The sequence below is a fragment of the Corvus moneduloides genome, chromosome 1 (assembly GCF_009650955.1).
Source record: "Corvus moneduloides isolate bCorMon1 chromosome 1, bCorMon1.pri, whole genome shotgun sequence".
NCBI classification, from domain to species: Eukaryota; Metazoa; Chordata; class Aves; order Passeriformes; family Corvidae; genus Corvus; species Corvus moneduloides.
The window spans coordinates 48,709,494-48,852,027 of NC_045476.1; the positions used below are offsets into that span (position 1 = coordinate 48,709,494).

The 142,534-nt window shown below is 43.4% G+C and overlaps 7 protein-coding genes and 2 long non-coding RNA genes across 10 annotated transcripts in view; all 9 read left to right on the plus strand.

Annotated features, from left to right (window-relative positions):
- The first annotated feature begins 578 nt into the window (after positions 1-578).
- Positions 579-3,913, plus strand: HOXA6 (homeobox A6). The gene is made up of 2 exons (XM_032109207.1): positions 579-1,226; positions 2,553-3,913. Exons 1-2 carry the CDS (start codon positions 791-793, stop codon positions 2,810-2,812), a joined length of 696 nt encoding a protein of 231 aa, XP_031965098.1. The 5' UTR covers positions 579-790; the 3' UTR covers positions 2,813-3,913.
- A 748-nt stretch (positions 3,914-4,661) lies between these two features.
- HOXA5 (homeobox A5) lies at positions 4,662-7,248 on the plus strand. Its single transcript, XM_032109194.1, has 2 exons — positions 4,662-5,497; positions 6,470-7,248. The coding sequence occupies exons 1-2, from the start codon at positions 4,936-4,938 to the stop codon at positions 6,718-6,720; spliced, it is 813 nt and encodes a 270-aa protein (XP_031965085.1). The 5' UTR covers positions 4,662-4,935; the 3' UTR covers positions 6,721-7,248.
- A 1,225-nt stretch (positions 7,249-8,473) lies between these two features.
- On the plus strand, positions 8,474-22,459 carry LOC116444128. The gene is made up of 2 exons (XR_004240215.1): positions 8,474-8,562; positions 22,401-22,459. It is a non-coding gene; the product is annotated as an uncharacterized LOC116444128 (long non-coding RNA).
- Positions 18,534-20,962, plus strand: HOXA4 (homeobox A4). The gene is made up of 2 exons (XM_032109185.1): positions 18,534-19,186; positions 19,725-20,962. Exons 1-2 carry the CDS (start codon positions 18,604-18,606, stop codon positions 20,051-20,053), a joined length of 912 nt encoding a protein of 303 aa, XP_031965076.1. The 5' UTR covers positions 18,534-18,603; the 3' UTR covers positions 20,054-20,962.
- A 12,227-nt stretch (positions 22,460-34,686) lies between the features above and the next one.
- Positions 34,687-41,642, plus strand: HOXA3 (homeobox A3). The gene is made up of 3 exons (XM_032109148.1): positions 34,687-37,247; positions 37,909-38,497; positions 39,971-41,642. The coding sequence occupies exons 2-3, from the start codon at positions 38,026-38,028 to the stop codon at positions 40,738-40,740; spliced, it is 1,242 nt and encodes a 413-aa protein (XP_031965039.1). The 5' UTR covers positions 34,687-37,247; positions 37,909-38,025; the 3' UTR covers positions 40,741-41,642.
- A 3,440-nt stretch (positions 41,643-45,082) lies between these two features.
- HOXA2 (homeobox A2) lies at positions 45,083-48,373 on the plus strand. Its single transcript, XM_032109160.1, has 2 exons — positions 45,083-46,339; positions 47,011-48,373. The coding sequence occupies exons 1-2, from the start codon at positions 45,958-45,960 to the stop codon at positions 47,763-47,765; spliced, it is 1,137 nt and encodes a 378-aa protein (XP_031965051.1). The 5' UTR covers positions 45,083-45,957; the 3' UTR covers positions 47,766-48,373.
- A 3,907-nt stretch (positions 48,374-52,280) lies between these two features.
- HOXA1 (homeobox A1) lies at positions 52,281-55,085 on the plus strand. The gene is made up of 2 exons (XM_032109173.1): positions 52,281-53,220; positions 53,652-55,085. The coding sequence occupies exons 1-2, from the start codon at positions 52,602-52,604 to the stop codon at positions 54,005-54,007; spliced, it is 975 nt and encodes a 324-aa protein (XP_031965064.1). The 5' UTR covers positions 52,281-52,601; the 3' UTR covers positions 54,008-55,085.
- Positions 55,086-114,843: 59,758 nt separating this feature from the next.
- Positions 114,844-117,542, plus strand: LOC116448094. Its single transcript, XR_004241813.1, has 4 exons — positions 114,844-114,925; positions 115,886-115,954; positions 116,658-116,762; positions 117,327-117,542. It is a non-coding gene; the product is annotated as an uncharacterized LOC116448094 (long non-coding RNA).
- Positions 117,543-131,007: 13,465 nt separating this feature from the next.
- SKAP2 (src kinase associated phosphoprotein 2) overlaps positions 131,008-142,534 on the plus strand; it is a 120,357-nt gene continuing 108,830 nt past the window's right edge. For both annotated transcript variants that reach the window (XM_032109254.1, XM_032109262.1), the window contains exons 1-2: positions 131,008-131,171; positions 141,641-141,746. In XM_032109254.1, coding sequence (XP_031965145.1) covers positions 131,123-131,171; positions 141,641-141,746 — 155 coding nt within the window. In that variant the 5' untranslated portion in view covers positions 131,008-131,122. The remainder of the gene's footprint in view (positions 131,172-141,640; positions 141,747-142,534) is intronic.

Here is a 142,534-nt window from a genome sequence, read left to right on the forward strand (position 1 = left end):
AAGCTGGGTTCGGCGCCGGGGCGGGCTCCCTGATCTCCGAAGGGAAGCCTTAGTGGAGGGGCAATTTTCGACTGAATGGATAAATAAATACATTTTAGAATCGCTTAAAAACTGTTGGATGCGGTTGTGGCATCGCGACGGCAAAATGGAGAGAGGCCGGCCCCCCCCGGCCCCCACTCTGCGCGGCGCTCCGCTTCCCCCTTCACGTGCTCCCTCCGCTCCAAAGTTTCCCTCCGCAGCATCCTCCACTGCCGTCTGCTTCCCTCCCTCCTTCTCCCCTCCGCCGGAGAGCCGGGGGCAGTTCGCCCACCCTTCCCACGGGGTTGCGCGACTCCCTTGTCGTGGGGCCTCCAACTTTTAAGGGCGCCCCCCTACACACACCTCCAGCAGCCGGGCGTTGTGCCCGTTAGTCGCTTTCCCAGCGCCCGCGCTGCCGGGAATTATCGCTGTTGCTGTTGTTATTATTATTATTGGATTATTTTCCCGCGGAGGGGCGGTGCCGCGGCGGGGGCGCGGCCGGTCCCGCGGGCTGCGCAGCGCGGTGCGGGGGGCGCGGGGCGGCGCGGCGGGGCCGGGGCTGCCGGTAAGTTGGCGGCGCGGTGGCGGCGGCCCCGGGGGAGCGGGCGCCGCGCGCGCTCCCATTGGCCGCCCCGCCGTCAGCTGCTCCTATTTTCTGCTGTCGCTTTTGGCGCTCGGCCATCCAGAAACAAACCACTTCGATGACTCCTAATAGTTATCGCCAGATGTACTAATACACAACAAATCACGGTCCGGGAGAGGGGGAGAGCAAATGAGTTCCTATTTCGTGAATCCCACTTTCCCGGGGAGCCTGCCCGGGGGCCAGGACTCCTTCCTCGGGCAGATCCCCCTGTACCCGGCGGGCTATGATGCTCTCAGGCATTTTCCGGCTTCATACGGGGCAAGCAGCCTGCAGGACAAGACTTACACCTCACCTTGTTTCTACCAACAGTCCAACACCGTCATTGCTTGCAATCGGGCTTCCTATGAGTACGGAGCCTCTTGTTTTTATTCGGACAAGGACATTAGTAGCGCCTCTCCTTCCGGCAGTGGCAAACAGAGGGGGCCCGGGGACTACCTGCACTTTTCTCCCGATCAACAGTACAAATCCAGCGGCGGCCAAGCCAAAATTATAAATGACGAAGGCACCGACCGGAAGTACACGAGCCCTGTTTACCCCTGGATGCAGCGGATGAACTCCTGCGCTGGTAAGGCATCTCGGCGCAGTCAAGGGCGGGGAGGGGAGGAAAAGGAAAAGTTTCTTTTTTTTTTTTTTTTTCTTAGATAAAGTCCAGATTGCTGGAGAAACACGGTTCCTGCAGGGCAATATGTAACATGAAACCTTCCCAGGTTATTTTAGACCTGGCACGTTGGCACCCAGGGAATGGTGGCCAATATCCCAGTATGTAGGTTTACCGGTGAAAGTTACTGGGGAATCCTTAGGAAGTAGAGGGGGGAAAAAAAGAAGTAAAAAGGAGCAAAGCAGTTTTATCACTGTCTTAAAGCCATACCAAAGCCTCTGCTCTGCTTCTTCATTGTCAGAGAGCGATGCATGGAATATGCCCTCTGTACTGAGGATCCAATGCATTTATGGTACATTCCTCCTCGCCCCCCTCCCCCAGCTCATTAGCCTGTGAGTATTGGATATTGAGAGCACGTTTCTGGGGCCGTGGGCGCACTTCCATGGCATCGCGAATTTTTTCTGACTTAGGAGTGAACTTCACATAATTGAACTATTCTGTACAGGAGTGGTGCTGGGGGAGTGGAGGGTGGGGGTGGAGTGGGAGGGTTGTATTGGGGTGACATTTATTTTTTATAATTCCAAATTTAAACGTTTATTTCAAGTGTTTGCTAATGACTCGCCTTCTCTCCCATCCTCCCGAGTTTATGTTTGCTGCAGGGTAGGTCTCATTCCTCTTTTTGAAAATTAAACTTTTAGCAAGACCATTCCGATGCTGCTTTGCATTCAAGAGCAATAAATTCCGGAGCAAATGGCAAAACGCTCTTCTACGATCTTTAGCTGATGTCTATAGTTATACTTAGAGACCTTCTGTAGTCCCAGCCATGGCAATGGCTGTGTGTTTGTGTCAACATAGCCACATGTGCGTGCACACACACACGCACGGACACATGCGTGAGGCTCCCCGGATAGCACACGTGTGCCTGTGTCTGTGTGTGTGTGTGCGCACAGGCTCCCAGAGCGCACAGAGCAGCCTCTGCTCAGCGACTCACACCGTGCTACCTCCTGCACCTTCCCTAGGTCCACCTTAAAGCCTCTTTGTATCCCACTTACCCTGCCACTGCCTCCGTAAGCACACTGCACGTCCGCATTTACAGCTCGTCAGGCAGTAGAAAAGGAAAAGAGAGAATTAAAAAAAAAAAAAAAAAAAAAAAAAGCCTCCAGGAAACCAGAGCAGCTTCCCCCACTCTCCGTGATTGTGCCTGCAAAAGGAGGCAGAATATACTAATCGCTCTTTCTGGTCTGAAATCACTGGGCCCTGTCCAATGCGATCGTTTTGTCTTTACTTCTACAGGTACAGTATATGGAACACATGGGAGACGAGGGAGGCAAACTTACACCAGATACCAAACGCTAGAGTTAGAGAAGGAATTTCATTTTAACAGATACTTAACCCGAAGACGACGCATTGAGATTGCAAACGCTCTCTGCCTTACTGAACGCCAGATTAAAATATGGTTTCAAAACAGGCGGATGAAATGGAAAAAGGAAAACAAATTCATAAATTCCACACAGCCCAGCAGCGAAGAAACAGAGGAAAAGTCAGGGGAGTAGAACCATGTTTAATAAACGCTACCAGGCCTTTCCTTAGCGCTTACTACTACTATTACTATTATTATTTACCTTGTGTTTCTTCTGCTACTGAAATCCTATAGGTTCGTCACAGTCTATTAATCCCCAAAAGGCTTGGTTAAAAGATGTATATTTGCAATCATCTGTGACTTACTTTAATATATGTGGAAGCCCCAGCTTTCGAGTTACAGGCATGTATGTATGTAACCACCTTCCCAAAGCATATATGGCGTTGGTTAAAGTATTAGAGAATTGGCCCAGAATTGTAAATATTTGAGATGAGCATCTATGTGTGGGCGAGTGTCCCTGGTGTGGTTGTGTGAGAAAAGATAAGCAAATTATTTTTAATCTTTTTTTTTTAATTAGAAATGTTCATATTGTAGAAAGACAAGAGATTTTAGAAAATATTTGGTTTATGTTTTTGCCAGCTCCCGCTACAGCGGGCCATCTCGTTGTGCTGTGTTTGGGAGTTTATGATCTGCAGGGGGAAAAAAAGTTTTAGTTATGTATAAGATATTTAAATGGCAAAAGGAAGAAAAATTCTTTTAAAAAATCGTTGTGTAAATCCCTGTGTATAAACTTTCAGTTAAAGCGAAGATGAATTGCAGGGAGATTTTTTTTTTTAATGCCGCTAAACTGCTTAATCTGCACTACTAGTATTAAAGTAAAAACTCAGCGTTAAACTTCAGGGGAAGCAAGGGAAGAGGTTCCGAAGCAGGCAATTTTCTGTGGTTGCCGTTGAGCTTACGCTGAGGTTTTTTTGAGCTCCTCTCTACACTGAAGGGGCTTTGAATTATGGACTGCATTTCTTGGGGCTTCGTGAGCTTAGATTGATCCTTTTTTCTTTTATCTCTCTTTCATTCTCTCTTTCTTTCTTCCTCTCTTTCATTTTTTTCTTTCTTATTTAAAGAAAAGGTCTTATTAACTCGGGGATTTTCTTTCCTGATTCTGCGGTGTCTTAATTCACATTTGCATTACTTAGCACTGGAAAAAATAAATTGATACTCTGAAGAAAAATAGCTGCCATAAAATGCTTCCACTTCGAGTTCTGTAAAAGTAAAATAAGCGCAGCAAAAATATTGATTAATATATGTGTTATACCTCTCTATATTATATTGAGTGTGCATGAGTGTGCATGTGAAGCTGTGTACAAACGCACTTGTATGCGCATCGAGGCTCTTTTGTTTGGAAGGCAGCACAGTTTGGGCTACCACTCCAAATGTTTTAAAAGCCAAATCTGGAGAATATAATGCAAAATGGCTACCGCCGCATTTAGAGGTTTTTTTTCCTTCCGAGAGGCGATAAAATAACGGCGGCCGTAAAGCCGCCTGGAATTTGACCCCCTAGTTGGAAAAACGCTGCACGATATTTATCTTCAATAGATATCTGCCATTTCACATGGGCAGGACCCGGCTGCCTCTCGAAAGGTCCAGCACGGAAATAAGTGTGGGAGGAAATTATATATACATACATATATATATGTAGAAGAGACACAAGCCTTGTCAGCACCCGAGAACGGTTCGTATAGGATTTGTGAACTGGTGTAAATAAGCCTCGCACGGAGGAGAAGGCAGACACAAAGCGGAGCGCTCTCTGCACACCCGGCTCTCCGGCGGCCGGCTCGGAGGAGCGATCCCCGCCGGCCCCGCAGCCTCGCCGCCGGTTGCCGGTGCCGGTGGCTGCGAGCCCTGCTCCGCTCCGCGCCTCTCCGCGCCGCTCCGCGCCGCCGTCGGGGACCGTCACCCCGGGCCGACCCCGCGGAGCCGCCGCCATCCCCCGCGCCGCCAGCGGGTGGCGCTGGAGGCCGGCGGACGGGCGGGCGGCGGCAGCGGTGGCGCGCACGGGAGGCGCGCCCCGGGCCGCCCGCGCCCTCCCAGCTCCCCCACCAGTGCACGAGTTTACCTCTAGAGGTCATCAGGCAGGATTTACGACTGGACAACAAAAGCACGTGATGTGAAGCCGTACCCCATATTTGGGTGCCTACGTAGGAGGGAACCAAGTACATGTCCCAGTCATTTCCATAATTCATCATAAATTGTGCAAGGGTGCTATAGACGCACAAAACGACCAAGAGCCACAAATCAAGCACACATATCAAAAAACAAATGAGCTCTTATTTTGTAAACTCATTTTGCGGTCGCTATCCAAATGGCCCGGACTACCAGTTACATAATTATGGAGATCACAGCTCGGTGAGCGAGCAATACAGGGACTCCGCCAGCATGCACTCCGGCAGGTACGGATACGGCTACAATGGCATGGACCTCAGCGTCGGGCGCTCTGCTTCTACCCACTTTGGTGCCAATGAGAGACCCCGCAGTTACCCGGCCAACACCACCTCTGCCTCGACAGAGCCCAGGTACAACCAGCCCGCGACGTCTTCCCACTCGCCTCCCCCTGACCCTCTGCCCTGCACCGCCGTGGCCGGTTCGCCTGTCAGCGAGAGTCACCACGGGGTGAAAAACTCCCTCGCCAACTCCACCAGCACTTCGTCCAATTCCAGCAGCAACACGCACATCAGCAGAGACGGGGTTGGCACCTCGTCTGGGACTGAGGAAGACACTCCAGCAAGCAGCGAGCAGGCAAGTGCCCCGACCGACCAAAGCACAGCCCAGCCTTCACAGCCCCAGATCTACCCCTGGATGCGAAAACTGCACATAAGTCATGGTAAAGCAAATACCCTCTTCTTTCTTTATTTCTCTGGAGGAAAAGGAGGGTTTAATGTAAACCGGGTGGCTGCGCCGAGCAAGGTCGGGGAGAGGGGGAGAGGAGGGCGTGAGAGCGGGCAGTCTCCGCGCACACCACAACTCTGCTCGCAGGGAAGCACGCTCCCTTCTCTGGGCGAGTCCCCCCCGAAAGGAAAAAAACCGCCCGGCCCCGAAAACACCTCCCGCCTGGCTCCCAACGCCGGCGGGGGGAGTAGAAGGCGCCTTGCCGAAGGGAGATCGGGAGCAGAGGCTGCTCCCGGCTCTCCTCCGGATGGGGTGTCTTCCAGAGGGAACGGCGCGGCTGACCCCATTTATTTTGCTTAGACATATTAAAAAGAGAATAGGAAAGGGCGAGAAGGGCAGTTTTCACTGCTGGGAAGCCGTGGGGGAGGGGGGAGGGCGAATCGCCCCAAACTCGGAGGAGAGGGCTTGAGGGGCGCGGGGAAGCGAAGCAACTTTCAGCCCCGAGTACCTGCCCTGCCCTCGCTGCTGGGAGAGCGGCCGGAGGCTCGCTGCCTCCCAGAGCCTCCCCAGCTCAGCCGTGGGAAAGGGCTGCACGCTTCAGCCTTGCTCTCTCAACTCTGAAAACCCAGCTACCAGCAGACACATCCTCCAAATCAGCTTATCTGGAGGAGGCATGGGGGAGAATTAACCTTGTTAAAAAAAAAAAGAAAAAAGAAAAAAGAAAAAAATTCAATTAAAAAAAAATCGAATCGCAAATTCAAGCGAAAACTTACCGAGACTACCAAATCCCCCTCCCCCAAGCCTTTCCTAAGAGGGGCTGAAGGGGGAAACTTGTTGAGTGTTTATCCAAACCAGAAACAAACCAAGCAGGACTGAGAATAACGGTCCTGGTCGCTGGTAGCTGCAATGAGACACGAAGGCTCCGAGTGGCTGCTGAGAATCTAAATCATGTACTTTTCTCTTCCAGACAACATAGGGGGACCAGAAGGGAAAAGGGCTCGGACTGCTTACACCCGCTATCAGACCTTGGAGCTCGAAAAGGAATTTCACTTCAATAGATACCTGACCCGCAGAAGAAGGATTGAAATAGCACATGCTCTTTGCCTCTCAGAGAGACAAATAAAGATCTGGTTCCAAAACAGGAGAATGAAATGGAAAAAGGATAATAAGCTGAAAAGTATGAGCATGGCAGCTGCAGGAGGGGCATTCCGTCCCTAAGCGTTTGATCAATTAAAAGTACTGAGCAGTATTAGCTGACCCTGCGTCGTCTCATGTCAGTACTAAGTTGACTTTCTAAAACTTCCTTGTGTTACTTCTGTGAAGAAACCCTGTTCTTGTCGCCCTTATTCATCTTTTAACCATGAGCCTGTTTATTACCATTCTCTCGCGTGTATAAGTAGATCTGCTTTTATCGTACATTTCTTTGTCTTGAATGGCTTTGTCTTGAAAAAAATAATAGATGTTTTAACTTATTTATATGAAGCGAGCTGTGTTACTTGAAGTAACTGTTAAAACAAAACAAAACTAAACAAAAAAGAACAAAAAGGAAAAAAAAAAAAGAAGTTAAAAAAAAAGGAGAGAGAGAAAGGAAACCCTCCCCCGGTTTAGTACAAATGTTATGTGTTGCACTCAACCTGCTTAACTGTGCATGTGTGGTCAAGTGTTAATGTCTGTATAGCTCCAAGCTGTTAAAAATATTTTTATTCAAACTACCTATATAATTCCTGTGTAATTAATGCTGTTGTAGAGGTGAAATGATGAAATCAACTGAACTTGTCCTACGTGTAGTGAATAGTGAATCTGTGACGAAAACTGTGATTCCAAGCAGTATGTCCTTGCTGTGCCTTTGTATATGACTCTTTGCACGAACTCTTAGAAGTGGCTCTTATTAAGCGCAGCTTCTGTGATGTATGTTTTTTGTGAACAAAGTTACAAATATAGTCAAAGTCTGGCTGTTTGAGCAAACTGTGATCAGCTTTTTTTTTATTATTATTATTATTATTTGTTTTTAAAAAAACCTGACTGGAAATCAACAAAAAAATAAACTTTCTATTGAAAAGTTTTTGTGATCTGGTTTGTGCAAAGCAAGAAGTTGTGCTTCCTGATTTGCCTCTGAAAAAAAAAAAAAATTAGCCCGTGCAGAGTTTGTTATAATATTTTACCTGGCTCCTGCTGCACGTTGCAAATGGTGGATGCTGCAATTGTCCGCTATCAGTATTTTTAATTGAAAGTTTGACCATAAGTTCTTTCTTGCTTGTTTCTCGCTAGGTGGAAAGCTGCATCGCAGGACCACAATCAACACCCTTTGTGGCTGAATCAACTGTTAGCTGTTTGCTGATGGTTAAAATTTAAAAAACAAAACAAAACAAAACAAAAAACCCAAACCCCAAAACATGTGCTTTGTTAAAATATGCTGCAAGCTCCAGGGTGTGTTTGCATCGCTCTAGAATTTCTCCTGTGGTTTCATTAAGTATATTTCAGGACAACCATGTCCAAGCCCTCTGCGTCTATTAGTAACCCTCTCTAGCCACATTCCCACTCTTCACCCTTTAAAGATTTTTGGTTTTCTTCGCTACAATTAGTTTGCTATAAACGTAATGTTACTTACCCCATCAGAGCTTGAATGGTTAACTCTTCTGAGCTTCTAAGAGCAACTAAAGATTTGCACATTTACTGACTGGTTACATTGATGCCTTCCCTTAAAAGTTATAAAACAGTAAACTTTATAAGCCCTAGTTCCGGCTATATGACATTTGGGTGCCAAATGAATAGGGTTTTGTCTATGAATTAGATCGTAAAATCATCCATAGCACAGACAGATAGGCTCACTGGCTATAAAAAGTCACGTGGTGCCATTAAAGTAAGTTTTATGGTTTTGGGGAGTTGACATCCAACATTATATACCACATAACATATAATCTCACTGACGCTGGACTTCATTTGACTCTTTTGCAGGCTACGTGTGCCTCCTGGCCATTCAAATTGTCAGGTTTAGGGACAGAAGTATCCAAACCACAAGTTCTCAGTACTATGTGAAAAATGTCTCCTTGCAAGTCAAAGGTAAGTTTTGTGCACAAGTTCCTTAAAGTTTATTTGTACAGTGGGGAAGCTGAGGCTCCTGCTCGCTCTCGCTGCCTCTCGCCTCTCTCTTTCTTTCTCTTTCTCTTTCTCTTTCTCTTTCCCTTTCCCTTCCTCTCTGCCTGGAGGTTTTCAGGACGGTCCCACCGAGCCTGAGAGGCAGGATCAAGCACTAATGATCCAGGTTGTGCTGCAAATACCTCCCCCCCATCCCTTCACTCGCAGCAGCTAGCTCTCTATTTTAATGATCAAATCAAAGTAAACCACAATAAGCGACTTTGGCAGAGATGGATTTTGGGGCCTAGCTTTAATCACTTTGACTACCACAGAAGATAATTACTTCCTTTGCTCCAATAGACTCTCCAAGTTTGGAGAGGTTTTGTTTAGCAAAGAGTAGTTACTGCAGGCGATTAAAAAAAGGGGGAAACAAAATAGATTGGGCTCGATATTATCTGGGCAGCATCTAATGTAGGCATGATAGAGTTGGAGGCGTGATGATATGGTAATAATCTTTGGATTGGTGAAATATGTTGCACATCAGAGCCAGTATTAAAATGGCACAGACTGTATTGGACCGCTTAGATACATATTTTCTGCATTGGGTTGTGCAGAAAGCTTTAGCTGTGTGTATATGTACATCTGCGGCTGTGTAGTGTGTTTTGGGGATGCGCATTCATAACGTTGCTGAAACTTTTTCCTGATTCTATATGTAACTGCATAAATATAAATATATTTAAATTATATGTGTGTGTGCCTGCATGTACAAATCAGTGTGTATGTCTGTGTAAAGCCGTGCACATGCATATATGTGTCTCACATTGGTGTATTCATGGATACAAAGGGTGTGTACGTGTGTGTACATATATATGTTCCTGTGACTTCCTTTTTTTTTCTTTTAAAGCGAACCAATTGACTGTAACTTGTAGCATTAATACAAGAGACTACAGGTCATTAGAGTGCTGCAAATTATGAAATACGGGCTTGGTTTATTGAAGATTGTAAATATCCCCCTAGCTCTGCTCTCTCCCTTTCTGCCTTATATTGCTGGCTGCCATTGTTGGGTAGGCCCCAGCTGCGTGTTTACTTCAACATTCTTTTTATTTAAGTGGACTGTTCTCACTAGAGTGTGATTACTCAGCAATAAACTTTATGGCCGGATTTAACTTTAGTCTTTGAATTTCCAGGACTTGAATGAAAGGGTGAAAGGAACTCTATCTTTCTCTGGGTAACATTAAGGCCTGATCCTTATCCTCAGAGCTGTTACTTTGGCAAGTGATCTCGGGGGGTGCAAACAGACTAGTCAGGGGCTAGGGTAGAATTTTGAGAATTGCTATCTATCTATCTATCTATCTATCTATCTCTCCAAACCAGCTGTGGCTATCTTTCTCTGCACAGGTTTGGAGTAACATTGATTCAGCAGATTGCACTGTTTTCCTTCATGTGTCATAAAGTCGGGTTTGCAAAAGAATAGGGTGGTTTGATGTGAGAGATGGGCTTTGTTTTATTTTGCTAGTGCTATGCCATTTGAATATTGTGGTTTAGGCTGCTTTTGCTACTGTGAGCAAAAATGGGAGAAAGGTGCAGGGTTTTTAGGAGGGCAAGGTTGTTGTGTACCTCTGCAAGGTCTGCATATTTCTGGCTGATTCCTATTTTTAATTTATTTGTCTTTAAAGAAATGGTAGTATCTAAGGTAGGTTCATCCCAAAGAGCTCAGTTTTAAGAACATTTATTATTTAAAGTCAACCCTCGTGGAAGATAAATAGTCTGATGCCTTTGTGTCTGTCGATCCTTCCTATCAACACTAAACAAACACATCTGCCTATATTTCATATTAAAAAAAAAGAGAAAGTCTTTAAAAGAGCATATCCAAATGCACATTTGAAAATCATTTCCTTATAAACAGCTGGAGATTTTATAGCACTCTAGTTGACACGTTCTCGTCAATAGGAATATCAGAAAGTTATATATGATAGGCGTGTATTATATTATACTATATGCCATAAAATTTTATAGTTTGAGGCAAGGCATGAAAAACCCTTTAAAGTTTGGTCTTCATTTATATATGGGTCCTTTTCCAAGGAAAACCCTTTGCCTGTAAACGGGAATTATACTAGACACAAACAGCTCATGATTACTCAATATTCAACAACACTGCGCTATTTGAATTATCTGGTGAATATATAAGCATGCACAGACACCCGTTTGACTAATATTTTAGGATCCTGGAAAATCCTGGATTGTAATTTTTCATTGTCTAGAGTGAAAAGATTTGCTACCATGTATTTTCCACATTTTTGAATGTGGCTTCTGGACCATATCCCACACAAAACAATGTACAGACGTTCAAGAACTACGGAAAAGAAAAATATCCCTAAGTCCAGAAGCGTATAAACCCGCCTGTACTGCAAGAAACACTAACAACAAAAGAAAGTTAGCTAGAAATGACAACTTCACCATGTTTCTGGCCCTGCCTTATCCTAAGCATCACAGTTGAAACCATTCAAACCCAGAAATGCATTAAGATTTCTTAATACGCTTTGAAATTTGAAATTTGAAATTCAAACGAGCCCAGGCTGCCGAACTCTGTGAAAATAGTCCCAGGTCCGAATTGTTTTCGGAGGGAAAATGTCATGGGGCATTATCACAGGGAATCAAGCGAGAGGTTTTATCTGCACATGTTATTTTTCTGATGTGTTTGGGGGATTAATAAGTGCGCGTTTTTTCTAGTTTAGGAATGGCAAGTTGCGTTCGGCAATTCGAAATACAGTTTACCTAATTCTTTGAAAGAAATACTTGCGTGTAGTGTCTCCTGTCTAAGTGTAAGGCCAATTAAAGATTAGGCAGCTGTCTTAATGTGTGGAACCAGTGACTTTGCAAGACATAACTTTCTCTAAACCAGAAGTATAACAATCCAATGGAAAGTCATCCGTAAATTACAGCTCTGCAGCCTTGTCTAAACCATGCAAACGCCCTAATTTCGTAACATTACAGGGAAATTATTATTCTGCCATTTCCTTACATTTAATAAGTGTGTATCTGTGGAAGGGTGACAATAGAGGAGTTTGCAATCTGCTCCATGGGAAATTGAATGGAACTGATCATGAGGGGGGGATCAGGAGGTTTCGATTTCAAATCCTGAATACGGGAGCAATGCCCCTTCCATCCCCGCAAATACAGATTTAACGCATTTAGTGCAGACACAAGTAAATCTCCTGACTAGGTTAAGATGTCGTTGGCTTTCTTAGTTCTTTCTCTTTCCTGCCCTCAAAATCTTCCCGATTTGAGGTTAGGGTTACTAGCTAGAGCAGAAAACCACAGTTCCCACAGTCGTCTGGTCATCTTTGAAAATATTATGCCTTTCAAATTAAAGCATCTTCACTAATGTCTCTCTGGAAGGCAAATACTCATGGACCACCCCAGTCACATGTTCCTGTAGCTACGCGCACAAACAATATCAAATCTGACACAGAGAGTGTGCAAAATTTGCATGGATTTTGCCTTATAACATGCAAAAGGAATCTTTTCTATATCCCCTCCCCCCCAAAAATGTCTTTTCAATAATAATATTTGCTATGAAGGTTATTGGGTAATTATTGCAATTTTGTGGAACAGTCCTTGCTTGAGGTGAAGTCTGTCTCCGGATAATAAATGGCAGCCCGTGCAGTTCACTGCCAGGTTAAGTAAATGCAGAAAAGATAAATCTGCACACCCTAGGAATCACCAGCAGAGCTCGCTTTAGACCAAGTTCACAGTCAACTCGTTTGCCTAGACAAGGCTTCGCAAACAATTAGAGTTGTTTCTTTATGTTTAAATCAAGGAGAAATGACTAAAACCCTTCAACAGAGAGCTGCAGCTTTTCCCCCAACGCTCGTCGCTCCATTCCTTCCAACCTCACGCCCAGAACTTACCCAGCATTTCACCTGCAATTGTAACCATATAGCGCCTTTGAGTAACAGGCTTCCCTCCAACGCTGCCGAAAGGCTGTGCAAACTGATCTAACAGCATTTTACAAAGCTGCGAGATTAAGAAAAAGAAAAAAAATAATTAAAAATGCAAAAGTATCCGATTTCTCAACAGCAAGAAGAAGAAGAAGAAGAAAAAAGCGCCCTTAGAAAGCTGGGGGAAACGGCAGAAGTATTGAAACAAACAGTGCGAGTCTCTTACTCCTAAAAGAAGCTGCATAGCTTTTGTATATCTTTGTGGTTAAGGGCGTTACAACTGCAGGTCAAAAAGTTGAGGGTCAAAAGTTTACGTTTTGCACCACTCTTAGTCATTCGCCCAGACAGAGTTTGATGTCAATGTTATAGCCGAGATCTTGACTATCAGCACAAAAGATAAAATAGCTTTGAGTTACGTGTGTATCACAGTATGGACTCCAGGTGAACCCTACTGGCTGAATGACCTCAATTACCGAGGAAAGGATAGAAAATTCCTCTTTTCAAGAGTAATACACGTTGTATTTCATCTTGAATTATCAGCCACATTTGTGTCTGAATATCTCGGGTTCAGCCGCGGCAAGTAAACACGCGTGTTACCCCCACAGAAGACACTGATGTTGCCTCCTCCAAAAGTCAGGTAGCAAAATGCCTCACCCTTGTTTATTATATAATAACCTGCTCTAAGAGGTTTAATGTTACGCCTTCTCACTTTGCAAAATGGCAGGCAGATAAGATAGGAGCGAAGCTATTAACGCGTGTATTGATCCTAGCCGCGTCTTTGTTTTTGCTCTCAATTCTGTAGCGACCGCTAAACTGTGCTTAAACAGGACATGCCGGAGATAATACGGGCTATATGTTTGGTCCGAAGGACCTCGTTTAAAATGAGGAGCGGTGGAGCCGTGTTGCGATACCCATGGAAATATTACAGAGAAGCTGGCGCCCTGCGCCTCTCCGTGTTTTGGAGGGTTCTCACAGCCTTCTGGAATTACCCGGGGCGACAATTCCCAGCGAAACTGGGAGTAGGACGCGTTGTTTTTCCTCTCGCCACCCACCCCTCTTCACTCCTCCAAGAAAAAGTTTAGTGGAATTTCTTAGCGCAGAGAGATTCCCACATTGCTGGGATTTTTTGTTCCCAGTGCCGCCTCTGAGTGAAAGCTTCAGCTCCTTGGTTAGACGTGTCTGCAGGGAGAACTAGCCAATATTGGTCCAGCAACTTCATTCTGGAGGACATAATCGCGATTCAGGGGTCGGTGGAAATGGGAAAGGATATTCCTAAATAGCCATAATCAGACCTGAAAGGTGTGAAGGAGGGGACAGTGCGACAAGGAAATCCGGGAAAGAGCGCACCTCACCCCCAACTACGCATTGCTGCCTTTCCACTCCCAAGGCAGCAGCCTAAACCGGCCTCTGTTTAACTGGTACGCGTGAATTATTCGCCAGAGACACAGCTGGATCGTGGCAGGCGAGCGCTGTATCTTGGGAACAAGTACGCGAGAGGTTAGATATCAGATTAGCCAAAGTGATTATCGGATATTGTGCCTAAAGTACCTGCTGAAGCCTGGGAAGTGTGTAATGCAAGTGTTTGCTCGGCGTGTAGACGCTGTTCACAAGTTGTTGCTGCTGCTCACTTGTAGCGAGCCCTGGTACTGCACGGTTAGGGAGCCTGCCCGCTCTGGAGATAGTATATAACCTTTCACATGCAGACTATTTATTTGGTGTAAGAGCGAAGCCTGATAACAAGCTAAAAACCGTAGCCAAATATCTATTTTGTTAGAGAATAGCAGGCGGATTGTTTCCAAGAATAACAATGCGTCTTTGATATACCCAGAATGAAAGCTGTTACTATAATCGGCTTACTCAAGAGTAGGTGACAGAAATCCATTTACTTCCTCACTAAAACAATTAGTGGTCCGGATTCCATATTTTAAATCTGGTTTAGAATAAAAATATCAACGAGAATAATTTCAAAGAAGTTGAAGCCGCGACTTATATACATATGGACTCTTTTCAATTATTGTTTAAATTGTTTCCCCCCCCCCCAAAAAAAAAAAAAAAAAAAAGAAAGAAAGAAAGAAAAAAAAAAAAGAAAGAAAGAAAAAAATAAGAAGGGCAACAGGCTAGAACAGAACAGTTAATAATTTGAGACGAACTCTTTCTGTCCTTTCACTCTCTGCATTCAGTACGCTGCTCTCTGGCGTGGAAGGTCTGCTCAAAAGCCCATTCATTTAAAATCCGGGCACAAATCACATTTTACGTGTGTTTATTTAAGCGCACCAGGACAGAGTGAGCAAATCCCGCCAACTATCCCGTTGTTAAGAGGAGCCCCAGTGCCAGGGAAACCACCGCTTTTACCAAATGCTGAACTTGGGGCAAAAATGCCAACGTTGCCCCAGCAGCGCCCATCGGGAAGGACGCTCTCGTCCGCGGAGGCAGGAGCAGCTTCGGGGTTGTATCATTCCCAGGAACAAAGAAATTAATACAGTCGATACATTCCATAACGTTTACATTTTCCCTCGATTTTTTTCTTATTTTTCTCTTAGAAGTAGTGACCTGGGCAAAGCACCCTGCTATCTAAAAGACACTGTTATAGACCTTTTAGAAAAACTAAGTCCAAGGCCGAGGTGAACTTCAGGTCACCGCGTCTAACAAATATGAAAATGTCGCCTGGTGAAGGGCACGCCTTGTTATTTAACAAAGACTGTCAATGTGTAAGATTAATAAGAAACAAAATGCACACGGTGTCACTTTTCGGTCACTTTGAAACTTGGGACAGCTTCGCATTCAAGAGGGGAAAGCTGGGACTAAATATATTCAAAATGGTTCAAATCAAAGTCAAGCCAGGCTGCTAGTGCGATTCTTCCTCCTCCTACCGCTCTCGGTGGAGGATGCCCGGCACGGCGAGAGGTTGACTTGACTTACTATTATTATTATTACTACTACTATTGTTATTATTATTGCTGTTGTTATTATTCTTTTCTCTTTCGTGGTAATTACGTTTTAGCTGCGTATGTGGAGGGTAGCAGGAATGCTTGTCTGTTTCACCAGAAAAAGAGGGATCCCCTTTTTCCCCCTCTTTCGGTATGTATTGAGTTGCCTCTTCTTGGTGCATGAGCATTTACTCTCTCCCTCTCAACTTAATTCCAGTGCTGTCCCCATCCTGTTCTCGGCCAGCCTCGGCCAGGAAACTCTCGCTTCTTTATTAATTGATTGAAGTATCCTTCTCCAGTGAAATCGAGCCTTTAGTCCTTCTGGTAAAATAAGGGAGCTGGCCTATTTTATCCTGTCCTTTTCTTTCTTTGAGAACTTAGGGTGATGGTACAAGTTTGTTAAAGGGAAGTACTGGGGGAAAAAAGGGGTTTGAGATTGTTTATTACAGCCATAAATCTTGCAGTAAAATGTCGAAATGGCCGTGTGCAAGATAACACTTGGTGGTCTTGGCTGGGTTCTTGTTTATGATAACAAAACCACAAAGACACGGAACAGGCCTTTTGGAGGTCCTGCCTCAGCACATCTTCGCAGACTAATAGAACCACACGAAAAAACCAGACTTGAGCTGAGTAGCTCAGGTCACCTTGCAGATTTACACTCGTATACAAAATTGAGTCCTTCTCTCTGTAACCAAGCGCCAGAGCCCCACCGTAGAAAGAGGCACGGTGAAACTTTGAGATCTAATCACAGTAAATAATATGAAGCAGAGCCCGGTCAACTCTCCCAATAAAACGCTGAGCTTACAAACCGAGACAACACTTTTCGTTGTGTTTTACTGTGGCGTGGGAACACAGCAGCCCGCTGTAGTGCTCCGGCCAGAGTGCCTCAGGACTTATGCCGAGGATAATATTTACGATACCCCAGTGTAATTCATCTGGTGCTAGCCGGCAGGTATTTGTATGTATGCGTCTCTGTGTGTGCATGTATCTCTTTACGCCGGGAAAATGCTATCGTGGTGGATTGCTTCGGCAATCTTTTGGTTTTTACAGTCATATAGATGGGACCTTTTTTTCTTTTAGGAAATAGGTTGCTGTTGTCTCCTTGTTGTTGTTTTGAATATAAATAAAACAATCTCCCCTTTTCTGTCAAACGTGTGCTGTTGAACAGTTGCGGCTGTCTCTGTGTGTAGCCGCGTGTGTGTAACCGCATTTCCTCTCCACGCAGAGTAAATAGAGAAACTTATCTATACACCAGTTAGAGTTCCATAGATGTGCTGTTGGAAATGAGTAAGTAAATGTGTTTTAACTCTCTTTACAAATTAGACATTCGATAGTAGGAGGAAATGAGTGATTGTTTAGATAAGTATCCCAGTATACCGAAGTGCTGGAAATGTTCTAACATATTACAAGCCGCATGCAACGTGCATGGCTGTGTGTCTGTGGATAAAATATAAATCGATACGATGTGTGTCTTGTTAGATAGAATATATATTCAAATAGAATTTTATTGCATGTATCCATTATCTATAAAACTGCAAAAGACAATAATCTGAATTTAAACCTGGGTAACTGTTAATGTAATATCTTTAGGAGGGTAAGATCTAAACCGTATCATATTTACGCTTGATATATTAGAAGTATTTTCCCATACCAGCAGATGAGATTAGCCACTCAGCAATTATATTCTCTAAGGGTGCGGTAAATATTTCTATGTGTTTATATGCTTTCCTGTAAAGATGAAAAAAATAATCCGAAAAGTTCGCGCCTACTCCAAATGTGGCAGACTAGCTGATGTTCAATAAGCATTTTTTTTCCCCTTAGAATAAGAGCGTAATTAGTTTAACCATCAAATTTCAATTACCTAAGGTCAGGGCGGTTGCCTCGTTTCCCCCTGAGCTGCAAATACCGTTAACAGTCTCAGTTTTAGCAACCTAGAAGTGCCCGAGTGCCCTCGCCCTCCTACACCAGGGTTTGTGAGTTACTTCTGCGAAGGCGCTAGCGTTTTCTCATGGAAGTGAAAATTAAGAAATAAACCCAAGACGAGGCATACCGAACCTACGGACTTAAATTCGTAGTTCAGAAAGCTCTCCTCCGCGGGGAGGGATGCTCACAGTGAGCCCTGCAATCGCCGGTAGGAAGTGTTTGATACCGTCGTGTCCGTCTTCCCCTCTCCCTTCCCCCTCTGTTCCCCGTTATTTTCAGGCTCGCTCTATGCCTCACACTCCGCAAGCCCCCCGATGACTCTCCTCGGCCTCCCCGCGACCTTCATTCTAACTTTTGCATCTATTCCTCCAATTAGCACAGCTTCAAAGGCGCAAAGGGCTGTCCCTGGAGCTCGCGGCTGCCCGCGGTCCGCAGCGGCGGGGCGCTGGGGACAGACCCAGGAGGGCGGCCGGTGGCCTGTGCCCGACAGCCGCTGCCGCCCTCTGCCTGCGCGCAGCCCCGGCGTTTGGAGATGGGCTTGTTTAAAAGGATTGTGCAACGCCTTGTGCAATGCCTGCCTCCCTCTGGATCACGCAGCTGGGCTGCGCTCCGCTTCCTCGCCCCGCTTCCTACACTCTCCCACGGGAGAACGAAGACACAAAAAGTGCTGGGGCGGGCGGGGTGGGTGGGACACTGTCAAAGCCGGATTAGTTTTATCTCGCTTGACACCGCGACTGCTGGACGCGGCCCGGGTCGGCGAGCGGGAGGAGCCGGGGATGCTGGTGAGGAGAGGACGCGGGGCGCTCCCTCGCCAGGCAGCCGCAGCCCGTGGGGGAGGCGCGGTCCCCGCGGAGGGTCCGCGGGCGCGGAGCTGCCCTGCGGCCGCTCGTCCCTCTTCCATTTCCTGATCCGGGGTCCGCGGCCCCGCGCGGTAATTGGCGCTGGCGGTCAGGTGGTGGCGGGGCGGTGGGGGGTGCGGGTGTGTGTGTGCGCGGGTGTGTGTTTGTGTGTGTTGTAGGCGCTCCAGGGGTGGGAAGAGAGGAAGGGAGGGGAGTGCAGCGGGGAAGGGGGGGGGAAGGGCTGGAGGCCCAAACTTTGGCAGCGGCAGCACTTGACAGCAGCGGGAGGGGGAGAGGGAGGGAAGGGAGGGAAGGGGGGGGGAAGGGGAGGGGCCTCGCCGAGCCCAGAAAAACGACAACGCGAGAAAAATTAGTATTTTTGCACTTCACAAATTAATGACCATGAGTTCGTTTTTGATAAACTCCAACTACATCGAGCCCAAATTCCCTCCCTGCGAGGAATACACGCAGCACAGCGGCAGCGCCGGCAGCTCCACCAGCTACCACCCTCACCACTCGCACCCGCACGGTCCGCCGCCGCCGCCGCCGCCGCACCTGCACGCCGCGCACCCGGGCCCGGCGCTGCCCGAGTACTTCCCTCGGCAGCGCCGGGAACCGGGGTACCAGGCTCCCGCGGCGCCGCCGGGGCCGCCGGGGCCGCCTCCCGAGGCGCTCTACCCCGCGCAGGCACCCTCCTACCCCCAGGCGCCCTACAGCTACAGCAGCGCCGGCAGCGCCGCCCCGGGCCCCGAGCAGCCGCCCCCGGGCGCCTCGCCGCCGCCGCCCGCCAAGGGCCACCCCGGCCCGCCCCAGCCCCTGCTCCCAGGCCATGCCCTGCAGCGCCGCTGCGAAGCAGCCCCCGCCGCCGGGGCCGGCACCGCGCCCGCCTGTCCTCTGCTGCCCGACAAGAGTCTGCCCGGGTTGAAGGGGAAGGAGCCGGTGGTCTACCCCTGGATGAAGAAGATCCATGTGAGCACGGGTGAGTTGCCCTTGCCAGGGGGAGGTGGGGATGCGCCTGCAGAGGAGGGAAGGGGGGAGGGTGCTCCCGGGGCCGGGATGGGTCGTTGCGTGTGTGGCTTTTTTTTCCCTCCTTCTCCCTCCGCGTTTCCTAATAGGAAAAAAGAAATAAAAAAAAAAAAAAGAGAGAAAAAAAAAGAGAGAAAAAAAAAAAGAAAAAAGTGAGAAACCTTTTGTATCCGGGGTCCTTTATCAAAAGATTTACGAGACGCCAAACTGTTAGGGCAGTAATTATAGCCCCCATAAATTTAATTGCCCTGCAGTGGCTCTGGGCCATGTGTCTTTGAAGCTTTTCTTCTAACCCAAATGCCCATCACCATTTTTTATTGCTCCTCGATTGTCCCCACTGTCGATAGGCTGTGAAACAATTTTTCTTGCCGTTTATGTATCTTACGTGAACCCGGTGTCAAGTTATTATATAATGATTATGTTCCATCCCTTCCCCTCTCCTTCTTTCCCATCCGCGTGTGTATCTGTGTGCCTGTGTGTGCACGTTTCAGTCAATCCCAATTACAACGGAGGGGAGCCCAAGAGGTCTCGCACTGCCTACACCAGACAGCAGGTCCTGGAGCTGGAGAAGGAGTTTCACTTCAACCGCTACCTGACCAGAAGGCGACGCATCGAGATCGCGCACACCCTCTGCCTCTCCGAGCGCCAGGTCAAAATCTGGTTCCAGAACAGGCGCATGAAGTGGAAGAAAGACCATAAACTGCCTAACACAAAGATGCGCTCCTCAAACCAGTCCACACTGAGCCAGCAGTCCAAAGCACAGACACAGGGCCACCCCCATCCGCTCGATGGGGCTACACCCAACGCAGCCGCGCTATAAATACGGTTTTTGGTTTGAGTCTTTTTGTTGGTTTTTGGTTGGTTTTTTTGTTTGTTTGTTTTTTGGGTTTTTTTTAAAATATATATATTTACCTATCTATTGGGGTTTTCAAGCTGCCTCGAGGTGGAGGCTGGCCTTTTGGACCAAACTGTGTAAAACAAAACAGGAGCAGAAAAGGAAGATGAGACGTGTCCAAGAACGGGCACATGTTTAAACCAAAACCCGGACGATTGTCTACATTGTATATAGATAATGGTTCCATGCCCATCATTTTTTTCTATTTATGGAAACGCTCTCTTGCCCTCGGTGTAAGAGAGGGCTGGATGCTGTCATGGACAAATTCTCTGTACCTAAGACGGACTCTTTTTCTTTTTTCTTTTTTTTTTTTATATTTCTTTTTTGTTTTAGGGAACATTTTAAAAATAAAAACCCCCAACATTTAAAGCAAAGAGCTCGTGAGACGCTTGTGTAAGGCATTGACTTGAATAGCGCTGTTTTGTGGTGTGTTCATGGATTCCTCTGTGCGTGCTTGTGTGTGTGATGGTGCACAGGCACGTATACACACAGACCAACATGGGAGAGAACGAACACGTCCACAAGAGGTTAAAGACTTATGAAAAAGTCCCCTTACGTTGTCTAAAGGAAAATGTTTTATGTATCAAAGGTAACTTAACTGGTTTTAAGTGTAGCCCCCTCAGTAGCTGTGATCTATTAGTTTTTCTCCACATTCCCTATTGCATTTATTTAAAGAAATATTGCTATAACGGCTGTTGCTGTCTTCATATTTGGCACCGTCTAAATAGTTTGGGTACATGTACAATTTGTGGATTTTTGGTGTAATGTATAACAGTGCCAAATGCTAGTAATAAAGATTATTCTGTACAAAAGAATTAAATGCTTGAAACACAAGTCCACTACGTGCTCTTTCATCCACCTTGTGCTTGGCTGGTGTTGGCATCAGGAATGGAAAACAACCGTTTAATGCACTGTTTTAGCTTGGATTCATCTTGTCAATAAGGTAATGGTTATTTTAAATGTGATGAAAAACGTCCTGACTCCTACATGCCTGGCTGGGAAAAATTGTGTCGCAGGACGAGGAAGGGTCTTGCTTCATTGTATAGGTGAGTGGTGCTCTCTTTAGCTGACTTAGAATGAGTCTGATACCACTGATGGCCGTGCAACTGTTTTCAGCTGCCTGACAAGAGAAACTGTGCATCTTCTGGGAGCCAATAAGCTCCCATGCCGTGATAACACTTTAAATCTTTAGCCAGTCGTGATTTATTCGTTCATTTTCACCCGATTATGATTTCTTAGCTGGCTAGCCCTATTTAAGGGGAATACATGAACAGTAATCTAAACTTTCTTTTTAAGCTGCCTTTTCTGTTTCTGTTTCTTTTGTTTTGTTTTGAGATTATTTCGAAATGTGTTCGGAAAGCCTCGGTAGACACATGAATTTGTGTACAACTCATGAGGCTTATTCGACCGAGATTGTCACAACTACTGTGGCAAAATGGGATTCGACTGGTTCCAGCTCAGCCTGTGCATCTTGCTGCTTCCAGGCAGCTAAGGAGTTCAGGCAAAGCAGGGCTGCTAACAGAGAGCCCTGCTTGGGGCTTTCACGACACGGTATAGCACTGAGCTGAGTAGGAAAAGTCTTGGAAAGGAGCTCAAGTGCTAGTAAATCTTCCAGGGAAGGCCTGAAGGCCAATATTTATTTACTTACCCAAATACATACAAGATGGATTCTTGGAATCAGTGCTTGTCCTCACGTGAGGCCGCCCGGACCAGGGGCATCATCACCCCTGGTTGAGGCAGCACCAGGCTCCAAAGGTGGTACCAGCATCGTTGCCTAGCCATGGAATATGGACCATCCCAGAGAAAAATGTAACGTGCCACTGGCAGAACACGTTCAGCATCAGGGAGGTGGCGGCTGTAAATACCCTCAGCGAACACTGCTGTCCCCATACCTGACCAAAGAGCAGGCCTGAAAAGCACACTTCTGCTCACATATTGCTGTTTACTAAATCCTGAGTAGCCAGTTGTCGCCTTATAAATGGAAAAATATGTAGCTGTATGTGAGGTAACTATTATCCACAAATGTGTAACTTTTCATTTGGGTTATTGTTGAGAATCCCTTAACATATTTAGAGCCAAAATTAGCACAACTGAGCAAAATTCCAGCTGAAATGTATTAACTGGCAGTGCAGGATTTCTTTAGTGTGCAGCCTATGTGTATCAACCTGGTTTGCTCCCATTGTAAAGAGAAATGAAATCACGCTGCAAATAGCAATTTTAGCGAGAATCATTAATCACCTCCTACAATAAATACTTCTTTGTAATTCAACAGCGGTTCTGAAAGGCATTCTCTTGGAAAAGTCTGTGAAGACGCAAAGGATTTTCCTGGGGGAAAAAAAAAGTGGTCATGTGTAAAGACACAGCATCTTGGCTGTCTGCTAAAAAAATGTACACTCTCTTGTTGGAGATTGAACTGCGGACTGCAAAATACCCCATGGCAGATTATCATCGTTTAAGGTAAATTCTCCTTCCGTCTTTTCCCCCCTCTGCCTGTGCTGGGAGCAGAATGCTGCTCCCGGGCTGGGAGCCCTCTGCTCCCCATCCCATACCTCTCCTCTTTACAATAACTTCAAAAATTACATCGTCCTGTTTAAATTCTCGCATTGTGCTCCCTTTGCTAAGGCAACCAGGAGTTCACCGAGAGGACAAATTTTCTATCCCATTAATTGTTTTTTTTAGAGGAGCAGACTGACCCTTCAAACCCTTGACCTTTAAAGACAGTATTCTTTTTAATCCGGCACTTGGACCTAAATGTCTCTTCCCCCCTCCCTCTCTCTCGATCTCCCGGTGTCTCTCACACACGAATTTATCTGCTCTGGCCACAAAGGAGAGTGCAGCTCAAAACGCTGGAAGTGGAAGTGTGTCAATATTTCAAAGAAAGAGCAAATCACCTCGGAGTCAATTTGCTGTCCGCAGGGAACGCCACTCGGTTAACCCCGGCACCCAGCTCCCCTCCACCCACCAAGAAGAATGCTCCTCTTCCAAGATCCCCCTCCTCGTTTCTCCTGCAAGCTCTTGCTATACCTGGTGTTTCATTACATGAGGAGCTGAACTGTGACAAGCGCCTTGTGGTATTTAATAACCAGGGCCATCCTGCATTGGGGGATTACGCAATGCTAGGATTTTTTGGTTTGCTTGCTTGGTTGGTTTTTTAAATTTTTTTTATTATTTCTCTTTTTTTTTTCTTTCTTTCTTTTTTTTTTTTTTCCCCCCCCCAGGGTGCTTGCAGTCCCAGGTCTTCTTGCCCCGTGTTTGTAAACGAGAAGGGGTGGGGGGAGCCCTCACACAGGCGGAGATCCTGACAGGCTTGCCGTGAAACTCCAGCTCTCCCCGGCCCCCCCGTCTCGCGTCGGGGCCGTATTCGGGCAGCCCGGGCTCGCCCGCCGTTCCCGCACCTCCGCCCGAGCCGGCCGGGCGGCGCGGCCGCGGGACCCGCACGTCACGTCCCCGAGGAGGCGGAGGCTCTTGCCATGTCCGCAGCCTCATGGCCTGGCCGGGCCGCGGCGGGGTGGGACTCCGGGGTGTCGCTCCAGGGCTGTCCCCTCCAGCGGCTCCCTGCGCGGGCGCCCAAGCCCTGCCCACGCGGGTCCCGGTGGGGTCGGGGCTCCCCGCGTGGGCAGGGGAAGCTCCGCGGCCGCCTCCCTCCGGCCCCGGGCAGCCCTACTGGCTCCGCCCGGGCCCGCGGACAGGCAGCACTCACCCGAGGAAGACGGCCCGTGGAATGCCGCCCTGATGCTCTCCCGTCCCCCTGCCAGCAGAGCACAGAGCCCCCTCCCCGCTGCAGACACTGACGATCTGGGTTCTACTGATTCATCTGGCGGGGGAGGGAGGGTGTAAAGCTGACCCAGCTCGCTGTGCAGAACGGGACAAACCCTTGTTAATAACGCCCCAGAGCTCTCCCTGGAAACTGAGGAGCTGTCAAAGGCAGTAGAGATTAGGGGACCCAAGTACGAGCATCCCTGCCCTCTCAGATAAAGGTGTTGCGTCTGTTCTGGGGGAGATATTGAAATTTTAATCTTTAGGGTCACGTGACTCATTAAATAATTAATGCAGATATGTCAGGAATGGATTTGTGGCCGTCAGTCCTCACTAGGAGTGATTCTCTCAGAAGTGAAACTCAACTCCTTATTACTGGAGTTTGTCTTTTCTCTTTCTTTCTTTCTTTCTTTCTTTCTTTCTTTCTTTCTTTCTTTCTTTCTTTCTTTTTCTTTCTTTCTTTCTTTCTCTCTTTCTCTCTTTCTCTCTCTCTTTCTTTTTCTTTCTTTCTTTCTTTCTTTCTTTCTTTCTTTCTTTCTTTCTTTCTTTCTTTCTTTCTTTCTTTCTTTCTTTCTTTCTTTCTTTCTTTCTTTCTTTCTTTCTTTCTTTCTTTCTTTCTTTCTTTTTCTTTCCTTCCTTCCTTCCTTCCTTCCTTCCTTCCTTCCTTCCTTCCTTCCTTCCTTCCTTCCTTCCTTCCTTCCTTCCTTCCTTCCTTCCTTCTTTCCTTCTTTCTTTCCTTCTTTCCTTCTTTCCTTCTTTCTCTTTCTCTTTCTTTCTTTCTTTTTTCTGTTTTTTTCCCTCTTAAAAAAACCCCCACCTGATTTATCTTGAAAGATTCTAAACTTCTTAAGCAAGCAATAGGGTCTGTGTTGGTAAGTAGGTAGTGTGTATTTCTAGCTTGATGACTTTAATTGTTTGTGCTTGCTTTGTCTGCTGAGCATTTGCTTAACAAGTTTAATATTTAGAAATGTTAAATCTTTGTTTTAGCTGCCTTGTGGTCACATTACGGCTTTTAGTGATTAAGTGTTACGGAGGCAAACACACTTGATAATGTTCTAATTCACACTGTGGAAGGCTGGGTGCCACAGTGCAGGAGGACCTGCTTTGTTCAATTTTCTTGGCGATAATAAATCACCGTCTCTTAATACAGGGCCAAAAAAGCAATGGAAAGGCAGTGAGCATTGCAAAGGAAAAGTCATGGGCGAATTTCTCAACGACTCATTAGTCTGAACGATTTATGTACGAACTTACAGTGCTGCAATGAATATTAGAGTTTGGGATAACAACAAATTTTTAAAAAGTCATAGTTTTCGTAAAGTGCTTTATTGCTACTTAGCAACTCTTTCAAGAAACAGCATACTTTAAAGGACCGTGGCAGTGTAAAATATGGTAGCGTGACCAAATAGCTCCAAAATAAATACAGAAGTCGCTGGCACCATTTTCAGGTACACGCTCCATATTTAACACGAGTGGGACAACCCAGTCACGGCACGCTTGATCGATGATTATTGCTGTTTGTAACATGATTATTGATTACGGATCAAAACAGCTAAGGTATGACTTTGAGCCTAAAATGCCAGGGGGTTCCCCCTGCACTGAAGCCGAGTGGAAGGAAAGGTAGAGCTTAGGATAACTACAGGAAGCAGCGCCGGGCTCCGTGATTGCAGTTCGAACTTTCAATTTTCTTTTGTGTTTGCCAGTAGATTTTAACAGTCAGCACTCGGAAATTTATGAGACAGCAATAAACAGTTTAGTAGGCTATTATTGCATGATTTTATGTGGACTGGAGTTCAACACCAAATTTAAAATTATTAGTGTAATTATGGAACTACTAAATTACCAAAGCAAAGTATCTGCTGGAAAAGTTCTCCCAAGACAGACTTAATATTTCCAGGGCTCAGATAACACCCTTCAGCAAGAACGGTGTTATTTAATTATTAGCATTTACATTTACTGACGATTGTAAGATGCATTAGATGGGTTTTATTAGCAAGACTGAATACAGGGGTAGATTACTATGTGTGACAAATTCATATGTAAAAGTGATTCAGTAAGTAGCATGCAAATAATCTGACTATTGCCTTTTTGGACTGTGCAATAGTGTTTATTTTAGGGGAAAAGAAGCAGCCCGATTTTTTCCCCTCTGTCAATGGCTTTCAGTGATGTTGGTTTTTTTCGTTGATTTTTTTTTTTCCCCGAGCATTTGGGCCCGATCCCGCTTCACTGAGGTCAATTGTTAGTCTCTTACTGAGCTTGCGGTGGCAGGATTGGGCCCCGGCTAACCGTTTGAATAAAAGCCCAACCACAATACGCCCCGCATTTAAACTGGAACCCTTTCCGAGTTTAATTCAGCAGAGATGAACACCACGACTTGTGTTTAATGTCTGTTCTTGATTAAATGATCCTAAACAAAGGTTTCCCAGAGGAAAATAAAGCAGACGTTCATGTAACAAGAGTTAGGAATGACAATATTTCCAAACACTTGGAGACAGAAGGCATAGCTGTCTACGGGGGAAAAAAAAAATTAAGGAAAAAACCCCAACCAAAACAACGGCACGCTTTTATTTCTCAGCTCCCCGTGCTCTTCACCCGGGTGGGAATCCACGTTCCTCGCGGGAGCCCGAGTCCTCTCCGTCCCCTCCCGCCCCTCTCCGGGCTCTCCCAGCGCACCCGGCAAGCCATGTATTGCCAATGAAGGAGCAAAATACCTCCCCCTGCACTCCCCGGTAAGGCACTGTTTGTTGCTTGTTTGCAGGGAGCCCCGAAACGAAGCCGCTCGGCCAGGGCGGTGGAAGAAGCTGGGAGCGCCTCAGCCCAACCCTGCGCAGCTGGAGGAGGTAAGAGCCGGGCAGCGGCCGCTGCTTTTGTGCCCGTGGCAGCTGTAAGAATGCGATTTGCCTGGTACCTGCATGAAGAACAAGACTGCTGGAATGAGATTTTGTTGTTGTTGCGATAAATATTTAACCTAGCTGGAATTTTTTTTTCTGGATTGGCTCTATTCATCTTCCATGGGTGGTGAATGCGCGTGTCTGGGCAGACAAAGAAGTGTATGGGACCTGAGTGATCGCCATCCTTATAAAGGCATGGGGACAGGAAGGATGCAAAGTCATCTGAAGAGCGAAAGAGTTAGAAAATGTCTTTGTCCGTTCTTAGCTCCTTCCGAAATCAAAGGCACCAGGCGAGGGAGAGAGGGTTGGAGCCAATTCGGTGCTGAATGGCTGCTTATCGCGGCTTGTCTGTTCGCCTCCTCCTCGAGGAGTTCCGCAGCCAGTCCTGCAAACGAGAAGTGCGTGTGGGGATGTTAGAAAACCTGATTTTTGTCTGCGTGCATACAACAGAATGGCTCGCGAATAAATTTCGGGTATTTGTCCGTCCTGGCCTGCTTTGCACTCAGTGGAGGTCGGTGTCTGGTGGTTCGGAGTTGCTGAAGTCCTTGATGCGCTTGGTCCTTTGGCAGGAGAAAAGAAATGCTTTTCATAGTGACAATGTTTTTATGTCGGCCGTCGAGAGGGGAGGATTACATAGAATTAGCTCAAATTCCTGCTAGATTTACCTGCTTCTTTTTGGATGTTGATGTACAATTAGTGTATTTTACTACCTTTTAAAAGCGGCCATAAATTACAGGACTACAAGGGCTCTTTGTGTTGGCTTAATGAGCTGCTTAAATCTTAACTACAAAAAGGCGCTGCAAATGTCTATTCACGCTTGTGTTCGGAAATTGAAAGCGAAAACACGGTGCGAAGGAACCTTCCTCCGGTGGCATGTACCCACAACATTGCGGGCAGAGATATTTGGGATTCCTTAACGGACCCAACACCGGCAGACTCAGCTGACTCTGAGCAGAGCTTCTCACACAAGGGCACAGTCGATAACGCTGCTCTTTTTATCTACTTGGAAATGATCAAAGACCAACTTTATCAGACGCACGGATGTAGGTAAACAGCTCTGCGTCCCAGCAGATTGCAAATCTTTCGAGGTAGCGAGGAAATAAGTACTTAAATCGTACGGATGATTCCCATTTCATCTCCACGCGGGAGTGATAGGCACACCTCTTACCAACTGGCATAAAAGTAAACTTGAAGCACAGTAAAAATTCTAAATCTAATTATACTGGAGATAACTTTAAATAGCAGTAATGCTAAGAGTGGCTATTAATACCAGAACGGGCACAAAGGGTCTCCCTTAATGAAGGCACGTTATGAACTCAGATCTGTTTGTTGTTACTGAGGCTGGAATTTAAACTCAGCTCGAAGCCATGTGTATAAAGCACAGAAAAATCAGTAGCAGACCTACTGATAAACTCCACATTTTTCTACTAGAAACAGTCTTTCGGGTCTCCAAATCATCAAGGTAATAAAACACAACGTTGAGTGTCCAGGAACAGGAGCAAAGCAATAAATGGGGTGGTGAGGAAAGTTTAGCTCCTGCGACTCGCAAGATCATTTGAATTTGTATCTGAAAACTCGTGATCACGCTACTAGAGCAAGGAAAACTTTCTCCAAATTCGGCGGAAGGGAATAATTTTCAGCTGCAATTCAGGACAACACAAAGTTAGGCAGACTCCCCCTTCTGCCTTCCCAAAGCACACTCTGTGAAAGGTATTCACACGTCAAGAAGTTACTTTTCTTAAGAATTAATTAGTTTCCCCACTATAAACACCAAGTTAATTGTTAAACAGTAGTTTTAGGATTAACTTGACCATTAATACTAATAAAGATGTTCACAGAAACAGGGTTTGAAGCCAATAGCCACAGCTAGCGTTAAGGCATTTCAGATGACTTATGATTGTGATTTATTGCTTTTGTAGTTTCTATTTGCTCAAGACTGTAACTTCTAAAGCCATCTTTCTACTTTTGGCGCAAAGCAGTCGATAACTTTTTACAACAGCCCCAAGAAAGACTTGCTTTGCTTTTTTCAACATCTGCTCCATTCCCCATTAATTTCAGTTTCATTGTTGCAGAAGAACTTCTCTATGTGTTTCTTCTATGGGATGTAAACACACCAAATTTAAAAGAACTGCGAATCCATCTCAAGCAAGTATCAGCCTTGGCTTACAATAAGTATGAGAGCTGTGGAGTTACCAAGCATGCTGATAGTTATAGATTCGGGCATGCCGAGTGTGCCTAATGCCCTCTCTTTTTAAAAAAAATCTGTAGTTTTTATTCCAGTTCCTAGTGAGGGATAATATATGTATACCCTGGTCCTAGCTTAGTCACTTCCATATGAAAAATTGCAAAGTTTTCTCCTGCTGTAACGTCATGCTGACTTTGCTGCAATGCCACTACCCTACACTGTTACTAATGGGTTTACATTCCAGTGGCCCGCTTCTACAATCCAGGCGAGAGTGTAACAAGACTTGGCCATAACACTAAAAGTCACCTTTAAAAAGAAAACTCCTTCCATTCTGTTCAATGAAGTGCAGGTGAAACAGTAAGAGGGGATATGTAGTTAGCTTCTTTGAGCTCATGGGAGATGGTGGAAAGATTTAGGCAAGGGTGTGTAGATGATGATGCACAATGCTGGACTCGCAGAACTGAACCAGGAGCACGCTAAAAGCGTGAACTATCTGATTTACTTTGACTCCTTCCAGAAAAGTTGTGTGAGTGAAGGGTTTCCTTTTGTTTGTTTAGCTTATTGTGTCAATAGCACAAGTTAAACAATCTTACAGGGAGGATGTGATGGGTTCACACACAGGCAAAGCTGCCTGGCTCAGGGGCCACATACAACTTTGCTTTTTCCTTTTTTTTCTTAATTTTTTCCCCTTAGGCAAAGAGCTCCCCCTCCCCAATTCTTTTTTTTTTCTCCAAACGTTAGAAACCTATAATTTTGTGCATCACTCAAACTAGCTGTATAGGAAATGCGTAAGCACAGGTTTAACAGCAAGGTCCCAAAAGATTTTGCAAAATTCAGAGGCACGCCAGTGAAGGAAGGTGTATTCTTCATAGTGTGTTACGAGGACAAAAATCAACTAGCCTCTTAGAAGAGACTCTTTTTTGCCTTTGTCAGGTAATTATAGGTCTTTTTAGTTTCTACAGGAGCCCTGATGTAGCGTGTGGGAGTTGAGCAAGCCCTGTACAATGGCAGAGTAGAGGCAGCTGGGGGTGGGGGGAAGGCTGATAATCGTCCCGTTTAGAAGGGGGCTGGAAATAATAGCATTAAGATTTGGGCTTTCTTCGGGGCTTGCAGAGGACATGCGACGTGGAGCAGAGTGGCGGGCCCGGGAGCAAATGCCGTTAATTAGGCTAAGTATCAAAGTGCAGCGTTATAAGAATTCCTCTTACCTTCCAATGGGCTTTGTGTAAAGAAATATTGGTGTGGGAGGAAAGAGAATCAGACCAATCTCGCCCCATAGTCATCTGCATCTCTTAGATTTTTTTTCCCCTCCCTTAAAACTCTTCTTTAACATATTGGGTTAAGGCTTTAAAAAGCGAAGGCTCGCGCTAAGAAACCCTGTTCCTTCAATGATTCCCTATTTCAAATAAAAGGATTTAAGTTGACGTATGACCACGTGAGCACATAATACAGCGCATTATTGTGGCATTTGGAGTGGAGACCCGGTCTGGCTCCGTCTGCGATTACGCTTTTCCAGTTTCTGTTCAGAGCAAGCACTGCTTTCTATTATTTTTTTTTTTTTCTCCTGCCCCCATCACCGTCCCCACAAGAGCTGGCTATTTCGCTGACAGCTTTCGTTCCTTATGGAAAGGTTATTGTCGAGTCGAGAGGACGAAATGCTTCGTTAGAAAGGATGGATTTTATTTTAAGGTATTTCCGTTGATTGTTCATTTATGTGGTGAGTTATTGCTGTTCGAGGCAAAGGTCAGTAGCAGAGGCTGGAGTGAGTGCGTGTGTGTGCGTGCGGGTGTGTGTGCACCCGGAGCCAGGCTGCTTCCCCCTTTGTTTCAATTTGCTGTGGTAAATATTCAACTCTACCCTCGCAGCGAGCTGAGCAGGGAGAGTTTGCTTCTTATTTATTTTTCTCCATAGAGATCCCACACTGCTGTTGATGGCCAGCTGCCTCTGCTACAGCCCCTCGGTTGCCATCTTACCATTATTTATGACCGGCTAGAGATAGGAAGCCTCTCTTATTGTCGTGTTTGAATATTTTCCCCCTTAATTTTATTCTATTGTTTTCTCTGTGTGTTTGTGTGTTTATTTATTTATGTATTAGAGCAAGTCGGAGAAAACGATGTGGGGGGTGTGTGATGCTCCTCGGTCGGGGTCGTGCTCGAGTGTGCGGCGATGGTTGTTGTTTCATGGGTGTTTGTTCGGCCGCTGCCGCTCCGTAAATCGATGACTGTGCGATCGTGCTGCCATTTTATTTATGATGCTTTAGTGGTACTTTGTTTATTGTGCGAGGAGCGCTGCATGAGTGCTCAGCTCTATGGCAAAGCTTCCCCTTCCCAAATGAGCCAAGGCGCTCCTTTTTATTTCTCCGTGGTGAGAAGGAGCTGAACCAAGAGCCAGCCACGGCTTCTAACAATAAATCAGTCTTGAAAATGTGGGGGTTTATTCTGTCTCTCTGAATGGGGATCTGGATAGAGAGAATAAAAAGGAGAGGAGTGGAAAGTATCTTCTAGGAGAGGATATACTAGTCCTAAATCCATATCCATGCCGTCGCTTACATAAATATATATATATATCCATATATATAAATATGTAAGTATTTGCATATACTTATCAATATGAATGAATAGATATGTATGAAGGACGTACTTTAAATGACAAAAATGAAAGATTACCTTGCTATCCAAAGAGAGCAAAATGCTATATGAAACCCTATTTCCCTGGTGTGCCCCGGCATTGGGAAAGGTTGGAGCACAGGGACTCGCTTTCCTCCGGGTCGCTCCATGCCTCTCGCCTATTCCTGTTGAACCATTTTCTGTCCAGTTACACGCTGTTTGTAATTGCTCGTCTTCTAAGGGGTCAGAAAGAGAGGGAAAGAAGAAGAAAAGTGACCGATGATAAAAACTCCGCTGAGAGCACCAAAAAAAAGGTTATTTCCACTTGGAGATATTCGCGGCCATTCTGCAGAGACCTTCGGGGTTATGTTTGGGATGTTCTCACATTTTCCTGCTCTTTAAAGCCGCTCTCAAAGCAGAACTGACCCAAATAAATTTTATTTCCCCTTCTCGCCATGCTGAAGCATGGTGTTTCTCTCTTCAACAAGGGAAGGAGAGCTCTTTCGCTCTCATCTGTATGTCTAAAAGGCAAGACTGGCATTGCCGTATTTTGAAATGGGCCAAAACGTGCCTCAAAAATAAAATCCAAGCTTTAATTGCAGCTAAATTACTTGGCAGCCTTTCCTCTGATTTATGACCCAGTTTGGATGCATATTGACCCAGTTAAAATGCTCATAAATAATACAGTCCTGCTCTAGAGTAAAAAGAAGCAAGAAGAGTTTTGGAGGAGAGGGGGATTTCGGCGAGTTATGTAAATAACTTCAGTCTGTTGAGCAAATAGCAAAGAGTGCATCGCCTCTCTAGTGTTAGAAAATATAAACAAAAATTTAGATTGACCACGGCTTGCTTCGATTGTCCAGTCCTTCTCTAATTCAGTTGATATCCCCTTCTTACACTCTAACGACTTGGACAGGGACCACTTCCAGAATTGTCCCACTTCTCCCTCAACTCCCTGCCTTGCTATTTCATCCCTAAGAGATCCCCCAGAACCAGCCTTGAATTATGGTGCTTCCTGCTTCCATTTCGGGGCATCCAAGGACAAGGCGCTTTACAGGCATTATTTTATTCGGAAAATAGTAATTCGGGGGAGGTGGGGGGAGGGAGGGGAGGGAGTGCCACAGAGTGGGACTCTTCGGGGAGAAAAGGCAGTCATTTCTGACTCAGAAATCAGCCCCAAACACTGCCCGTCCCTCCCCGAGCTAAGCCCTATCTCTCTCAGCGGAATGGAGCAGAAAGAAAATATTCGGCCTCTGGGAGGGAAAGACAGATAAAAGCAGCGGGGATCTGTGCGTTGGGACACTTATCCCGACATCATAGGAGACATTAAAAAAAATAATCATCTTCTCATGTTTAAAATTACCTCTTTGGGGAGAGAGGGGGCGTGGGGAAATGGGACTAATTGGAGAAATCTCGCAAAATACTCTTTGCAGGCAGTAAGATGAATGGAAGAAACACTTCAATATTCCTATGAACCACTTCGGTTCTCACAATTGAAGTCCTTACATATCCTTTCATTTTTAAAAATCCTCCCCCCTCTTCCCGTTCCCCGTTCTTAAATACAGACATTTAGTCAGAATATCCCGCTGGAGATGGTTCCCAAGTTGAAACGCCCTCTTAGGAAAAACTCGTCCAGCTTTCGGCGGGGATCCCCAAACCCGGCAGGCTCCACGGTGTTCGTAGGTTTCGGCAGTCCGCATCTTTTCTCTCCCTGTCCAAATCCTCCTCGCCGGTCCGGGGGGCTCCGTCGGGGCGCAGCGCTGCCTCTCAGTATTTGGCCGGGCAAGTGGGCGAATGGCAGATCAGCAGTTTCAGAAGAAAGTGTGGGGTTGATTATTGACTAAAAAGAGTTTTTGTTGGTTTTTTTTTTTTTTTCCTTCCAAAGCAACATTCACAGGATTGTTTGAAGCAAAACGCATACGAAGGATTTTTGCCTCTTCTCTCCTCCTACTCTGGCCGCTTCCCCTTTCATGTGGTGCCTTCTCACTTATGCCATAAGGAGCAAGTGTTTTCTGTTTTAGTGCTCTGTTTACAGCTTTGGTGCACGAAGTCATAAATCTTGCATAGCCATAAATGACAAAAACCATTGGTATGCGTAAGAGGCCACCCCAGCCTTATAGTGCTTTTTATTTCTCGCTTCCCCCTCGCTTTGTTTGTATTTAAAGATGACGCTGGGTTCCCTCGTGCTTTAAACGGACTAGTTATATTTATAATGCCTTAATTAACGAAGTAACGTCAAATTTACACCTAGATTTTATTCGCAGGCTCTGCTTAATGCACGGAGCCCACAGCCCCGTTACCGTCTGCCAGACGGGCAGGGTCTGCAACTTTGTTTAAGTTCTCGTTTGCACGGTCGCTGCCGTGTTTCTGTTGCAGGAAACTGGGGGGACACCACCACCCCCAAACCCCGTGGCGCTGAGGAAAGAGGCGAGCGCCTTCCCCAGCTGTGCCGCGGAAAGAAGGAGAAGGCGAACTGAGAGGCTCCGGGCCCGCGTCCACGCGGGGCTCCCGCCCACGCGTCCCCACGGGGTGCTGCGGGCACCCCGACCCGTCTGTGCAGCACATGTCTGTGTGTGAGCGCCTCTGTGCCCGTCCCGGGCGCTGGGGATATTTGAGGGGGGCAGGGGGTGTCTGTGTGTACATCTGTGTGTGTGTGCGCTCACGCATGCATGAGTTAATAATTAGTAACTCTAATGATTTCCAGCGTGGCTCTGAAAGCATTGCCCAGAGCGGGGATCCTGGTGGGCTTCGGTTGGCTCTCCGGACCCAGCCCCGGCTCTCCGGGCTTTGCTCCCCTCCCCGGGACTCAGCCGGGGCTGTGCGGGGCTCCCGGCCGTGGGGAGAGGCAGAGGGGCTATTCTGCAGCTGCCCCCCAGGCCCATCGGTAAGAGGGACAAACTCAACCCCCCACAGCAGCACCCTGGAGGCTGGTGAGAGCGACCCTTTGTGAGCGCCGTTTGTCTTCATTAGCATAATTTTCCTGGACTTCGGTGACGCCCGGGTGCGGGGGGGCCGCACTCCTTCACTGCCGTGCTCCTGCGCTCCCTCCCCAGCCCCCACCCTGCCCCATGCTTCCCCAGGCGGCCGCCTTCCTTTCTTTCTTCCTTTTTTTTTATTTTTTCCTTTTTTCCCCCCCTCCAACTCCCCCCCCTCCTCCTTTCCTCTCTCTTCTTCCCTTCTCAGAGCAGCCCTGGGAAACAACCCCGTTCTCCGTGCCCCGCACAGGGGGAGCCCGGTACGCCGGGGACCGGCTCGGGGTAGGGTGCGCAGCCTGAAGTGTCAGGGGAGGGGGGTAGGCGGGTGTCCGGAGCCACCGACCCCATCCTGTGCGGAGCAGGACTCGCCCCTCCCGGCCGGGGGGTGCCGGGTGCGGATGAGCTGAGCCGGTGCCCACCCCGCGGCCACAGGGATCGAGCTGGGGCAGACAGCCCCTGCTCTCTGGGTTGTGTCGCCTGCAAAAAAAAAAAAAAAAGAGAGAGAGAGAGAGCGAGCATGCTGGCTTCCGCCTCAGTCGTCAGAAGTTAAGGTAAGCAGGCCACAAATACGCTGCTATCAGTCGTGAATGGCGGAGTTTATGTCCCAGTGATTTATGACCGTAGACTTAAATGTCGGTTCAAGAAGAGTTCACAAGCTGGGGCTTCCTTCCAGGCAGTGACTGATACCCTTACACTTCGTGTTCAGGCAGCTCTCTCTCCTCTCTTCCCCCCACCCCCCACCTTCTCTCAACTTTGTCTTTATCTTTCAGGAAATCTTTCAGGGGGGCTGCCTGGTTTTTCGTCCTAGAGTCAGAGTTTGGGGCTCGGTTGGGAGTTACAGGACAAATACCTGGTGTGCTTGGGAAGGGGGGAAGCACAGGGAAGCAGAGGGTGGGAGAGAGCTGAAGTGGTGAGTGGGGGAAACCAAGCGGACTTGCCTCCCCAAGCAACTTTCATCTGCTGTCTCTGGGCTGTCTGGGTTGGGGGGAGAGAAGTTGGTAAAGTGCAGAGCTGTGTACTGCACAAAACGAGATGGAGCCGATAAAACAGGCATTGGAAAGATTGGGGGCCCATGTGTGTTTGTAAGACCTGTCTTTTTGTCTTCGAAGGGGAGAGGAGAGCTCTTCCCATCCCAGGCACCGGCTGGGGTGGTAAACCCACCTCCTCTCCCCTCTCCCGTTAGGACGCTATCGTGATCGTTATGGCTCTTAATCTCGCTATTCCCACTTTCTCCTGGAATGACCGGGCGTTCCTCAGGTTACCCTCGCTCCTCTATAACTTTGTAGGAAGTGATTAACTCGGCGAACCCGAACTCGGGATCTGATTTTTTTTTTTTTACTTGCTGGCAGACGGCCGAGGCTCCAATAATATTTTGCCTTCCAAGTAAAGTTGCCTATTGTCTGCAGGCCGGCAGCTACGGGAGCAGCCACCCCGAATCCTCGCTCCGCGCTGCCCGTCCTGCCAGCGCTACAAAACTTCGCAGCAGCCGAAGGAAGGTGAAATGTTTGGTGTCGCGGTCATGAAAGGCGGGTGCCTTTGTGAAATCACCCCTGGCTGATTGTTTCCTCCTTCTCCTCTGGTAGTGGTGTCTATCGTCTCTCTTTCAAAGGAATTGAGAAAAATCACACCAGGCCTCGATAGCACAGGGAAGGAGAGGCGAGGAGCTGGAAATTGTTTGTGCGCCTCAGATCTCCATCGGCTTATTAGCTTAATAGCATCCCAAGAGCTTGATTAGTGCAATAACAGGGTAACCGCCCTGCTGTAGGTGTGTTACCTTCATTTTGTTACGATCTAACAAAGGGAATACAGTTTTCTAAGAACTTGTATAACTTGAAAGGCGTAGAATGAGCTCGTTTGGTGCATGTGTTGTGTAAGGCTTTTCGCCCCTAAGCATTTGTCCTCGTTAGATGTTTTGGGGGGGAAATATCCAGCTGCTTAAGTACAAGGAAAGTGGTAAAAGAAAAGAGGCTCTTCTGATCTGAAAAGACGTGGTTATTTGCCAGCGAGGGGGTAGGGGGACGGTGAGTAACACACTTCAATTTCGGAGAACAATGTGAGTGCGTGTGGAAACACCTCCTGGATCCGAGGTTACGCACAGGTCTCCTCTCTCATTAATATGGGCAATTCTTTAATTGGTTATTTTCAGGCAGGTGACGAAGTAGACTTTAAATGGGTGAGTGGGAATCCCAGAAAGAAAGGAAGATGGGTGACAAAAAAAAAAAAAAGGGGAGGGGGGGGGAAGGGATTCGCCCGGGCAGGAGAAGCATTCTCTGAGTTTGTGTCCACCCTCTCCCCAGCCAAGTGACCCTCATACATCAAATTACATAGCAGTTTCCAAGACAGAACCTATTATCGCTAAGTTGGAAGGAAAGTTCAAGCCGTGGTCATGGAGATGAACGCTGGTTTTTCAGGTTTCTGGTGTGTTTTTTTCCCCCAATCCATCATGTTTTAACAGGTAGGATCTGGCTGATTCCACGAAAAGTTAGTGTCTTGAAAACAACTGCTGAAAAAACCAAACCGACGACCGCCCCTGCTGGTCCCGCTGAAGGGGCTTTGCGCGGCACCGGGTTCAGTTGAGGCTCCAGACCCACTCACGAGTGGGAGGCAGGCTCGGGGGCTCCGTGGGGTGGCCCAAGCCGAGTTCCGGGACCGAGAGGTAGCCGCTGCGGGCGGCGGGCGGGGCTCGCCCGGGCAGAAACCGCTGCTGCCAGGGTGCGTGACCTGGGCGGCTCGGGGTGGTGTGCGGGCACGGAGGGGAGAAGGTGCCGGCTTTGTTTATTTTCCTATCGAGCGTTTCACAGACAAGCCAAAATCCATCACTTGGGTTCGGGGTGTTTAAATATCCCTTCCTAGGAAACCTTTCTACCCCGCTCCTGCCCCCTGCCACACGTAGACGGGAACCATCTCATATATTTCTTTGAAGTTGTATGAAGAGCCTTAACCAGGGGAGAAAGGCTAAAAATAAAACAACGCTGGTTAAAGGAGAGGGTTTGATCTTAGAGTTGGACTGAAGTAACAGCCCAGCCCCTTCGCATTACTGATTCCTCGATCACCCTTATCTCTGAAACCGGTATTAAAACAGCCTCTTGGTGACAAATGATCAACCCTCTTGCTCTGTTCCTTAAGAAGAAAGAAATAATAATAAAAAAAACAAACCTAGAAAGCCCCTATCCCAGTGCAGCAAAGCACATATTTGTAGATGCCAGTAAGTCCAGGCAGCTTTTATATCGAAATGCTCCACGCCTGAGGCCAAGTCATGCTGCTAAATATTGCTGACCACTTTTTCTTTTATGGCTTTCATGTCACTTAGCTATTGAAAGTAAGATGGATTTGTACCATTTCTTCACCCTGCTCTGCTCTCCCCACACCCCAGGTCTGCCCGGAGAGGCCATTGGAGGAAGAGCGCCACGTGACAGAGGGGTGCCAATGTTATTCTCCAAGGGTGTCAAGACCCTGTCAGTTTGCGAAATAAATATTGGGAAACAACGAAATGCAAAAAGCGACCTACTACGACAGCTCTGCAATCTATGGTGCCTACCCCTACCAAGGAGCAAATGGTTTCACTTATAATGTGAGTCAGCAGCAATATCCTCCATCTTCATCACTTGTGGAAACTGAGTACCACCGCCCCGCGTGCTCCCTCCAGTCCCCCGGCAGCTCTGTGTCCCACCACAAGGCCAATGACATCAGTGAGAGTTGCATGAGGACCCTCCCCAGCCAGACTCTCCAGCCCCCCAGCCTCGCTGACCCACAGGCTCCACCGCAGCCACCTCCAGCCCAGCAGTCACAACCTCCACCTCCGTCCTCCACCTCACCATCTCAAAATGCCAGCAGCAACCCTACCCCGGCCAACCCCACCAAGAGCCCAGCTCTTAACTCACCCACCGTGTCCAAACAGATATTCCCGTGGATGAAAGAGTCTCGGCAAAACACAAAGCAGAAAAACAGCAGTTCCAGTTCAGGTATGAAATGTGTTCCCCCTCTCCCTGGGTATTTCTGGGCTGACTATGCATCCTGTGGGGAGGAGGGCTGTCGTACCCACCTTCACTTTAGGGAGGGGAGGATGGGGGTTTTTTTACCCTCTGAGTTGACCCCATGAAACTTTTGGAACGGGCTTGCCATCACTCAGCTTATTCACTGAGGGGAGCTCAGTGTAAAAAACACCCCATGCAAAACTTTCCCAGCCTTGCAGAATGGGTCTGAATTAACTTTGCTTCCTAGTGGCAGAACCACTTGTGCCCTCCAGCATCTATCATATTTCCTAGGTAATCCCCCCTTCAGTAAATCATGTCAGTGCGGAGCAGCCCAGGCCTCAAGCCAGAGGCTTGTCCCGAGTACTTTGTTGGCATGGTGCTGTTAGATTAATAAGACAGTGACCTATCTCTGCTGAAGTGTAACGGGAATAAAATAGCTCATAATCATGTGCAGGCAGGATCAATGCCCTGCATGCAGTCAGAACCTCTTCCTATTTTAATAAGCTGATTGGCAAAGTTACAAGCCTGGTAAACAAAAGTGATTCTGGAGTGCTATAAACTTCAGGCCATAAAACATTATTTGAGGGATGGAAGTGTATATCAATGCTTTTATTACTCAAGGAAACCCAAACTGATAACACCAGTGCTAGCTCCAATGCCCAGAAGTTGGGCTTATTCTGACTTCTTTTTCACTTAAATGTGCCTTGGAAATAGAGTTCAAAACTTTAGCAAGTGTTCTGCCAGTCTGCTTTTTAAAGCTGTGGTAACACTGCTGTTTACAGTCTTCCATATGATGTATTTATTTTATTAAAAAGCAGCAACACTTAAATATATCTCCATGCCTATATGCAAGCCTAGGTACTGTATGTTCTTCTTTATATATATTATTCTTCCCAATCACTACCATCTGCTTATATTACGCTATATATTTGATATGATAAAAACCATTATACTGACAATTCTGTATTTATTTGTTAAAATTTTGTATTGTGGATACCTAACTTTCAGGTATTTGTAGCTGATGTATATATATACATACATGGGTTTTCAGAAAAGAGGGTTTTAGGTCTTTACAGCAATAGAGAACAGCTAGTTTTTGAAGACCCTGGTCCCACTATGTCAGCAGAGCCACAAGTTCACCTTCAGAGTTTGTAAACCTCACTGTGTTTCCCTGAACCCTCCTTGCTCCTCTCCACCAAGCTCAAGACATGTTGCATGCTGTCATTCTTAAGGGAAGCACGTGTAGTCATATAGTGACATTAACGAGGTGAAGGAAGTCTTCTGAGTCTTGTAGTTTGGCGCGACTGAGCTCGCGCCATGGGGGAGGACTCGCTGCACGCATGGGCATCCATCTTGCCTTTGGGAGCCAAACTCTCCAGGCGCTGGTGTTGTTGGCCATTTTCTCGTGTTGCCATGTGTAGGTTCGCCATGCTGATTGTGTTCTTTGTGTGATTTACATAGGTGAGAGTTGTGCTGGTGATAAAAGCCCTCCAGGGCAAGCCTCCTCTAAGCGAGCCCGTACAGCTTACACAAGTGCCCAGCTGGTAGAACTGGAAAAGGAGTTCCACTTCAATAGGTACCTTTGCAGGCCACGAAGGGTAGAAATGGCTAATTTGCTCAATCTCACAGAAAGACAGATCAAAATCTGGTTTCAAAACCGCAGAATGAAATACAAAAAGGATCAGAAGGGCAAGGGTATGATGACCTCTTCAGGAGGACAGTCCCCAAGCAGAAGCCCTGTCCCTCCAGCTGCTGGGGGATACCTAAACTCTATGCATTCTTTAGTAAACAGTGTCCCCTACGAGCCCCAGTCGCCTCCACCATTTAACAAGCCTCATCAAAACACCTATGGCATCCCTGCATCGTATACTGCTCCTCTTAATAACTGCCCACCTCCTCAAAAGAGATACACGGGGACAGCAGCTGTGACACCTGAATATGATACTCATCCTCTTCAAGGCAACGGTTATGGGAATCCACATATACAGGGAAGCCCCGTCTATGTAGGGGGCAACTACGTGGAGACCATGACCAATTCTGGGCCTTCCATCTTTGGTCTAACTCATCTCCCTCATCCTCCCTCTGCCAACATGGACTACAGCGGGGCTGGGCCAATGGCCAACAATCACCACCATGGACCTTGTGATCCACATCCAACATACACAGACCTTACTGCTCACCATCCTTCTCAGGGAAGAATTCAGGAAGCGCCCAAACTCACTCATCTGTAAGAGACAGGAGTCACTAAGAGGAACACACCAAGCCCCCAAGTTTTGGAAAGTACTCATCCCTTCCCTTCTCTCTCCTCTCCCCAACATGTGCCCTCCCCTTCCCTTCTCGTTTCTTTTGTTCGTTTTGGTTTGTTTTGTTTCCTTTCGTAAAAGCGTTTTCTAGTTTATGTGACGTAGCAATACTTGTTGCTTGAATTGCTCTATAGTTTCACTAGTGGATATTTATCTTCTTGAACTGTAGCCTTGTGTCTCACTTTGGGAGAATGCAGAGGCTTTATACTTTACCTTCTACACTTTTATCAAAACAGGGTATATGAACAAATTTTCTATAAAAGGAATTCTTAAATGTGAATTTGTTCGTACATGATTGATCCCACGGGGAAGCAATTTTTTTTATTGCACTTCTTTTAAATAGCAAGAAAGACATCAAAAGCGCTTGGACAGGGACTCCCTGGACAATTATTGATACGTGTAAGTCTTTCAATGTGTGTATGCTGGTGAACATTCAGATTTATTTATATTTTTTTTTCGCAAACATTGAATAATCTAAGTGTTTAAAATTTTATTTATCCCCATTTGTTCATATTTATATATATATTAAAAAATCTGTACCCTGAATATTCAGGAGGCCATATATTAGATGGCATATCGGCACGCGTTAGAAATATCGTTTGAAAGGAAACTATTAACTCCTTTTATTAAAAATAGTGATAATAATGATGATGACGATGCAATAAAATCTGGGAAAAAAGATCACGGTTTGAATATTTTATGCTTGTGACATCCAGCTAGGCAAAAAGTGTGTGAAGCTGAAAAGGCTAGATTTGTTTTGAAAGTTATACATTCCTTGCTGCTCACGTTCTGGAAAAAAAAAAAATAAAGTTTTTATTCTGAATAATAAAGAGTTAAGAACATGTTCTTCGCAGCGGAGGGGAATGAAGAGCCCTTCATGACGTGGGGAGCTAGGAAACCCGTCTATAAACTTACACTAGGATCTGCTCGCCCACCCGAAGGGCCCCGCGATGCCTTTTCAGCATTTCATAGGCAGGGAGAGAGATTTTTCTTTTCCTCTCTCTCTCTCGCTCTGTTTTTTTTTCCTTTCTTCCAGCAGGGGAGGTTTCAGGGCCCGCGGCGGCCGCCTCCTCCCGCACCCGCTGCGCGGTGCCCGGCGGGCACGGATCGCCCCCTCCCCGCGGAGCAGCGCCGGGAGGACAGCCGAGGGTGTGGGCGTCCCAGCGTGTGTGTGAAGCACACGGCACCGGAGCGCAGGATAAAGGCCCGCGTGGGTGCGGAGGGGCCTCCCGGGCGCTGGGCTGGCGCCCTGAGCCGGGCGGCGGGGGCTGCGGAGCCCCTCAGCACTGGGGAGCAGGGTGGCAGAGCAGGGTCTGGCCGAGCCGCGAATGCGCTGGTGGGGGGGGTGGATGCGCGCACCGCTGCTCCTTCCACCCGCTACCCGCGCCGTTTTCCCCTTTTCCTTTAAGAAGTGGATTTTACCTTTTCCTTTCCCTATGTTTCCCCCCCGAATTAATATTTTTTTATATTTTACTGGGGCTTGTTTCATTCTTGCTGAGCCGCCTTTCCTCCCACGGCAGCCTGAAGGTGTGGGGAAGGGGAGCCTTGTGCTCCGTTTCTTCCCGCGGGGGTGGTGTGGATGTGTGTGTGGGTGCTTGTGTCGGAGGGGGGGGACACGGTACTGTAGAAGGGCGACGGTCCCGGCCCCAAACGTGCACCCGTAGGGGTCTCCGGTCCGAATTGGCTCGAGGTAGAACGTAGAAACCCACAAGCTTGTGCTAAAATCCGGTTTTTATTCCTTTCAGGCAAAATGTCTGTAATTTTTAGATTGAAACTTGAAAGATAAATCAAAAGGGACCTTAATAGACTAGGTAAAATATACCCCTGCACGTTTATAAAGACATATTCCTATGCTGTGTAGATAATAACGCACGCTGTTCACCATCTGTATCTTTTAGAGCCCAGAAAAAAAATTGTCGCCATTTTGGTCTCATGCTGAAATATTATTAATCTTTGGGCTTTACCTTGTTCCCAGAACCATCCTTGCCTGATGCTGAAACGTTGTCATGCACTCGTGAATCTATACAGAGCTTTTCTGCATAAATAGATAAAGCATGCCCAGTCAAAGAAAAGGATAGCAAATAGATTTATGCCGTGCTGTTTTTTGTATATATAGACATGTAACCGTGGAAGGAAAGGCTATGTAGGCTAATATTTTTCACTGAAACCTGATTATTACCCAATACAGACCGACGACTGATTATTATTTTTGTAGGCGAAGGAACCATTTTTGCAACATTGCAAGACAATGCTCGTTTCAAAGGAGCGCCCGTATAAAATTCAAGCTGCCCCCCCACCTCTCGGATCAGTTAGGTTAGATACAACAAAAGGTAACGGTATAGTCACGATACTTACTGTGTGTTTCCTTTAGCACCACGAATTACATTTAGAAAAATGTTCAAATGGAAGGAAGTTGGCGTTTTACTCCCCTCCCACCCTGAAGAAAGAAAAATACAGGGGATTTTCCCCTCTTCTTTCCATAAACCGTATTCAATCCTCTCTTCAGAGCCTGTAGGTTGCAAATAAGAATTTGTAATTTTGCATTTAAGATTCGTCCGATTAAAAGATCCCCCTGGAGGCAGCAGTAATTGATTTTCCCAAGAATTTCGCGTCCTCTCTGCAAAGGTTTTGTTCCAGGTGGTTTTTGTATTAGACTGACCACAAGAAACAAATGTGCAGAATAGAGACACCCACACAGGTTTTACTCACAAAGCCTGGTTAAAATCCAAACCTCTCTCTTTATTATTTGTCATCCTGCTGTTAATCCCAATATTTTCCAGAGGGGAAAAAAGAAATCAGAGAAAAGAAAAAGAAAAGCCCGACCCCAACGTAGGCACCAAGAAGCAAAATAAAACCGGACTTTTCCCACAAGCAGCCCAGTCCTCTGCCAGAATATTTTAAAAGCAGCTTTTTTCCTTGTTTACTTGCGTTTCTTGCTCTGCCTCTTTTCACGGCCACATTTGATCTTGGAAAGAGCAAGAAGCTTTAAATGTGTTCTTAAGGGCCAGTAGCTGTCAAACCTTTTGGCGGCCAAGATTGATCGCGGGCAGACACCACCAGAGCTTTGTTTGGACTAAAAGCAAGAAAATTAAACCCCTTGCATTTTCCAACAGCATCGATATTTGTAAGGCATCCCTTTCGAGGGATTAAATGACAAGTCTCGTTCTATATTTTATTTAAACAAGCAACCACCAAAAAGCCCATTTAAAGCCTCCCGGCCCCTCCCCTCCCCCTCTCTCCAATGCCTTCGCAGATATGCTACATCTTGTGGGTGCATTAACTTAAAACCGATTTTTAAAATGCACTTCCTGCAGACTGGACGAAGACTGATCCACTGAGCGCTTGGGGTCTTGTTCTCTATTTTTTTTCCCCGTCTTTTTTTTTTTTTTTTTTTAAATATAATTACGAAGACGGTTGCCGACCCCTCTTTGGCAACTCCGAAAATAAAGCGAGACGGCACCTCATCGCGCTGGCGATGGCTCCTGGCTCCTGGACGATGCAGAGAGCGGCTGGGAAGCGCCTTCCCCCCGGCCCCCGGAGCACCCCACCCCGCCGTGCACCCCGGTCTCTGCGGGCAAGCAAGCCCCAACCGGGCTGTCTAGGGCGGCTGTGACCATAGGATTCATCCGGTTGGTGATTGTGGCCATCATTGTCATCGCTCTCCCTGTCGCCTCAGTATAGTTGGAAAATTATGCCAAAAGCATCCAAATTCGGGACTTGCCTCGACCTGGCGGGGGTGACTGGAGGCAGCGGCGGCAAGAGCCAAGCATCGGAGGCGAGTGCCGTCTCTCAAGTCATAACCTCGCAGCATTTTCGCTCTGTCTGGCCCCTAGAAAACAAAACCGCTACCAGCCCATATATTTCCTGGTAATCGAAAATACTCACCAGACCCAGCCTACTACGGTTACTAAGCAAATTATGCCAGCAGACGGGAGTATCGTTTGCAAGCTAATGCACGGGATATATACTTTTTTTTAAGAGCCAACAGCCAGACTCGTTTGCAGCCTCGCGATTTGGCTCGCCCAGAGATGTTCTCCTAGGGTTATGTTTTACGGTCCAATCCCGGGAAGCCAACTGGAGAGGGAAGTCATGAAGCTCCAGGGCTGCTGCCTATGTGACTCTTCCCCTCGAAGCAAGGTTGCTGAGGAAGATCCTGATAAACAATGGCTCAGCACCGGCGACCAATTGTTCTCCGTACTGTACACCCGATAGCCACCAAAAAAAAAAAAAAAAAAAAAAAAGAAAAGAAAAATAAAAGGAGGAAAAGAGGAAAAAAGGAAAGAAGAAAGAAAAAAATCGAACAAGAACACAAAGCCAAACAAATAAACAAACAAAAAATACAAAGGAGCTCATTGAGGCTGAGTCGGGAAGGAGAAACTAGTTTTGGAGGAAGTGCTATTCCTAAGAAAAAATCAAGACCCAGTGCTTCAGACTCCTGCCTGGGTGCAACTTCTTATGCGGGGGCCTGACGGTGTCAAAACTTTGAAGATTAATGGATTACTTTGTTAATGACTCAAGGCGTCAGATTGAGGTGCTTAAATGATTTGTGAGGTGCAAAGCGTTTTCCTGACAGTCCCAAACAATGAGAGAAGAGTGTGCGGGTGGATGCAAGGAAGGCAGCAGGCTGCAGGACAAGCAGCCACACACACACACACACACACACACACACACATTCGCAGCCTCTCACACAAACATATCCACGCACACGCACCCTCCTCCCCACCCCCGATCATTTCGGATTAGGACGCCAAGGGGATAGATACTCGAGATATCATTTCCCCTTTTAAAAAAAGTGTAAATAAAGCCTTTCTGGCCCCCAATGAGGCGTTCCTTCCCGACTTTTTTGGATCAATCAAACAGACAGTGGCTTCTTTTGATTAAAGCCCAAATTGTCATTGGGCAGAGGCAATCATGTGACAGCCAATTCGGTCCAATTTCAACCTTGTCTCCATGAATTCAATAGTTTAATAGTAGCACGGTCCCCATACGGCTGTAATCAGTGAATTAGAAAAAAAACACCCCACCAGCGATCTTCTATGCTATATTTTTTTCTCCTCTCTCTCCTTTTTCCTGGGCCTTCCCCTCCCCCCGAGCCCCCTGAATCCGAGGGAACTTTTTCTCCGCGGGGGCTGCCAGTTGAAGGCCATGAATTTCGCATTTGAGCGAGAGATCGGTTTTATCAATAGCCAGCCATCGCTTGCTGAGTGCCTGACATCTTTTCCCCCTGTCGGTGATACATTTCAAAGTTCATCAATCAAGAACTCGACGCTTTCACACTCGACACTGATTCCTCCTCCTTTCGAGCAGACCATCCCCAGCCTGAACCCCGGCAGCCACCCTCGCCACAGCGGCGGCGGTCGCCCCAAGGCGAGCCCCCGCGGCCGCAGCAGCAGCCCGGGCCCCGCCGGCGCCCCGCCGCCCCCGGAGTACCCCTGGATGAAAGAGAAAAAGGCGTCCAAGCGATCCGCGCTGCCGCCCGCCTCGGCCTCCGCCTCAGCCGCTGGACCTGCCTGCCTCAGCCACAAAGGTCAGTCCAAAGACGTGCCGCCAGCCCCGCCGGGCCGCTATTTTGGCTCCCCGCATCCCCCCGGCTTCGCGGGGGGACGAGGCGGAGGGCGGGCGGGCGGGAAGGACGGAGCTGGCGGGGCTCGATGGAAACCCAAACTTTCCCCAAACTTGCCTAATGCGGGATGATTTATTTGAGTTGGAGCTGACCTCTCTTGTCTCGCCGTCCTAGAGTTAGGATATTTGACAGTAATGAAGAGTGATAGATTGCTCCCGCTCAGCTAAGCAGCTGATGCATTAATTATAAATTGCGGTATGGCTAATATAAAGTTTGCTCCGGTGTGGGGAGGTTGGGGAGCTGGAGGCAGCGATTTGGCGGAGGTGGCCGAGGGGCACGCAGCACCGGGCGCTCAGCAGTGCAACACAATGGGTTTACTGCATCCAAAGGCGGCCATTTTGTTGCAGTTGCTATTTTATGGTATATGGACATATAGATATAGACATATACATGCAGAGAGAGCACTCCCTCCACCCCCCCGGGATGCGATGTGCTGGGGTGCTGAAATTCAATCCGTGCATTTTGTTTTGTGTGTGTGTCCGTGTGTCTTTGCTTTCACTGTTCTGGCTGTGATGCTTTGGGGTGCGTGTGGTGGTGGTGTTTTTCTTTTTTTTCTTTTCTTTCTTTTTTAACAGACCCCCTTGAAATCCCCGATAGCGGTAGCGGTGGATCTAGGCGCCTGAGGACGGCTTACACCAACACCCAGCTTTTGGAGCTAGAGAAAGAATTTCATTTCAACAAGTATCTCTGTAGACCAAGGAGGGTTGAGATTGCAGCCTTGCTGGATCTGACTGAGAGACAAGTCAAAGTCTGGTTCCAGAACAGGAGGATGAAGCACAAGAGACAGACCCAGTGCAAGGAGAATCAAAACAGCGAGGGGAAATTTAAGAACCTCGAGGACCCCGAAAAAGCGGTGGAGGAAGAGGAAGAGGAGGAGGAGGAGAAATCCCTCTTCGAGCAAGCCCTCAGCAACGTCTCCGGCGCTCTCCTGGAGCGGGAAGGCTACGCTTTCCAGCAGAATGCCCTCTCCCAGCAGCAGGCGCAGAATGCGCACAATGGCGAATCCCAAACTTTCCCCGTTTCGCCTTTAACGAGCAATGAGAAAAATCTGAAACATTTTCAACATCAGTCACCCACTGTTCAAAACTGCCTCTCAACAATGGCCCAGAACTGTGCAGCTGGCCTGAACAATGACAGTCCTGAGGCCCTAGATGTCCCTTCTTTACAGGACTTTAACGTTTTCTCCACAGATTCCTGCCTACAGCTTTCAGATGCAGTTTCCCCCAGTTTGCCAGGATCTCTGGACAGTCCTGTAGATATCTCTGCTGACAGTTTTGACTTTTTTACAGACACACTCACCACAATTGACTTGCAGCATCTGAATTACTAAGAAATTAAAGACATCCTCTCCAAGGGTCCTGCTTTCTCCTCCTTATTCTTCTTTATTTTTTTCCCCCCAGTGAATTAATTTTATTTTCCCCCTCCCTTCCCTCTTCAGTATTTTCTGTTTGTTACTTCCCTCTGATATGCCATTTTGCCGTTTCTTTTGAAGTTTTAGTTGTGTTCAATTTTAACCTAGCCACATTCTAGGTCCTTCTATGAAAGCAATATATGAGGTCTGTAAGAAAGTGATCGTATAGGAATGTATCTTCACTTTCTTTTTATTTTTGTATTACATTAGGATGCGTTGTCATAAGTATTTTTGGTAGAATAAATTCTTGTTTGCTACAAGGAGCTTTCTCTTTTTTCTTTCTCTTTCTCCTCTCTTTCTCTCTGCTTTCAAGATGGATAATATGACGGGCATCTCTCCCCATCTCTTCCACTACTAATTTGCCAATAAACAAAATTCAGTGTTCTAACAACGAGCAATTGCCCTTTTGGCAATTTAGGACATTCATTAGAGAGGAAAACTCGTTCGTTTTCTTTATTGTAAGGGTACTCACAAGGGAAGGAAAAACAGACTAAAGAAATTAAAATCGTTCACGGGTTTGATGGAGATTTGTTCCTTTTAATATATAAATGTGGCATCTTATCTCCGTGAGGATACAAAGCTTAGAAGTGGTGAGCTGTAACAAAAGCATGAACGAGGACTTTCTCTGTTACAGGCAGAACGTAAGAGAGACTCAGTAGGATAAGCGTCTCCTGCAGAAACCAGCCTGTTACATGAACGAAAGAAAAGGCGTTGTTTTGTTGTTTTTTGTTCCTTTTTAAAAAAAAAAAAATCCTGTTTTTCTAAAAAGTAGTGCTTAGCAGCCAGCAAGATTTTTCAGAAAACGTGTCTTAAAAAAATATCATAGCTCACAAGGAATGTGGTTGGTTACCTCTCACGTGCTGAGCAATCCAAGAAATCAGCCCTAGGAGGAGAGGAAATGGAGAAGTTAGTGCCTGTGAAATCAAAAGGGTGGGAGAAACGCAGGGGGAAGAAAAAGTATTTAGGGAGGAACCAGCCTCTCCACTCCATACTTTTCGGGGGCGGTGCGGGGGCAGACCCGAAGATATTTTCCTGTGTAAACCTTCTTGCGAGACGAGACTGATAACGAAAAGGGGAAACTCTGACTTTAAAGTTACATTATCCTCGCCCCCCCCTCTTCTGCTGGAGGCAGCAAAGACGGGCTTTCAGAAATCTCCACCAAATTGCCTGCCACCCGGCGTTGCCGAACCCCAAAGCAGAGGGTGAGCCCCGTCCTTCGGGCTAAAAGCGAGCAACAGATGCCAGCGGGGCTCTGCTGCTCCGGGGCCGGGGGATCCCGGGCGGGTACGTTCGCGGCTCCTTGCGTGCGTGTGGGTCCGAGTGAGTGTGTGTGGTTACATTACACAGGCGAGTGGGGCTTGGGTGGAGGTTTGTGAGCGGGGCTCTGCTGTCCGTCCATGCGAGGAGTGTTGTCTCCCAGCCCTGTAACACGTTGTGGAGCTGGGATGCGTGGGTTATAGCTGGAAGGGCTGAACGCAATTCTTCCGAAAGTCATAAATCAAACTCTTTCTATGAATGAGAATGTCATCAAAGAGATCAATTGCAGGAACACATGCACAAATAAAAATCCTCTTACGTATTTGCCGGGGCTGGGGATCCCCGTCTAAAACCATTAAGTGAGAAGGCGTTTAGTCATAATTCACTTTTATTGCTCTTTTAAAACAACAGCTTGGCTGAGCTGCGGGCGCGGTGAAACCTCGGCCTTGGTTCTCCTTCCCTCTGCTCCAGCCATGTCCCTGCGGAAAGCGAGCAGCCTCACCGGCATTTTCACTCCTCTGCCACTGAGTTAAATTGGACCGCAATGTGCATGTAAGGGTTGGGGTTTCTTTTGTGCCCAGATTTCCGGATGCTGACAACGCTTAAAGAAAACTAAAGCAAAACGAACTAAAAGAAACCCCAGACATTAAAACAACCCCCCCAAACCCCAATCAGAAACCAGAAACATCAAACAAAAAGAAAAAAAAAAAAAAGAAAAATAGAAAGGAAATGTGTTACAAGGTTTAAACTTCTCGTAAACTCCATTTAAATAAATGGGGGAATTCAGCAAGTAGGAGCCGCCTCCGAGGCTCCGACTGAACCCTGGGGCCACAGCGGGGGCACAGTCCCACGGAAAAGCCTAAACAGCCGGGATCGCCTCCTTAGCCTCAGTCCCGCGGCAGGAAACGCGGAGCGAAGCCGCGGAGGGGCGCGGAGGGGTCGAGATGGCCTGAGGGCGGGGGGAAGCGGCAGTAGCTCCCCCTCGCCTGGCCGCGGGGGAGGGAGGGTTTGGTGTGTGTTCCCCCTCTGCTCCGACCCTTCTCATGATGTTGCCCCCATGCTTAGAAGGGGCAGCAAAAACCGAAAGCCCCGCCAGAGAGACAATGCAACAAGAGACAATGGCACCAAAAAGGCAGAGAAAAAAGGATTTCAGAATGCTGGAGGCTATAAGAAAAGTGATTCATCGGAATTTACGGGTAAAAGGGATCTACTTGTATTAATTTTTTTTCTTGGCTGACTGAAAAAGCACTGAGAAGATGTCAGCCCTTTTATTAGTAAAGAGTCCTAATCGCCTGTCTTTTCTCTCTGCTTTATGCAGTACTTATCTGGTTTACAAGAATGAAATAAATGTGTTTACAGCTGTAACCATAGCCAAAATTGGCGCAGTATAATACCATAAATGCCTCTGGGGTGTTGTTGCTCTTGTCCTCCACTCCGCCCCCCTGCAGTTTAAGAAACGGAACCTTTCCAGAGGGCCCTTAACCATCCCTGCCTCTGTAGTAAATCAGAACAAATAGACATACTGAGGGCACCGAGATAGGAGTGTGGGGGAGAGAGGCGCCCTTCGGTTTTGGCTGACAGTAGAGAGGCCGTGCAGATGCCATGGGATAAGGGCTGACCTAACAGCAATAGGAGAGCTTTGCACCTAGGGGAGAGTGTTGTAGTTCATGTGGGAGGGAGGAGCTTGAGGGTGTGTGTGTGTATTCGTGAGCAGGGGGTGGTGGCGGGGTAGAAGAGCCTTTTGGATTTCAAAACAAGCGAGAACCGAGCGTGAGAACACAGGGACATAAGAGTCGGCACCTGCAGAAATAGAAGGGGTAGCCCCTCCTGGGGCTGGTGTCAGGGGACATGACTTTCCATCCATCTTTCTCGGAGGCTGACGTTTTGCAGAACTTCTTTCGAAGACTTTTGGTGCCGTCCTTTCTGCCGGCAGATGGCTGGGCGCGCCGGGACAGACGGATGCCCGGCCTTTACCTCCCCTTTCCTTTTCCGCATACGTAAACCGAATATGAGGTCGTAACCCATATCTCACCGCCATCCCTCCTCTGGCCACGGACCCACTTTTTTGACCCAGCTCCCCACGGGGTTGGGGAGGGGTGTGTTGGAGTCGATGCTCAGCGCGGTTCCCAAGGGTCCTGGGGCCGCCTCTGCCACTGGCCATCTGCCACCCCTCCCCACCGCCGACCCGGGTGGCGGAGCGCAGGGACAAAGGGGCCGGGGCGGCGGGCCCTGCGAGTCCTGCTGCTCCTCTGCCCCTGTCCCGGGTCGTCTCCTCGGGCTGCGACCCGCGGCACCCCGGACAGCCGTCCCCCCACCCTGTCCCAGGGCGGGCGGGCGGCAGCGGCGCTGCGGGACCACAGCAGATGGGCTGCGGAGCCCCCGGGCCCCCGTCCAATCATTCGTCCTCCTGCCCCCGGCTCCTCCTTCCCTACCCCAACCCTGGGCTGGCGAGGGTGAGCCCAGCGGAGGTGCGGGGGGAGCAGGGATGAGGGCCAGAGGGTGGCCGGTGAGCCTGGGAGAGCACAATGGCCGTCAGTCCCAAAAGCGCCTCATTTCCATGCTAATGTCCGCGGCCGCCTGGTGATGCGGCTGGACAAGCCCCTTTAACTCTTGGCGTGGCGTCGCGCTGGCACTGCGGCGAGGCAGGACCGGCGAGATCCCTCGGCACTGGCACTGTTACCGTCTCCATCTCTACCCGCATCCCGTCCACATCCATATCCTCGGTCCCATGCCTATTCTCCACCTTACCCTTACCTTCATTCCTGTCCCTATCTCCATTCCCATCCCCATAGAAGTCCCCAGCCGCATCCACGGTCCCATTCTCGTTCCCGTTCCAAGGGCTGATGCTCTTAGCACTGTGCCTGCCTCTCTCCGCCGCATCCCTCGCCCCGTTCTGTGGATCCAGTCGCCTCCCCACTCCGCACGCCCCCCCACCCCCATCCCCACCCCCCCGCTGCTGCCCCGGCCGGGGGTTGGTGGGCGGCAGACGTGCCCCGTGCAAGCCTGACAGCGCCGACAGCAGGGGTGATGCTGGGGCACCCTGGCAGCAGCACTCACCCTGGAGGGGACGGCGGTGGGCTCCGCGGGCCGGGCGCAGCCTCCGGGTCTCTCCTGCCTTCCTCTCTCATCTGGCGGACGAGACCCAAGGGGCTGCGGCGGCGGGCGTGTGTGTGTGTGTGTGTGTGTGTGTACAGCCCAGCCCGGCCCGGACCGCCCCTCCACCCCCCGGGGGCCACTGCCACCGCCTCCCTGCCCGCGGTGCCGCGCCGTCGGAGCGCTCGGCGTTTAAATGCCCCCGACGCGGCGCTGTATCAGCGACAGGAGCCGGGGAAGCCCCGCGGGCGCCGCAGCCATTGGCTGCCGCCCCCCACGTGCCTGCCCGCTGCCGGCGCCTTCGTGTCATTTTCCTGCCGGCCCCATGGAGGAAGTGGGAAAGTTGGCGCGGCCCCGCCGGACGCTGAAGACCCGGTGGCGGCGTGACAGAGGGACGCGGCGAGGATGAGCTCCTTCCTCGAGTACCCCGTCCTTGGCGGCGAGGCGGGGGGCTGCGCCGCCCGCGCCTACCACCCCGACCACGGGATTACAACTTTCCAGCCCTGCGCCGTCAGCGCCGGCAGCTGCAGCGGAGAGGACCGCTTCCTGGCGGGCCGCGGGGTGCCTATCAGCCCCCACCGCCACCACCACCACACCCCGGCCCAGCCCGCCACCTACCAGCATCACAGCGGGCTTGGGGTGTCCTACGCGCACCCCGGCTGCGGCCCGACCTACAGCGCGCAGGGCTTCGGACCGGCGTACGGCCCCTACCCCCTGGGGCAGGACGCGGAGCTGGGCGGCGGCTTCCCTCCCTGTGCCCCCGCCGTGTACTCGGGGAGCATCTCCTCCTCCGCCGCTGCGCAGCACCCGCTCCCGCACCAGGGCTACGCGGGAGCCCCCGCTCAGTACGTGCCTCCCCCTTACGGGCAGGAGCAGCAGAGCCTGCCCCTGGGCACCTACAACCATGCCCTCTCTCCCCTCCACGCTGGCCACCGGGAAAACTCCCGTTCCCCCTCCACCGAGACCTCGCCGCCGGCGCAAACCTTCGACTGGATGAAAGTGAAAAGAAACCCACCCAAAACAGGTCAGTGGCCGGCGGGAGGGCCGGGGTGGGGGCCGCTCCTCTCTCTCTCCGCCGCGGGTGCGGGGAAAGAGGCGCGGTGTCCCGCGGGGCGCTGAGCAGGTAGGGCGGCCCGCACCTCTGGGAGCACTCCCGGCTCTCTGCCCGCGGAGCTGAAAGCCAGCGCCGCTTATTCCTCACTTATTCCTGACTCCCCCTTCTCCTCCTCTCCGTGGTCATATTTCTCGTAATTCATAAACCACTTATCAAGTTTCCTCTGACACTAGAGGCTGACTCCGGTTTAGCACCTCGCACTCCATCACTCACCCTGCCGGGGTTTCCCTCTTATCCCAAGAAGTTCTTTCTCCCTATCGCTTAGCCGGTGTGGACATATTGATTACATCGCCTATAAATCATTTGCGCTCACTTACTTACCGCTGCATGTCCCCTTGCAGGCAAGGCTGGCGAGTACGGCTTCGTGGGGCAGCCCAATACCGTCAGAACTAACTTCACCACCAAGCAGCTCACCGAGCTGGAGAAGGAGTTTCATTTCAACAAATACCTGACCAGGGCCAGGCGGGTGGAGATCGCGGCCTCCCTCCAGCTCAACGAGACGCAGGTGAAGATCTGGTTCCAGAATCGGCGGATGAAGCAAAAGAAACGGGAGAAAGAGGGGCTGCTGCCCATCTCCCCCCCCACCCCCACGGGCTGCGAGGAGAAGGCGGAGGAGTCATCGGAGAAGTCCTGCTCCTCGCCCTGCAGCGCCTCGCCCGCCTCCTCCGCCTCGGACACTCTCGCTGCCTCCAACTGAGACCGGCCGCGCCCCGACGGCCGCCCGGCGAGACGCCCCCGCCAGCGCGGCACGCGTCCGTCACCGCCGCTGCGTCGGTCCCTCGGTCGGTCGGTATCGCCGAGAGGTTCCGGCGAGCTGCCGCTCGCTCCCCTGCTACCTCCGCCGCCCCCGCCGCCGCCCGGCCCCGGGGGTTCCGGCTCCGCCGGGTCCCGGCTCTTTGGTGCCAGGGGATTTTCTTCCCGGGCCCCCTCTTCCTTTTCTGCTGGAGGAGCTGTGTTGGCACACGCGTCTCCCTCCTCCACTGTAAGGACGTTCTATCGAGCTTCCCTGAATGAAAGACAGGTTATTTAGGGTACATAACCTCACAAAGAGATGCACTATTGCAAGTGTTTACACGACTTATAGGACTTTCATCCCCTTAATTTAATGTATTCTTTGTTCGTGTCAATGAGTTCGTTGCTTGTAAATACTTTGTCCGAGAGATTTATCTTTTTACAGATTTTTCTAGAATGATGTTTCGATTATCAGGTTAAGCAGGGTGAGTGCATTCGCCAAACTGGATCCATTTTTATATTGGTAAAGCAGACGACCGTATCAAGTAAATGTCTTAAGCTCAAGCAGATACCTCAAAAAAAGTAGCGCTATTTCTTTAAATGTGACAAACAAGGCTTCAATTGCACTAGGTTTTTTAAACCTTACCCGGTGTGCTTGCTCCCTCTCCTTTTCCCCCTGCCCCGAAAGCTGTGTTGGATTATGCTCAGCTAAAGGGTGCAACCATCCAAAAGACCTTGCCTCTTCCTATTTTCATATTAACCTTCCTTTAGACTCGATGTCTTTTCAAACTACTCGTGAATGTGACAAATGGCCAAATGAATGTATAATTTCTGTGGTTGGTGTCCAGACCTTTGCATGATGCACCGTGCTTTGCTGTACTGCGGGTACACTGAGTTCTATCAGTTGTCGTGTGTGAGCAAAATGTCCTCCTGATTTTTCTGTACAATCATGAAAGGCACTGTGATTCCACTAGTGGTGGAGTCCAGGGCAGGATTTACGGGTCCTTATAATGTCTGTAATAAATATATTCCACTTTCAGGTAGCCCTCGTCTGCCTACCTCTGCGTGACGTCAGCGCTGAGTCACAGGCTGGGCTCAGCAGTTTTGTTTCCCTTACTTTCTTCTACTGGGTTTTTTCCAAGGGGGAAAGGGAGTGAGAGTCTCACAGCCTTACTCCTCCTGTGTTGTTTTGTCAGGGTAAGAGCTCTGGCTGCCCAATCTGAGTTCTTACACAAAACTTCTTCCTCTCCTATGCTAAAATAATATTATTTTTAGAAAATATAAGGCCCTTCTCTCCATTCTCTGTAACTGGGAGGAATTTATGATCCCAATCTATTTCTGAAGCACAAACAGGAGAACTTCCTGGGTCAAGTGCTAACCTTTTCACCTCGGGATGGATGCTGACACTTAAATAAATAGAACACCCTTCAAAAGCAGAAGCTCTCTTCAGCCAGTCTTTCCTCACACTGCAGGCCCCTCTCCAAGGACTCAACATTTAGTTAGCCTGGGCACTAAGCTTGTCTGTCTTCTCTCTCCCATCCCAGGCTGCTATCCCCAGCGCTTGATGGGGTGCCAAGGTGGGAGATTTTGTCCCACTGTGTTTTTGGCGTTAATCCCAGCCCGTTCCCCCGTCCCTCCCTCTCTTTTTATTAATTTACTTATTTTTTCCCCCGTGTACAAGAGCAAGCTCTCGCAGGTAAATATAGTAAGTATTCCAAAAAATGTCAAGTGAATAGCAGGTCGGGAAGGGAGAGGAGCCTCTGTGGGGAGAACCTGGGTGGCAGGACAGAGCAGAGGCATGCTCAGCTGGACAGGGGGTGTCTCAAGGCACTGATGCCACTTGAATTACAACGCAAACACGCCTAACATCTCCTTCAGCCGGCCCAGCTGCGGGAAGTGCTACCGGGCTTCTCCTGGGGCTGGGCTGCCCACGCAGGCTTTGCTTTGCGGGATCGGCAGAGAGTCAACGAAATTTTCTTCACTTCAGTGTCAAAAGACACAAACCCTGATTTGCAAGGCGCGGCGGCCATATCAAGAGCCGAGCTATCTGCAAGGGAGCAGGGCTGTCTCCAAAGGCTCCCGCCGATGCCTCTATTTCTTTCATTTCCCCGCCTGCCATATACTTTACCTTTTGTTTATTAGTGTAAAGCCACAAAGCAAAACAGATGGCCTTCTTCCAGAGTCTTGGATGTGTTAAAGTGGCATTTACATGCCAATGAGGGCATTTCAATATCGAAATCTGGATCTAAACATTGCTGAAATCCGGATCTACAACTCGCTTCCACCGGTGTTGACTTAATGTGTTAGAAAGAGCGGCCATAAATTACAGCCTAAATACGAGAGACGAGACTCTTGTCAGTGCGTCAATGAGGGATTTGCGGGCAAAGAATCCCATCTCCTTCCAAGCCCAAACTCCACTTATATATATATACACACATACATATATATATATATATACACACACACACACACACACACACACACACACACATATGTATATGTAATACGTATATATATATATATTTTTTTTTTTCCCCCTCAATCATAATGTATTTCAAGCAAAGACGCTCTAAACCTCCCGATCCTGTCTCATTTTGCTAGCGTTAATACTATTTCGATACTATCAGCCCTTGGGGTCAGGGGTGCGGGGAAGAGAAATGAAAATCTCTATCTTATAGTTTCTACCACAGAAATATCGCTAAAACCCCGCCACAGAGTGCGTTCAATGAAGACACTAATTTACCCTGCAGCTTGTAAGGATTTTTTTTTTTTACACCTTTTAAAATTAAAAAAAAAAAAAATTCTCTAGCGTCTCAGGGGGAAGAATGAGGGAAAAAAAAAAAAACCGTCTCATCAAAACCCGTCAACACAAATAGCATTCAAATGTCAAACGGAGTTTAGTATCTTCCTATCATACTTAAGGCCATTTCTGCTGTTCACCTTTAAAGTTTACTTTTGGAGGCTATTGAGATGCTTTGGTGTTTTCCTCTGGGGCAATCAGATTGAAACCGATCAATATTTACTCAGTCTGAAAGGGCTGTTGAAAAGGCAGCTAACAACAAACTGCTTAGCTGCTCTCCCCTCTTTAATCTCAGGTTCACCGAAAGTTCAAGCAGAAATGAATTCCGTGATGGGTCACTTTAGAATAAATCCCAGTAGTTAATCTCACAGCCTTGATAAAGGCAACAATTACAGAGTCATCCCTCTCCCTCTCTCTCTCGCTGTCTCCCCGACAGCAGCAACTTTCCTCTCATTTTTGCCCAGCACATTTTTACTAAATTTTAACCGCTTTCCGCTGTTTTGTGGAGACAGCAAAAACTCGGCATCTCCCCCGCGCCGCATCTGACACTCAGGCGGGTATCCCCGGCGAGAGGTACCGGAGTGCGGGGAAAAAAAAAACATCCCGCAAAGGACCGGGCATTTTCAAGCGGGGGTCCGGAGGCAAAGGGAGGGGTGCTTGGGGCTTTCTCCTCAGCAGTGATGGTGGGTGGAAGGGGACGGCTGGAGAGGCACCCGGCAGCTGGAGGCGCTGGTGGAGCCGTGCTCCCCTCTCCATCCTGTATGGGAAAAGAGTAGAAATCTGGGCAAAACGCGATAGACGTCGCCTTTAATTGCTGGGACTCTTCAAAGGCCAAAGTTCACATAATCATTGCATAAATGCATGCTTAATAGGGATTTATTAGTAACTCTCTAATGGCAGCTCACGTTTGGGCTATAGACTTCAGCGGCTTTTTACCGGCAAACTGCCTTTCAGGAGCGATGCCCCCTCCTACCCAGGAATTGCCGGGGGACCCTGGGCACGGAAGGCGATGACCCCCCGGCCAGGCCCCGGGGATGCTCCGAACGCGGCCAGAGCTCGGGGCCGCCCGCGGGAGAGCCCGGGCGGCAGCGCCACGCAGGGGATGGCCCCGGGGGAGGCCGCTCCTGCCTGCGGCCCGGGCGGGCCCTGCGCCCGGCGGGAACACGGGGCTGTCATTCTTTATGAGGGGGGGAAAGGGTAGTTTAGGAATGTTTTCCGCATAAGTTTAGGAGCAAGATCTCCTATTCGGTTTTTTTTTTAGTAATTAGCTCTGTGTGATCACAGAAAATTTGTAACCACAAAAAAGGATTACATAAATAATGAGATTAATAATATAGGAATAAACAGATATGTAACGTATTTTGAGAAACCTCCCTTCCTCCCTTCCTCCCTTCCTCCCTTCCTCCCTCCCTTCCTCCCTCCCTGCCGCCCTCCCTCCGTCCCTCCCGCCCCCCGTCCTCCCTTCCGTCCTTCCTCCCGCCCTCCCTTCCTTCCTTCCTTCCTTCCTTCCTTCCTTCCTTCCTTCCTTCCTTCCTTCCTTCCTTCCTTCCTTCCTTCCTTCCTTCCTTCCTTCCTTCCTTCCTTCCTTCCTTCCTTCCTTCCTTCCTTCCTTCCTTCCTTCCTTCCTTCCTTCCTTCCTTCCTTCCTTCCTTCCTTCCTTCCTTCCTTCCTTCCTTCCTTCCTTCCTTCCTTCCTTCCTTCCTTCCTTCCTTCCTTCCTTCCTTCCTTCCTTCCTTCCTTCCTTCCTTCCTTCCTTCCTTCCTTCCTTCCTTCCTTCCTTCCTTCCTTCCTTCCTTCCTTCCTTCCTTCCTTCCTTCCTTCCTTCCTTCCTTCCTTCCTTCCTTCCTTCCTTCCTTCCTTCCTTCCTTCCTTCCTTCCTTCCTTCCTTCCTTCCTTCCTTCCTTCCTTCCTTCCTTCCTTCCTTCCTTCCTTCCTTCCTTCCTTCCTTCCTTCCTTCCCACTCTCCCCTCCTCCCTCCCTCCCTCCCACTCTCCCCTCCTCCCTCCCTCCCTCCCTCTCTCCCTCTTTTCCCTCTTTCCATCTTTTTTCTTTCGGTCTGCCTTGCTAACTTTTTCTCTCTTTCTCTCCCTCTTTCTCTTTCCCTTTTCCCTTTCTCCTTTTCCAAGACAAACATTCCTCTTCTCCCCCAGGCACACCACTTGGCCGACTTTCATTGTTAACATTATTCTTTTATGGTTTATGTGTCATAAAATATTACAGGTCACAGTTACTTCTGTTTCAAGCTCGGAAAAGACCAATGAAATCAATGGGCGCTCTGGGGAAGAGAAGTCTTCTCTTGTGCCTAGGCATTTGGGAGCAAACTGTGTTGATTTTGTCGTGCAAGGAGTTCTCTTTGCCATATAACTTCAAATGGATTACGCATTTCACTATTACGAGCAGGAATGGGTCCGGAGAATGCTTCTTTGCTACTTTTTATAGGGCAGTTACACATTTTAAACCTTTATTCCACATGGAGAATGGTTCAACTATTACTTTTACAGTTATTTTGGCTTTCCAATCTATTTTCCTTGAAAGTATATATCTCACAAAATTAAATCGGGACTACTGATTCTGATAAAAATGTGGTCGAATAATGATCAGCCTCGACTATGACGAAACCGATAGCCAGTTGATGACTTTTCCAAGTGCAAACTCAGCGTATTGCAAAATTTCTCCCGCTCAAGTAAGTAAAAGTAGCAAAAAGAAAAAAAACCAAGTAACCCCAGATACAAGAGAGACAGCGGGAGGTACGAAGCCAATCTCAGTCACAAACTCTCGTGCCTGTGTTCACATCGGTCTCAGATGTGGTGCAGCCAGCGGGAGGCGGAGGGATTAGGAATATGTGGGGACTCATGGAGCGTTTTGCTCACCAGAGTTGTAGGTAGTGTCCGAGAGGTCGAGAGCCAGGGTACGTGCGCGCCCTGCCCCGGTGTTTGCCCCGGTGCCTGTCTCGATGCCCGCCTGGCGTCTCGGCGCTGCGCAGCGGTTCTTGTTTGCATCCGATAAGCTCGGCTTTGCCAAGGTACTTATGCAGTTTCTAATTCTACCCCATGCGGGGTTGTAACTCTTCGCCAGGAAAAAAAAAAAAAAAAGAAAAGAAAAGGAAAATCAAAAAATAGCAATATGCTATCGACTATTATAAATTAAAAAAAAAAAAAAAAACCAAACAAAAAACCCCCAAGGAAATACCTATTTTGACTGAACACTTCGCTAAGGCATTTTGTAGGGATCGATTTCATTCGCAGCTGTACTCGTACTTGATCTTCGAGAAATTACTGATACGAGGAAAATTCGTTGTGTGAATTGTAATAACAACAGAGCGGGCTACGACCGCCGGGCCGCTCTGCTCGGCGCCCGGCCCGGGGGCGGCGGGGGAGCGGTACCCGGCTGCCGCGCTCCTCCGCACCCAGCTCAGCCGGTCTCTCCCTCGGGACTCGCCTGCGGGAACGGCAAAAGTCAGGCTAACCCGAGAGATGCCCCGGCGCCCACCCCGTCTCTGCGGGAGGGAGGCTGCGGACCGGCTGGCCGAGCCTGAGGTGGCACCGCAGCGCTGAGCCGGGGATATCGCTTCTGATGTCCTTTGTCTATTAATACAGCCATCACCAAATCCCGGATAACCTTCCTTTCCCTCTGTCAACACCCCTCCGCTTCAGCCCGTGCTGGGGGAAGAAGGATGGGACCTGCCATCGGGGTCCTGTAGCAAGGGGGTGCCCCTCTTAGGGGTAACTTGGTGACAGATGTTGACGTTTCTAGGGAGCTCGGTAAACAGAAAGTTGGACTGGACTTTTTCATAGCCCATGTGTTTTTCATCATTCCCCGTCAGGCTCAGACCAAAGGCAGAAGCTTCCCGCTTCACACTCCTCATCCCTTCTCATCTTCAGCAGTCACTCAGCCTCGGTGACAAGCAATAAAGAGCAGAGAAAACACAGGAGACCAGCTTTGTTAAGTAATGAAAAGAGATGGGGGTGAGGATGAGGCTGGTGGTGGAAATAGGGGGCCTCCTCCTCTGCACACCAGTGAGCCCTCAGGTGCAAAGCACACCTGTATAAATCACAGACCCCTTCTGGGAGCAGTGGGGGCATACTGGAGAAGTCTTGGAGAAAAACTGCTTGTCCAAACGTCCTACTGCCTTCATAGGAAGGTGAAGGTCATGGAAGGGGCTAAGTCACAGAAGTGGGAATTTCTACACAGTTTTAATTGAAACTCTTCTGTTCCAATAAAATCAAGATTTTTCTTTACTTTTGCAACTGGTCTATTATCTCAAATAACCCTAGTACAAAGCATCAGTTGCAGTGGAAATATCATCCAAACCACAATTTATTTTCTTAGCATAGTAGTAAAATATTCCCACTAGCACCTAGCAAAGTAGACACTTGGACCAGATTAGTCTATTTTGAAAGAAATAAAATCACTGCAACACTGCTCTGCACTATCAGTGGATTTAACATCCCTGCATAGTTCTGTGGACAGATGGGTCATAAAACAAAAGGCATTGGTGGGGTAGTGTTGTGTTCTTCATGCTGTGATGGGGAAAAAAAAAAGGGTAAAAAAAATAACACTGTCTAGAAACTGAAAGGTGATCCCATCTGAGCTGAGCCATCTGAGAGCCATGCATATTTCACTGCACAAAAATGTTATCTTGGAGGAACACTCCTACCAGCAAACAGTATTAACATGAACAATATGTTTAGACATAGAAGTGGGTATTGCAGACAGGCAGGACCCCATGGGGCTTTGCAGTTCATTACATCTCCCTGTATATTTTATTTTCTGTATTTCTGACATGAGTGCTATGAGGCAAGGCAGTGATCATGGAAATAGAAGGTGAGGCAAAAAGGGTCTGAGAAGACCTGTCTTCAATGACACAGCTCAGATCCCACTGCACAGGAAACATGCAGTGTTTTTCTATATCCATAGGAACATGTATGTCCCCAAGAACTTAGATTTACGTAAAAAGGCATTACCCAAGCTTCTTTCAAGTCAGCTCACAAACGGAAAGATTCAAATGTTAGCAGAGGCTTGTACCTGATACATATCTTGGCTTTGAGTGGAACCTACTGTGGCTCATTGCTCAGGGAGTCTCAGCTCACCTGAGACCCACAAGTCTGCAAATCCAAAAATTAGCCTCATTGAGCCTGGTAATCCACCAGTAAAGATAAGTTTTCTCTCTTCAGATCACATCTTTCTCACCCCAGGGTTTGAATGGCATTTATACTGTGAAGTATATAAGAAGCACAGCCAAACCCACTGAAAATTCTGCTGAGGACCCTCTAACAAGACAGTTTTATTGCAAATCAGATGAGAGACTCTAGAAATCCAGAAAATCTCTATGTAATCCCTTTTTTGAACATCATGATGTATTTTGAGCCTTGTCAACCATACACTTTCATTGGAGCTGAAAGAAAAGAAGACATAGCTATTACCTTGGGCTTTAGATCAGGCCCTAAGTGCAAACTCCACATTCAACAATGGGCAAAAATTTCCCCTTTGCTTTTCACTAAGAAGGCAACAGGGCAGACTGTGCACTGAAAGTAGTGAAAATCTTGCAAGAAATCTGATCACAGATCAGGTTTTTTTTTTGTATCCTGTATGTAAGCAACCACAGATGAATTCTGATTGCAGAAGGGGAAGGCGATGCATTTAAAATATTTGCTTCTATCAGAAAGAAAAAAATTTGTCACCCTGTCCTGCAGGGAGGAATCAAAATAAATGCAAATCTTTGAAGCTTAAATACAAATCTTAGCTGCAACCTGAACTATGATATTGTTCAAAACATGGGAATGGAGGAGGTCCTTTAGTAACCAGTCTTAACCAGGATAAAATAGAGAATACATAGTGGGACCTTCTTCTACAGATTTTTTTCATTAAAATCAGTGGAGTTTTGCCTTAGAAAATACTCCAGACAGGACTTTTTAGCCACTAAACATTTTTTAATGTGACATTTTACAAATTAAAATAAGAAATGAAAATTAGTTACCACAAATGCAGCTTTTAAAGCAACGGTGAGCCCATGTTAACATTGATTTCTCTCTCTGTGTCTCCTCTCTCTTTCTTTATAAAACTTATGTACTCTGTCGATAAAATACCATCCTCTTTGACAATAAATCTGTTGTTTCAAGCTAGGATGCTACCGTTTCCTTTCCCATGTAATTTATAGTTATATTGATTCTAAAGCTGTGGTTCTCTATTTCCCGCCTGTTGTATTAAAAATGAGTTCTAATTGTGAGGCAGATAATCTTTGGTCGAAGGACCTCACAGGGTATTTTAACAGTAGCTAAGGAGATTTAATTTGATTAATAGAAAAATTAAAGCCTTGAATATTTAAAATGATAATTTTCAGTTTAGGAAAAAAAGAGAGACAGACAAAGAAGGGAGGTTAATGGTTCCAGGAAAAGCATTCATAGATCAGCATGAGCAGATGTTCTTTTACTTTTCTGTCAACGTTTCTGGTTTGTTGTGCATATAGAAAAACAAGCTTTTCAACTCTCACCACGATTTCAGCCTGTTGCCAGCTTTGCTTGCCTGCAGGATATCTGCTTATCTCGCACGGGAGCAGGATCAGGCCTCCTCCCCTTTGGTCTAGAAACAAACCTTTCATATGGGCTAGAAGGTTTGTCACGCTCCCCACCCCCCCTCCTTTGCACGCACATTTTCAGCCCTTAGATCTTCATTTCATAAAATTCCTTTCCTCTTAGAGACCGAAAAACTGGCCAGGAGATGAATGGAGGAGCTGAGCAATATTAACTGCATTCAGGTGTGTGTTGGCTGAGATGAACCTGGCCCTCTTCCTTGAGGGCAGGATGCATGTTCAGCCACGTGGGACAGCAATCCCCAGGCAGCTGTAGAGGGTCACCTGCACCCCTGGTGTCTGCACTCAGCATGTAACCTCAGGGTAGGAAGGGTGCTCTTACTACTGTAGGAAATTCCAATAGCCATTTTCCTTGGTGAAGCACCTTTGAGAGCTGCCCCGTCTGCTGACATGTCTGAAGTGTCCATGTTGAAGGAGAAGACCGATCTGAGGGTGCACGGGTGTTTCCTTTAGGATTCATGAGAATGAGGCACGTTATTTCATGTTTTTAATCCTTAGAGCAGGTATTTTGTTTAGTGCAATTCCATATTAGTTTGGAGCAGCAGCACTAAAAGTGATGGAGTCCAGCCTGAGCCTTAAAATTAGGTTTGTTTGTCTGTAAATATTCTCCAGGGCAAGGAATATATATCAGCCTTTGGAAAAAACAATCTACATTTAAGTGAAGATTAAATAATCTAAGATGCATTGTTCACATCTCAGAGGGTAGGACACTTTTTTTTTTTATTGTTGTAAAATATTTAGAGTAAAAAAATGCCAGCAGGCATCAAATAGAAGATTTCCTTTAATCACAAAAGCTTAACTCCTGCTGTATTTGTGCTATATAAAAACGCCTAGTAGTTTCAATGGGGAGTTTCTCAGAAAAAGGGCTGTGGAAGTAGCCCCAGAAGTCACACTACTCATGAGGTGAACACTATCTGAACTCAAAAGAAGAGGGAGAAAGGAACGAAGTCCATCAGCAGCACTGTCTTGGGACATACCTGCTTAATGTGAGTTTGTCCAAAGGCAGGCACTGTGCTCTGCTCCAGAGATCCTGTCAGCTGGATCTGAAGGACATTCCTTGAGCTGTCATGTGAGAACATCCCTTTAATTGTGAGCAGGAGTATGTGTGGTTATCCAGAATGCCACTACTGAAAAATACTGCTTTTTCTTGTCCAGCAAAATGAATTCTAGATGCACTCATAAGCTGAGGAGCTGCAAAATTTCTTTTTAGGAAAATGGAGGAAATGAATTCCTCCTTGCATCCATTGTACTCTCCTACTTAAAAGAATATTAAGAATAAAGCTTTATCTAGATGTTTCCTAGGTACTTATCCACAGCTATGAGACAAGCTCTTCAGCATCTCTTCACTGGTGATCCAAGCCTTTCCAGTTTTCCAGACTTCATGAGCTTACGTTCTCCAGCCTTTGGCACAGTTCTTCCATTTCTACAGTCTAGGTTAGGATGAAGGTGGTCAAAAGGGCAAAGCGTGTGTGAGGAAGGAAGATGGACAACTGTGGAGGGGCTCTGCTGGACACGGCTGCCACTGTCCCCAAGAATATTGGCTATAGAGCAGTGGGGTAGCTGAAAGGAGAGACTGTTGCCCAGGAGTAGGGGCAGGAGTAGGTGCAGAACATGGAGAGGAGAGTCCTCAGTGGTGATACCTCATCCTTTCCCAAGCAGTGTGAAATTCTATATTACATAGAGAGGCATTTCAAGTTACACTTTACATGACCATCAACAGGATTGCTATTCTTTAATGCATTTTTAATTCCTCAAGGTTTTTTCTTCCAGGTTTTTGCACTCTTTAGCTCAGCTACCATCACCCATGGTTTTATGCTTTTGAAGGAGCATAAAAGCTTGCTTTTCTTTAAAAGGCGTGTGGATATCATGATAGAAAATGAATGACTTAAAGATTTTTTAAAGACTTTTTTCACAGAAGATTGATTCCTTCCTTCCTTCCTTCCTTATGGGAAAATATTTCCCTTGTCACCCAAGTGTGACTATAAGATATATGTACTTCCATCTCCTTTCTGGAATGCCCTGCCAGGTTTATACTGGGGTGTGTGGGAAGGAAAAGAGTCTGTACAGTTTCCTTCTCAGTGTGAGGTTTGAAAGTGAGGCTTTGATCTGAGCATTGATAACTCTGCTGAGGGTAAGGGTGGTGTTTTATTGTCATTGGATGCTTGTTTGTTGTTTGCTGATTTCATGTCTTGCCCCAATTTCTTCAGTCTGGAATTCACAGACTCAGACTTCTGCTGCAGGGAAAACATGGAAATTGTTTTTTCCCTTGTCACAATGTGTTCTGTAATAGTTGCCTCCTTTTCTGCTGTCTTTTCTTCTGCTTTAATATCTTTAATAAGTGTTACCATCTGCTTGGGTGCTGGGTACTATACATTGTGAGCAAGGCCAAGAGTTTCTGAGGGGCTGGAACAGTGTTGTTTACTATTAGGCATAATGGAGATTATTGTCTTTGCCTGGGGCAGGTGTGCTGTGGCTGGAACAGACATAGAAATGCAGAACATGTGCTGGGGTTCAGCTATTTACAGTTTTCTTAAAGGGAGGTTTGGCTGTTGATGTGTTGGTGTTTACTTAATATGCACGGACTCTTTTCTCCTGCCATTCTCTGGCCCCTAACATGCTTAGCCTTAGAAAGACAAAACACATTGTGATGCTACTAAGTGGTCAAAAGACACTATCAATTTTAGATGAGATAGGTACATGTCAGAATCAGAATAATTAACTGGAATGACAATCCTGTTAAATGTGTTTATGCCATTGCACTGGTAATAAAGCATGTGTAAATTTACAATTAAGGCCTGTCTTTCTTCTATACCTTGGAGACTAGTGTCAAACATTAAGAAGTTGTATAGCTGCAGAAGCTGAAGAGAGGTATTTATCACAATAAAAACTTTAGGTGATGCATTTCCCAGATTATCTGTCCTTCCTATGCAAATACTCTTTTTGCTGGAAATTTCAGGCTAAGTAATAATTATATTTCTGATCTGAAGGGTGATATTTCACCCCCTGAATTATTGTTTTCATTTGCAAGATGGATGAGAACCATATTGTTAACTACCTTGCATAAAGGTATTTGAAGTAGCTCCCATTTCACATTATGCATCGAGCTGCACTTTCTTTATATTGAGCGCACTGCACATTGCAGATCCACAGAGAAATTTTCAGGGATGCTGTAAGACATTTCCCTACATTGTACATAGATGATACAGCTCCTGCTACAGTGATGGCTGGAAAGCATCAGCACAAGTAAGATAAAGGTGATTTAAAGTTCGTCTGTGAGTCAGGCAGAGAACTGACAGCCATCTTTAACCAGCCTGACCCTGGGATGACCCTGAGCTCAGCTGGTTGTGAGATAGTTGGGTCTATTATGGGACAAAGGATCATATGTCTGACAGGATGCAGAGAACACATTACAGGATCACAGCTGAGTAACAGTGCAAGACATAACGTACATTTATTTGACGAACAACACAAGCAAATCTTGCCAAGAAAATTTAATTTCAACTATTTTGTTTATTTCAAGTCAATCTCTTTCTGCTGCCTATTTCAAGAAATTAATACAGCTTTTTCTCTTCTAGGAATGAAATAGATGATCACGCTATTGAAATTTATAAAGCATGCAGAATGTACACTGATAAATTGTTATAATGGGGTTCCACATATCTACTGTATTTCCCTCCCATGTGGGCTCAATCTGCATCTATTCAACATTAAACTTCAAACGTCTTTGCCTACAACCACATATAATTTGGTCAAGTGAGATTGGAAATGTCTGACCTAGTGCAGCAGTAGCTAGAGAGAGAGCCGTGGGCTTGAAACTGCATGCGGCCTTGTAGGGGCGTAGCTGCACTCCTGTGAAAAGTGCCAGGAACCCAAAATTTTGGCATGGCAGCCTTCTCAAGAAGGGGGAAAAATAACCAAGCAGACTGATAGGCTGAACTTCCTTCACTTCTAGTTTCAGAGATAATACTGTGGCAAGGGATCTGATATCCTCAATTTCAGCACTGGGAAAAGGGCTGACAGAGATATGGAGAACCCGTATAACCTTGTACATAAAGAATTAGATCAGCTCTACTAGCCTCTCCACTGCAAAGCTCATCATGTGCCGTGGAAGGGAATGATTGTTGGGCTGAAGATATGGAAGGCAAGGCTGGGGATTGCTGGGGCTTGCCTGGTTGGTTGATCAGGCATTATCCAATGTGCCCTGACCCTGTTGCCGACCACACCAGGTCTCTGTTGTGGAGGAAAGGGAGAGTGGTATCTCATTGCTAGTGTGTCAAGCAAGAGAGGCGGAGTGATGGGGAAAGAGGTCAGTACGTCTGTCAAATGACAAGACTCTTGTCCCCCTGCGAGGGAGGTAGGACCACATCTGCCACAACTCCTGGCAGTGCTGTGCCCCTGTCCCTCTGCTGCCCCAAAGCTGCCATCCAGCATCACCAGGCAGGAGGCAAAAGCTTCAATCAGCAGAAGGAAAATTGAGAGTTAACCCCCTGCCCTTCCCGCGACCCCCACCACCGATGTGGAGGGGTGATGAGAGAAGGGGGATGAAGAGCTGCACCACAGGCAAAGCTGAGAGCAGCGCTTTACCTCAGCCAGCTTTCATGGGGACGGGGGGTTAATCTGCTTCCCAGGCTCTGTTGTCAGTAGCCACACGTCCTATTGCTCCAGGCAGGCTTGGATCTGGCTCAGAGTCCTATACAAACAGCTCACTCTTTACAGAGCTACTGCGCTGGGTGACCTCTTCTAATGTATTACTGGTTTATATTTGTGCTGATTGCTTCCAAAGGGGAAATGACATGAAGTGAATCAGTGTGACCTCATTAGCGTGGCTCACACTGCTAAATGGATGACCACCATTAGGAAGGCTCTGTTGTGGCAGTGCTTCCATCGTGTTACCTGTGGATAGTATCATCATCTTGCTATAACCTGCTGCAAAGATTTATGCACTATGCTAACTTGCGAGCTGCAGCTGCTTTCTGTCTTATAAATATTGACTTCTGTGCCAAAAACAACAACTTGGTACAACAGGAATTAATCTTCTGCTTGACTGATGCATCTTTACAGACCAGTTTGTCTTTAGAAAATAGAGCTCAAGAGAGTTTTATGATTTAGAAAAATACTTTGTGAGTTGATTTAAAATATAGGCTGAGATAAGCAGAGGCATCATTAAAGTGACATGGGGGCTATATTTTGCCTTCTAGATTTTCCTAACCATGCCATCTGTTTGTCATCTCGACTTGCGTGAAATTTTAAAGAAATTGCCAGACTCTGGGTCCTGAATCTTTTCTGTATGTTGTGGTTTCTCAGATAATTTATCTATCACACTATTCAAATGGTTTTAATTATCTTTATTATTATTATTATTTTAATTTAAAAAAAGAAAAAAAATCTTTAGTCAATCTGATTTATCAGAAAACTTGGCAATGTCCTCCACTGACAGAGGACACCTTTTGTCCTCAGGAAGAGCATTACAGTGCCAAGGGAGGCAGAGCACATCTCCCACCTAATGTTAGACACTAGGATGAGGTTGCAATACTGCAGAATTCTGGAGTTGACAGTAAATAACAATGTACAAAGTCAGGGTCCTAAAAGATTAAAAGACAGGACATCAGCTTATCTTAACCAAGATCCTTCTAGGAAGACTTGTGCACTCTAATGCCTAAACAAAGGTATTTTACTGTGCAAAGGAACCATTGAGGATATTTGATCTGAAGATGAACTCACAGTATTTTGACAATTGCCCTCTGTTGAAGTTCAGGTGTTCACGGCTCCAATTACAGGCATTTTTTGTAAGCCTGTCCACACTACACATGACAGTGAGAGAAAGTGAGTACTCCCTACTGCAACAGAATTTCTGACTTGATTATGCTCTTATGTATCATGTGAAAATTAGAAAGGTGGTGTGGTTTAGAACAGTATTGACTCAGATATGTTACCATGTATTATGGTATTATACTCCAGAGGCCAGATCTGATGGACTTGCAACTGAATTTTTGCTCAGATGGAGACTTCCGTGCTGGCTCTCTAAGAGTTTTTGTAAAGCTCATTGCCATGCATCCCTGAATAAGCAGGCTGGTGGCAGTAACTCCACTCCTGGGGTGAAATTTTTATCTCCAAAATGGAGCCAGTCACTGGGTTTTCTCACAGTCCTCACCCAGGCAGCTGTTTGGTTTGTGCAACGTCGCAATGATGCTTTCAGAGTCACTAGCTTATACTCTCCACACTGAAATACACCTTTAGGTCAGTAAAATTTGTGGTGAAATACCAATAACCACTGTGGGGTGGAACCACAAATAGAGAGCTGGTCTGGCTAAGGCTGCCACTGGTACGAGATTTGAGAAATCCTAGACCGCAATCCCTCTGAAGGCTGAAGTAATCTGAATGGCCCATGTTGGTTATCCCACACCAATGGTTATTTTTGTCATAGATATAAGGTTTATATATCTCAGAAAAAAAGAACAATGAGAAATGCTACAGGTGCATAATATCTAGTCTTTTAGAAAGCTTACTTGTTATGTAGTGATATTAAGGATTTGGGTTTTACATTTGATAAACCAGAAGCTTTTTTCTTTTATAGCTGATTCTTGTGCTTGCTCAGTGTTTAAGAATCCAAGCAGGTAGATGTTTGCTCTGGCTGAGCTGTTTGGTAGTCTCAGAAATGGACTTTTAAAAATTTTCTGATGTCTTATCCATTGGAGATGGATATCCTCATGCACTTAAAATTATGGTGCTGAAAGTCCTCAAGAGAAGAGTTGTTTTTCCCTTCAGAGGAGACAGCTAGACAAAGTAAACCAACACTGAATTTTAAGCTTCATCCCTGAATGGCTCCCAGTAATGCAAATATTCTCATATGGGAAAAGAGTATTTATTTTGTGGTCAATCCTCTAAAAAAACAACTGAACTGATTAAAATCACTTTCAATCAATAGGAATTGTAATCAGTGGGAATTTTCATCAATAGGACTTTGAAATTGTTAACTGAGAATTCAATTTCTGCTGTGATTATAAGCTCCACATCTATTTAATCACTTCAGGTGCAATGCTGTTACTAGGAAAAGGTTCATTCATAGCAAAGGACATATAATTGAAGCATTTTAATATATAGTTTCAAATTGTGGCAGTGATTAGTTTACAAAAAAAATCTTCTGTGACTGACTGATAAACTGTGCATCTAATTATAAATATGCCAAAGCACAGATGGGATCTTCAGTAAATACATGTTCATACAGCACATTAAGGGATTCATATTAAGAAAATGAACATATTTTGAACTCTAGAAATGATTAACGTATGGAAAGTAACATGAAGCTGTAGTTTAGATCTGTTAAATCACAGACATCAGACTCCAATGTAGGAAACCTTATGATAGCTTAGTCTTAATTCCAAAGTCAAACCTATAAAGCAAAGGGTCTTTAGTTCATTTTTCAACACCTTCCACAAATGGGATACTGATCAACAGCAGAGTAGTAATTGCTACTGGTTTTCATTTACAGAAAGCAAACCCAGACACTGGCACTTGGGCAGCACTCTGGGTCTGTGGGCTCATCAGCAGGAGCTGTGACTGAAGGCTCAGAACTGGCCAAGATCATGTGAACCTTCACCTCGTCTACAAAAGTTGCCTGCTCTGTCAGTGTAGCTGTCTGTGCTCCTGAGGGCTGGGTTGCCCTGACACTTTGTGTTATTTCAGGAAATTATGATTTTATTACACACTGGGCTCAATGATACCTTTGTTTCTGAGAAGGCGAAGGTTTTGTAGAAAGAGTTTCCTCCTTATTCAACTTTAATCTTGAGATCTTAATCAAACAAGCAGATCAGAGTCAGTGATACATGGACAATGTTTCGTGTTTTCATGGCTCTCTTGAGGCATAGTCCGCTAATATTTCAATCCCTGACAGCACTGGTAGTTTTTGGTGTGTGTGCTACTTGATATTACTGATTTGCTTAGGCTCTGATGTCGCATGCACTTGTGATTCTGTCCCAGAGGTATGAAGCCAAGCACAGGCATTTATCTGGATTTCTGGATTAAAGAAAAGCTAAGAACAGGTATCCTGCTTCTTCAGGCACAGCTGAATCTTAGGTGGCAGCTGAGCCCAGCTCTGTGCCAGTACAACTGCAAGAGAAAAAGACTTCTGACACACTCTGCACAAGGTATGCAACCCTCAAGTTGCCTGAAAAATCTGCTAGGACTATGAGTTGTCCATCAGAGTGGATGAGGTGAGCATTTTTTGTGTTGGAGATTCAGCACAGTCATTCATTTAAATTTAGGAGAGGAAGGAAAGATCTTTCCCATTTCCACTTCTCCCTCCTCACTTTCCTTTTGCTGTATTAAGGTGAACCTGAATGAGACTGCTAGCAGAAAGCCAGCAAAAAGTGAGTGGAAGACTTAGCCTTGAGCCCTGCTCATGCTGCTCTGAAAAAGTTGAAATTTTTTTTAACTGGAGGCCATGGCAAGGGCAAAGGCAGAAGCAGCATTTCTCCAGGTGTCAGGGAAGTCACTCGTGGCATGAATTCTTTTTTACCCCTCAATTTCAAATACTTACAAATTTCTCCCAAGCTCCTTTAGGGCTGAAAACTTTGATGCTTGATCTCAGCTCATAAAAGATGTTTTTCTTCTGCTGAAATCTGGAGGAAAATTCTTTGATCAAACTTTGAATCACAGAAGAGTGAGACAGTGAACCTTCTTACAGACTACAACTTAAAAACAAGCAAGCAAGCAAGCAAGCAGAGATGCCTCAGAGAAAATGATATCTAGTTTTGACATCTGAATGTTCTTTTGTAAAGGCTAATGTCCTACCCCAGATGCACAAAATTCAAGAAATGCCGTGCACAGAAGAATCCTATGTAAAATCTCAAGTTTGTAAAACAGTGGTGAGAAACAATTTCTAAGTGTACATGGGAAAAGTACTCCTTTGAGAAACACAAACAGAGGCAAACCCTCTAGTGACAGCCTGGGAACTGGAGAAGCACTGTCTTTTCCATTTGGCTGAATGCCACACTGGGACCAGAGTGCTGTGGGGGACTTGGAAATGCCTTCAGATGGACTCATCTCAGCCTAGTGAGGACTTGCCCATCCCATATAACTGATGGTCTTTTTGGAAATCAGATCAAGCCCTGAATTTTAATAACTGCCTTATGCACTCAAAATGATCCAAGCAATGCATTTGCTACTAGTGTTTGCTGCATTTAAGCAGTAAGTTTGCAGCAAATATCTTACTGTTGCATTTCATATTTATTTTAAAATATCTTGATAATGGCCTTAAAATCAGTTTAAATCTTCTAACACTTTAAAGTGATGGTTGAATGAGGAGATGGCAGGAGTGTATCTCAATTGCCAATAGGGATCCACAGACATGGCTGGATTTGGGCTTTACACTGATAACCACTTCTCTCTGATCCAATAGTGAGTGTGGATGCCTGCTTAACAGGGCTTTGGGATGTCCAAGCATACAAAGGTGCTGTTAGCCACAACATTCCCCTCCCTGTGTGTTACTGGTGGCAGAAATTCAGTGAGCTTTAATCTTTTTTGTCTGATGGGTCATCTAGATCTGGGCAGATATTTATATGGATACACAGATTCTATTTGAATTTCAAGTACTTGTCCTTCATAAATCACCACGTTGATTTTGGGGTTTTTTAAGCTATGAGGTGCTAAGCATATTCTGATGGCTTGATTTAATATGGTGCCAAATAAAAGCTGGTAAAAGAGCTGATGCCATAAAATAACACCAGCAGGAATATGTAATGAAAGCAAAGTAATAATGTTTATAAAATCAAGGCTTATCATGCTGTGTAAAGCAAGGGTCTTATTTCAGCTGTATTCAAATCTGGACTCTTCTCACTTGTTTTGTCTTAATAAAGAAAACAGTCTCATACTGGCAAATAGAGCAATCCCTATTGAGAATAAAATGCCTGTTGTTGTCATAATGGATCTCCGTTGACACATTTAACAGCTTGAATGTATACATTTCAGACACTATAACTTACACTAATTAATCTTTATTACATCGTTAGTGCCTTGTAAAAAAAATCAACAAGCAGAACCTCTGCAAGAACAAGTCATTGTTCTGCCTGATCTTACTAAAGTTAAACTTTATTTTGAAACAGAGGTGCTCTAAGAACCTTATTCACTGACTGGATAAACCCAGACAAATGAAATGCTGTCCTCCATCCTTTAGAGTATAAACACAACATATTCTTATCTGATAATGAGTTACGGGTTTCTGTGTTTAGAATTCAGAGGATTACTAAAGAGATTATCTGATCTGTCAATCAAACTGATATCTTGATGACTTGGAATACTGCAACAGATTTAGCAAAGTGTCTTTGCTCTAATGCTCATTCTGGATGTCACGGTTAACCAACATCTTAATTACATACAATGAATAATCTCTCCAATGGCTTATTATACTAATACAAGTCTCAGGAGTGACATATCAGCATAGTACATAGCTGAGTCACTTAAAACTTCAGGGCCCCACAGAAGGACTGCTATAATAAAGAATTCAGTAAGCCTTACACATACTGAGTTGAATGAATTTGATTATGCCATGCTTTGGAAACTAAGCACCCTTCAGCCAGTCCAGGGGTCTCAGATGACCGTAAAGAAAGTCCAGGTACAGCAAGCACATGGCCAAATACTTGGCCACAGAAACTAGATAACTGAAGTTGAAATAATCTGCTCGTATCTACTGCTGCTACTATACTGATGCACGTGGTGGAGAGAAAAAGCCACAGCACAGTCAGCTGAAAGAAATTTTTCTCATTAAGTACTGGCCTGCATCCAGGTGTCTAGTAGGGCCTGGAGGCTTTGCAATGCCCTACTGGCCTCTGGGCTAATAGACTAATGAATTGGCAAGCTCACCTGCCTTCTTTACCTCGTCCTCTCTGCTTTCCTGGATCAACTTTTTGTTCTCATCCCTCCATCTGTCTGCTCTCTTACGTAAGAGGAGGGACATTTTAATGAGGAAAAGAGGACTCCCCAGGTAGTGATGGACACTCATCTGCATGCTACCTGAGCACCGATGGTGTGGAATAAATGGTATTTTGCACTCACAGCTGTGTAATATTGTTTGAGAAAAGGGTTGGGGGGGGGGTGGGTGGGAGCACAGACGCTTAACAATGCCATGCACAAGGGAAAGGAGGTACAGATATTCCCGGAAATCCAGTGAAAAAAACCCCAATAAGTGGGAACAGTTTCGGCACAGCACTTCTTAATTTACCCGCCTTAGACTTGTCAGGCATGTTATCTGTGCTATTTAGGCAGCCCTGAGTATAACTGCTGAATGATCTAACATGATTTAAACATGAAAGCTTATCCTGGCTGCAGCTGACAGGGCTGACTGCTCTCCATCACAGCCTAATATGGAATTGCAGCTGAACAGTGAAAGTGGGCTATCACTGCCCCCTCTGCAGAGGAAGGGAACGTTGCTAACATAGCTGGATCCCTTAAAACAGGGCACTGCTGAAGGAAGTTGGTTTCACTGAAAATTCTTGCAGAAAAGAGCTACATCTATAAGCTTTTGTCTTTACAGGAGGCCAGAGATTATTTTCAGAGATGCTCTAAAATGGTTGAGTGCTTATTCTCACAATCATGCAAACTCATCTGTGTTGTGCAGTTCACCCTCATCTAAAATGCAGATCCCTAAAAATCAATGCAATTAATTCTCTGTCTGGGTAGTGAAAACAAACACAACAGTTATGGTGGATAATACATATGACATATTCCTCTGATTTGTATTGGACATGTTTCTGTGATGTCCTGCCATAGCTAAACATAGACGGTACAAAAAGAACCATATTCTCAAGTGGTACAAGCTGATATGATGCCCCAAACTCACAGCTAGGCTAGCTGATGGGAGATCAAACATTTCTTTCAAGAATATCTAGGAAAAAAGCTCAAAGGATAAACAAATGTGAATTCTTGTAACTGCATTTTCTTTATCTGGGTCTATTTATAGCCATTTTCTGTGGAAGTTCTTGTGTTCCTGTTTCTAGATACAACTATCCACGTGAAGTACATTTGAGTATTTGCTTCAGGATTGCTCACATGCTTATACCAGGAGGAAATGGAAACCATCTGAAATGATCAGCTACAGCATAGCTGCATGGCCTAATATGAGAATAGTCACAGCCAGGCAATGGAAAAGTCGATCAGTGATTAGGTGATTAAGATTTAGAAGGAAATATGGTTAAAATGAATCAAATTATTGACACTCAGCATTGAATTAAAGTTTTGGTGCATTGTTATAGGGTATTTTAATGTTTGGCTAATTGAACTGTAGCCAGCTGTGCCTGGTATGTGTAACAGGTCCTCTGTAACTAAGACAGAAAGCAATGATCTGCAAATTCTAACTGTGCCCTATAGCAGTTATGACTTAAATGTGCAGAACAGATGAGAGAGCTACAAAGTTTCTTTTACCTCATTGATGTACTCCTGGCATAGGACAATGACTGGTAAAAGCTGCATGATCCTTATGGTGGGGTGGACCACTTTGATTTACCATTTGCATGTCAAGACAGATCTTTTGCTACCATAGGGTCATTGACTTCCACATAGCAATAGACACTCCTCAACTGGAGAGGAAAAAAATCCCCCATGTTTCTTACTTTGGGCTCAATAGCATCAAATGAACAAATTGACCTAGCATAGACATTACCCCAAATGATGTGCATGCCGTGTTGTTCCCAGTTCAAAGAAACAGCGCACTGCTTTAAAAATAAAATGGTAGAAATTGGTAATTTAACGGCATGCAGCAAGCAGTTTTCAGCTTTCCCTGCTGTGAATCGAGTCCATGCCTTTCTGTCTTAATCAGAATTTTATTTAAATAAGTTTCATTGTACCACAAGAAACAAAATTGTCAACTCATTGTCTTGCAGTGAGCTGTGTTGTCTGCAGGGCCAGCTCAAAGCTTTCAGCAGTGCTAGCAGAATTGAATTTTGCAGTCCCAAAGTTGGAGGACTGGGCTCATCCTGCTGCTGGATGGGGAAGGACAAAAGAAGGGCTGGAATGGAGGCGAGTCCTGGAGAGCAAGGCTTGCTACTCCTGTGCCACTGGGGTGGGACATCTGCCACATCCCCTTACTTGACTTTCCAGGGCTCTGCTGGTAGGTAATGCAAAAGCTGTCTTGCCCATTTCTATCAGTCATCTGCTCGAGGTAACTGCTGACTTTGCCAGCGGCAGTGCCAGCTGTGGTTATTAGCTTGTCATGTTGAATGCTCTGTGGAAGGCAGAGCAAATACTGGGGCCACTGAGCCACAGTGGGAGAGAGGTTTTGATTGGCAATGCGCCTGTAAAACTGCCTTTCCCCCAGTGAAAGTCTGGCTGTTCTTGTTTACTACTTTTTGCAGGTATTACTTCCATCTCCCACAGAACTGCAGTGAAATGTGTGTCCTGCCTTCGAACTCAAAGATCAGGATGAATTCTCCCCTTCACCAGCGTTTGACTTTGGTTGGGCAGGGTGAAAGGGAGAGAGGCAACATTAATTTGATCCTGGATGTAATTTGTATTTACTGAGAAATGTTAAACCCTGGGTCTGTCCTGCCTTCTCCTCAACAATCAGCATTCCTACTGCACCAGTGCCAGCCCTGCATCCTTCATCTCTGCTTACCTTCTTGGTAAGGATTCTTTCTTGGAGGGAACTCCCCGTTGTCCATTGCGCACCATAAATGGTGTCACCTCAAGGATGCAAAGAATTGGAATTCAGTGAGTTACCTAATTTACCCCAACTTGAGGAACAAAGGATCATGTAATCTTTTATTGGTTGTAATTCCTGCAACTTGCTGTTTTCAGGCATCAGGAACAAAAACTTTTCTTGGTCCTGAACTGGTTGAGGAGGCTTTATTAGGATAAGACTACATTGGCTTAACAAACAAGATGACCTAATATTAAATCTAATTATAAATTCCTAACTGAAATACAGAAACTGCAGTAACTTTGAAGCCAGGTGTACCTGTGTTACCAGAGAGGGGCAACATGATGTCCTTGGGGCCAACCCAGCCTGCATATACAGGTGCTTCTGGGGCATCCCCTCTGGGAGACATTTTGAGTGCTTTGGGTCAGTCTCTGGGCTCCAACTATCCTATCAGCCCTGCCTGGAGCGATTAAGGCAAGGTAGGTGAGTCAAGGGTGGTCTTGCACATGGATCCTTCTTATCTCTGATAGCACTTGCAACCAGCACAGGCAAGATACAGTCTGCCTACCCTTTGTCTTGTGAGTGTTTGGTTGTGTCTTAGGAACACACTTGGGGTCCCAACACTTTTTGGAGCACTGTCTCTGGGATTGCTGCTGCTCTGGAGACACTCCATGAACACTTCTCCCACTCATAAGGTATCCTGTGATGAATATTTGAAACACTTAGTTATGGCCTTAAATACTTGGGTTAAAGCAGTAATTGTAGCTAATCACTGAAGGGAATAATGAGACACTTCTAGATATCAGATGACCTTACCACAGTAATACCTGTCTTGTCATGTTTTATTGTCTAGTGACATGATGAAGGTTTGGAAAATAATTGAATAGCAGGCATTCACAAGTGCAGCAGTGATTAAAGGAGCAAATAGCCTAACAAGCACGGTCAGGTACTGCTTGTGTTTCAGCTGTTCATTTTGCTGAAGGCCAACAATTTATGCTATGCCCAGTGGCTACTGACTCTCTTCAGGCCAGGTACATGCAATAAAAGTGGAATGTTAATTGGGGCAGAATGCAAGGCCTTAAAGGGACAGTGTTCTAGCAGGTACTGGTGATACTTTATTCCAAGCTGTTATGCTCTTGCCTTTTAATTTAAACCATGGTCATTGAAATGCTGATGGGAAGGAATTAATAAAAGAGGCAGCATGTTTTGACACATATGGGGCATCCTCATTTCAAAGTGAAATCCAGGGCTCATTTTTTCCTGCGGACAAGAAGACAGAGCAAATGTTTTCAAGTAATGCTAGTGGTATATGAGAGAGGCACTGTACTAATAGATGTGGAGAATGCCAGTGTTGTAGAATCATTGACAGGTCTGACATAAAATTAAGTTTCTTCAACACCATTCCATCTAAACAGAATTAATGGGATATTAGAGTACCAGGGTCTGTGACTGCAGGTGTATCACTCACTAAACAGTTTCCCAGCTATGCAGTTAAGGGGGAAAGGCCAATGTTACGCTTAAAAGTATAAACCTGTCAATACTTTTTGTACAGCAGGTAGCTGCCTTGCTGCTTGCAGGATTACTGACTCACTGTGGAAACAGTTATAATCTGTTCCCCACACAGTTCGAGCTTTTTAACAGATGTAGGGATTCTTGAAACTTGGGAACAGCTTGAGAAAGAGCTCCTCAGGAGACAGTTTAAATGTTAAGTGTCCAGGCTCGATTTCACAAAGGTGTTTAAGGTTTAACCCTCCAGAGACTAAATTCCCACTAAGACCAGAGGGAAGTACCCCTGGAGGTTTTAGGTTTTCAGATATCATTGTGAATTTGACCTCTAGCATCTATAAAGCCTCCTGTTGAGTGGCATAAAATGTTTCCACTCTCCAGAGATTAGGCATATTGGTTAGCTACACTAATCCCCATCTGTCATGGAAAAAAAAAGAAAAAAAAAAAAGAAAAAAAAAGTAACTGAGATCAGTAGCTGGAAAGCGGCTGTCTCTCCCATGCTATACTAACTTGCTGGCTTGGTGGACCATCAAACCAAGCTATGCTTGGAGGTTTGTCACATCTTCTGTTTTCTCATGAATGGGACACTGACAGCAGTTTAGACCCTCCTATTGCCCAAGCTCTCCTGACATGAGAACTGTGCAGTGATTACAGATGAAGGGTGTTGGTTACATCTGTTCCAGGGCTGCTCCGCTCCCTCTGCTAACAAGCTGAACTGCCTCAGGCCAGTTCCCTGTTGTTTGTGGCACTCCTATCTTTTCTCACACTTGCTCATGAGGCAATGCACTGATATTTGTTCTGTGTGGAGCTTGGCTGCCAAGCATGTCCTCATCAGCTCATGCCACCAGCTGGATCAGCCAGCCAGCAGGCTAGAATGGGGAGATATGGTTGTGGTGCTCTTTGAATGCTATTTAATGCACAAAGGCTAAGGAGATTTTAGCTTTGCAGTTTTAAAGATCACATAACTTGTAAAGGTATGATAATTCCTTCTTAAGGAATTCTCCACATATTTCCTCTTTGAAAAACTGGATATATTCTATCATGTGGAAGTGCTATACCATGTTTTAATAGTTTTTGCTTAGATTTTTAGACTGTCTTGAATGTGATAGGTTTATATTTTCACTCAAATGCCACAGATTTCTTGTACATAACCCCCTTTTAAAATTCAAATCAATAAAGAGGGGTCAAAAGTCTACATCCCCAGTCTTACTGAATGAGGCCATGGACTAAAATCAGAACAGTAAGTTCCATTTAGAAAAAAATGAGAGCAGAAATAACATATGAAAGTATGGAGAAAAAATAATTTATGAAACACAGTCATAAGCATCTTGACTTATGTGATCCACTTTATCTTTTTAGATCCTTTTTTTTAAATTTCAGGGAAGACAAAGTTTCACTTTGTGGCACAGTGCAAAGGAGAGGTGAGCTAGGGGAGGAGGATGCTGAGCTGCTGGGATTTTTGCTTCTCATAAATGGCCAATCTTGGGGCTCCAGTAAGGTTTTGATGTTGTGTCAGCTCCTTTCTGCCTCCTCTTGTTGTGTTTGGATAGCACCTCCTGCAGAGAGGGGGAAGCATGCTAGTCCAGGAGGTGGTCACACGCCTCATGTAGCCTCAATTCCTCAGAGTACATTGTCCTTGTGGGCCATTTGTCACCTAGCCTTACATTTGGGATAAAAGAAATGAGCCTTTCAAGTGAACTTTCCCATCTTTTCCACTCTCGCTTTGTTCCCAGTCATCACAGTCAGGCAATACTGAGTTCTACAGTCCAGAATGCAGCCTTCAGCAATCTCTGTTTGACAGCAGGGCCAGGGTATCTCAGTTGGGCCTTAATTTTAAGTTTCAGGACCTCACTAGGTCCCACCTTATTTTATCCTTGTTTTCTTCTGCGTGGGATTAGAGTGCCTCTGCTGTCAAAATTACTAATAGACCCCTGAGGCAGAAAATGTTTCTTCTGTAATGATACGTACTGTGCTACTTCACATCTGGAGTGCTGCAGGGCCACTATTTTGGCTACCTCTCACTTTGCTGGGGAGTGAGATGGAAAAATGACTGTCTTTCCTGGTACACCTTTAACATACTTTAGTTCAGTTTACATTAAATACCCAGGAGTGAGGACAGAATGACAGCTACTGTACTGTGTGAGCTGCCCAAAGGTAGACTCTGTTAATACAGAAGTTAGACAGTGTGACAGATAGATGGGAGATAAGCAAAAGGCTATTATCCCAAGGTAAAGTTATTTCAACATACTGCCAATAACCCCTACTTATAATTTGGATGAGAGGTGGGAGAGGCATGACTTCAGCTGAGATTCTTTGACTGCCATCTACACCTTTCAGTGAGGCTCTGACACTTTATCAAAGAAAGGGAAAAAAAAAGAAAGATCAGTCTTTATATTCTGGGCAGATGTCCAATAAGAAACTCCAGCAGAAGATTAAAGTCTTTAACATGAAAGGGAGATCTAGTGTAATGTGTAATATCCAGCAGTTCTAAAAATAATCATGTTTGTCAAGTCTGCAACAATCAGGCTGATTGCTAGCCTTGACAGCATGACATACAGCTCACAATCTGGCACAGGGGAAAAATGTTATTCAAATATCTTCACACACAAGCTTGCCTTTGCATTTACAGGAGGGGGACTGCACAACAGCTCTGGCCCAGCATGCCTAGTGTCTCTCCCCAGCTGTGACACCCCATTCCTGAGGAGCTCAGGAGGAGCTGGAAGACAGTTTCTGAGGAGGATTCAACAAAAACAGCTGCCTGATGTTGCAGGTCTGACCAGACCCTTCTAATAGTCATCAGAGAGGGAGTCCTTGGCATGTCTGCTCGAGTGCCACATGTTGGCTGCTAAGTTGTTCAGACTGCCATCAGGAGAAGGGAAGCGGTCAGCCAAGGGAGGTGATGACTTTTCAGAACCAGTGGCTGAGCAGGGGGTAGGACCATCCTCCACCCTGAAGCACAGAACAGGTAACTGACCAGAGAAAGGGCTGTACACAGCAAATGACTGCTTGTGTGCTGATTGATTTCACAGCGTACTTCCTTTTGAAGGCCAAGTTGTCTCCTGGGAGTAGGAAAGGAGCACTACACCAGATCCAACAATGGGGGTGGATTTTGGGGGTGGAAAAGACATGTAACTTGACCGCAGCTCTAAAGGAAGATGAAGTTCAGAATAGGATTCACATATGGAATTGCTATCTTCCTGCTTCTAAGCATGCTGAAGGAGCATTAGATATATGTTCAGGATATGGACAAACTGCTAGTCCATGCTCAGAAAGCTTCCTGATATTTATGGCCAGAAATCTGAACAGTGGCACACAGAGGAATTCAATTTGCTTCCTGGGAAGGAGCTGCTGTCTTTGGGCTCCAAGTGGTGTCTCTGTAGCAGTGCTCTGCTCCTGGGCTGACCCCTGCTTCTCTGGGGGAGGCATCAATGCACAGACAGCCCTCTTGCAGGGACTGAGCTCCAGTCAGAACTGAACTGGGACCAAGAGCAAACGATATTCCCTAAAAAAGAAGTCCCCAGACAGTAAGCATTTGTTCTTTCTAACAAGTATGATTGACCTGGTTTTCTCTTGAAGGGAAAAAGATCTTAAAAATTCACTTCAGCTTTCAGCTCTTCCTAAGTGGGAATGTAATAGGACACTCAGTGCTTTCTGTGAGTCTGAGACCTGCAGTGAAGTCTCTGGGTATGAAACTCTAACACCGGGTTCCTTGTCTTTCCTGGCTAGCCTTACTCATCACTCCATGAGTTCCACATTTGCAAATCACTCCTTTCATTTCCAAGTGTCCTTCTGATCCCCTTCAATGCATAGAATTCCTTTTACTTATTTTTACTTTCCAGTAAGCCAAACACTAAAATCTAAACGTGAACATAACGTTAACCCTGTTATGACCTGTTACAGGCCAAAAGAAAAGCCATGGGAATTACATAGCTAATGTTCTTCAGAACCTCATTAAAATCCAGGACAGCTGAATGCAGATGCTCACATGACCAGAACTGCAGGCATTTGCAACTCTTCACATTAACAAAATTCCAGAGTACTTTATTAAAACATTGCAACTCCACCCACTCCCCAACACACCTCTGGGGTCTGTGAGCCTGAGGAAAGAAAGCATCAGGCAACAGAACTATTTCTGGTTCTGGCAGGCGCCCTCTGTTCCCTGATGAAGTCTTTGATTCCTGTAGCTTTTTTTCTTCTTTTAAATGCAGAACTTATGACTTCATACTTTCTTCCTGGGGCTAAGTAGTGCTGGTTCATACCCGTTACTGCACATCACCTTCCAGAATAAATAACTCCTTCTGTGAAAATAAAATACAAGCTCCTGACTCCTGTCATCTGGCACAGGTCCTGTTTTTATGGCAATTCACTATTTTTGGAAAAATATAAACATTTTAGGGAAATACAGCAACAAATAGCTGGCTTACTGTCTCACAGTTTGTCCCCAGGGCTGGACTGGATGGGGGACACCCAGTTTCTCTTACTAGAGGTCAAACCAGAGTTCATTGCTTCTTAACTGTTCCTGTGCCAGACCACAAGGCTGTTATCCATGCTGTTGAGAGCCTACTGCATCTCTGAGGGATGCTAAGGGAATTGTTCTATCCTTACTGTAGAGACATTGGATATACTAGGTCCATTAAATGATTTGAAATGGTTCCGAAAGTTTAAGTAATGAGAAGTGACCTTCTGGCAGTGTTTTGAGTGAGGACTGGGGAAGTGTCCCCATATACAAACATGTCCAAAATGTTGCTGTTTTCTGGGAAAGCCTTGTCCAATTTATCTTTGCAAGGTAAGCAATTAGTTAAATACTGTAATTTATGTGCTTACTCACCCATAAGTGTGAATTGCATTTCCTTGCCTCCTTGACCCTAAAAAGATATATCTGGGTTTAATGACTCTAATTCAGCTGGTATTTTACCCACAGACACTGTTGGCTGCATCAGCATCTCTTGCATGACAGGGTAAGGGTCCATTACCCCAGGAAAGCAAATCCAAACCCATACCTAGGAACAGATCCAACACTGCTCTAGCCATGCTCCAGCATCCAACAACCTGAGCACTGCTGATCGAATCTACCATCAGCAATGTGTTTTTCGAGATCCCAGCTGTTACCCTGGGCTCATTAGGACGACTGGCATGCAAAGCTTTCAGGAGGGAAAGAAAGATCCTGTTTTCTGCCAGTTTCAACACTACTGCGTGATGTGTAGGAGGCAGCAAAGCATGTCCATAAACCAGCTAAGCAGGAAGAACAGCCAAATCTTTTGTGAGAGAAGTTCCCACTTTCAGCTGAGCAAAGGCACTAATGTTTCCTGAATGCATTATTTCTGACATTTAAAAATGCCTGGCTTTAAAACAGTTCAGTAAAACTTGGCTCTGTGACTGTTAGTATGAACTTTATCATTGATTTCAGCAGAGCCAGAATTTTATATAGACCCACAAATCAACTATAAAAATCCACCTATTTAAGCTTAGTACAAAATGTTTTTATATTCAGGTTTATGATAGAAGATGGAAGACCACACTGCCAGTTTAGGTTGAGTCAGATGCTGAAAGCTCTTTTACATTTAAGACATGATACTTGGGAATAGGATGACAGCCCATACCATTTCACTCTTTAATAGCACATAATAGAGCAAATGCCACCTGTTACAAAAGCTGTCAGCGCTCTCTTTGGTGGAAGGGTGATTGAACAATGAAAAACACCTCTCTGATCCAGTCAGGATTTATGATTACATGCTGCTGACCACATTTTGGGGTTTAACATACATACATGAATTAAACATTAAACACACAAACATGAATGTATCTGTCTGCATCACTGACCTTTGCCCCTGAGCTAGCAAATTTATTTATTCCTTCTTTTGCCTGTGACATACTTTGCTTGCAAATATTTTATTCCATATCTCCTAACAAAGTTTCTTCTTCCATAATATTTCTTTTGATCACCTCTTTCATACACCCCATTACTGAGTTACCCCAAATCTACATGAAAGAAAATGTGCCTAACTCACCAGAAAGAAGTTAGATTTTTTTTTTTCCCAGTTATTCCTCTCCTCCCCTGTTGCCTAAGATTAGGAGAACTGGTTTCCAACCAAGCTGTGGGGGCAAGAGACCTAGCAGGGAATGGAGGCCACTTCTTTTTGCAGAAGTGCCTAGGAGGATCATGCTCTGTTTAAACAGGCCTTCTTGCCATCACAGAAAGGATGTATATGGCTGGCTTCTGTTACTTTATTAAGGAGAGTATTTTTTCTCTCTCACTCGTAAATAAATTTTGCAAGTCCCCTGAAGGCTTTGGGTGAGTTGTGCCAGATGAACCTTGTTTGTTAGGATACTTAGCACAATTACCATAGAACACTTGTTTTGTTATGACAACATTTTGCATATGTACAATCAATTCACTGTAGTCAGCCAGAGCCTGAGGACTTCACTCTTTGCTTAAGGTTTGTTTCTGTTTGTTTAAATAAGCATTTGAGCCAAAGCAAAATGGAAATTCCAGCGTTTGATCAGGTTCTGGCAAGTAGCTCAGGGAGCTGTGTGGCAAACCAAGGAGGAGACTGCAGAGGCGCATTTCTACCCCATCATTGTCATGCTTGGAGAAATGAGGACGCTTAAAATGAAGGTGACAGAAGAAACTACTGCCCAAGGACTTTAAAGCAGGTGAGCTCTTAGGGTTATCTAGGCTCTCCCCAATGTCCTTAGCTAACCCTATGATTGCAGGAATTGAGCAAATAAGGTGCTTCTTGCAGGCTCAAGATGGAGCTGCCAACAGCTTATCAATGTCTCTCTTGTATTAGGTGATCCAGCATGGAACCTCATGTATCTGGGATGAAGACAGAAAAGCATCAGAAATAATAATACCACCTGCACTGGGTTTTATTTTGTGCCTAATCACAGGCACAGGGAAGTTCTTTCTCACTTTCAGCTTTGTGAAAATGTCACAAAATTTTAAAGCAGATTTTATTTGTTACTAACTTTTGGGTTTTAGAAATACTAGATTTTATACAGAGTTAGGAAGTACATACATGTAGTATCAAAGCACTGAAACCAGATAGAGTACTACTGCTATTCTGTAACATTTTCTTTTATATTAGTTGGGTTTGCAATTTATAGGTCTACAAAAACTACCTTAAAAAAATCAGAATACAAAAGCTTCAAGTTATTTTCAAGATTTATTTTGAATCACTATGGAAAAACTCTATCAAAATGACAGATTTCAGCACACTGTTATTTTAACATTACAAAAAACTGCTTACACTAGAAGATGAGTCAGTTAAAAAGTTTATGAAGCTGAAGCAGTTGTTATATTAATGTTGAGTTTTCTAAGGGGTGAATTCTTATTTGATAGAAACTGGCATGCCAACATGCCATCAACTGCAGCTGTCAATCTCATTCTGAATGAAGTCTCCTAACTTGAAAAAGTATAAATGCATTCAAAAAACAATTAGAAAAAAAAATCATGCATGAAACACCATCATGAACAATTCCATAAAAAAGATGTAAGTTCTTAGGGTGTCCTTATAGCATGGATATCTGGGTACTAAGAGGTTTTACTGAAGAAAAATATGCTTGTCCTGTTCTGATAATATTCTGTAATCATTAAGTGCCAGCCACCGAGCAAGCATGGACTGAGCTGTGTGGATCCTTGGTCTGGCACAGTTCTGTCATTCAGATATTATTTTACCCCTTCAAAACCGGCACAGTTCTGTCACTCGGATATTATTTTACTCCTTCAAAACTAACAACATGCTAGCTGTCGTCAATCACACAGTTCTCCTTCATATAGTAGAGACTACTGTACTTCTCAGATTTTCAAATGAAGACATGTTTAACTTTATCTATATATATTGTGTGAAATATAAAATGTGTGGTGCAAAATATTGCTGTGCTTTATTTCTGTAAAATATCCATTTAAGATACCCCAACTGACTTCAGTCACTGAGAAAAATGCATTTAAAATGTCTATGCTCTGACTTGCTTTTGCACAAGAAATCACATGCCACAGATGCACATTTTGTTTTCAACTACAAATTTCAGACTTTTTTCCTCCCTGCTAGGCATACTGAGCTACCACTGCTGAGTGGTGCAGGGGATTTAGCAGGCACAGTTAGAAAAGAACCCCCTGGAAATCCCATCAGTGTGTCAAGGCTGATGTTATTGATGTATATGGGGAGACTTCTCACTCCAACCCCTGCTGCTCCTTTAGAAACCCAGAGGATTGTTAACATGGTTAGAGAGAGTTCATGAACTCTGCTCTGTATGAATGCAAAGTATCTGGAACATTGATATGGAAGTGAAGACTCTCCTGCCTTTGTTTCTATTCATGTTCCTTTACATAATATTTTAATGATTAAGAACCAGGTTTAGCCCTCTGATATGCCTACTGATTTCTCTGAAGTCATCTGATTGTTACCAAACATAGAATTTAGTTCTGAATTTTGAAAAAATTAAGTGATAAATTTCCCACCTCTTCCAACTTCATAGAACTTTCAAATAAAATCATCTCCTTTGGCTAGTGACATCTATTGTTGATTCAACTAGAAAAGTAGAAAAGACTACTAGAAAAAGAGAAAAGGAAGCTTAGAAGACACAGCACAACCCTGTGGATGTGACTTTTGTGCGGGAGGCATAAATACAGGGTAAATTCCTTGCAGGGCATTTTTAACAGTGTTGCAGAGTCCACCAGGCAGGTGAAAGGCCTGATCCTTTCCAGCATCCCTAGAGTGCAGTGTGTACCACTGAGGAGATCCTGAACTAAATAACACGAAGCAGGGAATTAATTACAGCAGCAGTTAATTAATTTACACACCCAAGCCTCACTCAAGAAAACTTAAGGTTTTTGCTGGGCTAGGTCTAGCTCCTTCCAGCTGCCTCCAACAGCTGCCTCCACTGCCTTCCCTCCTCTCCTGCAGAGGGTCAGAAGAGCTTGTTAGACTGGGCCCCACTCTTCACCTGTGAAGTGCTCCCACATCATGAGCTGGCACCAAGTACTGCCTGAGAGCTTCTGGAAGGGAGGAAGTTCTACGCTAGAGCCTTACAGACACTTCATGAACTACCTGTTTATCTATTTGCAAGCATAGCTGAGATGCCCCTCACCTTTTTTTTTTTTTTTAATATAGCTTTCTCTTTTTGACAGCTTGGACTCTTTTATATTCAATGGGTCAAATTCTAAGGAGTATAAAATTGATTTAGCTTGCATACAAAAGGTCATCTTACCCTGTGCTCTGAATTTCAATTTCTTGGTACTTCAGAGTTACAGGATGAGTTACAAAATGTACAATAGCTACTAAATAATTTTAAACACCTTTTAGTTATAACTAATACAATGTTTACAGCTAGCATGCAATTAAGAAAACTGGTTGACACAGCTCTAGGCTGGTAGGTCACTTTGGGAGAGTAAATATATGCTGCATCAGGAGTCTGTTTTTTACCAGGGGTTTGTTCAGAGTAATAGCTAGGGCAGTCACTTAATTTTCACAGCTATCATACTGATTAATCTTTGAAAGATGATGAGATGGAGCTCAGACATGTAGAAAAGAGGCATTCTTGACTGTCCTCTCTACCATACCTTCTCATTTTGTTGGCTTACTTACTGTGTTTAGGTATGGGGAAGTTCAAATAAAAGGTTTTAGCCTGAGACTGTAACAAAATACAGAGATTTTAGATGTGGTGGTTGGTAAACATGGTATTTGATGTAACCTGATACCACATTTTCTCTGTAGTAAAGAAAATAAGTAAGAGATTTATTGACAGTGGCTTATGGACAGAGCAATTTGTTCAAACCAGATGCTAAAACAACAAGAAGCCTTCTGGCGCTGCCACCACTGAAGCCACAAGCAAACAGCTCTTATCTTGGGACTGAAGTCTAACTAAACACACTGCCTCTCTGCATCTAGAGAGCACGTAGCCAGAAGAATGCTGAGCAATATTGCCATTTCTGGTTAGCTTTGCCTAACGATAGCCACAATGTTTTTATTCTTTTTTTCAGTAGACATGTATCCAATGGCACACTCTCTCGGAGTGTAAACTTCAGCAGAAATAAAACACATTTCAACCAGCTACATTTTGGCATTAAACATAACATTTCTCTGCTTGTACTGTCAATGATCCTGTCATTTTTTTCCAGAGTGTTGTATGATATTGTGCTTCTGGGTCCTGCTATAACAACTGAAGTCAGGAATTCCCTTCTCGGAGTGAAGCCTTCATTGCTGATGGCTGTATTGACATGGAGATGATGGCTGAGGGTAATATGTATTGAAGGCACATCAGTCTGTTGAGACTGGTAATAGTCATTCCTGAAATGTTAAAAATAATCCTAAATTTTTCAACATTTTTTCATGTTAGGACATGCTTTATTGGAAGGCATCATATTTTAAAGAGTTCAGGTCTGAATCTAGCTTTGTTTTATATGGGAGCAGATGTGCAGACTCCTGAATTTTTTCCTTGTATCCAGGTTTTTTTACTTGATGAAGTAAGTGAAAAAGGCATCAGAGTCAGATGTGACTGTAGGCTGTGTGGGATTTCTGTTCTTAGCAGTGCCAGTACACTCGCATGTGAGTTCCTGGCATGCAAGTCTGCAGCAAAGCCCAAGCTCAGCTTTCCTGGTATTTAAAAGGCTTCATTAGTCTCCAAGAAGGAAGAACCTACTGCTTCTGGCTGCCCAGGTAGACAGCTAAAAAGGACGGATAAGATATCATAAGAAGGATGCAGGTTCACTGAGGATGTGGTTTCATTATGTTTGCCAGCAGGAACACAAAACAGAAACCTCACTTGTGCAGAAGGCTGTGAGTACAGAGAGAAACTGGAAAGAGCCTCTGTTTTTCCTTCATCCAAAGGTGAAAGGACCACTGAGATCAGTGGCTTATGATTGAATATTGTTACTATCCCTTATCGTCAAGAATGTGAGATCTTCATTTATATATTATAACGTTCCTGGCTGTGGTGCAATTTTGGGGACCGGATGCAAAGTAATAGTCCTTTGTGAGGACACTGTTGGTTCCTGTGTATCCTCTTCACATCTCAGGGAGCAAATCTTGCATTAGCAGGAATATAAATGATCATTTCTGCTGCTGATGCATAAATTAGAACAGATCCCAGGTTGTTCATCAATTGTTCTAGAGCAATTCGTACATGTAGCAACATGTATTCACCCACGTGCTCTTGCTTGCTGCCTGGACAGGAATCATCCCTTCAATACACTTGAGGCTGAATGTCCCAGATACTTGTTTTACCAGCTTCTAGCTATTTGGTGGTCAGCAAAACAAGGGTTAAAAATAGGGTTCAGATGTTTTATTGATGAATTTATGATTGTTAACTTACAAAATTAAATTACATAGTGAAAGGTTCAGTGGTTTGGAACTCTGAAATATAACTTTTATGCAAGTGTTTATTTCAATTTCTGATCAATAATTCTCAGAAGATGGCTTCATTTTTATTGCCAAGAGCTGTGTAATTATGAAGGGTATTTTCTTCAAAATAACCAGTGGTTCAGGTGATTTATATCTATTTTTAAACACAATGTCTTAGTATGCACTTTACCTTATTATGGATGTCTGCCACTCATGCTTCAGTCCAGTGGAATTACTGGTGAAACTATGACTAATAAAATTGGTTGTGAACAAAAATTCAATAACAGCAAAGTTAATTACATGTTTACAAGAGTATAAACTTACAGTTTGATCAATATGTAAATTCTGACCTTCAATGGTCTTTTCAGCCTTCTTTTAAGCTTTTAGTCTTGCAAAGATTAACCTAACTGCCTAGAACTTCCTTTTATGAAGTTACCAGAATATGAGAACGAAGAACTTAAAATGGTGACTTTATATTTTCCAAAAATTTTAAAAAATACAAACTGATGATGCTGTGACTACTCATTCCTCTTACTAAATAGCAGCGTTAAACTGATACATATTTACTAACAAGAATAGCTCCTTAACATTTTTTGTATTTATTTTCATAGAAATGGTGTGATTAGCTATATTAACACAGCATTCTTGAAACACACTGTTTGAGACTCCTGACAAAAGTGAAGAGTTCTGTATAAAGGATGGTTGCTGAATCAAAGCATTTTTGAAGTTAACTGTTTCACAGAGCCTGCCAGATCAGTCTTAATATATTGATGATCATATTTCCCTGACCAAAAGACAATTTTTTATCTATCTTTCCTGAAGAGCATCTAAAGACACCAGTGTGCTTGATTTTATACTGTTTCTTCTATGGAACCCATTTCTCCTGCAGATGAAACAGGCATATCATTCCCTATTTAACATTACTATGGATAGTAATAAGCTTGATGCATAGAAGCTTTATTCAGGCCAGTCAAGAAAATATAGTTTTGGACAGATAACTTTCTGGTTAAGCTCTAATCTGACTTAGGAATGACATGTTGTTGGAGTGAACAATTTGCAGAATATTGCCAGCTGCACCACAAAAATTCTCTGAGAAGGACATTGTTTCTCTCTAGACATTCATCATTTGCATGTTTGCTTGTCTGGTTTTGTGTGTTACATTTCTGTCCTCAGAGCCAGAAAGGAATTACGGTGGGACAGAAACTGAAGGAAGTTCTAGCTCAGAATGAATATATCCTATTGTGTAATATGAAGCTGTTATTTTTCTGAAGGATTTGTGGTTACAAAGCAAACCACAAGACCAAAGAAATAAGAGGCTTTCTAGCATGTCCAGACTAAATGGCTTCTACAGTAGGACGTGTTCTGGTTCAGCACTTAGGCAGCTCTTAGAAAATGAAGTAGGTTCCTTGGCTAACTTTAAAATAACCTGCAGAATTTCATTCAATGTTTCAAAATGTTTATTCCCTCAGGAAGATTATATCTTTGATTTGCAGTAACCCAGAGAACGTTGGGAGGCGTGAAATGTTATGGTTTACCCAGCTGTAACTTTTGGCTTCTGCAGCTTCCCTCCATGTCCTACCATACCACCATGTTTAGACCTATCAAAAGTCCTAAATGTTCCTTCTCTCCTTTGTAGCAGGCTTTGTCAGTGTGTTAGAGAAGAAGCCCTGGCCCAGGAAGGTTTACTACTTCGTTTTAAATAGCTATGAGAAACTACTTTTTCTCTTGGTTTAAAATGATATCCTTTGATACTGTCAGTGTTACCCACCTTAATGCCTCATGAAGTTAAGTCAGTGATTTCCTTCTTGTTAAGGTAACTGAATTACAGAAGAGAATAAACCACCCAAACATTGTAATTTGCTTCAGTATCAGCAATCATTTCAGTCCTGACTAAAGGGGGAATAATGTTGCATGGGAATAGCATTTTAAATGTACAAACTCAGAACATCATACACATCTAACTCATCCTACAGGATCGTAGGTGGTCAGGTTATAACAGCATGGAAAGCTTACTCTAGCATCCAAACCAAGAGATACTCTTTAGAAGGAAGTGTAGTTTTCATGATCTGGAGCACGCCTTTTCCCCAGCACTAGGGACATAACTGGGAAGAGACCCCAAGCAACTTGCATGAGGCATGTAATACCTTGCAGAACTGGCTGCAGCATTTCTGTTGATGAAAAAGCCAGAGCTGTATTATGACTCTCTGTTGGAGTATCAAGTTTTTAGTGTATTTTGTATGGTGTTTGTGAGATACGGCTAAAAAAGGCTTGGTAACATAGAATGAACATATATTTTGCCCTTGTTACTGCAACCTAATTATGATGCAGAAACCAAAAAGGGAGTGTAAAGTATCAGGTGACATACAAGAAGCGAACCTAGTGAGAATTACTTGGTCATTGAAATCTAAAAGTCAGGAAGGTTTCGATCTTTGGGCTCACCTATAATTTGTGCACCATAAATGTAGACTGAAGTCGTTAGGGACTTTGTAATGACAGTGCTGTCTATAACAGTATCATCAAGCAAGACATTGGCATAAATCATTGGCACTTTGCAAAGTGTCACTTCTGTCAACCTCCCAGTGATGTGATCTTTAGTCTTTCAAATCTATAGACTGGCATTTGGATCAGCTAAGCACCTAACATCCTGTCTTGCATATTAAAGCTGCTTTAGCCAATATCTAAATGCTGAAGTAATGCTTGCTTAAAAATATTTTTGAATTATTTGCATAATATAATCCCACTATTTTAAAGCTTTCCTTTAGGGCATAACTGTACAGTCTGTCCTCTGTTGATGGATTCACAGCTACCTTAATCAATAATAAAAAAATGGTATTAATTGAGGCAAGCAGCCCTATAAAATGATAAAATAGATGTTAAGAAAAATTAGATACTAAAATAATCCCAGTCTATAAAATGCTTTCAAAGAAATGCTGTGAAGGTTAAAGCCTCTCAGTTTGAAATTATTTTAGATGATACATTTTTATTATGGATAGAAATTGTGCTTGTATGAGTTGAATATGTAGACTAAGTAACGTAGGTAAATTTAATAACATCTTAAAGTGGACAGCAAGCAAGGAAAACTCTCTTTTGCTGCTCCAATGAACCTCAAACTAGAGTAATGTAGCACCTCACTGGACAATACTGAATTCCTATTGGAATTGTCTTGCTTTAGGTCTGGGTGAGCTTTTAAAGATGATGTATTGCTAGTTGTGTAAGCACTGCTGGGTATGTTCCCAGCCCTGGATATCTGTGTTACTGATAAATTGTTACACAGTCCCTGCTATGGTCTTGTTCCCTGACTGTTGTCTCAAGAACACCGATTGGTACAGACGTTTTTGTAATGGCTGCCTGAAGCTACCAGAAAGCATGTGCAGAATTTGCAGGTGTCCTTGTGACTGCACTGAGATGACAAACCATAGTCACTCCATTATACTCTTCTAATCCTTTCTCAAGCTATTACTACTCAGGGTTGTATTTTGTATGAGATTTTAGATGAGTTTTCTCTTGGATTATGGGTATATTTGTTGCACTCTAAGAGCCTTTGTGCCAAAGCCAATCTGATTGATACACCTGCCACCTTATTAAAAAGATATTGCAGTTGCATTTGCATGCACAATTTCAGTCAAAGGCATGAAATCATATTGGCCACAAATAAAATTACATGTAGCTCTATGAAAGTCAACAATTTCATGATTATCTATACCCAAGACTAAACTAGCATACTCACAGTCTAGAAGTATGTGACTCTTACACTGTTTGGAAAAGGCTGTATTAGGCAAGTGGATGTTATTCTCTTGTCCACTGGCCTATGGAGGTTTTGGACTACTTCTAAAGTGTCTACACAAGGTTACTAAAACCAGACCTGTTTTCATTACATATAGGTATTTGTTGAAAAAATTGAAGAGGTTAAATAGAAGACAATGAGGTGTAGCAATTAGATTAACAGTAAGCAAATTCAGGTTGAGTTTCAAGAAAGATAGATGTGCTTAGATTTTAAAAAGACCTTTCAAAATTCTGGCATAAGTAGCTGTAAAGTCTCATTTGTCAGTAAAAACACAAATCTGAAAATATTATTTAGAATATTGTGGTGTATAAGCTCTTTGATGATCTGAAGTCCTATTGTTCTATATTCTTTGTCCAGGCATAAGATAATTTTGGTTTATAGTTACCATCACAACAGAAGTGGACAGTATAAGGATGGCAACAATCTCACAAAAGCTTTGCAACAGTGAGAATCACAGATGGATGACCTTACAAATTGATTTTACTGTGTTTTTGATTGCCAAAGCTAATAAATGAGTAACTTAGCCGGGTTGTATCGATAAATTTGAAGCAAAATGGCTACAGCTGGACATGAATAAACAAACATGCTCAGAGTTGAAAGATTTATACCTCTTTTAGCATAAAAGCTGCCATATCTTTCTAGATACGTTGAGGTCTTCAATGTCTAGCTTGGAAAAGCTCTTTTACAGGCAAGAGGAAAGAATAAGACTCTACAATACAAGCCTTTAATGATCAAAACTACAAGCAATATATGTAGTTTCTCATTTCAAAGACCAGAAGGTCTTTTAAAATTAACTTGGAGATACAGTAAGAGCGTCATCCATCATCCACCTGAAATTCAAAGGAGAAGACCCACTTCCACCATTGTTATTCGACGTTAACATATTCATAGTATATGTCCTAGATTTCTTTTTCTGTCTGTGTTTTTAAGCTGAATGAAGTCATAGCTCTCTGTAAATACCAGGAAGGAAAACTGAACTAACACTTCCATTTCTGCTTACCAATATTGTTTTGTCTGTAAGCTCAAAAAGACATTTTCATATCTGCATAACTTTTTCTACCGTGCTATGTTAAGTGATGAGGGTTGAGACAATATGTGTGTATTTAAAGGGATAAGAAAAAAGAATTACAAAAATTATTTCCATCAGATATTTGACTAGTAATTAGAAACAAAAGAAGAAACCATTAGCAGTGAAATTAATGACTGTCTTGCGATAGGCTGTATGGGGTCAGAATTTTTTCCCCTAGTATGGGGACAAGAGTAAGAAATATAATTGCACAAATCATAATGAATTCAGGCTTAAGTCTGGAAAATAAAGAGCTGATACTCCAACCCCATTTCTAGTCTCTCCTTAGCTACATGTTTTATCTAACCAATCAGAAGCAAAAGACAGGCTCACTAGATTTCATACTTAACATTTCATTGCCATGAATAAATTTATTACATCCAAGGCATGGACAGAGGAAGGGTCTTGGCGGGAAAAAAAACACAACTCACCCTGCCCTGATACTCCAGCTCTTCCTTATAATGGACACTGCATGAAAAGAGCTAAATGATTTCACCAGATACTGAGGTCAGTGAGCTAAATTCTCTGCTCTTACACAGTGCCACTACAGCATAACTGCTGAAGCCATTTAAGTCAGACCAGTGGAAAACTAGTCTAAATGAGAATGGATCTGTCTCAGGAAGGAGGCAGGAAGCTCAGCAACTCAAGAAAATGCTGTATCTCCTACAGCATAGCTTCTTGGCAGAAGGGAGAATAACATTAAGGGAAGTTCCTTTCAGGTTTATATGCACTCTCCCACTTAACACAATGTGTTTTTTTCCCTGTCTATAAGCAGCAATGGTTCAAATCAAACTCAGTAGTTCAAGCACAATTGCTGCACACCTGGAAAAACCCAATTACATTAATTCAGTGCTGGGAGACGCTGAGTGGCAGGGTAGCCTTATATCACTACAGGCATAAATTTCTCCAAGACAGAGCCTGGATCTCTTTGTAGCACTCAGATGGACAGGCCCTCTCTGTGGTATTTCATCTGTCTGCAGAGAGCTTTACTGATGGGTGTGGCCACACTTGAGGGCATGGCTGCTTGTTCTCTCTCTCCCTCCCCAGTTTGCCCCTTTTTTGGATTTTATCTGCTTTCAAAATACACTGAGATTTCCTGCATCTTCCTTTCCATCTATTGTGCATGATATTTCTACTTTCTCAGTTGCTAGGATGCAGACAATTCCTCTCTCTGCTCTCCTCTTTTGCTCCCAGGGCAAGAGTTTGGAGAAGCAGCATCAGCAACTGGCCCTTCCCAACATCCAAGATTCAGCCGGCCTGGAAGAAGAAGACAGCAGTAGTAACTAGTAACTTCAGTAACTGTGGGCATAACTGTAGGTGATAAATGTTAAGAGATCAGCTACCAAAGTTGCTAATTTAACAGGTTGCTGTGCCGGTTTCCCATTCTGGGACCTTCACTGAGTTCTTACTGCTTTTCAGGAAACTGGGCCTGGCTTTCTCAAGATTTCTGTTATTATTTAATCAAGTATTTAAATTCATGTACCAGTTCTAATACAAGGTGTTATTGCTTCTCTTATGATTTACCAGGGAGGCTGACTACCTGGGATATAGTAGACAGTAATGATTCATCCCCTTAATGCCTGGTCCTAAGTGGGACATAGTTGTAGCAAACCAAAATATCTTCTTATTTCCTTTCTTTCTGCCTCTGTCACCAACAAAATATTCTTTCTCACCACACTTAATAAGGAGCTTTCACCTGATATGAATTTTATACCTAGTATTATTTGTGATGCTCTGTGTGTGTCCCAGTCCTTTTGTACATTTTGTCAATAGAGCTGAAAATGCTTCAAGCCTGTATGTCACCATGTGTTTGTAGAACAACATAACCTGTGCTGCAGGGTGATACTGCTGTAGTTAATTGACTAGCTTGACTCTTTAGTAGCAAATTGGGTTTTGTACTAATACTGAGTCATTCTCAGGACTGACACATCCGAAGGAGTGGAAAATTCCTTTGATCTAGCCATTGTAATCAAAACAGTGCAAAAGATAAATTTAAAAATGTGTTACATAGTTTAAAATTATAAATCATAATAGTGAAGCCTGACTTTTAAAGGTAAAGATGTAAGGGGTACTTGTGCTTCCTAAAGTTTCAGGAAATGGTTCTTCAGCTTTGCTTGAAGTATTACTTACCCTTTACAACTAGTATCTGGTAAAGGAGCTTTGAAAAGTGTTTGCATCCTCAAAAACTTATCAGAAAACATGTGTAAAAATACTCAGAGACAATGCACACAACTGTTCCTTATGGACTTACGATGACAATATGTATCAAACACTCAGCACATATCTAGGCAGCAGCTAAAGTTCAGCTACTCAACTTTAACCCCCAAGAGGAGGTCAACAGGAAAAAGGAATGCATGTTAAAGCTCACACCGATGTTAAGTGAGATTCCTTCAATGGGGCTTGAACTCCTACTCGAGATAGCAGCAGCAGGACTGAGTGCCTTGGAATGCAAATCGAGCTTGTTACTCAGCATCACAGGAGTCATAAAAGTTCTACATCAAAGATACAGATACAGGCTGAATTTTATCCAAGGGATATTTCACCACCTACCCAACGGCCAGCTTCCAGTCTGAGACAGTGGCAGGGAATACTTTGAACTACTCCTGCTGATTAGACTTCCTCTGACTTCACAAATACTTTATCATTGTTTGTTCCACTAAATTAACAATAGAAATGCAAGATCTTGGAATACAGACCTCATGAAATGCTCTCAAAGATGAAAATCCTTGCACCTTACAACCTGCATTGTTATTGAATGATCTTTCATGTACAATTAAAAAAAAAGAAATCTCATTTCTGAGTGTTGCCAGACTAAATACTACTGACCATGAGATGACTCCAAACTATAATGATTAATTTAAAATAATTTAGCTACCCTGCCTCATCTGCAAGCATACAAAAAAAACCAGCAGGGGGACATGTATAAGAATGGTACAGGTAACAAAACTGCCTCAGTTTTTGTTGCTTGTTGTTCAAAGTTCAAAGCACATGAAAGGGCCCAGCAAGGAACCATAGAGTTCACATTTTATTAATCTCTTAAATTAGGGGGAAAGATGTACCAAGGAAGTGAAGAAATTCAGATAAATTGAAGTGATATAAAGTGGAGCAATAAAATTCAAAATAGTGAAAATTTGCATAAAGTCAGGTGTATTACTGTTAGTAGATCAAGAAATTGAATGAAAGAGAAAATAAAACCATGCAACAAAAGGCGCACAAAGGATTAAAATAAAGAGAGTGGGACAATGGGTTTTTTCATGGTACTGGCCACACAGGCTATAAGTTATGAAACAAGACCAATGAAAACAAGGCCCAGCAGCTTGAACACTTTTTTTTTTCCTTCTTGTGATGAAGATAAAAGAAGACATACATCAATCAGATTTCTTCTTGAATTCTGGAATGTTTTAAGACACTGCACTGCAGAAAGAGGTACAAAACTGCAGACAACAGACAGGTGAACTGGAATGTTCATGGAGGAGAGAAGATCTGCACCTTTGGTCTTTTATTTCAACCTTTTTTTTTTTACTGCTTGTCTTTGTACTGTTTTTGCTGAGAGAACTTTACCCACTGTTTCCTTCCATGTTGTTTTCCGTATGTGTCCTTCTAAGGTGTGAACTTGACCCTTCATGCTGATCACCCTTTGGTGAAGGCTGTCCTGCCATCACCCATACACAATGCCAGTGAGTACCACCATGCAGCTGGCCCTAATAGAGCAAATAAAACCATGGGGAGTCTGAAAGTGTGCCAAATCTGCCCTCACCCAAGGAAGATGTTTTATTCTGTGCAGTTGTTTCCTGGTGAATCTATGTGCTCTGCTTCTTCTGCAATATTCATTAACACAAGTCACTTGTACAGTAAATATTTATTTAACTTTAAGATTTATATAGTGTCTTTCCCTACAGCATCTAGGTGGTATTTGAAGAAATTAAAAACATAAGTTATATGAAGCTTTCAATAGTGTTTTGCATTAAATCGCTACTGTTGTCAGAAATAAATCAGCTATATTGTCATGAAATGAAATAAACCTAACAAAACCCAAACAAGCAGAAGTACAAAATCAATCAAGCAAAAGCTAACCAAATAAATGTGGCTTGCATAAATAAAAGCAAGAAAGATTGGCTATCAGCTACATCAATGAAATACCTAGACATGAATGAAAGCAGGCATCATTAATCTGCATTGATTGCACTTGTTTGCTGGGCCGTGCTTCCTATCTGACCTGAACACCCGCTGGAAGCCATATTGCTGGTGTTATTTGTAGGCAGATGTCTGTTTGCGGCAGAGCCGGTGTTAAAGGCGAGCGCTAGGTTTAGGAATGTGAAAGGGGAGCATTTTTCTGTGGCAGTAAAGGTGGTTTGAAGGGTTCCAGTCTTGTTGATGATTTTCTCCTTTGTCTCTCTGTCCATCACTGCAGCGATTGCTTAAGGGCAGCCATCAGTGCGATTTTGCTATATGGTCAATCGGTGAGTTGTTTTAGATTAAATACCTCCAAAAGCATTATTAACAAAGAAAATCAGAGAGAACAGCAAGCTCCTTCAGTCATTGCAATGACCCACTTTAGGCCACAGTATCAAAAACCAGCTAAACCAGCATCACTGAGAGACCAGTGACCTCTGGGAGGGAGAGGAGGGAGAAAGAGATGCTGCAGAAAGCTTTTCAGTTGGCTGTCCTGCCAGGGAAAATGTTGGTGCAACTACAGACCAAGTTAGGGAGCCATGCCAGTCTCCATGGTAGCTGTGGGAGGAAAAGAGACCTTTCAATTTCCCAAGTCCCTCAGACGTCTGAAGGTGACTGTGGTCAGTCACAGACACAGTGCCACATGTGAGCTTCTGTTTCAAACACTCCCCACATCATTGCTTTAGTTTTGCTTTTAGCATTGGGCTACATGCTCAGCCCCGGGGTAGGGTGAAGCACTTAACCCACTGACTTCACATATCCAAGTTAGTAAGGCTGCAGTGAACAATGGCTTTCTATTTGCATACATTGTTGCCACAGGTTTCCTTTAATCATGGGTTTCTCCCATAACAAAATACACAAAGAGAGGGAGGAAGCCTGGATCTGCCACAGTGCTTCCAACTGAGCAGCTCCCAGTGAAAAATGTCAGATTTACCGGGTGCCTACATGGAAAGCCAAGCACTCTCAAAACCCAAATCCACTCTCAGAGCACCTTGTGCCCCATTATCAACACTTCAATTTTACCTTTACACCATCTGGTTATTTAAGTACTAAAGTGTGCTGGGTTAAGGTTGGTTTTCATTTGTACCCAGCCGAAGAAATAACATTATTCATCTCTAGAAGAGAGCAAAAACAAATCTAGACTAGTTTCACTTGAATATCAGTCCTGCAGCCATGACTCTCCCTGCTTGCATTAGGTGGGATTTATTTTTCCCTTTGTGAAGAAGCAGTGGTTTGACTTATGGTATTACTTAGCGTGATTATAGTAGAGCAGAGATAGTAGACCAGCTGATATTACACCAATTTGGTAACAGATTCAGATATAAACAAGTATACCTTAGAACAGCATTTTCCTAGCTTTCTCCTTTTAGTACCATATTGTGCTATTTAAAAGATCCTTTACAAGTCCTTGCTAAGGAAACCCATCTGCATCATTTGCCCCTTTAAAGACCATCTTTAGTAAAATGGGTTTCACGGGCAATGTAGTGAGGGTTTCATATGAAATTGGATTTTTTTCCTCACTTTGTTGTACAAAAGGTTAAAATTTATTTCTGTTTGATCGTGCTCACCTCAAAGATGTCCCCTGCAGGCTCTGTCTGTTGGCAGTTAACATGGGTTTAAAGAATGCTCTCTAGGCCATTCTGCAGCAAGAAAGTAGTAGGTCTTACATGGAAATGCAAACAAAACCTTTAAAGCTTTTGATCTTCTTGGGGACTTGATGAAATCTCTTGAGCAAATTGAAGGATTACATTCAACAGCAAATATGTACAAGTATAACAAATTAACTGTAAATGATATAACCAATCTAAAATGGAAGTATAAGACATTACTGTCTTATGGCAGTATTTGAACTTTGTTTCACTGAAACTCAAGGATATTTTAAAAGCAATGGTAAATGACTATTGACTACAAATATTCATTCAAATGCAAAGGGGAATTGCTCTGGGGTTTCTTTTCCTTTAATCTCCTTCTGATTTGATCTAAGCACATCCTTCTAACCTTAATGCAGAGGGGTGGGAGGGAGTGGGGGGGACAAGCTGTGAAATTCATACTGCTAATCCCCTGAGGACTTTCTAATCAGACAAGAGCCACTAGGGAGACAGTTTCCTAAAGGTCTTTTGTTTCTCCTCATGTAAAGAACACAGAGAGCAGGTACTGCTGTGCATAGTACACTGAGACTTTTGCATGGTAAAACAAAAATGCTTTGAAAGGCAGCAGGATTACCATATCTTCTTGTACTAATTGTCATTCAAAAAGGTGACCTATAAATTTCCCCCTGCTTTGAGCAGAGGTGGTGTGGTGACCTGGTCAACCCAGGTTCAAGTGTCATTGATTGGATGATGATGGACAAGGAAGAGTCCTTTGCCAGACATGAATCTACTTGACATTTCACTCATCAAGCACCTTGGGTTTATTTTCTAAATCAGCCTTTTCTTACAGTTTAGCAACAGTGGCATGCACAGGCACATCATCGTGTTTGCATCTGGTCACAGTTCTTGGGAGCAAGCACAAAGGAAGAAAAGCCTATGGATAATTTTCAATTCACATTACTTTTAAATGAATGGGGTGAAGAGCAGCCAGGACTGAAACACTGAGAAACTCACATCATTAGGAACTTCAAAAGAGGAGGACTGCAGAGCCTCTCTTGCAGCATCATCAACTAATTTGTCTTTCCTTTGGGAATACTTCTGTTCAAAACGCTAGAAAATAATTCACAATCGTGATAACGGTTTGAGAAAAAAGTCAAAGCAATCACCTTAATCAGGCCCTTTTGAAGTTAAATGTACTCCACTTCAAGACATGTAAAGTATTCTTATTATAGGCAAACATTAAGCAGATGATGTGCAGAAGTCTGCATCTTTCACTACTCTTGTGTTTACAGACAGGATTACAAATCCATGTTCTCTATTGAAATCATGCAATCAAACCTTTCAAACTTGCGGTTTAATTACTACTGCTTCCTGAGATGCTTAACAGGTTGCAGACATTAAGACGCAGTTTTAACATCTGCCTTTCCAGTTAGACAGGCATAACCTTGAGTGTGAACTGAGTAGGAGTAGCGTATTGGCATTGAACAGAGTGTTTTGGCCATACATAAAATGTGTCACTTGAACCAAATTGCTACTGAAAATATGGTACAGTCCCCCTCTCCTTCCCATGCCAACAGAGGTGTAGTTTCATTATGACAAAAGTGCTTCATTTTGATATGAATAACTGACATCAATAAAGTGGATGTACTACAACACTCCTCCTGCATCAGTAGCAAGGAGCATGTCAGCCTAGCCACTTCAATATAAAATATTGCCAGAACAGGCACGACTGTGTGTTCAGGCCTGCTGGTAGCCCACCCCAAGGCCATGAGACACAAAATAGCCTGGGGGAGTCAAAGGGAGCAGAGCACTTCTGCTTATCAGGAGGTGGCTCAGTCCTATCAAGCAGACTGAGCCCCACGGAGTGCAAAGCCTTTTCAGCACTGATTTGCTCTGTCAGAATGACAGGCTTATCTGAGACCTCCCCATGGCTGGCTAGGAGAGATATCCGGGGTCTGGTGCATTGAGGCACCACTCCTTCCTTTGCAAACTTACCACCAGGGTTGAGCTCCCATGTGCTATCATTCCCAATAATGACAGCAAGTGGTTTGGCTAGCTATACCACGCTGTCAAGGCCCTATGCTCGTACAGTATGAAGCTCTGGATACAACCGGTTCAAATTTGCAAAGAAAATGTTTGTTCACTACAAAAAGCAGCTTTGGTTCAGCTGAAAAAATGGACAAATTCATGCCAAGTTTAATGACTTTTTCTTTTCCCCTAACAGTTAAAACACTTTAACTGCTGTTCAAGAATGTTTTAATTTTTCCAGAAAAGAGAAGGTCTCTTCCCTGGAAACCTCTCTCCCCTGGACCCTGGTATCTGAATGAAAAGTCTTCATTATACAAAGTTGATTCTTGTTTTTTAAGGGTGAAGGATGTAACTTCACCGTGAAAACTGAGAGTACTTTTGTGTGAAGCAATATTTCCATTCAGCTTGCAGACTGTAAAATCAGTTTTCTCAGCTCTACTAATGTGAATACCTGCTCTTCTACTAATACAACATGATAAAAAAGATCTTGAAAGAAATTAACAATTCTGATATATGCAAGAATACAGAAAAATGGTGTTTAGCACATACTGTTGAGCAAGCAAAGACTGAATATTAGGTATGAGATGATGGAAGAGCAATGCAGGAGGCACTGGCACTGCTGATTTAGCTGCATAATTTAACAGGTGAAAGAGAGATAGTGTCAGTTCCCTGGCTAGTTTTGCATCTGTCTTTGGTAAAGTGCATGTTGTCCACACAAACTAGCGGGAATCCATGAAATATGGCTGGGCAGAAGTAAGCTGCAAGCCAAATAGAGCAGGAGGCAGTGATTTGGGAGCATCAGGGCAGAAGATAAGCATGTCCTTGGCAAGGGCCCATGAATGTTTTTTATGAGGACAAGCCATGAGACCCCATCATGTGGATAATGGAAATTCCTTGCAGGACAGATGAGGCCTCCTGTTGTACAGGCTGGTGTCTGACTGTTCCAGCAAGGGCTCAGCATGGCCCTTCCTCATGCAGATGCACTTATAGTATTTTCCTCCTTTACGTGACTGATAATTTCCAGGATTACCTCAAGAACTTAATATATCTGACACCTTTATCCACCTTTCAGACTAGGATGAATTAGCTGGGAAGCTCAGAGAAGAAGGAAGGACAGGCAGATGGGGGCCTGACTAGTAAGAAAACAGACAGAAAACATGATCTGCTTCTTTTAGCTGCTCTTCATGGACAGGCTAGCAACCACCTGGGATCAGTCCACCACAGGTGACAACCAGCCACATAGAGTGATCCCACCACTTATCCTAAAAGCCATGCACTGTTCTCCCCTTGCCAGTAGGTCATGTCCATCTTCCTCAGCTTCTCTTTTTGGTCATGTGTTGGTTTACTGAAGAATACCCATAACCTAACCCCAAATCTAGTTTAAGCTTCAGAGCAAATTTGCTATTTTAAATCTCTACATCTTTGAAAAAAATGGCATGTCCTGGAGTATTATGTAAATATTGACCATAGCAAATAAAAATAAAAACAGCAGAGCAAACCTGGCTGAAGGTAAAGCAGACATTGCAAGGAACAGCACAGTCTTAGATTAAGCCTGCACCATTTTTCTTGAGACATATTTTTATTGATACAGTTTAAAGAAATTTTCAAATGAAAAGCCATAATTAGAAAATGAATAAAACTCAGAGCACATGTTTGAAGGTATACAGCACCCCACAGAGAGTTCTTTCTTTGTTCCCCTTTCCTCAAAGCCAGCTTGTGAAGTGACATTGCAACCTGACTGCTCCTCTATGATTTTTTGCAAGTTCAGCCAATAAAAAGCTAGGAATTTCCCATCTTTGGTTATGAAAAGGAAGTTTCTGAGATTGGAGTCACTGATAAACTGAATAACCCCTCTCAAAATTGCCTTATTACTTCCGTCTCCTTCCCCAAGCTTTGAGCAGAATAAAATATTTATATGCATCCTGGCAACAGCCCAACTCAAAAATATTATACAGCTGGTCCTATTGATTTTGAGTCCTGTGGAATAAATGTCTACCCATGTGAGTAATGGAGACAGAAATAACAGTCAAAATTATAATATTTAAAATTTGTGTTTTAAATATGTATAGGAATTCTCAAGTAATGAGAGTTTGTCTTTTTGTTTTAATCACAGCTGTAATACATGGTCTTACCCTGATTTTAAATCTTCACAGAATAATCCTGTTCTTGCTAAAGGATATGCCTGTCTGATGGCAGGAAGCAATCTGGTTTGGACCATTTCTACATGCATTTCCTTAATAACAGCTATTACGATATTCTGGATTTGAGACAAGCTATACAGCTTTCTTTCCTTTGATTTTATCCTTTAGATTGTAGCATAAATGCTATTTAAAACATTCTGCTGTCTAACTTTAGAACAGAAACTATGTCTACATAAAAGGGATTTTTTTAACTTGCTGAGAAAACTAAAAAAATTCAACATCAACTAAACTACAAATGAAGCCCAGGGCACTTGCTAAGTACACTTTGCTTTTTAAAAAAGGCGTATAAACAATAATCTTTCACAGCAAGGCTGCACTTAAATTCATGTTGGGAAAATGTATATGAATTCTCATGCTCATGAAATGAAATGATTCTCAGGACTGGTTTGTCTGAGCAAGCAGAAGCTATATGAGCTTTGAAAGGGAAATTTATCTCGAGGAAAAATTATTTTTGCCAAAATGATTAAGTATTTGGGGAGATGACTGTCAAAAAAGAACTGCAAACTTTCTTGGTTAAAACCTTTATTGATTAAATTCCTGTGAAAATATTCATAGGACAAAGCCATGAACACATTTTCTATTCCACAATGCAATGAAAAAAAAATCAAATATATCAAAATAACATTATGGGTAACTGTAAATTTCAGTCAGATCTGATGATACAATAAATTTCATGTGTAGGAGAAAAATGAGGGTATTATATTTAGGAAACATATACTTCCTAATATTACATTTAGGAAGCATACATTTAAAAAAAGTATTTATTCTCTGAAAGGATTCAAAAGCATTTTTTAGAAATGTAAATTAGGCATAAAATGGTGAAAAGCTTTTTTTAAGGCCTTTTTGAAGCAGTTGTAGATACGTGCTGTTCTCCATTAAGACTCAAACCAGAACAAAGCATAGGACAGGAGGTGTAAAGGGAAAGAGGTATATGAAAGATTTGTCTTCGCTCTTGCTATAAAACAAGAAAGCCAGTTCTTTCATCAGATTTTTGTCAGTGAGCAGAGGCACAAACTCCCCTCCTCCTGCAGCAGGCCAGGGTCTTGATGTATAGTTCAACTGCACAAAAGTTTTGAAAAATCCAAGCAGCACCTTTTAAGAATTATTGTGTAAATGAGTTTACCAGGATTATTACAGAATGAAGGGTCATCATCTAGCCTGGAGGCAACTACCAACCTGTGTAAGAGGTCAGATCTGATTCCCTGTGAATTCCTGAGATGTGCCACTGTATTTGTATTTCCACTATGAAATCACATAGCTTTTATTTGACTGGAATCAATAAATTGAAAATACGTTATTCATCTGAATTACTACTTAACATGCGATTTTTCAGCAGAATCAACAATCTTATATCAGTGTGTGTAAACATTCAGTGACTATCTCTTAAGCACTAGCAGAGAATGTGATAATGAAGCGCCTGCTATTTAGATATCATTTCCTTAGTAACAAAGTTACATGGAGAAGACTACTCATAGCTTGGAAAGAGGTTCTTATTTTTTTATTACTAGCAAGGTTTTCTTTGATTTTCAGACTTTCTAAAGATCCACACCTTCCTAAGGAAGTCTGCTGAACAGCCACCTGGTCCTCAGCTGTTCTGATGTTAACACCCGCCACGGCAGCCTGTGAAAAAGCTAATTCTTCTTTCGTCTCAGGAAATTACTGAAGGTAGCAGGCTACCCACAATTTGAAGACTTGAGAAATTAAAATACTTGAGAATTTCTGATCTTGGGGAAAATAAGGCTAAGTACCTCATTCACATTTTTATCTGATTTAGAAAAGAACAATCAGGAGACTGGGAGCTGGAATATTTATTTCAATTAAGTTTTATCTCATCTTGGTTTAAAACTGGTGAATCCTGCACAGAGGAAAGACCATTTGTCCATATATCAACTAAGAAAAGTTCACCTAGTCAACACTAACTACTGTAATCATCCCCTATTTGTAAAATTAGGCTCAGCAGTATTTGAATGAAAAGATTTTAAGGATAGGAAGTGGCATTTAGAAACAATGCCATTTCTCCAAAATCAAGCTCAGCCCTCCTGCTTGTCTAGAAAACTGCTCCTTCTCTGGCACTGACACCATCCTTGACTTAAAGGCCATTAAAGGTCTCACTCAACAGAGCACATAAATATAACCATATGGTACAAAGAAATGGAGTCACTGCAGAGAAAAGAGACAAACAGCCTGTTTTCAAACTCTCCCTGGTCAGAAACTGCTGAAAAGCAAGTGCAGCTTAATCTTCATCTAGAGCCGTACCTCTCCAGGGAATCTGAGGCTCAGTTGGTTTCTGCCCACAGTACAACCATCTAAAGGGATGTCGTGACAAATGAGAGGTGAAATGAAGTCGACTGATATGCTAGCAGGCTGACAGCACACAGATTTGGTCAATCATGGAAAAAAGAGATTGCACTGCTGCACACTATTTCAGCTCAGAATAATTAGTTTCAGAGACATCCTTTCCAAAAAAAAGGAAAATTTTGACTGCAGACAGAATCAGTTTGTAACTAGTGTGTTGACCACTTACAAGGCAATTGAAAAAAAAAAGTTTTAGTACAGTTTGTGACACCCCAGAAACAAACATTTTTTGAGTCTAAACATTCTTCATGTAGGAAATATTAATGAAACAGCCATGCATGTTCATACCCATTTCACTGGAGACAGAGTTCAAAACCAGCTTGTGCTAAAAATTTTACCAAACTTAACTGGCAAAGATCACTGGAAAGTTAGTTTATTTTCCTTGAGAGGTTAAGCAAAGTGAAATCACTAGGAGCAGTATAAACCTCCAAGGCCAAGTTATTACAAGAACTTTCTACCTCTCCTTTCAGGATATTTTAGTCTATAAATTGCACAATTCTGCTCCCGTCATCCTGCAATGTCTGTCTGGATTGTGCAGTCTCTGATCAGACAAGTACATCTGACAGTAATTTGTATATTTAAGGAGACTACAATGTACCCTGGAAAGATGTGAATTAGCAGGACAGAAGACAGCTGCCCCAACAACTGTTTCACCCTCTTTATGAGCTTACTGCCATGCCTGTTTTCACTTCAGGAGCCGTACTAGCTACGGCACTATGTTTTTCCTCTTCTATGGTAAGCATTTTCTCTCCTGTTCTGCCTTTGAGTGAGGAAAGAGCTCTCAGATAAAAGATGAAGTTTGTACTGCAGTTCCTCTTGCCTGGTCATCTGCAGCAGAGCCACACAGGTGGAGAGTTCCAGCTTTTCAGGACAGCTAATGTTATTTATGCTGCTTGTCTGGCATCTCCAAAAGTGGTCTCTAAGCAGGCTGTGCCCATCTTATACCTCCACAATGTGAACTTTTTACAACAAGCACTTTCTTAACCACTCCCTCAGACTTCATTGCTTAGGCTTGATCAGGATGGATGCAAAAACATAAGCAGGTGTCTTATGAAGACATTTTATTTGAGGGGGGGCAGAAGTGCAGCAGTGTCCTCAAAGGAGAGAAAAGGACAGGTTTTCCTACTGCAGAGACAAAGATGATTCTTATTTGATAAGATATCCTTGCTCTTATTATATATTTCTGTTTGTCTTCCTCTTCGTGTCCTGACAGGAAGCCTGGAAGAACAAAAAACTCCACAATATAAGTGTTTCTTCCTGCTATTTCTGCTTCAGGGGCTTGCATATTCGGACTGACCCCACCAGCTTACTGCTTTGGGAGAGGAAAGGTGCTGGAGCTACCCACAGACTTCCCTCAAACTATGTTCCCCCTGATCCCTGCTTCCTTCTAACTGCTTGGGATTTATTTCTTCACTGAGTATTGCAAAGTTCACCGGTAAACCTTTGAGCCTTTTGCTGAAATATACTCCTTTCAATGACACAGACAGGTTTTGTTAAAAAAACCCCAAAATGTATCTGAGGAAAATTTTCTCTTGCTTGACTGAAATTTCTGAAGAGAATTCCTTTTTTTTTCTGTTTTTATGCCTATCCCCACCAAACACTTCATATTTTCTCTCATTAGTGGAAGATTCATGTGATTTACGGCCACCCCCAAATGATCTGGTATTCCATCATAAATTTTACCTGAGCAAATGGCTCCTTAGAAAAAAATCTCTGCAAAGCTTTCATTCTAAACAAAACAAAATAGGACTGCTCTCTCTTTTTAGTTTTTCAAGCTGAAATAACTGAGCAGGTGGTAGACTTAAGCCTTACAACCCAGGATAATGAACTGCATTTTCACATTATGTGAACAGGGCAGAAGAACCCAGTGAATGAGAAAATGAATAATTTCTAGGAATCCACACCCTATTCCTCTCACAGACATTGTAGTCTATAGCAATATCTAGGCAATTTCTGTTCTCCTTTTCTCCTGTTCTAGTTTCATCCTTGAATACTTTTGAAGCAGGAGATACTCAAATGCCCAACTGTTTGTTTGTTTGTTTGTTTTTTAAAGGCAAAATACCTCCTGTCACTGTGCTTTCTAGCAGTCAAAATAAAAATTAGGTGATATTAAGAAAGAAAAAAATACTCAGCTATGTTTATAGACAAATCTTGCTCTGAGATTCTGTCAGTGTCTTGCTAGATGCATCTTGACTAAGTGCTGCTTTAAGAAAATAAAAATTAAGAAATCATTAAAAATGTATTGTATCTGTTCAATTCAAGGCCCTAGTAATCAACTTCAGACCCCCAAGGTCACTTGGCCAGCTTGTGATTACAACAGCAACTTCAGCGCTCGGTATTGTCCTACGGCTGTGGCAGGTCAATGGAAAATGTTCTTTAAACACCATAAGCATCTGATTGTGCAATACCTAAATCAGTGTCATTGATTATTCACAGTGCTGGACCGCTCAAAGCTGGGGAAGTAATTAGGGCTTTTTGTGTGGATTATTCACTGAGAAAAGGTCAAATAACTACAAACAGTGTCAGAAAACAGGAGTCACCAAGGACCTCAGCCTCCGTGATCAGTTAAGAAATGCTAAAGCAGGGTTTGATAATGATGTGCTTATGCCAGGTTCTACAGGATTTGATCATTCTGTCATAGAAATCCAATGAAGCATGAGTGATGGCTACTTTTTCCTTTGAAGCTTGCCTCAGGTCCCTGATGCCTGTCAAGCAAGTTTGTCAGTGAAAGTTGACTGAGAAGAATTTAAAAGGCAGTTTTTGTTCCAAGGGGAAACGTACATATGTATATGTATATACGTGTGGGTGTGTAAGTAAATGACTGACCAGTCATTTTAGACACATACTTCCTAATTTAGATCAATATACTTGTTTTGCTCCATATTTTTGTCTTCCCTATACAAAAACCTGCATTTGCCAAAGGGTCATGCTGTATCATCTCACAGATCTTTTATCAGAATACACCTCCCAACTCTCCAAATGGGAAGTCTGCACAAAGAACAGCCTTCTGCTAATGACTTTCTCCCTATTGAAACGTGAGAAGCAATAAAAGAAGTCTCTAGTTTTGTAACAGCATTTCCAGCGTTTGCTGAGTTTACAGGGGTACTGCTACTTAGCAACACCTTGTAAATTTAATTGCTAAGCCAGGGTGTACAAAGCATTCCAGTTCCATATGGGAGCCATTCCTTACAGACCTCCTTCCCTGGGAGTTCCCAATGTTGTAAATCTCTTCCCCTCCTCCTGTCTCTAAATTGCACTAACACTTTGGATGATTAGGGCTGCAGCAGTGATCAACGTTTTCCCCATGTCATTCCTTTCCATTGATCATTTAAATGAGGGATTATTCTGTTTTCCCATTTTAGCCCATGGATCGATTGTTTAAAACAATAGGTGGAGGTTAGTTCAGAAAATTGGTGCATCAAGAGAAACACACAAAGATGCTCTGCACAGGGAAAAGTTACTTTATATTAAAAACCAATGAAAGAGGACAAACAACGAAAAGAAACTTAAACAAAAAAGGAACAGTAGTAGCTAACAATATGTAGATTTGGCAGAGTAAAAGCAGGATCTAGTAATGCCTGCAGTGAAAATGCTGGAAGGGAGTGTAGGATGGCACTACTCAGATGGGAATTATAGGGGCAATTCACAACCCTCTGGCTTCTGCTTCATCATGGAAGCGTATTTCAAGTGTGCAATGAACGCTTGAGGGCTTTATTTTTAATGGAAATCTTATGCCACTGGAAAGAGAATTGGAAGACTGACAAACTTTTGACAGGCTGAGCAGTTGGATCATCTTGTAGGACTTGATGGATAAAGAGCTTGGAAAGATGAATAGTTCCTCTCAGGCTCATCAAACATCTAAAGGTAGACATGTAGATATTTAGTGGGGTTATAATCCTTGGACTTATGATTTTGGCAAAAGAAAAGAACTTATCCTGGTAGAGACAACATGCTTAAAGCTAACAGGGTGCACTATTTTCATTAAAATGTCTTAAATATTGTTATCTGGAAAATTTCTGTGTCACTTTCCTTTTAGGACCCCCATTGAACTCAAACGTTAATGACATGGAATTAAACATTTCATGACCACAAATTAAGTTAGACCCAGTGCTATCAGGTAGGACTGCAGCCCAATTAATATATCTATATAATAAATTCCACAGGGTGATTAATTTACCTTTAGTGTTCTTAAATTTGTTACGGTTCTGTATTTGTCACAATATTAGATATCAGGCCCAGGTGTTTTGCAGACCTCTGGAAAATTTTTATTTGGCGCTTTTTTTCCCACCTCCTTTCTCTCTACTGAGACTAAGGAGGTAGCTCAGGTACAAAGCAGGAGGAGTGATGAACAGGCAAAAAGCCATAACACACAGAGCCAGCTACAGCTTCTCTTTGCCAGTGTGATGTTCCAGACCTTCTGATACTCTGCAGGACAGTTTACAATTTGAACAACTGTTACTTAGAAATATACGCTTGGGAAAAAAGAAATTAGATAGGAGATATAAGGGGAGAGAAAGGGTGTAAGCTAACATTTCATGTTATTCAAAAATTCAACCCAGAGTAAAATGATGTAGACATCATTTAAACCTTAGAAGAAAGATCTGCTTTAGAAATCATCTATTACTGACATCTTATTTCCCATCCCCAAAGTTCCAGAAAAGAGCAATGCAGCATCTCTGTTGTTGAATTTAGCATGAAAGGGCACTACTATAAGCAGCAGAAGGGAGCTGGCACCAATTTTTGCAGGTATTCAGCTGCAGAGAGTTACAAGAGGCCAAATGGATGCAAAGCAGAGAAGCCCCTGATCCATGCATTTCCATGGCTCTTGAGGCCCTAACAGCCAGTGGGGAGGGCGCGGGGAGGCTGAGGCAGCAGCGCTGGCTTGAGCTGCATGGCAGTCCTGCCTGCTGGGCACAGGCTGAACCAAGAGAGAATTCCATATCCCCTGGCTGCTCTGCACCTTGTCTGTACTGTGTCCAAATACTTGAGCAAGCAACAAACATGGCTTAGAGCAGACTTGCCATTCCAGGGCAAACTTGGAAGCTGTTCTGCAGTTAATCCTTACAGAGATAAGGAGGTTTATCACTATCTCCTGTGTAACCATGACAGGGAGATTCCATTATGGCCCTTTTATCATCCATACACAACAGAGAGGATTTGAGTTCTGGCACCTGCCTTTATTCCAGTCAGTAAAAATAAGTATTGCTTAACTATGTTATCAGACTTTTATTTTATTTCCCACTGTGAATTACACAGTAAAACTTTATTGTAACATATTGCAACTTAAGGTATATGGCTCTCCTAATCAACAGCTGTATTCTGATTTGTAGTCCAATAAACTTTCCTGCTGCAGATTTCATGTGTACAGTTGTGTTGAGGTGTAATATATCACCGCAGCATTTTTAAACTCAGAGCAATAATGTATTCAATTAGGCTGGAAATAAAACATGTAGTTTTCCTTACAATAAATCTTTTACTAAAACCTCTACATCACAAGTTCAACAAGGAAATAATACATGTCATTCAGACTAAGGGTGATTGTAGACTGCTGAGGGAAACAAGAAATTCTGGAGGTTTCATCAGTCCTGTGAAATCCCGCAACCTGGTAAGTGTACAAATTAGAAAAGGATGTAATATGTTACTAATGACACCTCTTGGGATATTCTTTGAGCCCATATTTACTGTTATGATCAGTAGGCTCATTTAAGCTGCAGGAGTTGAAAAGTAATACCAAAGTTGAGTGAAAAACACCTCTGAGCTCATTAGATGTGGCTGTAATTCAAACTCAGAAGGTATTTCTTTTCTTCTCTGTCATTCTTTATATTACTGGAAATATAGTGCTTGAGCTCCTAATAAAAGCATTATACATGATCACATATCTACAGTCCCTGCAAAACACGTTTACACCTCGACATCTGTAGCAGTGCCACAGCCTGAGCAGCGCCCTAATTCACCCCAGATGTCTCTTTAAAGGAAATACTGTAGTAGGGCTACTGTTCATAATATTTTCTGAGCATTGCCTTTATTACTTTGGAAGACTTTGATTTTTCAAGTGTCACAGACATTTGCAGTAATTTTTTTTCCTGTGGAGGAAAAAGCTATATCACATGTTTAAATGTGAAAAAAGATTTTGGTAATATTCACCCCTGGAAACGTCAGTTGGTGAATATATATCTATCCCTATCCATCAGCTGTGTTATACAAGAAGGATTTCATTATATGCAGTTTCTGTGCAGCAGAGCACACACAGTTGGGCCAGTATTGTATTGGATGTTGCTTTGAGCGCTCTCAGAGAGTGGCGTGCCAGAGCTCTTTACTCACACTTCAGTCAGCATTTTGCCAGCTCAGAAGCGTGCCAGATGGTCTGCAGTGTTTGGTGATGCTCGCTTCACAGCCAGGACTGTGGTGAATGAGACTCCATGAGGATGGGTCCCCAAACAACTCTGTCCCTCTCTTTCAGACAGAGCAGTGCAGATGAGCGGGTCAGCAGCCGTCCCAGCACTGCTGTGAAGAGGGAACAAGCCAAACTAGACTGTAAGGATCCACAGTACTAGAAGCACTGAGAAGAGCCAAAACCTTTTCTGGAAGGGTTTTCCCAGGTCCAGATTTCTACAGACATGCAGGTTTCCCTGGTCAAAATTATAGCTACACAAAATCTGACCCATGCTATCTGTACTTATCCCAGTGTTCATAAGGAGCATGATCAAACTCTGGCCACCACAGAATCACAAACTGAGGGTGGGAGGAACCTCTGGAGATGATCTAATCCAACCCTCCTGCTCAGAGCAATGTCAGCTGGGGCAGCTTGCTAATTGAACAGTCAACATTGCCCAGTCTAGTTCCAATTATCTTCAGAGATGGAAATTCTGTGACCTCCCTGGGCAAACTTGTTTTAGTGTTTGATCATCCTGAGATTTCTTCAATCTGAAAAATCCTCCCTTTCAGCCTCTCCTTGCACATCAGATGCTCTTTTCCTTTAATTGTCTTCATGGCCCCTTTCTGAACTTGCTCCGGTGTGCTCAAGTCAATCGTGTACAGGGGAGCCCAGAACTGGACACAGCACTTCAGGTGTGGTCTCATTGGTTCTGAGTAGAGGAAAATAATTACCTTTCTTAACCTGCTGGTTATCATCTTCCTGATGCAACCCAGGATGCTGTTAGCCTTTGTAGCCACCCTGGCACATTGCTGGCTCATGTTCAGCATGGTGTCCACAGGGATTGTGAAATCCTTTACCACCAAGCTGCTTTCTGGGTGGTGGCCCCCAGTGTGTAATTGGTGCATGGAATTATTCCTCTTCAGCTGCAGAACCCTGCAATGCCCTTTATGAAGTGCAGGACTTTGCACTTCTCCTCCAGCTAGACCCCATGGTCTAGCTGGTGCAGAGGCTGCTGAGTCTGGTGGTGTGTGGGCTCTGTTTAGTAGGACATGTATTGGCAAAAGTGCACTGGTTTTAGCAATATCAGCCCTGACTTTGGAGCTATTTAATTGTTGGAGATGATGAAATGTTGGACATGCAGCTGGTAGGGACCACAGCTACTACTCCAAGCTCACCTGAGAATCCCTTCACCCTGGGCCCCAAGTTTCAGTACCATTACACTGGTACTTCGGGCTGCAGTGTTTGAAGATGTAAAAGTGCTAAATAAATGTGGTCGTACCTGTTGTGTGCACACAATCACAACTGAGCAACTTGAAGACCAGAATTAACACTTCAATTTCTTGTTTTTCCCCCCTCCTCCCTGCCCCAATTCAATATTACATTAAGAAAGGATACAGCCCTGAACACCTCTTGAAGAAAAGTCACACTGATGTCAATTTGCAGTCAGGTAAGGAAACAATAAGGTTTCTTCCTTGTGCTTCCTTTCTTGTTTAGTCTGTTTAGCTCCTGAGCCCTGCAAAATGTACATGAGGACATTTCACGGTAATGGAAATGTTCATAAACAAGATCAAGATATACATAGAATCAGTCATTGTTTAAATATGAAAGCTGTGATCTCTTTGAGACAAAGAAAACGGACAGGTACAATACGTATTTAAAGAATGTAGCATATTTTTGAATCATTCCAGCCTAATTTTCAACCCTCTTTTCCCACAAAACCCAGTTAGGCAGCTATCCAGGGCACTTGTAAAAGCAGTGCACTGGATGACTTACTGAAAAGTTTAAATTTTGGGGGAAAAAATTCAAAGCATTCTTCACAGTTCATTTTTTAATTTGAAGAAAATACAGACATGAAAAAGAATTTAATTTCCCATTAAGGTATACCAAATTGAAACCTTTATGAGTGGATAAAACAGTGATCAAAATATCATGAATATGGCTCTTATTTTTTTCTTTTGTGCCTACCATGTAGGTATTTTTTAAATAAGGTAAGGCTCATGTTTTGAATTTCATGGAATACATTCCAGTGGGGGGAAGACAGGGAGAAGAAACAATTAGGGAGAGAAGTTGAGCTGACAGTGCAGTTTCTTTGCAGTGACAACCACATGTATTCATAAATATTTTACAAGTACAGCTTTCAGACTAGTAAATTTAACTGCCACATTAATTCAGCTTGCAAGTTTATAACCTGGACATTTGTGTGTTGTGAATGTCCAGTATTCTGTCCACGGTGACAGTAAAAGGTTTGTATTTTGAAGGCTTTTCTCCTGTAGACTGATTTCCAGCTGTAAGACTCTTGTCTTATACAGCACCTGTGCTTCTTGTATAATACTACAATGCATCAATTATTAAAGATGTTGAAAGATGTCACAAATATACTACTTACGACATATTCCTTGCTGTCCAGGAATGGAGCAGAATATTTTCATGTCCAAGATCACCACAGAATCGTCTCAGGAGCACTGCAGAGAAAGTGGTATGCTTTTTACATTCAGTGCATTTTATTATTAATGCTACAGAGGTTCTAAAATGAAACTGATGAAAATAAATGTTGTAATCAGAACCAATTATGAGCCAAATGATTGTAGCTGACATTCAGAAATGTTATCAGTATCACAAATACCACTACTCAGCATTAAGACTGTTTCCCATAAGTCAGTGTTAAAATTAGTGGTCTCTCGGAGAGCTTAGATATCATTCAGCAAATGGTGTGGATCTTTCCACTTCTTTGGATAACGCAGGGAGAGAATGAAAAAAGAAGATGATATTGTTAAAGGGCAGACTAGAATCCAAAAAAAATTAGAGGGTCTGGAAATGTGAAAAGAGAAAAAGCCAGCTAAAGTGGACTTCGTGAGGGCAAATGCCATGATCGCCATAGAGAGTAGAGGTATTTCATATTGAGTCTCTCCATCTAACTTCTGGATTCTGACATTATAATGACAGAAACAAAGAAAATCCAAGGGGAAAGCAATACAAAGTAAGAAAGAACTTCTTTCTGGAAATTTCTAACCTGTTGTGAAATCTGATTTGCCCTAATCCTGTACTGAAACTTATTTTAATCTTTCAGAAGAATTATACTCTTGGCTGCAAAACCAGACCCACCCCACTAGCTGTCATGTCAAGGGAGCATTAAGCCCGTGTCAAAGGATGTCATTTGATCCATCTTGTCTTCCCTACAGCTTCTGCTGATGACAGTTCTGCAGAGCTTTTGATGAAAACTAAATCTTCTCATCTCTGGCATATTCCTCACTAAAAGACAATGACAAACACTTCAAGCACAGAAGGTATGTGCTACATGCATTTCCCTCTACAAACCAAGGTGAATTTATCCCTGTGGACAAATGCTTCAAAAAAGCTGTCTGCCAATAGAATTGATGTCTGGCTCCTTGACTGTTTTCTGCCAGAGTCAAATCCTTTCGATATGCACCCGTCTGATTAATCCTTCAGTGGATAGAAGGTGGTGCTTGTTAGAAGAAGTTATACTTTGCAATGAAATGAGCTGCGTATGGAAAAATTCTTCTATTTTGCCCTTTGCATGCACACATCACAATAGTTTGCAGCCAGTTACAACCAAAACCACTCTGGATCTCTTCTAGATGACTTTGGTCTGAAGAGTAAGACCCTGTAAACTGCAGATACTACTTCTTTCCATTGTTTCTAATGAAAGGAATAAAACCAGCCAAGTGTTTGTTACAGTAACTCACAAAAACTGCTTTTAAACGGATAGAATCAATTTCCCTCTATCTGTTACTTCTGACCTGAGCAATTTTAAAGAGTTCAGACCAAGTAAGTGCAATCCATGACTCACATTATATCCATACATCTCTTTCTTTTCCTTTCTGTTCCAGGAGTTCTACTGTACATCCCAGAGGGCTAAGTCTTCCAAGCAAGAAATGAGCCACATGAGAGGGTATAATGCATTGGAACACGAAATTCAAGTGTTTTCTGTAATAATTGCCAAGATACTCCACTTTCTCACACCGTACTGCATGTGTGTGCGGTAATTGTTTATCTTCTAGGTGTAAGAACAAAGTATTAATTTATTTATTGCCTAGTGTCTTAAAAGTCAATGGGATAAAGACACAAGGAGCTATGAGCCTTCCTCTAGGTTTTCCATTTACACATAGGTATGTAAAACATTCCTGAAGTGGGAATTGTTTAAGAAACACTATTTTTTTAACAAACAAGATGGCTTAAACCCAGATAACACATTCTAATGCACCTCATCATCTTATATGCCTAAATGTTCAAAATGGAAACTTCTCAGTTATCCCAGCAAGGAAAAATTCATTCTGTTACTGAAATGAATATGATAATATTGCATTTGTATCTTATCATCAGCCTCCTTTTCAGAGGAGGTCTTATTTCTCTCAAATGTTCTAGGAGGTAGGAAGAAAGGTTGTTTGTACTTATACTGGGACTACCCTTGCCCTGCTACGACTCTAAATTTTTTTCTAAAACCTCTTCAGAAACCTTCCTGGATTTGATTTATTTTTCATCCCAGTCCCAGGTAGATACAGGCAAGAAGAAATATGCCCTCTGCTTGCTCCTTTCCAATCTTGTATGCACAGTTATTAATCTTCATAATGTTTCTCAGACAGGTCTTTGTTCCCTAATGACTTCAGGCACACCTTTGGGCATATTAGTAGGCAAAACCCCTGGTGTTTTTCAGGACAGATTTCCCATAGTTTAGTTTATGAACCAAGTTCTGAATGTTTACCTAGGCACTCATTCAAGTTTAGACTGAGATTTTTAAAAATAGCAATCAGTTGCTGCCATCAGTGTTGCATGGGTTGAGACTTTTTTTCTGATGTATTTTCAGCACTTAAGAACCTAACTTTTGTTGGAAGTCAATGTCATCAAAGTTGCTTAATCACATTTTTAAAGTGAACCATCACTGTGGCAATAATTTAAACCTAAAATGTGGAGTGAATCAATGCATGCATCCTTTAAAAAAACTACAGAAATTGCAAGGAATTTAAATTACATACCATGTTGCCAGTCTTCAGAGTTCTAATATTTTTGTTTCAGAAAAATGAATAAAAGGAAAATATACTTCATGTACTGTCAGCCTATCAAATGTACAATATACCCAAAGTCACAAAATTTACAATAAGATGTGATGCTAAAATCCACGTATCAATAGAAAAACGTCAGTATTATTCCTTAGCCTTACTATTCAGAATTAAGGAATGAATTAGTTAAACTTTTGAAAGTCTTAACCTCTTCAAGAAGGCTTTCTTTCACCATGTTTTGTCTAAAGATTATTTATTGGAACAATTTATTGAGCAAATTAATATTCAGAAATAATTTTGTAATTTTCAGTCTAACTACCTTAACTGTCATCATTGCCAGTAGTGCAATGCCCTCAACATCTGCTGCATGGACTTTATTTTAGAATTAATTAACTTTTTACCTTTCCATTTCCAGAGGTGGAATAACACTTCACCTGTTACTTCTAAGAGTTTATCTTAGTGCTTAGGGAACTTACACTGAAGAGGCCTCTCTCTTGTGAGCTGGGACAGTCAGCTCTGCAGGTTAGGCCAAGCCAGACTATATCTCACTCAACAACAGATACTGCACCGAAATAAATATTTAAGATTTCCTACTAATATTTAGCTATTATCCATGCATTTATTATTTATTAGTTACACTATCATGTTCTTTCCCTCCATCCTTTATTGCTCAATAGTCTATAGTTCCAGTTTGTAAGAGAGGATTTACTCATGAAGAAGGCTTGTATATGGAAAAACAATGTGAGCAAGTTCTTGGGATACAGTCTTTGTTGCACTGACTGAAATGCCAAGCCTCCTACAGCCCCAATACTTTTTAGCAGTTCACTTTATTAGGCTCCACCTGTGAAGTGAAAAGGAATACGATTATTGAAGAAAGCTTCCTTTTACTTGACAGGTTTCAAGTACCAGATCTAATTATCATGCCATAAACTGACAGTTTCAAAGGATAATGTTCTGATAAATACTGTGTTAAAGCCAACACATTAAACGCAGTTTCTCATTATGCCAATTGGAATGGAAGCAATATTTTCCTTGCCATGAGCACATTAGAACGTGGTCAGGCAGAAGCTGTAACAAAACCAGGTGACATTTTTATTATAATTAAGGAGAATATGTCCAGCTTCAAACATGGAACTGGACATCATCCTGCAGGCAGCTACTATCCGTAATGTGTCAATTTAACCAAGCCACTCAAGAATATGCTGGTTTTGGTGTGATGCATTTATACACGTATATCTATGTTTGTACCCAATACTGTCTTGGAAACTTTCTGGTTTAAACCTCATTAGAAATGAGCAAATGTTTCTCAGATACTTCAATTATTTAAAAGTTCATGAAAATACGAAGATGAATAGGAGAGGAGGTTCTATAAATTCTGTAGAGAGGCTGAAGTGTGAGTTTTAAGACCTAAGAGAACCCACACAGAAAACAGCAAGAGCTTTCATACGTGCCAGAGTGAGAAAAAACCTCCCTCAGAAGTCAATCACAAGACCAAAGTAGATCCAGAGCTCAACTTATTTGGAAAGAAGGCAGTATTTTCTGCGAAATAATAGATCAAAGGTTTGCTCTTCCATGCATTCACAAGCCCCATGTGATCTGGAGTCCCTTACTTGATAGCTTCTCCTGTCCAGAGAGGCTACTGGGCTGGCAGGGCTTCCCACATCCCTCAGAAGTGGTGTGCTTTTGCAAGCAACACCCAGACATACCCAGATATTCCTTGCAGTGAAAACAAATCATCATCTGTCTCCCAGCTTTCCTCTTTGATTTAGGAACATGTAGAAACAAGTGTTGAGCTTGACACCATTATTTGCTTTCTTTTATAGAAAACTGAGAGATGCAGCTAGCAATCTGTGTGATAAAAGCACTATGCCTACCAGTATGCCATCCCCACCCCTTTTAGATAAATATATGGCATGAAATGTACAAAAATGTGCGTATCAGGTTCTCCTCCTACAGTCCTGCTTTCAGATAAGTCATCTACAGAGTGCTTTACTTTGCTAGTGTCACAAAACCAAAAGAAAACTAAATATGGAGGAGAGAGAGATTGAGAGAAAAAGGACAATCTTTGAGTAATATAGCCTTCAGATCTATGTTCATGAAGCCACAACACAGGAGATTAACAAATCTTGCTGCAGCCTTCCTGAGGTACAGGTTTGAATCTTCTCTAATACTGATTCGAGCACCAGCTGCTGCTGTTATGTTACTGAATCTTTTAAAGAAAAATTAATGATGTTTTGAAGGACTACAAGTGAACATGGTTTCTTCCACTTCATTTCTGCTCTCCAAGTGACCTGATATTGCTGAAAAAGGAGTGAAGAAACTGTCCACAGGGGTTTTCACCCCAAGGTGTTCGCTGTTATGCAGGACAGCGCTGGGACGCATTGATGTATTGCATTTATTCAAGACTGTGATACTATTCTAGTACTGCTGTATCTTTGACTCTCACCACGTTCACATCACTCTTGGACTCATCTCTTGATGCATGTCTGAGAAAGGATATACATATTTGTGCGTTGGTGCTGTTAATATGTAACTCACAAAGATACCTTAGTTTAATCGTATTGCTGGCCAGCAAAGATCTGTTGCATAATTTTGGCAAAGCATCAATACCTCTTTAACCACACTGCACTCACATGTGTCAATTTTTATATTCAGAGCCATGTCCCATCAAGACAAGAATGTGAAAATTAATTCAGATGACATGTGGTTGGTATGGTGCAAATAAACAGTGTTCTGACATATCTCAAAGGCATTTGCATAACTGCAAGGTGCAGGTGTTTCCAAGAATCCCTGGCATGGCTTATGAATGACAGAGTATTTAGCTTCAGGCTTCCTGGCCAAAATACATTCCAAACACTATGGAAAGAAAAGAAACATACCAGCTCATATAATAATTTCTAAATATTACTATATCAGATGGTAATGACTTTCTGAAGAAGCTACAGGTGAGGTGGGGGGGAGAATGAAAAATCCCAAGAGAAGGCAAGTGTATATATGAATATGAACTGGCAATCTTAAATACCTGAGACATTAAACCCCTTTGGATCAAGTTTATACACTAAGCTGGCAATGCTTTGAGATAGACAGTTCTTTTCCTGTTGCTTGCAGTTGCCATGAATTTACTGGAAGCACTGACTCATGCTTAATTAGTGGTGCCTTAGGTTATTTTTATATTGTTTTATGCCTTTACAGCATCTGCTATTTTTAACCCATATTATTATTCTTCAGAAGATTTCATTGTGATCTGGCACAATGATTTTTACGTAAGATATTGAAACCTGAAAAACATATATTTTCAGTATCTTGTTATGACTTAATTCCAAGCAGACAAATCTGTGGATGATAAGCTTTCTTCATGTAAGTCACTTAATCAAGTAATGGATTGGTTATTAACTAATACATGGAGTTGGCTCCATACCTAAATTCCTCAGAGATAATGAAATTATACCTATTAGAATGATTGCATAGCTCTTTGTATCTGCATAGCAACACTTTTTCTATCTGTAAGGAGAGTAGGAAAGTGTTAAAATTTTAAATCCCTGGCAAACCTCAGAGGAAAACATCTTTGCTTGCAGTGTTTGTTCACCACATGGTGCATGCTTCAGAAGGTGCTAAATCAGCAAAACTGCTGAATTTGAAATATCGGGAACCTTCATCTGCCTCTGAATTCAGTTATGCTATATGTAAAGATCATGAATAGAATCTGATAATGTAACAGCAATGTGGAATTGCATATTAAACATACCTAACCTGTCATTAAATACCTCTAATTACAGTAATCAGAAGAGTCCCTGTGCTGCTACTTGTCATGCTATATCTATATCTCATTTTAATAGGAGAAGATAGTATTTCCGATTATGTCGCTTAATATACAATGTATGAAAGTTATGGGCCTGAACCTGTTCCCATGGAGGTCAATGGCAGTTTTGCCATTGTCTTCAATTAGAACAGGATGTTGTTTTATGACACTAGAGTTTCATTTGCCTTAATTAACTTACTTAGCAGGTAATGAAAAACTTGAAAAAAATAGCCCTCTGGCTCATGAGTTTGGCACCGTATTTAATATTTTCATTAGGAACAATTGCATTGATAAACTTTTATGCAAAAAAGTGTAAGGTAGATCAATGTATTAGGTAAAATCAAGCAGTTGATTGGGAAGCCCTGAGACTGCCTTCCATGCCCTGACCTCGTTTTCTTTTATTCATCAGTGACTAGGTCTAGGATGTTGAATGTCTAATGATTCGCAGTGTTAGATTTAGGCACAACAGTTCCATACTTTATGGATGAATATACTTTATACATCATGGAGACATTTGCTCAGCAGGCACTACAGAAGTGGCAGCTGGTTTTCAGGTCAGCAGCCTCAATGGAAACAGCAAAGATAGATGGGAGATGAGGCTGAGGTGCTTCTTCACCTCATGGTTGAAGCTAGGAGATACCCATCTGGGAAGATCCATACAAATGTCAGTGAAGGCAAACAAAACCCTGCGGAAGCAGACTTATATACGGTGCTTTGATTTCTTAAATTAAATGAAAACCAGGTCAGTCTCCTTCTAACTTTTTCAGCTTTTAAACTGCTAACAGCATCTATAATGCTAGCATCACGCTCATGCCCGGGAAAGATAAGAAGGTGCAAAAACAGTGATGAAGGCAGTTCTGCCAAGTGAGCAGGACTGCACTGTGCCAGCTGCTGGGGATGTAGGGTAGCCCCAAAATGCACACTCCAGGACTGCAAAAATATAAGGACTCTGTACACAACACTTTTCACAGAAAGGACAGGAATTAAATGATCTTCAGTGAGCCAGTGACAGCTGAAGGATTACTGTGGCCTGCTGGAGGGGTGGTATGGCCCAGCAGTGGATGCACTTTTTCAGAATTTCTGTGATCTGATCTCCACATGCTGCCACATACTTCCCCTGTCTAGAAGACAGAAGTCTGGCAAAGCCACTTCTCCTTCTGGGCACTGTTTCTACAGCCTGGGGGTAATAACTCCTCTTTACCTCCTAAGGTTTCTGTTTTGGTTTGGTTTGTAAGGTGCTTAGTTACCCAAGTGTTGGGAGCTATAAAACATCAAGATCAATTGAAAACCCGTCACTCAGAACTTGAAAACCCATCAGTCTCTGTATTCAGAGCTTTTTATTAAATTAAGAAGTAAAAAAAGTGAGACAATATTGGCTTGAAGTCTGCTTGTTCTCTTTAGCATATTGCTATGATTGTCTTGGAATACTTTTAGCCAGGCACCGTACTTTATGGACATTATTGTAGAAATACTTGCTGAGAAAAGCTATTTTATTAATTGGGTATTCTCACTGTAAGTCATGTGATATCCCAGAAGACACTTTATAAATAAAGTGTATTTGCATCAGGAGTTTTTCAAGGTTCTCTATTTTACAAAATAATAGTTCACAGCTTAAACTAAATCCATCGAAGTGAAGCTTATCAGTTGAGCACTTTAATAAAATGAAATCAAATGCAATTTCTAGTGGAGACAACAAATGCTTCCTATTTGGCATGATATTTTACATATCTATGTATCACTTTAAAGAAGGTAATTGATGATGTTCATCTTGTAGAGAAAATGAGTTTGCATGGCAAGAAATAAGCCTATATATCTGCCTCACTTGAACCAGTCCTTTCTATATGAAGCCTGAAGATTTTCATGTATGTTTCCCAGAAACAATGCTGAATTCAGACAAGAATAGACAATGCTGAATTCAGACAATTAAAAACATTTAATTTTAAATTTTACAATACTTTTCAGATTTGTTACTCTTTGTGGCAATCACAAGAGTAGGAAAAAAAAAGCTGTGAGTGCCTCAAGGAAAAACACTGGGTTATGCACATTAAGACAAAAATTCATTTGAGATGTTTTAAAAAGAAAGACAGAGAGTGAATGCCTATACATATGATGCAACATTTAGCTCTTGTTAGCTAGACAATAATCTGTCATATATTCCTTTTTTAGGCTGACGGGAGCACTCTCCTAAAGTGCACTTTGACTTTTTAAAAATAAAAATAATACAGCAGCTTCTTTTTTAACTCTTAGCTTACCACTTCACTAATTTAGTCAAAGGCTGTGTGTCTCTTTGAGAAATGCCACTTGTTTAGAAAGTTCCTTATCTTTATTTCAGTATAAAAACTGGCTGTTTAGAGGCTGTGAGCCTGTATTTCATAGCTTAATGCACAAATCTTATTTAGATTTTACTCTGATTCTGATTCAGTTCCACTTTAAAACTGACCGTTTTATTTCCCCTGTGAAGGGAAATGCAGCATTACACAGAAAAGCTTTGAAACTCTGGAAACCCCGTTTCCCCCCTTTTTGTTACTGTTCCTTCTGCAATGTACAGAAGAGGGAAATTAAAAGGAAGGAATGTAAAGAGGGAAGTTTTACCCCCTGTAAAATGGGGATTGCCCTGATGCTCACAAAACACAGGCACACTTAAGCTGCCTGTGCCTCAAGGCTTTTGCTAATTATAGTCAAATTTACCTCCAAGTCTCCAAAGTAACAATTTTTGCTTGATTACACAAGGACACCTGTCCACCTATTGATTTCTCCCTAAAATCTGGTCGCTGTATCTGGTAGATACAGTCTTCAGATACTACCTTAAAAATTTCTTGAAAAGCATCTGCTGGATGAAGGATGACGAGCCAGGCTAATGACACCACTGCAGAAAAGAGTCACCTGGACACACTGGGTACCTATTCTGCTTGGCTTGCAGCGTGGTCAATGAGAAGAAGTTTCCTGACAGGCCAAAAGACAAAGCAACCCCTCCAAACTGGCCACAAAAAATGCTGCCCCTTTCTCAGTGATGGAGGAAGAGGAATGGAGAAGAAAAATCAGGGCAATGGCTCAGATGATGGTGAGTGCCTTATGGCACAGGGATAGAACTGATCAGATAGAATCCATTCTATTGCAATAGGAAAAGGATATAGGATCTTCATACAGAAACACAAGGGAACGTACTCTTCATTAATTCCATTACCTATGGTATAATTTGTTTAAAATATGACTCGATGCATTATACCACAGTTAATAAGAGGATAAAAGAACTAGAAAGAACACTAAATTTATATTAGAGGTTACATAGTTCCTCTTATTATTTCATCTACCTCTCAAAGAATGATGAGGTTTAGATTTTACTTCTGGAGAATGCAAGATGATGTTTTAGCATGTTTACTCACCTCAGAGTTATTAAGAATCTTCACAAAATGTTCATTAGATATCAAAATTGCATAGGGGGTTAAGAAAAGTTTACGTAATGTCCTGGGGTGATGTTATGAAGCCGCTTTATTCCTTAACCGTCCGCTCAATGCCCAAGGACACTGGATGGACCTGGGGCCGGGGTCAGAGCCATGGACCCGAGGGGGCATTGAACGGTTCAGCCCAACGGCTCGGGGGTCTCTGGGGCTCGGGAGGGAGTGCTGGGAGCGCTGTGCTGCTCTTTGGGTTTCTTTTGTGTTCTGGCTACCAGGAGAAAGGTTCTGTTGGTTTTTTTTCTTGTTCTTTTTCCCTTCCCTTGCCCCCCTTGCCTCATTGCCTCCCTTCCCTCCTTGCCGGTCCGGGGAGCCTGCGTGTGGCCCCGGCGGGCCCGTGGAGTGGCCCTGGCTGGTCTGAGCCATGTGTTTGTTCTGTCTCTAGGAATTTGTTGTATTTTGAGGGGTTTTTTTTTCTGTTCTTCCCTGTTTTGTTTGCTGTTAATAAACAGTTTGCTTTTTTTCCACTTTCACTTGCTGTGACCCACTTGTCTTATTGGTGGAGGAAAAGGGAAGACCCTTTTCCCTTCGGAGGAGACACTCACTCTGGAGTGTTTCCTCCTGAAGTTGTCCGAGACACATAAGATCTAATTATTAACTCCAGTCAAACAGAGCTTCCCTCCCCACTTCCTTCCTAAAACCATACTCATCTGCAATAAGACCCACCAGGACATTTCCGTACATCTTGAAGAGGAGAAAAGGACAGAGGAAGAGTCTTCACTTTTTCAGCATTTAAGATGTTGAAGAACAAAGGGTGAGATACAAACAAGAACAAATGAATTGAGTATGAGCTGAAATCGCACAACTCTTATTCATCTTGTTGTCTCCAGACTTCATTGGCACTATTTGCATGATAAGCAGCAGAAATCTTCTGTAACACTTGGGGAGTTATCTTTGGCTTGCTTTCATAGATTTTTATGAGAAAAAATGTTGACTGAAATCTCACACCTGTGCCAAAACTAACTTTCAGGATGTTCCATTTGAATCAATCCAGCTGGAAAATCACCTCAAAACAGGAGACTTTGTCTGATAGGCGCTTTCCTAATAATTTTTTTTTGAAATAAGACACTGAACTTGATGAGATACAGAATATTTTTTTGTCTAATAAAATATTGAATAATGCACAATCCTATACAATCTAATGGATGCTCGAGTAAAAAAAAATTCTTATGCAAAAATATTTCCCACAATATGTAATGCTTAGAAAACATAATTCAAAATTATATTAATTATCCTATAGTTTTGATGACAGAAACACCAATCTTTCCTTCCAGAGGTAATTCTTAGGTAAAATCAGACTTTGTTGGAAAATATTCAAGTACAAAAATGAAAAGCTATGCCCTTGCTGCTCCATATTTGGAAAGCTGAAGACTTCAGCATCAAACCCGATAGCTCTGAAAGCTGAATGGGTAGTTATGATATGGCACATAGCAAATTATCTAGGGGACCATTCTTACAGGTTTTCAGTTCAGCACCTTTCTGTGATTGTATAGATGGGAATACATGAAGACAGAAGGGAATGATTTGTTTCTTGAGATGTGTTTTTAAACCTGGGAGTTGAGAATTACTCAAACTGAGGTCTTAATAATAGTCAACACTGAGAGCAAGATAGTACTGACCTGGGAAGGACTCCAGAAATGGTAGGTTACCTTCACAAAGAAAGTGCATCAGTTTTATAAGTGGGAACACTAAACAGTGACACCAAAGCCTCCAAACTGTAGAAAAAAACATTGCTGTAGCAATTATTCAGCATAAATAAAGAATAAAGATAATAAATAAATTATTATAAATAAATAAATAAATAAATAAAATAAAGAAACACATACTTGGTGTTCAAAATTTTTACAGTCTTGCTGAGTACATTTTAGTTCCATTTGTGATCATCCCATAAACTGAAGAGCATGTTCAGCTCATGTTTGACGGGCTGAATTCCACAGGCTGAATTCTAAATGCAAGACCATGTTTCCACATTCTAACAGAGTACAGTCAATGCAACCCAACTGTGCAAACAATACTTGAATGCCTCACGGTCTTGTTTCTGTATAAAATGCCTCTAAGAGGAACAGCAAAATAGGAAGCTTTCATGGAGATGGATTCTGAATAGAAGAGGATACATAAAATCATAATGAGTTGTTACATGAAGTATTAGCTCTTCTTTAGGCTTCAAAGTTAATGTATAAACTTATTCTCAAAGCAACTGTTGTGACATCCTAAATGTATTTCTGCTTGTGAGGAAATAATTTTAACTTGAATAGTAGCAGCAAATCCTAAGAAAACATTAATGATGTTTCGCCAGAGGAAAAAGGGTTTGAATCTGCTTTTCCACTGTTAGAGTGCTTTTCTTCAGTGCAGCAACCACAGTCAAAAGGCATAAAGAGGTGCCGTGTTTAGAGCACTGTCATTCAATAAGATAATTTCCTGATTTTCTTAAACACAGTTTTTGTGCTTATAAAGAAAGCGCTTCTGTAAAGAAAGTAAGTGCTCCTTCCATTTAACAGCTCTATGTGCATACCAGAAATCTTTGCCAACTACTGTTCAATGTCATTAAATAATTAAAAAATATAAATATTCTGACTATTGACTAGCTGTTTTGTTGGGAGTCCAGCAAAAGAAGACAGACAGCCAGCAGGGCAAACAGATGAGAACACAGAGTATCCCCAACGAGGCCACTGCTGCCTGTGTGAAATAGCGCAGGGATCAGTGCAGGGAGCATGCACTGTAATTCAATTAATTTTCTATTAAAGGACATGTACAGAAGAAGCAGCAGCTGCACACAGGTCCTGTTTCATCCATCTCCTAGAATCTAAATTTTAAAAGCATGGCTACAGAAGCATGGACCATTTAAGGAAAAAATACTGGATTTCCCAGTAAGCCAGGTATGTCACATTTCTTCAGGGAGGCAAGGCAGTAGTGATGCTGCTCCTGAATGGGAAAGTTTATTCTTCCTGTAGCTGCATTGCTGTAGGCTCTCTGCAGATCCAGGTAGGCTATTCCTCCTGAACTCCCTGTTTTCATTGCTCTCCCCACTCAGAAGGACAATAAACTTCTGTGTGTTCCCTGTGGCATTGCTTCCCACACATCAAGAACCCCTGATCCATGGGCCTGATTAGGCAAAGTGGTGTGTCTGGTTTCGATGAGGCACAAGCTGTGGAATCCTCAGAAACCAGGCTGAAACAGCACTGAAGCCAGACTTGTTTCAGGAAGGAGTCTGTTTTGAATTATGCTTCCTATTAGTGGTAGATTTAAAAATTAGGGAACTATGAGTAAATCTGGAACTTAACAAGGCTTAAAATAGGCCTGGGTCACAAATCTTGATGACTGTGTGACGGGCTGGTCTTCACTGCAACAACAAGGAGGTCTTTAACAAAAAAAGTAAGTAGAAAAAGCCAGAGTGGCTAGAGTATGGGGGATGGGAAATAATAAAGGTAAGTTATTTCTTCCCATCTTATGTTCTGAAACACAGGAAAAGTTTACACAAATGGTAAACATATGGAATAAATTATCAGTAGAGTGATCTCAAAACAAAGACTACAACAGAGTTCAAGTGACACATTTCTGGAACAGAAATGGATGGTGCCATAAAGTCAACACAAGAAAGTAGGATTATGATTAACCTGAAAAAGGGCAAGCAAATTAGACTACAAGCCATTTTCCTATTCCTTATGGCAGCTTCCCAAGACTGCACATCTGAAATGTGTAATTTAACATAAGCCCAAAGAGCCTTCTTTGCCAACTACAGAAAAATTAATCAAACATATTCTTGTAACAGATGAGTAGTAGGTATTTATACAAACAAAGAGGCATAATCTATTTATACACATATGCACCCAGATGCCTGTGCATGTTTATTACAGTTGAATTGAAATTAGATAACTAACATAAAAACCATTAAACAACATTATACAGGTCAGTTAGTTCACTGCTTGAGTTTCAGCCAGGCTGGCCATAAAGTCAGGTAATAAAGCTGCAATGCTTTGAAAACGCAGATGTATTTGAAATGAGTTGCTCCATGTGATTAAAAGAGATGTGAGAGGTCAGGAGAACAATATAATCTAACACCACATCTACACTGCAGACTTCAGCGGGCACAGCTACACCAAGCAGAACTACGGGGCTATTTAATACCTGACTGATACAGCTGTACTGCCAGCTGTACCACAAGTGTTCATATAATTACACTGGTATAAAGGTGAAACGTCATAAATGGAACTTCTTTTACTTGATGTTTTTCCTACGCTGGTATGATACACAGATGTGCTCACATAACCACAGCTCTAACACAAACATTTTCTGCAGCAGTAACATAGATACAGCCAAAACCACTGAGGTCACAGAAACACATCCCAAGAGTTTACTTTGACTATTTCTACACTAAATATATTACATCACCGATGTGCTCCAAATGCATACAACTAGGGATTTGTGGGAAAAACATACCAAAGCTGCCCCGTAAGCAACACTCCAGCAAAGTTGGCCCTTCTAGCAGCCCAGCTGTGTTGCATAGCAACAGCATCTCTTTTTGCTGCTGCCCACACACCTGTGCTAACAGACGCCAATATGAGCCGGCCTATTCCCACTGTTTCACTGATTTCCTCAAGTTCCATGGCTTGATTTTGCCAGCTGCAGCCATTGGGACACTGGCAGAGATATGAGCTTGGGCTGTAGTCTGCCATCCTGAACACAGACACTGGTAATGACAGAAAGCCGAAAGGGATAAGGTCACCACCGCGCTGTGAAAGAAGGCTGGAAACACGTCTGGAAGGAATTAAGTCATCAAAGTACCACCCTCCACATCCACGGACCCAGCCCTGCTCGCTCCCGTGGGACGAGGGGGGCACGCCAGCCCCTGACTTGGTGGGCGGGACAATCACTGGGCCAATAATGAGAGAGAGGCCTCCGGGTATTCTTATCCAACAGCCAACTTTTTCTGGCCTTCGGGGCGGAGACGCGCAGAACGAGCTAGCGCTGAGCGCCATGTTTGGTTCTGGCGCGAGGGCGGGCCCGCGCGGTGCCCTCCCGCAGGATGGCCGCTGGCAGCGGTCACGTGGGAGGGGGGAGCGAGGGGATGAAGCGCATGCGCAGCGCCGGGGCGCGGGGGGAGGGAGCCGGGAAGCCCCGCCTCGGTAGCATGAGGCTCCGCCCGGTGCCGCGAAACCCCGCCCCGTGCCGCGAAACCCCGCCCCCGCGGCTCGAAGCACCGCCTTTGTGGCGGGAAACCGCGCCCCGGTGATGATAGGCCCCGCCCCCCGCGGCTCGCGGCCGTGCCGCTGCCACCGGGGGGCGTGGCCTCAGCTTCCTCCCGGCCGGGGCCGGACTGGTCCGAGCCGTCGAGCCCCGCCCGCCGGGTGTCCCCGGGCGCCCCCGCCGCCCGCACCATGTCCGACGCTCCCGGCGTCCCCGAGGACGTCTGCAGCCTCTTGGCAGGTGAGGGTAGGAGGGAGGGCTTCCTTCGCTGGGGGCGGGCGGAGGGGAGGTCGAGGGGGGCGGGCCAGTGGGGGTGTGACGGGCCGGGGGAGCCGGGGTGTGCGGGGGCAGCAGCCCCTGGAGCCGCGGCCCCGGCGGAGCGCTCCTCGGCGGAGCGCTCCTCGGCGGGCGCTGAGCGATCGTTTCCACTGCATGGCTTCTGGGGTTCTGTTCTTCCCATCCCCCCAGTTCCTCCTCCCCGGCTACTTCCTCCCCCCGTGCCCGTCCGTGGGGAGCCGCAGCGCTCCGGCTCGCTTCCCTGCAGGGAGGAAGGAGCGGGCCGGCCCCCCCCTCCCGGCTGGGCGCCCGCAGCCTCTGTCCGCGCCCGGGAGCGGACACCTCCTCCCTGCCGGGCGCGGACGGCGGCTGCGTGCGCCCAGCCGGGGTGAGGTGTTCGGGGGCTCCCCCGGACACGCGTGTGGGGTGTGTGACCGCGGGGTGACCGCCGAGCCATCCGGGGGAAGTCTCTTCCCTCGGGGTGTGCCGGCAGGGCCGGCTGCCCGCATCAGCTGAAAAAAAGTAATGAACTTCCCCGCTGAACAGCTGAGGAGCAGATGAAAGGGTTACTGAATTGCTGGCGTATTGTCATATCAGTCACACACCTCCGACCGTGACTGTCCACACTCTCAGGATGCGTTGGAGCGTAGGCATGAGATGATTTCTCACCGTGAAAGGTTATAGTGTTAGAACAGAATTTCGAATACGGGTGGTTATCTTTTACCTTCAAGAACTCGTATTTAAATTTTTTTGTTGTTTTTGTTAATTAAAATAAATTGTATACTTAAAGGTTGGCTTTTCTGGTATCGTTATCGAAAAGTTTGCTATCCTGAAGCCATTTCAATGTCAGTGGGACTCTCTTTCTTTTGAGAACTTCTGTTTCTGCCACAGGAACTTGTGTAGCTCAGACTTTGCCATTCAAATTACCCATGCTTTTTGAAATCTTCCTTCTGAGGCCAAGCACTCAATTACATGGCTGGGCACCTGCTAGAGTTTAGTGCAGCTCATCACCTCCACAGACTATTCTTTTTTTTAACACTTTGACTGTAAGAGCTAATGCTTGAAATATATTGCTCTCACCACATCTCATCTTCTGCCAACTGCCTTAAGTGTTTTCTAACTGTAGTTTCTAACTGTTACTAGCATATCATACTATCTGTAGTTAAAATTTGTGTGGCCAAAAAGGCCACCAGAAAAAAAAAAAAAGGAAGGCTTCTCATGATTTCGTATGGTGGAATGGATTCTTATTCATTTAGAAAAAATAAATATTACCTTCAGAGAGCCTTTCCAAATCTTGGTATTTTCTGTGGCGATACTGAATTCTGGAACTCATGGTCAGATGAGGAGCCTGTATGTTTGTTTTGGTGCTAGTTTCACTGAGTGAAGCTCATCTTGAAACTCTTCAATGTTTTAAGGGCTTTAAGAATTTTTTTTTGAGGGGAAAGATGTGATGCAGATGGAATCATTTGAGACTGTGATTTCTTTCTCAGTCATGGTACCTCATTTACACAACTTGTCCTTCCTTCTCCCCATCTTTATCCAGTCTGCCATGGAAGAGAGACACAAAAGTTTGTATTTTGAAGTGAAACTGAGAACACCTACTTTTTCTCAAGAGGGTTATGTATATGTACTTTTAGAGGGTTATGTATATGTATATATGATCAGCAGCCTAAGTTATATACAGGTATCTAATCTTTGTACAGTGTGTACAGCCTCAGCTTTTCTGGAAAAAAACAAGATGGTTTCTTTTGTGCTGTCTATAGAACTGAAGTTAAGAAGACAATGGAATGATTTACCAATGATCTTTAAACATTTGTTTTGTTATTACTAGTAGTAACTAATAGTTTGCAGCTTTTAGTTGTTACTTTCAGTATGGTTATACAATGTTAAATAACTTGCTTATTTTTGAAAAATAAAATACAGCATTACTTTTTACAGTTTGTGTTAAGCCCTGTTTTTAAAGGTTATCAGTCAAGTGCATGAAAGTTAGAAATGAGAGTAATCCAGGCTGTATGAGCAATTCTTCCACTGGTATGTGTAGGATCTGACAATCTTTTATGTAGGCTTCTGCTTTTTTTTTTTTCTCAAACTATTCCTGTAGTGAAGATGTATGGTAATAGAGGAGGGAAGGGAGCTCTGTAGTATCTTTACTATTCATTAAGAAACTGTTACACAATACAAAGACCACAGTGAGTACATAGTTATTAATTTCTGCATGCTCTTCTTGGAGGGTGCTTCTTAATGTATTATTTTAATGGCTCACAGTTATTGATCCAGTACCTCTTTGAGATGAGGGAGTATTATTTTCCCACTGGTAAAATTAGTGTAATAAGATGTGATTGGGGTCGCAAAAAATAATCACTGGTGGAACAGAATTAGAATTCAAATTCACCTGCCTCCATGCTGTGCTGGTTTCTCCAGAAAATAATATGAGTTGGATGTCTATATTCAGTGGCCATTACAAGTGCCAGGTACTTCAAAACAGGTTCAGTTGAGAATGTGCAGCTAATGGCTAGCGACAAGCACCGTATTTTAGCCTGATGTTACATAGCAGAGAGGCCCTCACAGGTGCAAAATCTCATAAATACTGTGCTCTTCTGCTCCTCCTCCTTTTCTTGGCCTTTTTGCCTATGATTTCCAACTTCTTCAACAAGTGGAGGAACAATCGTGGATTTTCTTATCCCTGCTTACCCTTGATTGATGGTTGGAGTATGTCCACCCACTATGCTGAATAAGTAGGAGTCCTACTGGAAAACATGCTAAGTGCTCCTGTAGTTAAACATGGTGATAATGGGAATAAACACACCAGGGGATGAATTAAAGCTGCACAGGAAACTTTCTGACTAGTGAATGCTTTACATTGAACCTAAACAATATTATATCTTTAACACAAAGACAAATTCTGTCACACATGCTGGCAGGGTCATTATAGTTGCATATCAGTGGCGCTGAAATGTTCCAGGCAGAAGCACAGCTTGAGCTCAGGGCTAACTGCATTAGCTGGAAACAGGAGGAAGCTGTTTCTGTAAAGCTGAAGGGGAAAGGTCAGTGTGGCAATAGGCTCATTGCAGAGGATTATTGGGATTGCACAATCCCATCCTGTCTTCTCTGACTTGTTCAAGTGGTGGGAGGGAGACACTGGAGACAGAAACAGGGTCCTCTGGTCATGAGTTGAACTCCTGGTAGGAGGAGCAAGTAACTTTGTTGCTCCCTTATCTCCTTGTTTGCACCTCATAGGTGTGTGGTAGTGTATGTAACTTCTTAATTCCCCGCCCATGTCCCTGCACTTCCAAATGATGCTTGAGACCGTGGAATTTAGTGAAGAAAGCCCAGCTCTGCTTTTTCTTCTTTTGAAAAGGCATCCTCTGTTGTGTTTATGTGATATTTTTGTGGGCGTTTGGCAAAGTGGAATGTTACTATTTTTTTGTCCCCTCAAATTATTGCTGGTTACAAGTTTGTTGAAAGCCTGCTCATTTCTATTTTTCCTTGCTAAGTTTTGGCTTCTTCATAGCCGAGAAGGAGTTTGGAGGCTGCTTCTTCCCCAAAGGCATATTATTTCTTCCGTAATGTAAGCCAGACTGGTTGCTTCAGTCATCTTGATTGGAAAAAAAATTCTTGAGTTTTTTTCAGTAATAAAGATTTAGTTGGAGGTAAGACTTCTTTATTTTTTCACGGTTTTTTATGGTGTCATGATCATTAGATATAAATAGATCATGATATCTTTTCCCCTGTTCATGACACCTGTGACTATAGTATGGGTGCTATTGCTTTGTCTTTTGTTCAATTTTCCTTTCACACTTGGCAGTATTTCTTGTTTGAATCTTCTGTATTCATATTTTAAAAGTTACAAATACTTTTGCTGTGAAAATAGGATAAAATTTTCTCTAGTTTATATGGAACCTTATATCCCATCCTAATACCATTTTCCTTGTTCTGTTAAACAAAACCCCAAAACTAAATAAAACCCAATGTTCTTGCCATAGAGGTCATTTCTACCCAGGTATTATTCAGTTTGTTTAAATGCTTAGTTATATTGTCCAAATCACCTTTCTCTGTGTGACTCCTCTTATTTTTTTCTTCAAATAATACTGTTTACCTACTTGTTTAGTTGCATCTTGGAAACAGCTTGCAGAAAAGGGCAAGGCAAGAAAACTACAAGACACTGGATCCAGTGCATGAGTTGCTTACTTTTTATTTTTGGACTATGCTGGTTATATTTACCCCTGATCCCCAAAATACGAACTGTCCATCTTCATCTTCCGTGTCAGCTGTTCCTGGACTTGCTCCTTACATGCCTGTCGTAGAAAAAGCCTTCTAGGTACAGTGTAGCTCTTCTTTATTGGTTGGTTCAAATTTAAAAGCATGCTGGTTTTTAAAACTTTACTCTTTTTTTAAAGAATCATTTCCATGTTTCCAAGGCTTTTACAAATGCCAGTTCTTGGTGAAGAATCCATCTGTACAAGATAAACCAGGGTGATTATTGTAGACATCTTTTAAGTAGACGTGTATTTACAGCTTTGGTAGTATGTATATATTTCAATAGTAATGGAATAAGATTAGAAACAGTGAGGTGAAAAAAATGCACAGAGGGATTCCTGGTAAGAAATAACCTCCAGTGATTTGAAACATAGTTCAATTGTCTCTGCCATAAATTTGGGAATAAGTGTCATATATGGGTGATAAAAATGGCATAGGCTATTTTTTATATACTCATTATTCACTTAGTTTGTCTTTTTCAATTAACATGGAGTCTATCTTTTTCATCTGACTGGGTTTACGTTTCTTTCATAATCATATGTCAACAAACCACAATAGACACAGCATAATGTGGCATACAGTATAAATCTTTAGGTTAATCCTTAACATTTTTTATTATCATTCATTTGGAATCACTTTGTAACTTGATTATGATTTGTACTGGTGTGGTTTTTTTTTTCATTATATGCTTAATATGTTACAGCTTCATCTTTTCTCACCTCTTTAATGTAGAGAGAGGATACACAACTACTCAACCAATGAGATTAGAGATAGATATGTAGCTATATGTATATAGTCCTTGATTATAATTTCTTTTTTAATGTTTTAAAAGAGATGCCTTATCTATTTACTTCATTTGAGGAGTCTTAGCAGTTTGTGTATACTTCTGCTTTTAAAATCACTAATAAAACTGTTGAGTGTCAACATTTTTCATGATACTTACTTTGTATATGTCAACACAGCAACTTAACCTTGCTTCTGGGCATTTAAGGTACAGCAGTTTTTAAAGGCAGTCCTTTCCAGGGCTTTGCACTAAAAGGAATGCTTACCTTCTTGTTAGGCTGGATAAATGTAGTATTTTTAGACATCTTGAAGTTCAGTCACTTTTATTTTACATCATGTGTTCTGTTTCTGATTAAGTGTATATATATTTAAAAGGCAATTTAGCAAACTCTGGAGAGAGACTTTAAAATATAGTTGTGAAGGCAGGGGGAGAGCAAAAGCAAAATCCTCCAGTATTTCTTTATTTAAGAGAACAGGCAGTGACAAATATTGCTTGATAGTTTGTCTTCAGACTTGTTCCCTATTAATGAATCACATGAGAACTTTGAAATCAACTTAATTAATTGCTTTCTAATGCCAGCCCGTGTAAAGCTGAAAGATACATGGCAGTCTGTTTAATATTCGTCACCTTTGGACAGTGTGTGTGTAATAAATGTGCCTAGCTTGCAGCTATCTCCCAAAATTCTCTGGCCTGCTGTCCCAAATCTTCTGGCTGGCAGCCGCCTGCTGGCTCTCTGAGTCCTTGAGGTGAAGGAGAGAGATGGGAAAAGGCTGGTGGCTGGAGCAGTTGTTCTGCTGCCCTGCCGCTGCCTTCTTGTGCGAGTGGTAGCACATCTGCCCGGCTGTCCCATGCAAGTGTCCCTCGTCATACGATGGGTGCGTGCCCAGCCTCCCAACGCGCCTGCATTCTCCGTGGGCCATGGAGGCAGAGCTGTTCGCGGGCCCCGCCGTGGGTGTGGAAACACTCCTACCTTATTGCCACTTCCTGATTATTCTCTTGTCATTTGAATGGTGTCAACTCATCAGTTGATGTGTCCATGATGGAGTGATTAACTTCTTGATAATGTGATTGGATAACATTTTGGTTGTCTGCTGGAGGAGGGGAGAAAGAATGACCCAGCACATAGTCTTTTGAGTGGCTCTGTGGGAATCTGCTTGGCCCGCCCTGACACAAAATAGAGGTAGTGCTGTCCTAAGTATGTTTGTTTATTAAGTGTGACTTATATTTACAGTATTAAACCCTGTAAACAACAAATGTGCTATGATTTGTCATGCTTAAGCACTCTTTAACACAGCACTTGCTTTGGGCTAGAAATTTACAATGTTCTTGAAAAATTCCATCTGTGTGGTTTCAGCCTTCATTAAAGAAAATAACTCCAAAGATTTTAAAACAATGAAAATCTTGCAGTGTTGTCTGTTTATAATCATTGAAGTAAAGAGAACCATAAACTGTTTTAACAGTGAAATGCAAAATAAATCTTAACTTTTCTCATTGTGAAAGGACTGTAGATGAAAATGAAATAAAAATGGCTTTTAGCTTTTGACTGTTCTGTGAACTGGCACTTAAGTTTTGAGCTGTATGAGCTGGTTGAAGTGGACAGAGCTAGACTGTGGTGTGACTTCCCTTTTCCGTCAGTTTGTAACCTGTATTGGCAGAGCAATTTGTGAGTGAATTGTATCAATTGGACCTTTCAGTTTGGTGGCTTTTGTTCATTCCTGCAGGCAAACAATTTCTCTGGGGTATGGTGCAAACAAATTTAGCATCGTGGGCTTTAAGAAACTGAGCAACAAGTATGGGTAATTAAGCTATCAAGCAGTCTAACATACAAGCTTAAGAAAAGAGGTGTTAAATAGGTTTCCACAGTGTATTTTTCTTAGTTTTGTTTTTGTTTATTTGGTTTAGGTTTTTTTTCCCCTTTTTTTTCCTTTTTTTTTATATTTTATTTTTTTTTCTATTTTCATGTTTTTAGTGGGAACAGCTAAGTGTCTGCAATGTGTGATACTAAACAGCTGCTCAGTTTGTTAGGAACAATTTATGGAAATATGTAATTTGTTTTTTTTTTTTTTTTTTTTTTTTTTTTTTTTTTTTGCTGTGGGGTAACGGATTAGTTAAAGTGCTTTTAGACCAGAAATCTCTTCAAAGATGTTTTCTTTTTGGAGTTTCTCTTTTATTCCTTTTTCAATTCCTTGATGGATCGGCTGCTGCTGAAGCATGAAACAGGTCTACACTCAAGTGCTTGTGACTAGTAGTTTCGTTTTCTGAGTAGCATTAAACTAATACAGGAGAGAACAAGTTGTGGATCATCCTGGAGAGGGGAGAGCAAGTAAGTGACTAGAACAGTGGTGAGAAATGGGTAAATTTTGCTGCTTCTCTTTGAAGTTTACTGTATGAAACTTGGATCTGTTGTACTGAAGTCCCAAGTTCTGTTCTAATTCCTAGGTAAATCACTTCGTGGAAGGTCAGAGAAATTACAGGAACATTTTCTTATGTTAAGGCAGTCAGTATTCCTCCACAGTGTGGAAGTACAGGTAGTGATGAGACGATCATAACTTGGATGACTTGCTGACTTCTTGTCCAGAGAAGCTTAGGCTGTTACTCATCTTGTGCATCTGGTGCATCCTGGATGGATTTACAGCAGCAGATTAGAAAAAGATATATAACATACTGTGTAATTGTGAGTAGATAAGAAAAATCTATGATAAAAATGTAATTTTCAAGTAAACTGCTTCTTTAGCATCATGCGTATATCAGGTCTGTCTTCATATGTTGGGGTTGTGATGAATCAAGCTATATGGTGTCTCTGGACATATGGAAGTAATAGTGTTCCATGTTGAGAACAGTGCACCCTGATTGTGGATACGCCTAAGCTTGGAGAACTTGTTTCACATATTTGTGTGAGAGGGAAGCCATCCCAGGGAAGTCTTCTGTAACTACTGCTGTTTAGAAATGACAAACTTGTATATGCTCTTTCTGCCTCTTTCCTCCAACTCTACTTATACTGAGAGTAAATGCAGCATCTACTCTGCCCTGTCCTTCCATGGTTGAAAATTCTCTATTATTTCTGCTTTTGAAGTCCAAGGTTTTCTGGAAAAGAACAAAATCTGTCAGCAATATAGTTAGTCCTCAAATTTTTGTATCTACAGCGTATTTTAAGCCTTGTTTATAATAACCAGCTTGGTTTCCAGTCCCCACATACTCCTTGATTGTGTTATTTCAACATTTGTTTTTGAATAAAGCTTTGATAGTCAGTCAAAATCTGGGATGGCAGAATTCTCACCTGGGCTAAGCTTTTCCAAGAAGTAAGGAAACCCACTGAGTTTAAATGAAGACTCCTGAAGCCAAGATTTGTGATTAATTAGTGTCCAAAGGTTATTGTGCAAGTATTGCTCCTGATTTACAAACATGACTAATTCCTCTAAATTTTTGCATATTGGTGCCTAGGTAGAACTTTGAAGCTGCTATCTAATTTTTAAAATAAATATGTAAAAGTATGGAGAAATAAATATTTTATCAGGCTGTCCCTTTCCAAGTGAAAGCTTATTTTGTACTGGAAAATCCTGTTAGGTTTTATTGAGAGAAAAGCTGTTGATGATTTTGATTTTTGCTCTGAATAGTAAAAGTATCAGTTTTTTTAATCTTAGTTTTGTAGTTGGTCAATATCATTGAATTTTGTGGGTTCTCATCTGCCAGCTTGATTGGCAATTCCAAACATTGGAATTTACGAAGATGTGTAGTTTTTCTAAGGGTTTGGACAAAATCTTTGTAGGCATACTTGGTGTACAGTAAAGGGGCTGTTGGGGGCATGTCTGGAGGATTCATTAATACATGTTAAGTGCCTTTCCTTCTGTCCTTTCAAAGAAGGAATGCCATAGAACTGAGTGGTCTCCCCCATTCAGGATTGCTTTGGAAAATGTAATGGGGAAGATTCTCTGTCTTATGGGGAGGGGGATCAATATAATTATTCAGAAATCTAAAATACTGTAAAAAATGAATGTTTTTGCCACACTCTGTGAGGATAATAATCTAAACATCTAAAAAATAATCTAGTAAATTATTTGTAAAGAACAACATCTTTGTAATAGCTATGCTAATGTTCTCAAAGAGTAACTTTTGACTTGTTTTCTTGCAGCCTGTAATACAAATTGTGATATGTTTCTGTTTTATAAAGAAAAAAGCAGACAATTAAGTTTTTCATTTAGGAAATCTGCAGTAAATATTCATGTAAACTTTTGCATGCAGACAGTTGAGTACTTAATTGGCTGTTATTTATGTTTCTGTATTAAAATGGAATGTCTCATCTGATTGGAAAAGTTAGAGGATTAAAATAGTACTAACCATATGCATTTGCATCTATACAGAGTGAGCCAAGGTATATATACATGTGTGTGTCTGTGTATGGAGGTGGGCAGGCACTGTGAGAAGGTGTTTTGTTACCTACAAATGCTTTCTCATATTCAATGAGCAATTGTTACCCATACAGGTGAGACATTTATGTTAACAAGCAGGATTTTTTGGTTGTATTTCTACTTTTCTGCTTTTGGGATAATTGTATACTGATTGGTAACTATAAGAAACTTTTAGAGTTGCTTTTTACCATTGTTTAGTTAACCAAGAAAACATGCTGCTGGGGGAGTTACACTCCCACAAATGCTCAGACATTACATTCTTTTTATCCTATGGAATGGATATTTGCTATATTAAAATAACTGTGGTACCTTTTATGGAATGCTTTGTTTCTACATGATTGTATAAAAGTATTATAAGGATTAAAACTTACAGTGCAGGCTGGAGCCTTAGTTTGTGGTTCTACAAGTGCAGGTGTGCTTAATTTCAACTACACTGTTGAACTTGACTCCTTTGATATGGTTATTGTGCCTGCCTAATTGTTTTCAGGATTGCTTTAGATATGAATCTTTAGTCAGTCAGTGATTTCAGAGGCAGTGTGAGAACACTTGAGAATACTGTAACCACTAAGTGAGCTGTATTAGTATCTGGGTAAGTGTTACTGCTGAAATAATAAATTACACAACCATCTTTGGAACTTGAACTTCTGAAATAACGTGGCAGTAATATATGCATAAAGGCTATTTCCATGTTTTAGCTTTGTCTTTTACTTTAGGTGATGGAAAGTAATTGTTATAGGACTGCAATTTATTAGGACTTGCGTAGCATAATTAAGTGTGCAAGAATCAAATGTCACCATAGGATTTGCTGTGCTAAGCATGAGTAGATAGAGAACAAATGTATCCCATTTAGAATCTAAAATGTCTGTTAACTATGCTGTGAGTAGGGCTGAAAATGATTTTCTTGTTTTTTTCACTGTAGTATCAGGATAAACTCATTACAGCAATATTTTTTTTTTGAGGTGTGTTCATTTTTCTTCTTTATTTAGATGTTGAAACATTTGTTTCCCAAACACTAAAAGGAGAAAATCTATCCAAGAAAGCAAAAGAAAGAAGGGAAGTTCTTCTTAAGAAGATAAAGGATGTTAAGGCAAGGTAAGTGAACTTCATGGCTTTAATGTGTTACAAAGTCACTTACTGATAACTTAAAGTTTTTTGCAATCTTTTAATAAACATTAAGCATATTAACAATTAAAAAAATCTGCCTAGGTCCTGATTTTTAAAAAAATGGGTTCAAGTCTTTCATTCTCAAAACTGCTACAATTTAGTAAGAAATGGGATCAGAATGATTTGTCCCATTTGAATTGCTTAATATTCTGAAACCTGATTGCAAGCTAGTTGGGTAGAGCTTGCCTTCACCTCTCATTTGGTGAGATTCATTAAAATATGAGAAATATAATGTATTGAGGATATGAATGAGCTCCCTATCACCATACTCAGCTGGTGTAAGACAGCATAATTCAATGCTGACTTTGCTTTATTACCTATTCTGTTGTTTAGCTCTGTAATAGAAAACTGAAACATAACTGAAGCTATTTATAGATCATAAGTTTGTTTAAGCAACGTGCTATGACAGGCAAAACAGAGGGCTGTGAGTGTTTTTGTTTTAATATCAAGGATGATTTGAGAGAGTTCTATGGTGTGTTAATTTCAGTCAGCAATTCAGCTAAAGAGATTTAGCTATAGTTTCATTTGCACTACAAAATTTTCTTTGAAAAAGCTCTTTACTTAGAACTCTTATCAACTAGGATATAGCCGAGTACTTGCTGTTCTTTTCAAATTGTTGTTTTCAAAGTGTTTTTCTAGTGGTCGCTCCTGTGTGGTATCTCCTAAGCATTCCATTCATGGCATGCTTCTGCCCCTGTGGCACTTGTTTACAATTT

What these genes read in the sequence shown, in the direction of transcription:
- HOXA6 (XM_032109207.1), top strand. Translation starts at nt 791, where the DNA reads ATGAGTTCCTATTTCGTGAATCCCACTTTCCCGGGGAGCCTGCCCGGG. An exon ending in GCGGATGAACTCCTGCGCTG is followed by an intron (nt 1,227 to 2,552) that starts GTAAGGCATCTC and finishes TTACTTCTACAG; the next exon opens with GTACAGTATATGGAACACAT.
- HOXA5 (XM_032109194.1), top strand. Translation starts at nt 4,936, where the DNA reads ATGAGCTCTTATTTTGTAAACTCATTTTGCGGTCGCTATCCAAATGGC. An exon ending in AAAACTGCACATAAGTCATG is followed by an intron (nt 5,498 to 6,469) that starts GTAAAGCAAATA and finishes TTTCTCTTCCAG; the next exon opens with ACAACATAGGGGGACCAGAA.
- HOXA4 (XM_032109185.1), top strand. Translation starts at nt 18,604, where the DNA reads ATGACCATGAGTTCGTTTTTGATAAACTCCAACTACATCGAGCCCAAA. An exon ending in GAAGATCCATGTGAGCACGG is followed by an intron (nt 19,187 to 19,724) that starts GTGAGTTGCCCT and finishes TGCACGTTTCAG; the next exon opens with TCAATCCCAATTACAACGGA.
- HOXA3 (XM_032109148.1), top strand. Translation starts at nt 38,026, where the DNA reads ATGCAAAAAGCGACCTACTACGACAGCTCTGCAATCTATGGTGCCTAC. An exon ending in AAACAGCAGTTCCAGTTCAG is followed by an intron (nt 38,498 to 39,970) that starts GTATGAAATGTG and finishes TGATTTACATAG; the next exon opens with GTGAGAGTTGTGCTGGTGAT.
- HOXA2 (XM_032109160.1), top strand. Translation starts at nt 45,958, where the DNA reads ATGAATTTCGCATTTGAGCGAGAGATCGGTTTTATCAATAGCCAGCCA. An exon ending in TGCCTGCCTCAGCCACAAAG is followed by an intron (nt 46,340 to 47,010) that starts GTCAGTCCAAAG and finishes CTTTTTTAACAG; the next exon opens with ACCCCCTTGAAATCCCCGAT.
- HOXA1 (XM_032109173.1), top strand. Translation starts at nt 52,602, where the DNA reads ATGAGCTCCTTCCTCGAGTACCCCGTCCTTGGCGGCGAGGCGGGGGGC. An exon ending in AAGAAACCCACCCAAAACAG is followed by an intron (nt 53,221 to 53,651) that starts GTCAGTGGCCGG and finishes GTCCCCTTGCAG; the next exon opens with GCAAGGCTGGCGAGTACGGC.